This window comes from Ischnura elegans, chromosome X, assembly GCF_921293095.1.
Source record: "Ischnura elegans chromosome X, ioIscEleg1.1, whole genome shotgun sequence".
In the NCBI taxonomy this organism is placed as follows: Eukaryota; Metazoa; Arthropoda; class Insecta; order Odonata; family Coenagrionidae; genus Ischnura; species Ischnura elegans.
The window spans coordinates 106,404,824-106,549,002 of NC_060259.1; the positions used below are offsets into that span (position 1 = coordinate 106,404,824).

The 144,179-nt window shown below is 39.9% G+C and overlaps 4 protein-coding genes and 1 long non-coding RNA gene across 8 annotated transcripts; 4 read left to right on the forward strand and 1 right to left on the reverse strand.

Moving 5' to 3' along the window:
• Positions 1 to 22,268: 22,268 nt before the first annotated feature.
• LOC124171238 lies at positions 22,269 to 23,303 on the forward strand. Its single transcript, XM_046550380.1, has one exon. The coding sequence runs from the start codon at positions 22,269 to 22,271 to the stop codon at positions 23,301 to 23,303; it is 1,035 nt and encodes a 344-aa protein (XP_046406336.1).
• A 281-nt stretch (positions 23,304 to 23,584) lies between these two features.
• Positions 23,585 to 25,962, forward strand: LOC124171239 (piggyBac transposable element-derived protein 4-like). The gene is made up of 3 exons (XM_046550381.1): positions 23,585 to 25,496; positions 25,591 to 25,834; positions 25,955 to 25,962. Exons 1-3 carry the CDS (start codon positions 24,435 to 24,437, stop codon positions 25,960 to 25,962), a joined length of 1,314 nt encoding a protein of 437 aa, XP_046406337.1. The 5' UTR covers positions 23,585 to 24,434.
• Positions 25,963 to 27,916: 1,954 nt separating this feature from the next.
• LOC124171240 (mucin-2-like) lies at positions 27,917 to 28,795 on the forward strand. Its single transcript, XM_046550382.1, has one exon. It carries the CDS (start codon positions 27,917 to 27,919, stop codon positions 28,793 to 28,795), a length of 879 nt encoding a protein of 292 aa, XP_046406338.1.
• Positions 28,796 to 43,183: 14,388 nt separating this feature from the next.
• LOC124171889 (raf homolog serine/threonine-protein kinase Raf) lies at positions 43,184 to 113,813 on the forward strand. 3 transcript variants are annotated; one of them, XM_046551275.1, is made up of 17 exons: positions 43,184 to 43,367; positions 43,793 to 43,894; positions 45,561 to 45,693; positions 45,800 to 45,993; positions 65,040 to 65,144; positions 65,314 to 65,477; positions 70,515 to 70,625; positions 71,392 to 71,684; positions 76,202 to 76,330; positions 79,678 to 79,853; positions 80,508 to 80,716; positions 81,229 to 81,396; positions 81,803 to 81,951; positions 101,624 to 101,772; positions 103,512 to 103,646; positions 103,756 to 103,992; positions 107,457 to 113,813. In XM_046551275.1, exons 1-16 carry the CDS (start codon positions 43,260 to 43,262, stop codon positions 103,939 to 103,941), a joined length of 2,511 nt encoding a protein of 836 aa, XP_046407231.1. In that variant the 5' UTR covers positions 43,184 to 43,259; the 3' UTR covers positions 103,942 to 103,992; positions 107,457 to 113,813. The 3 variants fall into 3 exon arrangements, with proteins under 3 accessions (XP_046407231.1, XP_046407233.1, XP_046407232.1); XM_046551277.1 differs by lacking the exon at positions 76,202 to 76,330; XM_046551276.1 differs by lacking the exon at positions 70,515 to 70,625 and having other exon boundaries at positions 43,185 to 43,367.
• A 6,887-nt stretch (positions 113,814 to 120,700) lies between these two features.
• On the reverse strand, positions 120,701 to 121,618 carry LOC124171479. Of its 2 annotated transcripts, none has more exons than XR_006867739.1 (2): positions 121,400 to 121,618; positions 120,701 to 121,265 (listed from the first exon to the last, which is right to left on the reverse strand). It is a non-coding gene; the product is annotated as an uncharacterized LOC124171479 (long non-coding RNA). The 2 variants fall into 2 exon arrangements; XR_006867738.1 differs by having other exon boundaries at positions 121,376 to 121,618.
• Between the last annotated feature and the right edge of the window lie 22,561 nt (positions 121,619 to 144,179).

The window sequence follows — 144,179 nt, forward strand, 5'->3', positions numbered from 1 at the left end:
GCCGCCACTCGTCGTCTCCCTGAACTACAATCAGCGGTCACCAAGGAATCGCTTTTATGCGAGTAATCATTGACGAGGGAGGCTGGATTCATTTTTACAGCACTCTCGCCGTCGAGGCATCTCGTGGAGCAGATAAGAAAGTCCAAACCGCCAACCCAATCCATCGCTGTGCTTGGCGATGCATTCATCGAGCATGAGTCACGATCCGCACACTTCAGCATATTACGTGAGTCCCGAATGGCGTTATTTATGTTTCCAGAAGACTTTGCTGAAAGCAAGGAGCCATCCTGGTCAACGTCACTCATCTTCACACTACCCTGTTGCTCACACACGAGGTTGTTCTCCAATTATCAGGTTTACCCAATTATCATCTATAGAGATATGTGTAAATGCCATTTTACTTTTATAGCACTTACAATTACAGTTTATAGCATTTCGTAGTATCTTTTTTTCTTTATTTTCATAATGTATCATTATTTGATGACGACAGAATGTGGTTAAGCACAGTCATTTGAAAAAAAATACAGAATAGTTTACATAATTATGGGGTAGAATAATAATGAATTTAGGATCAAGATATATGGTAAATAATTAAATATGAGCTTGGTAACTTGAATATCACTTACACTAGTTGAAAATCAACATAGAAAAAGTTTCAATACTTTTTTTCTTCAACCGATTGCGTCTGTCAGTCACAGCTAGATTTAGCTGGCTGTAAAACCTCGCTGCATCCTCGATGATAACTGGTGTTCAGATTGCGTGGAGTTTTTCCAAACTCAGTTTCTTCTTGGGAGATGGTAGGAACTATTTGCTTAACATAGCAGAAGTTACCAGGATTGTCTATCAACCTCTCTAGTAGCTGCCGATGAAAGTAGATACAGGTAAACATTTATGAAGCAGTAAGGCCCAACCTCCAGTGGCATAACGAGGGGGGTCTGGACCCCCTCCTCCCTCCGAAATATAAAAACACAATTACCTTGCTTCATCATGAAAGAAAACAAAATATTGGAAAACCACGAATTTACAAAAGATTTCTTTGTGAAATGACGAATTCGACAATGAAAAGTGTTAAAATTAGTTGAACACCCTCTGCGTAGTGTCCTGTTTTTCAAAAATTTTCCCCCACACCCCTCTGGGTTTTTTTTATGACGACGCAAAATCTGCAAAACGACGCCATGAAGGAACCCAATTCAATGTCAAAATCAGATGGCAGAAAGGCAAAACACAAAATGCCATTATCGTTATGTATATAAGGTTAACGATCTTTGGAAGCATGTTAATATCCGCAGTCTGGGTCATAGTTAAACAAAACACCATTCCCAGGAAGCATGGAGGGGGGGGGGGGAGAAATCGGGTTGGTGTGGTGGCTAGAGTGTTGGCTTCCCACACCGTGGGCTCGGGTTTAAATCCCAGCAGCGGCAGAGAATTTTCAGAGACTGCCCGATCCCTGCTTGAATTTTGTGTGGAGGACATTTCAAGCGCAACACTCCGTCCGTCGGATGGGACGTCAATCCGTTGTCCCTTTGGCGCCTTTCGTTGAGAGCAGGCTAATGCCGACGCCGGGTTTCTCTCCGCCCTTCCTTACCTACCCCTTCCCTCGTGGCGCAAATGACCTCAGCTGTCGGTCGCCTCCCCCAAATACCACACCAAGAATTGGGAAGAGATGACAGCGTTTCTGTCTCCCGGCAAGTGTCGCATAGGTTGCTGATCTCGTTTGCCTGTTTCGCGCCTTTTAAGAGTTCGCGGCTGAAGCGTGTGAAATTGGGCTGGTGGCCGCGGTGTTGCTTGCCCGAGGCTACATCTAGTTTCAGTCCCAGACAATAAGCTTAAGTGTCGATTTATCATAAAAGTCCAGTCATCGCGCCTATGTCGCATTAATTCACGCACATCACATTTATTGCGTGCACGATTTTCACATATAACTAATCATCTAATCTCTTTTAGTAATGATGGAAGGTACCGAATTTTTGCGACAGACGATTACGCTCGATTTAATGAAACGAATTTTTGTACAGTTTTTTGTATATTTTCCTTAACATTAGAAGGTGCTCATCACAATGTCTCCAAGTCAGATGTACCATTATCCTTCGTGGATAAAAATTAAATTAAACTTGAAAATGCAATTACTCCTAATTTTCTCGTGCACTCAGGGAGGAATGAAAAATCACAGCTTCAAACAAATGGCAAAGTCATTGATAGTGAAATTTTTATTAAGTTGCATCCATAAAAAAGTTATTATAGGAGATTGAAAATGAATACGGCAGAATCAAATTTTTCGTAAGGAACGGACAATGAGGCGAAAGAAAAAGGATAAAACGATTTTAACCTCTGCCTACCCTCATTTGAAACTTAAACTTCGGAGATATATACATGAATTGCCATGAGAAGAAACTCCCCTCGACTGGGAATTGAAACCACAGACATTTAGCTTCTTGAAAGGTATTTCTCCCTCTCGTTGCCATCCTTGATGAACCACGATGTCCCAACATCTAGTACCATGAGCCTCCGTAAAATTGCCATGGGAATAAAAAAACCTGGATAGCGTAATGTTATAAGCAGTGTCCCGGAAAGCTAAAGATCCGTGGTTCGCTTCCCGGTCCAGGGGAATTTTTTCCCATGGCAATTCATGCAGGGTTATAACTTAAGAGGGATAGGTGCCGCACATTTGGTAAAATAACCATATTGTGTCCTATTTTGATTTTTCGATTAAACTAAGAAGTAAATATAGTGAAAAGTTTTGTTTCTGACGTACTCGCAAAAATGTATATCCATATCATTCTTCTCTTCGCTCTAATAATATTTTTGTAAAACATTACCTCGCGGCGTCTATCCCGTATGTTTCGGGTGACACGCCGCACCCATGACGGTGATACGCCGAATGCTATTAAAACTGATTTCTGTATTCTGAAGCTCTATTAAAAAAGAAAAATTGTCTCATTGTTGAAGTTTTGAGGAAAATAAAATAACTTTTTATGCATTTGTACTATTTTTCTTATTAATAGTGCATGTTTACGATTTTAATGCAACTGAATGACAGGTTGTAAAATTAGAGATATGTTTATGTCATTATATTATAAACATACACATATAACGGATGAGACGCTGAGCCTCGTGGCTCCAAGGCCTTTAAGGAAAATATGGCGTAGCTAGACTGAAAAAATTCATAAGAGAACATACTGTTGCTAAAAACGTCAAAAATCGTATTATAGCAGTATTTCTACGTCCGATACGAATTTAGTTTAAGGCGAAAAAATTGAAATTAAAATATCAAACTTATTTCAGCATTTTCACCTTAAAGTCTAAAAAAAAACAAAGAAAAGCAAACGGGACATCCTCACTTATTCTCTGGCATGTACTCCGTTTCTGAATTTGGCATCTGCCCGTAATCTGTGAGGAAACGCCGAAAATAAGGGATTGCGCAGACTATCCCGTATGCGGCGTCTCTCCCCAATGAACCCTATATTTCACTCCCGTTCACGCGGCAAGATTTGAAGTATTACACTTAAACTTCCGAGACTCCTTATGTAATAGAGGGCTGTATATCGTAATCCATTCGCCTTAAAGAAGATGAGCCGTTACTCCGTGGTCACCTGGTTTTTTTCTGCGAGGAGCTGGCCCTTGACCCAGGAATGGATTCAAGTTCAACACTTTCTGCGGCGCCTTGGTGGTATGCAAAACCTCTCATAGTTAGCGTCTGAAATAATTATGCTAAATATTAACTAGTGGGTTTAAAATTCATCGATTATTTGAAACTTAGTTTCTTTAGCTTGTGAACCTACTTTGGATACCCATCATACAGATTACCATCTTTTCAAATTTAAATACCACCTCTCAATCCGCCTCTGCCAATGATGTTAATTACCTTAGCTTTTGGCCCCCTCATCGATATGCTAATTCCATACCAGAAGAGCTCCATTACTTGTTCTAATACCTTTAATGACTTGTTTTTTGAAACAGCCCTCCTGGTCTAGACGAAAAAAATAGTCAATGTTGAATAAAGTTGAACAATTCCATAATTTCTATTTACTTTAGGTAGTTTTATGCCTAAAACATGTTAAGTGCTGATAAAAGAACCATAGTAAACCTAGTAATTGCTGCGGTATAAAGGGATTTTAGAATCTAACATGATATGTCCAAGAAGGAAAAAAGTGATACGAGGTAATGGATCAAATCGTGACCCTATCCTTTGTTGACATTGCTCTTTTGGTTTGCCTCAAGTTTAAAATAGGAACGAATTGGAACATTTTTCCCAATTTCAATGCTCTTTAACAATCACTTGGTTCCAGAAACATTAAAAATTAATAGAGAAATTCAATTTATTTTATACATACTCATGTGAAATATTTCTTTGAGTATCTATTTCGTTATAAACCGGCTCTGCTGGATGCAATGGTATTTTTCCTCGTTTTCTGCTAGTATTTTGTTTTGCCTGGCGTCAAAACTTTTTCCGTTTAGTAATAGCTTAAGGATATCTTTTAGTTAAAAATCTGTGAGCGTAGATAGAAATAGCCATCTAAAATAAAGGAGTCGATCACACGTACACTCCAGTCCTCGATGACCATCATCATACTTCAGATGCTGATAATTCTGTCTCAGATATATTGATCGCAAAATTTCCGTTTGTATGTCATATTTCCCTGAATACAGTACCGTACCACATACATACCGTTCTATAATCATGTAAAAATGATATACGGCGATTAGCGATCGTATATATCAGGTAGGTAACTGGAATACTGGTAAGCCATCCCGTAAGTTCACGATATAGTCAACACTTTTTATTGTATTTCGTGAACAATTTTTAAAAAATCAGTGCACAGAGCCATTGATAGAAATTTATTTTCAATCTTCTATATTATTTCTACTGTATAGATACCTTTTTCTCTACTTATACCGCAACCAAACTCTACAAATGAGGTACCAAAATGCACAGAATTCATCGGAGAACATGCGACGGCATACCTTACTCCCTAAATATAGCTATTGTTTCCTAAAATTGGTTTTTTAATAATAAAAAAAAAACAAAAAAAAACAAAAACCGGTAAATATTCCTGGCGTTAACGCCGCACAAACTGATACATTTGTTCATTTGCAACAATATCTCGCATTCTTTAAATAACTTTTATCAAAATGCGGCTGATTCCACAATCAAGTCTCCTGTTGATACGTAAGTATGAGTCATCATGTGCGTTTAACAGAGGATAGTGAAATTACTTCCAATGTTGTGTTTAAAGAGGTCCTCTGACCTCAATTTATACATGAACATTCCAATTAAATTTGTACATAAGACCCTGCCTTATTTTCTACATTTTAAAATTAGAAACGCGCCTATCCCTCTGTGGACCTGCATTGAAAAGAGCGGGGGAAGCCCGCTGGGAGCGGGCGCAGCACGCTCGTAAGGGCTAAAATACATGTAAGTGTCAGCATCTAATTACTATTTTTGCACTATGATAAGCAGCTAGACTCAAATCTTGAGCTATCAATAACTTGTTTTTATTTTAGAGAGGGTTCTGCATGAAATAGAGGAGAAATTAAGACTATTCCATGTACAATTAAAATGATTTGTGAAATTCGAATGAGATAACTTCTGGTATTTTTTATTTCTGGTCAGGATTGCCCTGATTGTGCTTCCGCTAAAAGCGCAGGTGAGAATCATCGGTTGCATCCGCGGTAAGTCGACTTCACAATCACGCCGAGCGCGAGGAAGTGATCGCAGAAACGGCTTTTCTCAATGACTGGGAAGAACTCCCCTGGTTGTTTTCATGGCTATTCTCGCGAAGGGAATTATTCCATTTCTGTCGTTTAAATGCCGTAGGTCTGACAACAAATGATTTTTACGAGAAAAAGTTCAAAGGAAAAGCCTGCGCAATTTTCCTCGGTAAATATTTCAATTCGCTGAGCTCCTCCCCACCCCACCCCACCCCTCCACATGCACGATAATCCGCTCGCCTCCCGCGCTTCCCCTTCCCAGCGCCCGCTCCAACCAATCAGCCCCTCACTCGCATCGCGGCTCATTTCGCACGTGTTGACTGGTAAACTTAATGCCCACTTGCTGAGGAAATGTATATGCACGAATGAAGCTACGCGTAACGATAAGTAATTTTAGGGGACTCTGTACTCCCAATCGACTTATCTGTTTCTGTGACTCGTAACCCATTTTAAACTAATGTTACCACGTTTCTTCAACAGTTCGGAAATTTTCCACCAAAAATGGTTTAATTATACGACCGGTTTCGATATAGAACGTATTATGGACGAGTAAATTCATCTGGAAGCACCCCGTTTAAGTTCCCAATAGCAACTTGGGGAAGTGGTGTTTTTAGCGGTTTACGAGAGACCTTTTTTGTAATTTATTGCTAAATTATTATTATTAGTTTATCGATATGTTAGATACCGGATTCAGCCTGAAAAAAAATATTCTTTATTAAGTTATCACCTTTAAAATCTGCAAGGACTGAAGAGAGGAGTTAACATATGCTTAAGTTTTAATGGAGTTATGAATCACGAAAAAATACTGGTGACACGAAAGTGATGCGTCTCCTTAAGCCAGCTCTCGAAATCCCTCATGCACTTGTGTAAATATGGCCGAGGTCAGTGGCGGATTAGGCAGGGTCCGCCTTCCTCGTAATTTCCGGAAATTTTGAAAAGATTGTTACGTCTAAGATGGCTCTCCAATATAAGTTTTTATTTCACCAGCTGAACGACCAATGTTAAAAAAATCGACGAATATCTAAAAGCCACTCGTCTACGCGTATCAGACCTGAGATGCATTTTCGCTACGAGGGGTTGCATGCCACGGAGGCGCCACGAAAAGCAATGATCCGCCCTTCAAAAGCACCACTTTGATCCGCCCCTTGCCGCAATGCCACTAAAGTACGCTAATTAAAGTCTTGACTAAACGTCACACCAAATTTGTTGATTTTCCGCAACTCAGCTACCCACGTCATACACGGGTACTCATATGCTACATGCAGGGCCGGGCAATTGTTTGGGCTCGAGGGCCACTTTGTATGGGCTGAGGTGTTGGGAGGGCCGCACCGTTTACAATGATTGTATTCATCAGTTAACCTTATATTTAATTTCAGAAAAAAATATAAATTGTGTGATAAAACATAAATAGTGGTAGTTCTGTTCTACTTATTTATTTGGGTATTTTTATATTAGCTAGATTTCTAGCTGCTTGCAAGTACATTATCAAGTTAATGAGACAAGTGTACCCTATCACTCTTTTTAATTTCTGTGTCGGGCCATCACAGACTCTGTGGCGGACTGCATTTGGCCCGTGGGCCACAATTTGCCCACCTCTGGCTGCATGGGTTAACGGTAGTTTCGTGGGACCAAGTGCAGCGAGGTATACCGGACCCAGCCACCTCTCGCGACCCTTTTCCTTCCTCGCGCTTCCAAAATGAATCCGGGTCGTCGGGAGATGGCCGTCAAAGCATGAGGTTACCCCTGCCGATATGATCTGTCGCAGTTCATTTTTTACTTTACTAATTCCAATACTCAGAGGCAGTGGCGTAACTAGGAATATGCTTTGGGGGGTACCCTTACCCCCACCCCCGGACGGAAAATTTGACATCCCTGGAAACACATTTCACACCATTTAGACACTTTATATTTGAATGCCATTCGTAATTCTGCGGGAAATCATCACAGCAGGGGAAACAATAAATAGTATACTATAAAACTTTCTGTGGCCTTGAGGGGGGATCTATCCCCTCACCCCCCCCCCTAAAATTACGCCACTGCTCAGAGTAAGTAAATGCACTAGTCATACTCCTACCATTATAAGGATCAAATACGTCTTTTGATCGAGGTTCTACGATGAGAAATAAGGATTTTACGAAAAGCGATCAAATATGCCGATGCCTTACTGGTGTTGTAGGTAAAATTGGACCAGAGCTTGGCATTGAGTTAAGCGAGAGTAATATTGACTATTGCTATCGCTTGAAGCCCAAGGAAAATGGCGAGCCTGGAAGCATATATGTGATGCTCAACAGTCAGCACGTCAAGGAGGCTTTATTGGCAAAACGCCGGCTTAAGAGAAACTTCTCCACGCGTCATTTAACCCTGGACAACATTCCACCATCAGACGTGCCTATTTACAGTAACGAATCCCTGTGTCCTGGCCGCCGTAGAGTCCTCAGTGCTGCAAGAGAAGCTAAGAAAACTAAAAGATGGATTTTTGAAAACTTGAGAGATGGATAAGGTTTTCCCACCGCGAATCCACCCCTGGATTCGCGGTGGGAAAATATTTATGAGGAAGCCGGAAGGGGAACGAGCCATTGTATTGACTGCCATGGAGGACTGTGTGTGTAAAAGAGAACATAAAATGCTTTCCTAAACCTTTATTTTTAAATTTTGCCGATTGTATTTTGCTTCCCTTAGAATTGAGTTTTTGTTATATTGAGCTTTTGAGTGTTTATAGGAATCTAACTATTCATACGGTACCTTTTTTATGATATAGAAAGTATTTGAGAAATTGCTCAGGTAATATTGTTTTTATTGGTGACGTGAATATAAACACCCTGGTCACAAATAATGATACTGATAATTATTTGAACTTGTTAAGCTCATTTGGTCTAATTAGTCTTATTACTCAGCCAGCTAGGATAACGAATATTTCCGCCACATGTGTAGATCATGTATTTGTTATATTTTTTAATTCTTATAAGTATACGCTTTTGCCAGATGTATTAAATTTAGAAATAACTGATCATTCATTGTTATCGCCTACCATATCTGCTAATGAATACAAAGACACTTGTGTAAACAATCGTACGAACTTAGCCTGTACCATGAGAGTAAATTAAGACACATATAAAAATGCCGTAGAAAATATTAATTGGAATATTGTTTTTAGTGAAAACGATGCATCTAATGCATTTTCGCTCATCCTGTTATCTCTCCAAACTAGTCTTCAACTGCAAAGTATTCAGTAATTCACACGAAAAAAGATGTTCAATGAACACCGTGGATTATTGGAAATCTTCTAAGACATATTGAGAGAAAAAATTACCTCTTCAAAAACACAAAAAATATCCAAGCAATGTTAGCCTAAAAAAACGAATATCAAAAGTGTAGAAACAAATTGCGCGAAAATCTGCGGAACGCCGTCATTAATTACTTACTACATGTCAAATTTTCAAAAGGCAAACAGGAACACTAAATTACAATGGAATTTGCTTAAAGAATTAATTGGTGAAAAACAGAGAGATTGTTCTATGATGCAGTTAGAACCATATGGAATTGTTATTAATGATTTTAAAAATTTAGCCTCTGAATTTAATAAATACTTCAACAAAATTTTTAAATGTGCAAAAGTAAAATAAAATGATGAGAAAAGGGCATGTACTCAAAACCCCTATGCTAATTAAAGTGACTTAAATTCCTTTTTCATAGAACCACTGGTGCAAATTGAAATAGTAAAATTAGTAAAAAAAATTATTCGTGAAATAAGTCCCCTGGACATGATGCTATGGATGTTAGAATGTTGAAATTAATTATTGATGATGTTGCTCCTGTGTTTGCTCACGTTTGTAACTTAAGTTTTATCAGTGGCGTATTTCCGAGCCCTTTTAAGAAAGCTGTTGTTATAACAGTGCATAAAAAAGGGGACAGACAAAAAATCACGAATTACCGACCGATATCTCTTTTGTCAGTATTTGCAAACATTCTAGAGAAACTTGTTAAAAGCCGCCTTCTGAAATTCCTAGACAAGACCAAATTTTTTTAGCGAAAACCAGTTTGAATTCAGACATGGATTGGGAACTGGCATATGACCGAAGTATACAATTCAGTCAATTCAAGCTCGCGAACTATTGGGTTACATCTGGACATAATTAAGGCATTTGATACACTCTCGCACAAAGTACTACTAATGAAACTTGAGCAAGCTGGCCACACAGTGGTCCCAAATCGAAAAAAAAACTGGCCAAAATTAATAACGTCGTGCTTTTACCTAAGTTAGCAACAAAATGGTGGTTTTGTACTGATTTTAATTTCCTGAATCTGATTCTGGAATTTCTTTTACGCTATCTCTTCATTTTAGCATTTTTGATCTGTTATTATTTAATCAATTCACAGAGAATCTCGATATAAATGTGATTGCGATTGGCGATAACCTTTTGTTAATGGAGAACATTAAATAGTATACTATATACTAAGGTAAAAGATTTATAAATTGCGTTTAAAAGCCATAGTAGAACTTACTAAATGAAATTGACGAGATACGAACTCGCGACCAACAGCGTAGTCGGCAAGAACAGATATCGGAAAAACTACTCACACTTATTCATTTTTGGCTCCATGTATTTGATAAGTTACATTAGATCACATAAATTGAGTGATATTAAGGACGTTAAGGAGATCGATATTTAAATTTCGATAAAATGTCGATCACTTTTATGTGTCACAAAAAAAGAATTTTAGCACAATCGTCGTCCGTCGTCCCATCTGAATCATTGCCGCTCTGCGAATCTCTTAAAATTATCGCATTTTCACCTCACCTAATAGGCTGGCCTCGTTTTTTGAAACTTCTGATGTAATTAAAATGTAAGGTGCAGATATTAATAGAAGTCTTCGAAAGATATCTTCATTATTTAACACTCGCTTTAACGATTTTCTTGCACCGTGCTCTCGGAATTTCCTCATGTTTATGATCCTGGCCTTCAATGCTTCCTCTGTTAAAACTCCAATTGCAAGAAAGTATTCTTTGGCAATTGCTGTTTCATGTATCAGTACTTTATATACCATGGGCGGCATGTAATACCAACCATAAAGCTCGATGTACAGCTCAGCTATTTCCACGCAATATTGGCTGAAGGCTTCATTATTTATCTCATAGCCGCAGGATAGGGATTTTAATATCACTGATAGTCGATGGATAAGTCTTTCATCTATACCTGTCGTTAAAATTGCCAATCACATTAATAATTATATTTCATGCATATAAATAATCTGTTCGTAGACTTTTCATAATTATGGGAACAGGTCCAAAATGTCTTACTTATTTGTTATAATTTTTGTAATTACACGCAATTTAATCTTGTCTGAAATGAAATCCTGAATTAAAACTTTACCTTTATAAGTGTGATGATTGATATTACTTAATGCTTATTTTTACACATTGCATATTTTCGCCAACTATGCATGCATGGTAATCGTTTGCACTCACTAGATATGAGAGGGAGATATTGATATACTTCTGGAGGGAATTTCAATTCCTTCTGCAAGCAGCTTTTGAACGTCTCTTTGAAATGCTCATCTTTCCTCGAGCTTGGTTCCACTTTATCAGGCATTTCGGAAAAAAAATTCCTCGCATAGAGCACGTCAGAATATTTTTGGCATGCTTTATTTCATTCAGTCGGAATCTTGTTACCAAATATTCCACGACATATTCCTTCTTATTCGCTAATGAATATTCTTTTCTTTATGTATTTTTATTGTACCCCGCAAGGTACGTAACATTTGTGGCACCCATGATTCAAATTCAACCGGTGTAGGCATTTACGGTTGAAACGATGACTACGATTTCAGAAATTAGTCCATTTTTAGCCAATAAAAAATCGGAAATTATGAGTTGAAATTGAATAAAAGATGGACAAGCTTATAAAGTCTTATCTCTGAATTTCCGGCGTATCCTGCAATTTGAATACCAAGGAAAACCAAGTGCTTCAATTATCTGGACAGGAGAAGCTTCTCGTGTTAGCAAAGTTAACATAGCTTGGAGCACAGCACCTATTCACTAAGCAAATCATTAAATAAAACTGAGCGGGAAATATTCACCACATCCTTCAGTGGTCATGCTGTGGGACGCCGTATCCTCATGCCGTTATGTTATAAGAAAAATAATGCACATGCAAGATGCACGCACCCTTGGTGGTTTTAGACGATTTTTTTCCTCTCAATCCCATCCTACTTATCTACATCGACGTGCTGACAATGCCTTCCAGCATGTAAGGGATCTACTCTCAGTACAAATATGAGGAAAGTTTTGCAGAGGAAATCATCTAGCGGCTACCGTGAGTTTCTCGCATAGTGACTCATGTAGTCGCTCTTGATCACGCATAATTTGTCTCATTAAGAGCATGAAAACCGGCCCTCATTGGTTTCATGAATATTTGAAGGTGAGTGTACATACGGTAAGTGTTCATACGATAGGCGTGAAACACTTGCTGTACGAAACCTCACAGGATTTAGAATTATGCTAATTATACAACATGCGAGTTCGACCACCTTTACAGGAATATTTTAGCGATAATGTCATTCGGTCCTCCGCCGGCCTCCGCTCCCTCAGTGGAGCGGAGCACCGGTCAACTTAAAACCCTCTAGATTTTGGATAGGCAAGTATAGGCAAGATTTTTTCCCCAACTTGTTGTATGTACTCTTCCCAAGGATTCTGCATAGGAATTTTCGAGGAGCACCGAGGAGCACAAAACTATATCGAAACATTTTACTAAAAATAGACCTAAAACATTATAAATAATTTATTAACTAACATTATAAATAATTAAATATTGTTATAAAAATACTGCAACCTACAAAACTTGCCATAAAATTGTGCAGAAATACGCAAACTTACCGCATAAAAATTGACAGATAAATCCAATGAAATTGAAATAGTCGTTTATTAAGCTGAATTTCCCTCAAATCGACTATTTCTACGCGTCGGGCGTTTTAGGCTGAACATGCCCATGTTGGACGGGTTACACAGGTCAACATAATAATCACACAGGCCTATCAGGTACGAAATATTGTAGGCCATATCCTGTAGAATCCGAATATATAATTCAAAACTTTCTTGTAAAAAGTCGAAAAAATGACTTTTGGCCAACTTTTTTCGATTTGGGGCCGTTGTGCGCCGTTGCCATCTGTACTAGTGCAAGGAGAGAGTAACATTTAAAAATTATCTGTTCTGCAGTCTATTTCCTATATTTTCTTTTCATGATCAGGTCGACAATATTACGGCGGCGATAAGTTCAATTTACGAGATTTAATGCCCACTACCAAGTAAGTACAGTACCATTCTTTTATGGCAGCGAGGTCCTTTTTCAATGCCAATCCATCTCAATGATCATAAAATTCTCTGAACACTCTCTGAAATTTCTCTCATCATCTGCGAAGAGGCGGATTCCGCTCGTGACCGCGGTGGTAATGCCATTGATGCAATGAAGTAGCAAAAGAGAATTACTTTCGTTGGGAACAGCTGAGGTAACTTCAATAGAATCCGACTATTTCTGTCCTTGACAACCCTTTGTTCGCGGTAGTAAGAAAAATCCTTGATCTAATCTATTACGTTCTTATACATAGGTACCTCCTTCTTCCAACTTAAGAACCAGTTTGAATGTGGAACTTTATCAAGTACCTTATTGGAGTCTAAAAATATGACGTCAGATTGAATATGTCTCTCACCCAAGGCTAAGATATCTACATCTACGAGGCACGGTGCAAACAACCACCAGGGTGTGTGGCACGGGGTGATTCCACGCCAGGCATGCCTAGCCATTAATCGGAAAAGCGCTCGCTTGTCGGACACAGTCCAAGCACACAGGATAACGACACGCGGTCAGACCAGAAACTAGGAGAGGGCTAAGGACACGAACATGCTACCAAGCACAGTGGCGTAGCGAGGGGGGATTTGGGGGAATAAACCCCCCCAGAGCTCAGAGACATTTTTCAGTTTAATTCATTTTACTTAATTGGATTGATATTACTAATAGAATAGTGTAAGGATTAATAAAAAAAATCCCTCAGAAAGCCGTAAAAATCACCATTTTGAACCATTTATCTTAAAATTTCGCAATTTATTTTCTCCCACCTGCCGCTTATCCTGGTGGGTATTCCATACCCCCACACACCCCGGTATCAGCTGCACCTAAACCCCTCCCCCCCAGCCTCCTAACTTCGCCCCCGACCATGCACGTAAAACTACTAGTTGATGATAGAAAAACGAAAAGTTAGCCTACTAAGTGATTCATGTATGAGTTATAGCCTGCCAAGAAATAAATAGATACCATGAACAAATAAGCATACATCATAAATAAACAGATATCATGAACAAGGAGAGTGTGCTGTGGTTCACTTGTCCTCCCTTTTCTGTATCCGTGTTGTTCTTTTGCTAACAGATTTAGGCTCTCTGGACATCCCATTATCGAACTGAAAATAATGTTCCAAGATTTAGAAAGAATTGGAAACAAGTGAGATGGGCCTGTAATTATAATGCTTTTTCTTTTACCCAACCTTAAATAGAGCGATACCTCCACTTTACAAATGCTCAACAATCGCCCACCGAATCCAATACGCTCATCGAGTAGCCCGAGTGGCACTAGATGAGCGGATTTGATTCGGTGGGCGATTGTTGAGCGTTTTTGCAGCGGAGGTATCGAGAGGTGTGAAGTTTGCGGTTTTCCAATCTTGAAGCACGATGTGCTCTGTTGGGGATTTTCAAACACTAACTTCAAGTCTCCTTTCCCTTGGGCTACAACCTTGTCGCGGTGGAAAGGCTTGCGCGCTCCTATGACCCCTAGAGCTGCACTGGCGGGATTAATTCTAAATTATTCCCGGTAGGGCCACCCATGCCAGATAGGTCGAAGGGTAGGAGCCAGACGAAAGGTAGTCCGCGTGATGGTGTCACGTAAAAAACACTGTTGGAATGGAAGTGGGAAACCCTACCAACTATCTCTTCCCTGAACACATGGAGTACAACCAAATGAGCCTCGGAATCTCATCGCCCGGGACCCGTCCGCAAAGGGCGGGTGTCGGGCACGGCAACGAGGTCGGCAAGGTCCTCGGGGTCGCCAACATGCGAAATCCTTGCAGAGACTTATCATCATCAACATCAGTGGCAGCAGCAATGAAGAAAGAAGAAAAGAAGACCAAGAAGATGGAGAAGAAGAAGTCTGCTATAAATGTGGGGACGTGGAATGTGAGGACTATGATGAGGGCGGGAAAGTTAGAAAATATCAAAAGGGAAATGGATAAAGGGAGGATAGATATCTTAGGATTATGCGAGGTGAGGTGGAGGGATGGGGGGGATTATTGGAGTGATGGGTATAGGGTTATATATAGTGGAGGGGAAGAAAGCCAGCGAGGGGTAGCTTTAGTATTAAACGGGAAGATGGGTAAGCGTGTGGTAGGTATAGACCAGGTAAGCGATAGGATTCTGGTGGTAGAAATTGAGGCGCGGCCCACCAACCTTGTGGTGGTCCAGGTTTACATGCCCACTAGCAATCATAGGGAGGAAGAAGTAGACGAGGTTTATGAACAGCTCGAGGAAATAATTAGAGACACACCGGGTAAGAAAAATCTGGTAGTGATGGGGGACTGGAACGCCTCAGTCGGGGAAGGGAGGAATGGAAACGAAATAGGAGATTTTGGTCTAGGAATACGGAACGACAGGGGAGAGAAAGCAGCAGAATTTTGTAGGAGAAACAAATTATTCATCACAAACACGTGGTTCAATCATCATAAAGGGCGAAGGTACACGTGGAAAAGTCCAGGGGATGCGGGGAGATATCAAATAGACTACATTATGGTAAGACAGAGGTTTAGGAACAGTGTGAAAAACTCGCGCAGCTTCCCTGCAGCGGATGCGGATTCGGACCACAATCTAGTGCTCATGAAATGCAACGTAAGATTCAAAAGACTTATGAAAGTTAGGAAGGCGAAGAAATGGAACGTAGAAGCCCTGAAGGGGAGTATGAGGAGAGAATATCAGGAGCTAGTGGACATTAGTATACGGGAGATTGAAAGTACCAAGACGGTAGAGGAAAGATGGGATAACATAAAAACGGGAATAGTCAAAGCGGCGGAGAAGTCAATTGGTTACGTTGACAGTAGAAGGATAAAGAAGCCGTGGATAACGGAGGCAATGGTTAATGAAATGGAGGAGAGGAGGAAGTGGAAGAACGTGGACACAGAACAGGGCAAAAGAATGTATAGGGAATTGAATAATCGATTACGACGTGAAACTAAGAGGGCAAGGGAGGCTTGGTGGAAAAGACAGTGCGAGGAAATGGAAAAGTTCCAGAAGGATGGAGAAGTAGGCGCGTTGTACGCCAAAGTTAAGTCGCTATCGGGCGGCAAAAGAGGACAAGCCATGTCTAAAATTAAGGCTAAAGATGGGAGGATTCTAACCGAGCGGGAAGAGGTACAGGGTAGGTGGAAGGAATACGTGGAGGACCTGTATGACGGAACGAACAGACCAGAGAGATTGACTCTAGAGGAGGAAAGTGAAGTGGAGGAGGATAATCTTGGGCCGGAGATATTAGATTCAGAAATAGAGAGAGCACTCCGTGATATGAAGGCTAGGAAAGCAGTGGGCGTGGACAACATCCCGTGTGAGCTTCTGAAGAATCTAGGGAAGGAAGGTAAGAAAAGGTTTTTCGAACTAGTGCGCAAGATCTATGAGGAGGGATGTTGGCCGGAGGATTTCGTGAAGACGGTTTTAATTCCGCTTCCGAAAAAGAAGAAAGCTGTGGAATGCGGAGATTATAGGACTATCAGCCTAATATCCCATGCGGCTAAAGTAGTGCTGAGGATATTGAACAGACGAATGGAGGCGAGGGCAAACGAGTATTTGGGCGAAGATCAGTTTGGTTTCAGAAAAGGGAAGTCAACTCGTGATGCAATAGCAATAATGAGGTCCCTCGTGGAGAGGAACCTAGAATATGAGCAGGACGTATATGTGTGTTTCGTGGATTTTGAAAAAGCGTTTGATAGGGTGAACTGGGTAAAGTTAATGGATATTCTCAAGAGAATAGGTGTTGACTGGAGGGATAGACGACTGATTTGTAATCTGTATATGGCCCAGACTGCGCAAGTGAGGATAGCGGACGGAGAATCTGGGTGGGCAAGCATTGGCCGAGGTGTGAGGCAAGGCTGTCCTCTATCGCCACTGCTCTTTAACGTGTATGCTGAAGAGATGGTAAGGGAAGCGTGGGATGAGTTAGAAGCTGGGATAAAAGTGGGAGGAATGATGTTCAAATCAGTGAGATTCGCGGATGACCAGGCGTTGATCAGTCAGTCAGCAAGGGGGCTTCAGGCCCTAGTGGATGCGTTATACGAACGTTGCGAGGAGTTTGGGATGAGGATTAATCACAAGAAAACTAAGGTAATGCGGTTTTGTAAAGCATCACGAGCGAGGAATGTGAGACTCAAGATAAAGGTGGGTGGTGAAAAACTTGAGCAGGTTGAGCAATTCAACTATTTAGGCAGTACGTTAGAGGAAAATGGATACAGTAGTAAGGACATAAGGAAGAGAATCGCATTAGCGAAGGAGGCATTCATGAACAGGAAGGAGCTTCTTAGAGGATCGTTGTGTAAGAGTTTAAAGAAAAGGTTAGTGAAGAGTTTGATCTGGAGTGTAGCTCTCTACGGTGCGGAAACGTGGACTCTGAGGAAAGAAGACGAGAGAAGATTGGAGGCGTTCGAGATGTGGATATGGAGAAGAATGGAGAGGGTGAAATGGACGGAGAGGAAAAGGAACGACGAAGTGCTGGATATGGTTGGCGAGGAGAGGAAGCTTTTAGATGAGATACGCAGGAGACAGAAGGTTTGGATGGAGTTAGTGCTTAGCGGTGAGGGGATGTTGAAAATGGTGTTGGAGGGTAGAATGCTGGGGAAACGAGGGAGGGGAAGGAAAAGAATAGGATTTTTGGATGGATTGAAAGAGAGTGGGCCTTACAGTGAATTAAAGAAGGCAGTGCTGGAAGGAAAGGGAGGCTCCCAGATCACCTCTTTAGTACTCCATGGAAACCTACCTTAATCGGTAGAATACTATAATAATAATAACTTCAAGTCTAACACTAACACAAGCTATCTCTGATATTGATTCATTAAATGGCAGCTGAAATGAGATCCGTACCTGTGGATGCCTTTGTATTATTTGGGTCTCAGTTCTTTCTCTAAATCACTGCTTGAAATACAGATAGACAGTATTTACGTCGAACGACTGAGAACAGTTTGCTAATACAATCAACCGGGAAGAGTATATTCTGATGTATATTTTTTTTAATGTAGGATTTTACGTATTAAATTTATCATTTCTATCTCACCAGGTCCCACGATAAGTGTACAAAATCTGTACGCAAAACAGAGCATAAAACTATGTCAAATAAATCATATCTACCGAGTTTTAGAAGCTCTACCGTCAAAATGAAGCGACGAACTGCAATGCAAAAAGAGCGCAAGAGAAACCACTTATTTCAACGTTGGATCATATAATTTAAAATATAGTGAACAATTCGAAAATAGTGGAGAAATTTTTAATTCATCGTTACGAAAGAAAGAGCTCCAGGAATGGCCGCGCGCAAGCCGCGAAGCTTTAGCTGTACCGGTGAGTCAAACCATAGAGTAAGTATATACTTACTCTATGGTCAAACTCATCCCAACCAAACAGTTGACAAAAGCATTTTTTTATGGTGCATGTGTATTGTTGACAGTGTAATGTGATGTTCGTGTGAAAAAGGAAACTTAAAAACTAAGACATTTTGCACAAATTAGAAGCAGTATAACAATTCAATGAATAATGTATAAAAATTTTATTTGGCATGACACATATTTTATTTATGTAACAATTGAATTTCGCGACGCAACGTGAAAAACTGCTCGCTGAGACCTAGCCACAGAAATAGCTTTCTGCAGTAGACATAACCGTCAATTAATGGCGACTCCATTCATTTGTTTCATTGTCTCAGTACAGCGCTCAATGCCAATAAAATGTTGTAACTTGAGTAATGATGAAAGGATGTTTCAGCTGAGACTATAGCGCAGTTCCCCTTCTCGCAATCAAAGAAACCGCATGAAATATAATAATGATATCATAATAGAGACTTCAATAAGTCATTAAAAATCTGAATTCATCAGTAAAAGTAAGTTTCTATCATTAACGCTATTATCAAGGCTCTTCTATGGCTTAGAGAGAAATAAGAATTAAATCAATATCTAAAAGTACATTTTACTTTGCAAGCCACCTACAAAGATTTTTGGCAGGGCATGATCAATCACCAACATTTTCTTTTCCTTCTGTCTTTTTTAGGCTATTGGACGTTATTATCTTGCTAGCACTCTAAGTTTTGTGAAGAAATTATTGATTATTTCTAAGTACAACTGAAACATTGATGGAAAATGCTGATTACTACTTGCTGCCTCTGAGCATTATAAACTTACTTCGGCGGTTGTATTACTGACGATATGTTTTCGAAATAAGTGCTTCCTATGTTCCTTTTTTTCTAATATTGAAGTTGATGACAATTTATAAATTACAAATATGAATATAAATCTTTTTGGAAATGGAAGTTATGACTCATTAAACCGGGAAAATAAGTCGCGCGCGAAATAAATCTTCCTCAATTTGCGCCAAAAAAGTTATAACTTCCATCGGTGTTTTCCATATATTTTGTTTTGTAGCTAGCAGTATCGATAGGATTAGATACTTATCTGTGAATCATAGATTTAAACGCAGCCATTTATAAGAAATGCGGTTTTGAGTATGCGCGGGAATAATTACGTCTGAAAAGTGTATTTCCTAATAATCGGGAGGATGTGCTTACTTTTCAGAAGGGAGATTGTTAAGTCAAGAAAATAAATGCAGCTCCTGCCGAATTCCTTGGTGAATTTGAGGGAGGAATGAATTGAGTTTAAAATACCTGAGAAAGAGTCTAGCTATGTTTTGCTTTTAGTCAACAGTCTTAGAGTGTCAATAGTGTAACTGAAATAATAAAATATGTTATTTAATAACGAGTGTTCTGAGTGTAAATTGTTTGATATCATTCAGTTTATAACGTGCACCGCCTATATAGGTGAGAGGGGCAATCCATTCAAAGGTCATTGCTCTATATACACACATTTCCGTTAACTAGTAAGTACTATTCTACAAACACTTATCAATTTTACCAAGTCGCTTATTATGCTGGATTGGACCCATGAATGTCCAAGTAATTTTTAAGGCTATGGCCTTATTGGATGGGACAGAGGTGAGGAGGTTGAATATGTCAAATACACCAATTTCCTGTTGACTGCTGGCGATGTATTGCTTATATGGTTGGCTAATTCAATAGATTTCTTTGATATGTGGGAAGGTTTAAAGCCTATGAAGGTCCTGATGTGGTGAGCATTTAGTTTAGAAGAAAAGGGTGTGAGAGGGTAGTACGGCGAGACAAGAATCACAACTAAAGGGGGGCAATCCGTGGTCGTTCAAGTTGCAACACACAAAAGGTTATGAAAACCAAAATTTCAAGGAAATTTTACCAGCGCTTTATTAGTTTTTAAAATTATTTGCTTGGAGAAAATATTTATATTTTAATTACAAGCTTTGTACTAATATCGCTTTTCTTGGATGTTAAGACAATATGTTCAAAACTTTCGTTTTGAATTAAATTTACTTTCGCTTTCAGGGGGGGAGCTGCCCCCTCGTGCTGGATACGCCCATTGGCGAGATCGCACTGCACGTGCTGAGGAGTAGGGTAATGGGTCCTCAGGGGTCCGTGCATCTGAGATGGTGAGGAGTCCCTTCTCATCAAGATCCCTACTAGAACGTCCCAGATTATTTGAAATCAAAGTTAAATAGCTGCGTCTCATTTCGCTCATGCAGTGCCAAACGACCCATCGAAACGACAAGCAGCACCTCCGCCGAGCCCATAGAGTAGACAATAGGGCGGATCGGTTAAAATCGATTTTTTCAAATTCATTTTGCCTAATGAAAAATAGTTGTAGGACTGATCAAAAATTAGGTCTGAAAATGTTGAGACGTCTAGGTGAACCCCTGACCTTCGCTCAAATGCTATTAATAGGGAGGGTCAAAAATCGAAAAAATTATTACTTTATGATCATTTCCTGCAGATTTTGACCAACTTACTGGTTATCGGGGCAAAAATGTCGTGCATTTTGACGCATCTGCCACCGTTTAGCCACAAAATGCCAAATTTGAGTGCGCGTCCGCGAAGAAAACATTCCAACGTCCACGCAGCGCGTTGGATTGTAGAGAGGCAGGCCGCTCGCGTCCCCTCCTCGTAACGTAAGGGAATTAAAGGGAACAAATCCCTCACAAGAGGTTGGACCTTCACCGTTTATCGGAGGAACTTTACCATATTCACCTCGAACTAGCAGCAACACTCACGGCCACCGACTGGGACACCATAGACAAGTTATCATTTGAATCATCACGGGCCGTGGAAACGACACGCCGGGAAAACCAGATCAAGAAGCACGAGAAACTTCAGTCCCGGCAATACCCGGTACCTGACAACGGCCCTAATAAGGACCGCGCTATTGTCAACCTAACGGACATGACACTCGACGAGTCCACCACGGAAGTGCTTGTCAAGGGGCTAAACTTCGCCATAACGCCACGGGACATACCGAGGGAGACAACCATCACTGAGGTGGAGTCTGGCATCCGGAAACTTACAAAAACTGTGGCGGACGAAGTTAGGGAGAAATGCGATGGTGGTTGGCGTAACATGGTGAAACTCCTTCATGATGCACAAAGGTTAAGAAAACACTTAGCTGTTTCACAAAATAAAATATATTGCGACCGGTTTCGATACAGAGTATCATCATCGTTTTACGCAGGGCTCGCGTTTTACGCAGTGCTAAGCCACCAAAGTCGAACATCACACCCAAGGAAAGAGCTGCTCTCAAAGCCCTCCGAGAGGATGGAAGCATAGTGGTATTACCTGCGGATATGGGGAACGCGACTGTATTGATGAAGAAGGAGGACTACAACAAGAAGATGGAAGAACTTCTGTCAGACAATGTCTACCACAAATTGGAAAAGAACCCCATGGCGAAAGCGGACCGGGAGACGAGAGCCATCACCAAAAGGTCCTATATACCGGTTGAAGAACAGAGACGGCTAATAGTGTCGGCGCCTAAACCACCTAGGCTATGTGGCTTACCGAAGATACACAAGGAGGGTGTACCTTTGAGACCTATTGTAAGCCAAATCGACGCTCCAACCTATCGCCCCGCCCAATGCGTTGCTAATACTCTACAAGAATACGTGGGCAACACCTCTTCCTACGTAAGAACTCAGCACACTTCGTGAAAATCATAAGAGACCTCACTATCGAAAAAGAAGACATCATCGTCAGCTTCGATTTGGTATCGTCTTCACCAACATGCCCATTGCAGATTCCCTGGACATAGTGAAGAAGTAGACCAGCTCTGGCATCCCGAAGGACTTCCCCAAGCTTGTGGAGCATTGCCTGAAAAACAACTTCTTTCTGTGGAATGGCAGTTTCTATGAGCAAACAGACGGAGCAGCGATGGGATCGCCCCTGTCCCCTGTGATGGCCAATCTCTTCATGGAGGACTTTGAGGCGAAAGCTATCGAGACATATCAGAAGAAACCCAAGTTGTGGCTGCGGTATGTAGATGATACCTTCGTCGTATGGCCACATGGCGCGGAAGAACTTGACAAATCCCTTTGTCATCTCAATCAGCAACACCCAAGAATCCAGTTTACCACGGAGAAGGAAGAAGATGGCAAGCTGGCCTTCCTGGATGTTTTGGTCAAGAGGAAAGGCGATGGCAGGCTTGGGCACGCAGTGTACAGGAAACCTACGCACACTGACAGATACCTCATGGCGACATCACACCACCATCCGGCGCAAAAAGCCTCCGTGGTTTCTTCTCTATTCCACCGAGCCTTCACCATCGCGGACGCTGAATCATTAAATGCAGAGAAGAAACAACTGGCCTCTGTTCTACAAAAGAATGGCTTCAACATGAGAATGGTCCTTAAAAGGGCCGATAAGGTGACAAGGGCGCACTCACGACCATCCGAGCAACGCCAGGAGGAGGAATTGACCAAGTTCAACGCACGACTGACTATCCCTTACACTGCGGGAGTATCGGAATCAAGGATCCTGAGAAAACACGACGTGGTCACAAGGTACAATTGCGTGACCAAGATCCACAACCTAATACCTGGACCGAAAGATAACATTCCACAAGACTTATGTGAAGGCGTCTACAAAGTGCCGTGTTCGTGCGGGAAAGCTTACATAGGAGAGACATGCAGAGGAATGGCGACCAGGATAAAAGAACATGCAAGAGCCACAAAACAGAAGCAGCTCCACCTGTCGGCCATTGCAGAACACGCGTGGAGTGGGGCAGGTCACAGTATAGACTTCGAAGGAACAAAGATGGTGGCCAAGGACAATCGCTACTATCCAAGGCTGATCAGGGAAGCCTTGGAAATACACAAAAACAATAAGGACAGACGGATGAGCTTAAAAACTTTATTTTCTAATTCCTTCGAAATAACTCTCTCTTTCAATTGGCCCCTCAGGCAATGACAAGATAACTGCATTTAAAGTTAAATTTCCTAATTCCATGCAAGTAAATTCTCAATCCTTAGCAAAGTCAATCTTAACTGATTTCAACCTAAAAACGATATTTCACTCTAAATTAAATTTAAAAATTAAATTAATACCAGTGCAACTTTAGCAGCTAATCTCAACTTAGATTCACTAAATTAAACCATTTCTAATTGAAGAATGAAGATTCACACCAATATCAAACTTGAACATTAAATTAATAATAATATCAGTTACTTAAGATTTGGACATTTAATTTAACCCTTTCGCGGCCGCAGGCAACATATGTTGCCATGCGCGCCTTCCGCTTATAGACCGCAGGCGATCTGTGTTGCCCAGCGACAAGCGTCTTTTTGATTGTTAGTTACTCGGTCATCCGTGGAGCTAGTAACCTGCGGCAAACACTACTTTGTTGAGAAAAATATGATCTACATGTTAGTGGCTTAACACGTGGCTGTCGCGACTTTCCCGGGCACTGGGAGAGGTGGGGAAAGAGTGAGGAGCATACTTAGAAGTCAGTTGCCCACCGAGCTTTTTGGAAGGAGGAACGTACGCGCTTGCCTATACTGTGCCTCTTTGTGCTTCTAGTGACTTTATTACCTAAGTGTGTTGATTTGCGTGGTTATTCTTGTTATTTTTGACGATGGCGCTCTCTCCGAGGGAGATTGAAAGACTTGTAAACGACGGTAGTTTCGTTCTGGAAGGGGATTCCGAAAGTGAATTGGAATTAGATGATGACGAATCGTAGGATAGGGATTCTGAACAGATCGAAGATGATGAAGTGGATGAAAGTGATCAAGAGGATGAAGACAACCCACAACCAATTGCGGCCGGTACGTGGAGGGGCATCCTCAATACAAATGAGGAACCGGGCAAAATTCCCTTTCAACCTCAACGTGTTGGGTTTACTGCGCGTGTTGGAGCATGTAAAGAGGCGAAGGACTTTTTTGACCTTTTTTTTATAACAGTTTATTAGTTACAATAGTGGAAGACACAAATCGCTATGCCAACGAAATAATTCAAAAGGCAGCTCCAATCGGTAGACATTCGCAGTGGTGCGGGTGGATTGACGTAACAATCCAAGAGCTGAAAGTATTTTTTGCGGTCATTATGAACATGTCCCTAAACGAAAAACCTACCATCGATCACTACTTCAACCAGGAGGGTCTGTACAAACAGGACTTTTTCACGGCCATGTTTACCCGACGCAGGTTTTATCAGATTTATCGCTCTTTTCACTTGGCACCACCCCTTCCTCCCCGTGACCGTTCTTTGAAAACGAGAGGACATAAGGTCCAGAATATAGTGGATCATGTTGCCCGGAAATTTCGGGAAATGTTCTCACCCAAAGAGGACATTTCCATAGACGAATCTACTATCGGCTTCAAGGGAAGGATTATATTCAAGATGTATAACCCTCAGAAGCCAACAAAGTGGGGGATCCGCGTCTATACTGTCGCAGATTCTGCAACGGGATACATCGTGGGGTTCGTGCCGTACTTTGGCAAACCGACAACTGATAGCCTGGTTCGACCAGAATTGCCTTTCACCTCCCGGATTATTCTACATTTGATGCAAAAACTTCAGTCTGATTGCGGGGCGAAGGGGCGCCACGTCTTCACTGATCGCTTTTACACAAGTCCGAACCTCGCTAGCGAATTGCTGCTAATATCAACGCACACTACGGGAACTGTGATGGCTAACCGACAGAATCTTCCTCCTGAGGTAAGCTTACTTTTGCAAATTATTGTCAATTTTTATTGGACATATATAATGAAAAGAATCCTATTCTATCAGGTGAAAGGAAAGCAAACCAAGAAACTCAAGAAGGGTGAAATCCTGGCTTTCAAGAAAAAAAACACCATTGTCATTGCCTGGAAAGACAAACGGGTGGTTCTACTTCTCAGCACGTATCACGGCGCCGCTACAGCGCAATCGATGCGCTATAAAGCAGATGGCACGACCGAAGAAGTCACTAAGCCGGTTGCTGTGCTAAACTACACGGCAAAAATGGGGGGAGTCGATCGCGCTGATCATTACTGCGCTTCGTATAATTTTTCGCGCAAGTCAAAGAAATGGTGGCATAAGGTATTCTTCTGGATCCTGGAAGTCAGTATTTTAAATGCATACCTACTCTTCAATCTCGTCCAGGAGAAAAAAATGGCGACCCCGGTAAAAGATATTTTTTCAAATTATTGAAATAGTTATTTCATGTGTAAGCTATAAAGCAAATTTTACTAATAAATAAATATTTATTTCTGTGCAGATATCGCACCTCAAATTTCGAGAACAGCTGATGAAGCAGCTGATCGGTGATTGGCGGACTCCGGTCACTAAGAAACGCCCCAGGTCCTCAGAAGGGGACATTAACAGAATGGATGGGCTTTTCCATAAGCTAGGAAAAGGAAAACGCGCTGTTTGCAGCGATAGAAATAAGCCAGGAGGCAGGAAGCAGTCGGGCATCTTCTGCGCGACGTGCACGTCAAATCCAGCGCTCTGTCCTGGAGATTGTTATAATGTATATCACACACTATCAAAATACCGTAAAAATATATAAAACCAAGGTTTCAAAAAAAATATGTTCCGTGTAGTCTTTTATTTAATATAAAAGGCCATTTGTACGTTTTTAGTCCCTTAGATCAATGGACACACATGCAAAAGTAGGTGTGCCAAATTGTTTCCAAATGTGCCATTGTCATTAAAAGTCTCATTATGCATTGTTTTGGTTTTATTGCTCTAAAATCTAAACCCCTCGCTACAGAACAAAATCGAGCATACCATTTGAAAGGTAATACATAGCCCAATAAAACTGTAGATACGATATTTATTTCCGTAAACTTTGTATAGACAAAAATGCGCATGAATCACAAAAAAACAAACAAAAAAACTAAAAAGCTAAAAAATATTTTTCTTTGACCCGAAAAAAAGTATTTTTTTACTAATAACATACAACGATTATTATATCAGTGCAAAAGCCCTGAGTCAAAGGATTATTGTGATACATAAATCATTATTCTAAGTTTTAATTTAGCCGAGCTAGCTACGAAAAAGTGAGCGCAAGTACCTCACCACTGAGCTAACCCACATCAGCTATGCGCCACTACTGCAGAGAAAAGCGCGTCAGGCGCGGACGCGAAATGTTTAATTGCATGTTACGATTTTTCAAGAATCTCCCTACTATTGCCTTTCACATGCTGAAATTTGTCACTCAGGCTTTTCCGACTGCTACATTGCATGCTTTTACCTTCATCTGCATTAATAATTAATTAACTTCATCAATATCTATAATTAAACTCTGACTGTATCCTTCCTTTCTGCCCGTAGGGCATACTGAAGCTTGTCTCTCTTCAATGTCTTCTTCTAGAAACACAAGTCCATCCGTCAAATGTAATTATCTCGCCGAAATTTTTTCGTATCTTGACGATAGGCGAATGTATATATCAAATGTAAATACTAAATAAAATGACGAGGACAATCTCATATGACTTAATGCAACTTCTGCTCTGTAAAATAAATTATTATGTATATAAATATGTAAATAAATATTTAATATCCTAGTGACAATATTGTTGGTTGTAAATAGTATAAAACTTGTGCTAATATTAAGGATGTAATATATTGTATATTAATTCACACTCTAACATTGCAGCACTACAGCCATCACTACAGCCTTTACTCCAATACCGGACGCACCAGCAAACCAAGGATACCAGGATAACGACGACCAACATCACCGCGAGAACATCAACATCACCAGCAACAACACCAATATTACACGGCGGTCTACGTGGGGTTTTGCCGGTTTCCCTCACGTCTCGGACAAATGTCGGACCAATAGCCATCCCGGAAGAAAAGAGTTCCAGATTTTCTGATTTTTTGCCATATCTGCTACATGCTCACAAACAATGTATAAATAATAACAATTGTGACATGCCCTGAAGAGGAAATTTTCCTATAACGGGGACCTACTGTATATATTATAATACTCTACCTCACTATGTAAATATCCATGTAAAACTTGCAGTATGGAAATAAACCTTTTTTGAAATTGAAATTGAAATTGAGAACTTCTCACCAACGAACAGCTCAACCCACGTGGTCTACAACGGTCAGCCCAAAAATCTTCTGGAAGTCATCTGGACAGCTTCCGGAGGACCAGAGAAGCCGAGCGCCCTCAAGGGTTCAGCCAGCTGAGGACTTGGTCCAGCGCAGCAGCCGAATCTCTCGCCACATTGGCCCTCTTAAGGGCCTTTTCTACCGTAAAGTCCATATTAAACCGCTTCCACTGCATCACCATTGGCCGCCTTCAAGCACTGCTTCGGCAGCGCATTCTTCGCCACTCCCGTCGCTAAAAGGGCACCCGGGGGGCCGCGGCTGACTGGGCTCGTACCTACCCATCGAACCCGGTCACCGTGGTTATCACCTCCGGGTGGTGCCTTTTCACAATATCGACTCCCCAGGTTGTCCCGGCCGCTACCCCAGGCACTAGAGTCTAAATCATTGCACGCCTGGGGGACCCGGCCGGGTCCCCTCGCTAGGGAGTTAGGCCCCTACAGCCCCCCCTGTCCTCCCCAACGAGACAACAGGCCGCCATGGAGTCCATGGCGGCCCAACCGAGCACCGAGACAACGGCCGGTGATGACCCCGCGGCACTGCTGCGGGCGATCACTGACCTGATTGCCAGGCTACCACCGGACGCCCTCGAGGTCCTTGCAGGGACCTTAAATGTCACCGTGACAACAGCAAAGCTGAATCCCGTCGCAACAACCAACCCCGTTCCAGCTGCTCCACCACCGCCAACCACCTTAACTCCTCCTGCCAACCCTGCCAGCCAGAGGCAAAAGTCGCAAACCCCCCCATGTAAAAGTCTGGACAACAAATCCCAAAACCCCACCTCGCGTAGCAGAGGAAAAAATGTCATAGTCACCCCAATTTTTTCTCAACAAAGTAAATACGCCCTTCTAGCTCCTGACAACGACAATAACGCCAAAAACAAAGGTGCCATCAGTAAGGCATCTCAGAAAAAGTCTAAGGTTAATGAAAATCCATTAAACACCCCTGAACCCAAACCTCAAAGATTAACAAACCCCTCCAAGGCGCCTCCTCAAGGCAACCTAGCCCCGGCCCTTAAGAGGACCAATTCTGAGATTATTACAGAAATGAAATCTCCACTCACCCACAATAACGAAAACCTGACTCCCGCTGTCCTAAGTCAAGCGGAAACCGAAGTGGCCCTTAAGAAGGCCAAAATCTCGCAATCTCAAAAACCCGTTCCCAAAGCACTGGTAACTTCTGACAACCCTACTCCCGCCTCCCTAGGCCAACCTCATCCCCCTATAGCCCTAACAAGTACCATTCCCATCCCTCATAGCAGCAATATCACTGAAACGCACGCAATTATCGCACAAGCCGATCTCCTCTCAACCAGCCCTTCACTAACCATTACTAATAACAATGCTGAAGCTAGCTAGCTGAACACACGACACTTCCAAAAAACGATCCAACATCCCTCCAATTCACTTGGCCGACACCTCCAAATGGCCAACTCTACACTCCCAACTAATAAAAAACTGCGAATTCCTACCAGTTTCCCACGCAACATCCAAAAACACAGCAATAATCAAATGTTCAACAACCGCAGACTTTCTTGCCACACAAAACACACTCAAACATCTCAACATACCCTACAATACATACTGCCTCCCTGAAAATAGGAGAAGAGAATTCGCACTACGCGGAATCTTTGTCTCGGTTCCAGAGGAACAAATCCTTGCTAACCTACAGCAACTAGGATTCCCCGTTCTCTCTTGCCATCGTATCCACTCAACCAGACCATCTCAAAGACAACGTGATCAAGGAACGCTCTCAGTTCCTAAATACCCTACTCAAACCATACATGTTATCACAGAAAACACCATTGATGCCGCCAAATTCATGGCAACAAAGCACATTGCCGGAGTAGGAATTAAATTAGACATATTTAAGAAACCTGCCATACCAGTACAATGCCACCGGTGCCAAGCCATAGGGCACACCAAAAACCACTGCAGTCTCCCCCCTAAGTGTGTCAAATGTGCTGGTGACCACGCATCAACAGATTGTGAGAAAGACCCAGAACTTCCAGCCAAATGCGCGCTATGCGCAGAGGAACACACGGCCAGCTACCGCGGGTGCGAGAAACATAAAGCGGCGAAAGCCGCCATGGCAGCCCGCCGCCTAGCAAGCACCAACCAGCAATCTGCTCCCCAGCCTCCCCCGCTTACCCGCTCTTTCGCCTCTGTCACGAACCCTGGATTCCCTTCATTATACCCTTCAGCTGCTCCCCAAAACGAAGTCAGTGAACTACTCACCTGGTTCAAGGACATAAGCTCCCACCTTTTCTCTTTCCACTCAACAGTGGAAAGAAAAATATTCCTACTAAATCAAATGCTACTCCTCTAAGCCCAACAATGAACACACACCCCAACAACAATAACTCACTAAACGTCATATCTTGGAACTGCAACGGCATACTGGCTAAAAAACACGAACTCCTCCAGTATGCCCTCGATAACAACATCGACATTATACTATTACAAGAAACACATCTTACACCAGACAAAACTCTGTACTCTCCACATTACAATACTTACGGACTGGACCGCCTAACACGTGGCGGAGGAGTAGCAATCCTTATCCGGAAATCCCTCCCTCACTCCCTCTTAAACTCCCCAGACCCCACCAAATTTGAAGCTCTGGGTATCTCGTTAAACACCAAAGCCGGTCCACTCAACCTTTTTACAGTCTACCGTAAACCCAACCAAAAATTCACAGCGGACGATCTGGAACGCCTCTTCTACACTCCAAGCGGCGTTTACTTCGGCGATTGGAACTGTAAACACCCAATATGGAATAGCAATAGGACAAACAAACATGGAAACACCCTACATTCCTATATCAAAAATAAAGACTTCCAAGTCCTGGCTCCACTCTCACCTACTCACTATTCCCCTAAATCCTGTGACGTCATCGATTTCGGCCTTGCCCATAACCTACCAATTTCCTTCACTCCATCAGTAATCTATTCCTTCACTTCAGATCACCTCCCTTTAAAATTTTCCCTTCCCCTACACAACCAGCCACCTTCCCCCTCAATCATGAACGTCACAGACTGGGATAAATTCACTGTTCACCTTAACGAGTCCCTCTCCAAAATCGATCCCATCACAGACTCTACTCCCGAAACAATAGAAAACCAGGTGGATAAACTCACCTCCGCCTTAGCCTCTGCCAAAGAATTGGCCTCCCGTTCCTTCACTGCCCGAAATAAGGACCACACCAAATTCCCCCAATTCCTTGTCGATATGATAAAGCGCCGCAACATTGCCCGAAGGCTATGGCAAAGACAACGAGCACCCCAATATAAAACCACTTACAACCGCCTCTCAAATGAAATCAAAAAGGAAATCACCAATATCAACCACCGAAACTGGGAAAACCATATAAAAAAATTAACCTTTGACAACCCAGCACCCTTTGACGCAAAATCCATATAGAAGACAGTAAGATCTCTTAAAAAGACTGATAAAAATTTCTTTCACCCTATCTCTCTAAATTCAACCCTAATCTTCGATCCTCTAAAAAAGTAGAAATTCAGGCTGACCATCTTCAAAAAACAATGTCCCTTGATAAATCCCTCTCTCCAGTTGAAGAGGCGGTCAACAAATATGTAGACAACCTCCCCTCCCACTCCATTGCCAACGTCACTCTTTCCACTCCTTCCGCAGTCCTTGCCATACTAAACTCTCTTTCTGTTAAAAAAGCTCCTGGCCTTGATAACATCAGCAATACTCAACTCCGATATGCCGGCCGATGCCCAAAGTTTCCTATTCTTCTATCCAATCTATTCAATCTTTGCTTCACACTCCCATACTTCCCATCTCCCTGGAAAAAAGCCAAAGTTATCCTTCTTCCCAAACCCGGAAAAGACCCCAAAGTCCCAGGTAACTCCCGACCAATCTCCCTCCTCTCTAATCTGTCCAAAATATTCGAAATCCTTGTCCTTCACCGCCTAGAATCCTTCTGCACAAAAAACAAAATTATTAGGCCTGAACAACATTGCTTTCGCAGAAGAACCTCCGCCATACACCAAATCCTTCGGCTCGTTGAAAAGATCAGCCATAGCTTCAACCGCCGCCTTTCAACAGACGCGGTATTCTTAGACGTTGCGCGCGCCTTTGACAAGGTCTGGCACAGAGGCCTTTTATTCAAACTTCATCAACTCAACTTTCCACTCCCCGACATATTATTCTTAAAAGAATATCTATTACAAATACAGTTCCTAGTCGCCGAAGCTAAGACCCATTCCTCTCTACGCCCTATGGAAGCTGGCGTTCCCCAAGGATCCATTCTCAGTCAACTTTTATTCACACTCTTCGTTAACGACATGCCACACACACCAAACACATCACTACACATGTACGCCGATGACACCGCTATAGCAGCGACGTCTCGGCGCGGAGACACAAACATAAATAAACTTAGCACCCACCTGAAACTCATAAATAAATGGACACACACTTGGAAAATACAAATAAACGCTGCTAAAAGCACACATATACACTTCTCACAAAGACGCAAATTCGCACCACAGACATCGCCATTCATAAACAAGAACCGAATACCAAGAGCCCCCACCCACAAATTCCTAGATGTCTTGCCAGACGGAAAACTCTCCTACAACGCCCATTTAAAATACTATACTGGAAAGGCATTAACTGCTCGGCAGGCAGTTGCCTCACTATGCTCAAAATCCTCACCTCTCACCCACAATCACAGAGTACGACTATACACCTCAATCATCCGACCCGTCCTCCTGTACGGCTGTGAGATATTTGCACTATCAAAAAGCATTCGAAAAAAGCTGGAAATCTTCCAGAACAAAACCCTCCGCCTTCTCCTTCACCAATCCCGCCTAGTCAGAACATCAGAAATCCGATCCAGACACAAACTTCCCACAATCAACACGTACGTCCTTAAACTAGCCAATAACTTTAAGTCCAGACTCGGGGCAACCCAAAATACACTACTCACAAACATCTGGGATTATGACCCAACAATCCCTACTACATACAAACTGCCTCAATTAATTACTCGTCTATGAGTCTTTCCTATGTCTTTCTTTCTTGTAGAATAGTCATTCAATGCAATGCATAATAAAAAAAGGTATTTATAATGTTATGCGTATAAAAAAAAGACGATGATGAAATTGAGAAGAAAAGAATGCAAAAAAATAAAAAAAATCATAAAAGAAAACAAAAATATACAGTTAATTCAAAGAAATGAATAACCAATAAAAAAAAGAGAAAATAAAAGCAAAAAAAAATAAACCAAAAGAAAAAGAACTAAAAAAAATATATATAAAAAATAAAAATATAAAAAAAATAACAAACCCATTATAAAAAGAGAGTAAAGTAACTCCACACTCATCATCCAAATTTAAAGGTAAATACCCCCAATTACCAAGGTAAAGAAAACCTGTTAATTAAAAGTTTAATTATGTATCAATGTATTCATTTAATTTCAATATGTAAATGTCAAATTCCATATTAGTCATAAGCTTCTTTTCACACAAACAAAACACTACCCCCACAACATAGACAATTGGGCAAAAAAAATTGAAATCTCCTGTAATCTGGCTGGTTAGGGTGAAGGAATTCACCGGGACAGCGAGACAGCGCCTTCGGCGCGTTATTTAATGAATGAGAGAACTTCTCACCTTCGACCTGAAGACGGGAGCAGGATGGCTCCCGAAACTGTTGTCATCCAAAAACAACCAACGCGCCTGAGGAACCCGAAAATCAGCACTGACCATGAGCAACGCCGCGGAAACCTACGCCAGAATTTAACATCAATTTTTTTTCAAATCAATCTGGCCCAATGAAAAAGTTGTGGGACCGATCAAAAATAAGGCCTGAATAATTTGAGACCTCTAGGTGAACCCCTGACCCTCGCTCAAATGAAAATTAGGGGGGGAAAGTCACATTTCTAAAAATGTAATATTTTATGGCCATTCCCTACAGATTTTGCCGAGTTACTGCTCTATCAGGACAAAAATTTCGTGCATTTTGACGTATATGCCACCGCTTAGCCACAAAATGTCTAATTTGAGTCCGTGTCCGCGAAGAAAATATTCCAACGCCCACGCAGCGTCGCGGATACAGGAACGGCAGGCCGATCCCGTCCCCTCCCCGCTCGCTTCTCCCCCTCCAACGCCTCGAATACAGCAAAATTCATCCCGCTTGTGCTGCTAGGAGGGCGTTCATCTTTGTCAATATAAATCGGAAGATTGTAGAAGGTAATAAAGGATGCATAATTAGACGACTTGTCTCTTATTTGGCGCCTCGTCGGCGTTAAACGAATCGATGTTGCTAACTTTTAGAGAAGTCATGAAGTATTTTTAGATCCGAAACCGCAGAAAAGGAGACTACGGTCTATGAAAAGGCCTCTCGAGTGGCTATAAAGGCGTGCGAACTATGGTGACGCGCTTCTCTTCCATTATGTGTGTGACTAAATGGATTTAGCGGTACTATAGGAAGTACTAAAACTTAAGGAAAATGTGAATAGGCCGAAAGTAGGGTGTTATTGAAGTACAAAACTCTAACACTTTTCAAGGAACATTTGAAATTATGCGATGTTTTTGCGTGTGTGTGTGCAAGAAGGAGCATAAGGTTCCCCCTAATGAAGAAGTATTTTAGAAATAAGCGGACGAAACGAAAGATGATGGCTGCTGAATTTGAATCCTAAAGAAACTCGACAACTGAGGAAAAAAAGGGAATCGTAGGAGAGCGTTGAGTCAATATCGTCAATTCTTGTATGGGGAAATAGTATCAAAAATTTTCTTCATCAATTCGTAGTGTACCAGAATAACTTACGTCGACAGAAAAATATGCTAATTACTGTTAATACGAAAAGAGATGTATCAAAGAGCTCCATTTGATGGAATGAAACACTATACTTTTGTCTGATGAAAAAATGCAAGAGAACTTATCAATCCAAGTTAATAGGGGAATGTGTGGTGTTAGTTGAGGACACAGGGTACCACTTTTGGGGGTTTGCCTCCCCCGTCGGAGGATTAGCAAAAGTTATAAAATCTGCGATTTTCGATTCCTTTCCGAGTGAAAATAGATACACAAAATTAAAAAGGATTTGAATGCGATGGTACCAAGTGAATGCCGCCCAAAAAGAGGCATCATCCCCTGCTAAAAGCATAATTCCAACATCCCTTGCTGTGTGGGTAAACCCTTCTCGGGATTTCCACCGTGTTAATTTTTCCATAATGACCAAAGTTTCAAGATCCGAATCGGGGATCATCCTCAGGGATAAATTTTGTTGGACCCCGAAAAGAGTTTACCCACATCACTCATCGGGAAAGCATCAAATAATATTTCATACCTTGCAGTGGTCTATTTTCTGATTGCACTAAGTTGACTTAAATATGCGACATAAACATTGGGAGGGCAATCTATGGACCCAATTTGCGTTGCTGCAGGGATGCGTTTGGCGAACAATCTGAGATTTTTTAATTGCTGGATTTGAATATCGACGTAAAGGACTACCCGCTGATGATATTGGAGAGAGACCACGGTACCTCCGGTTATATCTGACCTTAACGCTGTGGAAACTCGCAACTCTATTAATGAACGTTCAAATTTGAATTTAAATATTCCTTTTATTATTCATGCGGACGAGAGATTCGAGCAAGAATTCACCAAAACTTTGTTGATAGCAGCGAAAGACGAGGAATGACAATGACATAAGAAATACAGACTGGAAAGCAGATAATTGAGTAATTCTTTCGTGATTGTTCCTCCACAGACGATGCTGAATCATCACATATCAGTTAGACTTACGAAGAAAGGCGCACTGGGTGTGAATTTTGGTGAATTTGGGGCGTGGGAGAGGCGAGCGGGGAGGGGACGCGAGCGGCCTTCGCCCAAAATCCATTTAGTCATAGATGTCGGACAATACCGGAATAGAAGCGTATATCCTAAGTTCGAATCCCGGAGCATCCGAAGGACGCCAACCCCAAGAATCCCATCCCCAGGACCATAAAATTTTCTCACGATAAAAATGATAACACTGAAAATAACGTCGTTAAATTAACAAATGTCTTGACTGAAGCCGCGTATTGTAGAGTACCTCGCTCCAAAGGTGCCGTCCTGGACAGAAAAATATTTTCACCCAGAAGCCGAAAATTTTGAGCCAAATTGACGCCGCGTTGGCAACACCACGCCTCCACTGTAAAGCACGACAAGCACTCGTAACTTGGAGCGAGGACCTTCTTCCCTACCGATCGAAAAGAGTTTTGATACCCTCGGCGGATGACGTTCTGACGCGCGATTGCTATGGACTGAATCACTCGGGCCCCGCACGAGTCGGAATTCTGTGCGCAGTTGAGTACCTGCGTCAAGTGTTCTGAAGCCGCGGTAAAAAGCCATTAATGTAATTTATGTATCAGTCGACTTAAAAATTTACTCATCTGTCATCGATCTTGGATGGCTGGGATGCCTGATAAATATATTTCTTCTCCCGCAGAAGAAACTGGGAAGTGGGCCAATTACTTTATTTCTAGACCTTTTTGTAGGCAGTGGCTTGTTTGTATGCGATTTGTTCGCTGATTATATTTGTTCCCCGACAAGCATTATGAAATAAAATGAATGAACTGCTTCGGTTTCATGTCGTGGAAAAATAATTAATATGCATCGATATATCGTAATGTCCGAATCCATCCTTCACCAAACGTTTTCGCCGCTAGCTTTTGATTGTTTATGAGTCACTTTTGATTGGGGAGCTTGGTGTCGGTGGGATAGAGCGTTTGACTAATGATGGAAGAGTCCCAGGTTCAACTCCAGGATAAAACCTTCGGACACCAGGAAACATAAAAATCATCGAAGTAGAAGGTGAACATGGGAAAGGCATATCTCCAATACACGGAATATGTGAAATTTATTCACTGTGGCTTGATCTATGGAGCTCTACCCTCAATTATCCTAACTAGCCTTATGCTTGAAACACTGAATGATTGAATCTCTTACGATATTCATGGAAGCCAAGGGTGTTTTTTTAAGTTCCCGTAAAAACAAGCTCCATATTCTGATATGTTTTCATTTCCGAAGTCCTTTTTAGATCGATCTCTTTATACTCAAATATCACTCAACCTTGACTGTCGAAAAGTCGACGGGGTTTGTAAATATGGTGGCGGCAAATAGATGAATGCGCAGTAGGGTGGGCCGAGAAATGACTTTTTCCAGGATAAAATTGGTCCTATGTGGGAAAGTTGGGACCCTATATCAGAATCTGAGGTAAGATTTTTTTTCAAAATCGTATAATATGCATCACTGCCGCCCGAGTCCTAAAGTTAACCATTTTACGAAAATTCAGGCTAATTTTGGAGACAAACACGTATGGAAAAGGAATCACTGCAAGTGAGCCCATTTTTGTAAAAAAATGATCAATGTAGTATTCAAAATTATATTGACACAGTTTAAAGTTTATCTAAAGAATTTTATGGCTTTAAGATGGGTGTGAATGATCAACAAATTTCGAGTGTATACAACCCACGTACCACCATAAATGTCTCGCTGCGTATGGAATAACTTCACAGTTAGACTCTTGGAAGCCGAATTTGCAATAAATTAACTACTTTTTGTGAAAATTTCCCTTTCGAAATGTATCGATGAATTTATAAGAAAATAATTCCCGGAATGATTTCTAAAAATTTTTGAATTTATTTGATACGGAAATGAGTCCAAAATACCACGCTCCGATTTCTTGGATTGAAATTCATATCACGGCATGACCATTACGCATTATTAAGATAGCTAGGATCGGACAAGGATAGACTACTGCATTCTAACTCACTCATATCTCTTCCCAGAGGATATTATCCCTCCTCGCTGAGAGGAATGCGATAAATCCCTCAGTGTATCGCACATCTTGACGGGATGTGATAAATACATACCAGGAGATATCAAACAGGTCTATCGATATCTAGACGACAACCCTAAGATCATAGACACTGTCATAAGTTTCCTGCGCATCTTCAAGTTTTTAAATAAATAATGACGTTTCATTCCAATATGCGTTGACATCGTTTATAAATGGCTAAATTCTATTCTTTTCAAAAATACTATATTTTATAAAAATCTAAAATTGGGAAAATTGCGATTTACCGTTGCCTTCGAAGCACCTCATAAAACAAATCCAATCTATCCGTACCGATATCTTTTCATGAAGTACGATTTCTGGTCTCGTTGATAATCGAACCCATGTTCCCATGGCCTTAGCCTCTCAACTAGATGCAAGGCTCCACGCTGGTGACACTGTTGTCAGCTTAACCTAAGCGTTTAACGGATGCTCATGAATGCATGTTGAGCGAGCACAATTGAAGCAGCCGTGGAAATCATTGTCGCCGGCGCTCACACCTTGGCCAAAAGTTGATGATTTCATAATAGATTTGGTTGTTGGCCGAGGTTTTTGGGCGAATATGAAGAGGAATCGTTGTCATACGAAATGCTAAGGGAGATCAACCTCCAGGTAAGTACTTATATGACAAATTACTGCGACGAATAAATATTTAAGAACTCCACTTTTAATTGTGAAATAACATAAATAAATCTGCCAAGATTGATGTTACCGTGAAAACTACATAAAATAATTTTTTCCGTTGATGAGTACGTCCTATAGCAGCTGTGGCGAACTTACAAATAATTCTCATCGCAGCGATAAAAGGAGTCCGTTTGCATACATTTGAGCATCACTCCGTCTTCACCGGCCGTTTTTCGTCCATTTTCGTAACGTATTCCTTTTTTTAAACTAAGCCTATCATATTTTGAAAATCGCCAGGGTACATGGAGCAGACCCTTGTTAGCATTTGTCTGCATTTCTTGTTAAAAAAATTACAAATGAGGAGATATCGCAGTGAAATTTTCAGGATAATGCCGAAAAGGGTCTTCTTCATATTCCCTGAAAATTCAAGATTATTATATGTTTCGAACTGTAACTACGTAATAAAAAATGGTCCGGCGTGGCGGGAGCGACGCGTCCATCAAAGCCTTCAGTTGTATTCTTCAGCTACTAAGTTATTGCTTCGTGTGGTCCTTATTCCAAATATGTGCACATTTGTGTCACGGGATAGGGAAATATAAAGTTTTCCTGTCGATGAGCATCGATTAGCCTTGGCGGTCTTCTGTGATTACTGCTCCACTGGTGAGCTGATGCATTGGCATTCGTCGCTGCAAGGAGATTTCTCCTCCAACCCGCTTCCCTCTGTCCCTCGGCCCCATCACTCGCCCATCACTCTTTCATTGAAACACTTTCAAAGACCACACCCCCCGAGTCGCAACGTCAACTCGCCGTACTGCCAAGCCAATTTCAAGTAATATCAATAACGATAGGTAACGCGCCAATGAGCCATGAAAGTTGCTCTCGGTGGAGCATTTGACGGAAAACAAATCTTTTCTGAGTCTCGGGCTGTTTTATGCGGAAATAGATGGTGGAGGCTATATTTGAAAAAGTTATTGCGGAACGTTTGCATGACTTTCCTGAGCTGATGAGCGGTCTAATGGTCCAGATATTCCAGGATTTAGTGACTTAAAGTTTTCATGCTCACCGTTCTTGGACTAGGTCTTAGCAAGAAATAGCCCGGGGGTATGGGTTTACTGAGAGGCGGATTATTTCCCAATATTTTGGAGGGGGAGGGGTCCCTCGCCACCTACGTTACGACCTTGTTGTTGGGCTTTTTTTGCTCATGGATAGCTATTAATTTGTGTTGAAAGAGAAGCATGTCGGGAGCTCTTGAAAGACTCTTCCCCATCTCGGAGCCGATTCAAAACCGTAGCAGCAAAGCTTTCCTGTAACTGCCGGACTGCCATGCTGCCAAGTGGTTCGCAGTGGCACAGGTGAAGTTACGTTTAGGTCTTGATGTTTGACTGGCACTTTTTCTTTAAAATGTTTATTTTTATTTATTTTCAGCTCTGTGATATGCCAGCTGTGTAAGTTGGGAAATAATGAAGCCTCGTCGCCGCGCTACCGTTGATTGGCCAGCTTCCCGTCTCCCTCCAAGGAAGTTTGACTCTCTCAATATTTGAGCAGGTAGTTACCTGCTCAAATAATGAACTCAGGACCTAGTAAAAGTGTTTGAAATTGCAAAGGATTTATTGCACTTATTCGTGATCCACTGAGTTTACCAATATCTTTAAGATGAGCTCTATTTGTTGGTTTTATTTCATCTCCGCGGCGTTACCGTTATGCTTGCGCCAATAAATACTAATACAAGGTGGTGGTGGTTTTCCGCTCAAACCGATTTTTTTTATGATTTCACTTTGGCTCGTAGTCCTTGATCATATTTTTCTGTTGAAATCTTACTTTCGCGAGTAATTTAATCATTAGATCGCTGGAAACTTAACCATACGCATTGAGTGGCGTGGGGAATCCATACGTTGATCACATATTTGCCCAAAAAATACAATGCATACTCCGTTAAGAATGTGGATAGCCAAGGCCGCGGCGGGCGAGGAGTTATCAAGGGATTCAACCCCCCTCCAAAATGTTTCGATGTGCGAAATAAGGCCTCAAGAGTATCCCCTCTAAATTCAGCCCACCGAGTTTTTTCTGGCTGTGGCCTTGCGAGTCGATTTGTCATTATTCTAGGCGGCTCACAGCGCTGGATCCAGAAAAGGTACAAGGGGGGTAGGTGGAGTTAACCTCTCAGCAGGGGTGGGGGTCCGAACAAAATTACCATTTTCTTCAATGTAAATTGGAAACCCGAGGGAGGGGGCTTTAGCCCCCTGTAGTCCCTCTCTGGATCCGCCACTGGCCATCTGTTCCATTGTCACCATTATTGAATGTAATATCCATTTATGTGTTACATCTAAACAAGCGTGGTTTCCCTGTGTCACATTCCAAATATGCATATGAAGCGGCACATAAAATAATTATGTGAACAAAAATACTTCAAAAAGTCGGAACAATTTATATTATTAAAAATTGAGAACATTAAATATAGCTAATGCATTTATATTCCACATTTTTTTAATCACTCATTCATGGCAAATATATAGAATATATCCCGTTAAAATTTTTTGATATCCTCAGTATCCATGAATGTCCCGCTATCTTTACTTCAGCTATTATTTTCAGATCACCAAGATGTTTAGGCTTGTAATTAAAAGTGTGCGATACTAGTGATAGTATTTAGCTAATCTTTTGCCATATTAATTGCAATATCTCTATATTACCAATAAAATAGAATTTCTTTTTGAAACAAAGTGTATTTTTTACCAATAATTTTATGCGTTATTCTTTTTTACAGTAATTTTCTGTTAAGGTTACCCATTTAATTAATAATAAAGATGAGATTTACTCGTAACTGTGGGCAATGGATACTTTTAAGCATTGGGGTAGAGATAGAAAGGCTTATCTTTGGTCCAAAGATTTTGTACGTCCACAATGATAGGAAATCGCACACCCGTCCGAAGACCATCTCTACCAAATGCCATGCTCCTCTCATCAAACGCAACGCAGTGCCGCTAAGAACATTAGAAGGGTGAGGGATTGACCTGAAAAGAGCCCGCATTATTTTGCGGATTAGAGCAGGCAGAAACTAAAACCTCACGACAAGTTTTAATGGAGGGGTGGGAATGTGTGGCGGAGGAGAAAAGACGAGTTGGAAACAAGTAGAATTTAAATTTCTAATGTATTTAATTGAATATTACTAATATCTCACGAGTTACCATAGGAAGTGAAAAGTGCTTGAAGATAATTCTAGCGGAGCCTTCGAACTTTCCTACCCCCTAGCCCGACACCACTGCTACTAGCAGTGCGTAGGTATCGATGCCATATGCTTGCTGGATAATTCAATTAAAGAACCACTGTGGCTCTTTAACCATAGGAGTTTCCATCCTCTTGATTTGCTATGAAGAAAAATCCTACCTCACCCAGTTCACCCCTAGTACTCTATGGCATCAATGAAGTCAGCTGTCGGTTCTCTCTCAACCACCATTTTTGAAGCATGTGCAAACATATGTACGCTAACAACCATTGCGTCCGAAAAGTGCTGATTTGACGGCAAGCACGTAGCCAGAGAGGCTTTACACCAACCCCCTCCCCCCCCCCCTGATTTTTTCCCTTACGGCGGCTGCCCGCGATATATTCTCTCAGGAGACGATTAGCCCATGGGCAACCATCCTGTGACCAAGAACACTATAACCTTGTTTTAGCCACAATGCAGTAAAGTATGCATTTTGAATGAAAATTCGTTTGAATTTGAATCTCTTCCAGAATTTTCTGGCTCGAGATGCATTAAGAATATATATTTTATCTCGAGTACCAAGGTATTCATTGATCACAAAATAAATAAGATTTTATTCGGAAGCGGATAATATCATTGATGGTAAAAGTAATCAGTAAAAGTAACTGGGCTCAATTACAGTTACTTCTTACAAAGAGTAATCAATTTAGAGTACAAATTACTGATTTTAAAAATTAATCAGTAAAATTACAGTTACAACCACAATTACTTCTTGTTAGATTGTCCACTATAGAGACCACCTCGCTACTGTTGAATATTGCAATAAAAATGTGTAATAATTGAGTGGAAATTGCTAAATGCGATATCATTTGCGATACATTCAATTGCAACAATTGTTGTGTTAACACAAGTGATGTCTTATTTTCTACCCATCATTAGTAAGCTACAATATAAGAGTGGCTGAGCTTAGGTACTTACTGATGAAGGTAATGTTTCCTCTTTCTCTGTAAGGAGTAATTACCAAAAAGTTACATTTCGTAAAAATTAATCGTTATTAGTAGAAATTACTGCAAAATTAATCCTACTACTTTTACTCGATTGCTTATCGAAACTGGACTGGTCAGCAGGATTTCAGGATGAAATGCCCATGGTGACCAATCCATAATATCCACGTCTCCACATCAGTAGTATAAAACGATGAATCTCACTTTCAGAATCATATATATGAAATCAATAGCTTATTTAACGAAATAAATGGATACGAGGCGCAAATACAATGCGTGCGATTTGACAGCAAATTTCCAGTAAAGGCCATCCGCATATCACCCAACCCTTACCCTAAGCAATGTTTCGTGCCTGCTTGATGCTAGAATTCGTCAGCGTAAAACATTTATGCGCTATCAGTTCACTTTATTATTTTTATCGAACGATCGCGTTGGTTGATATGCACTGACATCTTTCTAAGGGTATTGGATTCCTCTCCGTGTTTCATGAGAAGGAAAAATGTGTATTTTATATTATACATGCCTTGATCTGAGACTCGAGCTAGGCAAGACTCGAGCGAGAGACCCTGTCGATGGAATGCGACGTCTGAATTCCTTCGCCAACGAAATCGGCTTGCGAGTTTAAATCGCGAATAAGTCCAAAAATTTTCCCAAAAATAATATTTATTTCACTAAAATAATATTGTAAAAGTACACAGAACCGAAGGTTTTAACACGTGACAGATGGCGCCGTAAAAGACTGCTCACCAAATTCACTTTCACGAAAAGTCCAGCACAATCGCATCTTAATATCTTCAGAAATAGCTGCAGGCATGTGCAGACATTTGTCTCCAACCACACCAGAAAGATAATTGGAGATGAAAATGTTCATGTCATAGATTTATGACTAACTATATCAAGTTATATAATAAAATTACCTTTTTCCTCAGTGGTGGTAACCGAAATAATTTGAATTAAGCGCACAAAATCCGTTCCTCCGGAGACCCCCTGAGACGCAGAAGCAGATGCGCATCAGTGCTGCTACCTTGCGGCAATTAAGAGTTTCTCACGCGTATCAATGGATTCACGGCCGAGGTTGACGCCAGTTGCGATCGGGAACGACCTGGGTAATACATAACGTGACTCCTGAAGAGAAAGAAGATGGCGGTCGTTAGGGAGTCAAGATACAACGGTACTGTTCCTACACTTTCTTTAAATAGCCCTACGAGGACAATTGAAACGGAAGTTACCGAAGCATTGCATTACGAAGTAAGTTGATAAATATTTTTACATCAATACTGGTTCCCATAGTATTTTCCGTTTTGTAGGTGACCAGAATTTTGTGTTGCAGTTTATTTTGTTTCCTCTATTTATTTTGTCGTTTCCTCGTTGCCCTAGATAACCAAAGTATTTAATTGTCTCTTTGCTGATTATAGTACGTTCTTGCTTCATGGGGAATCGCACTGTTAGTAGACTTAAGTTCGATGCTCTTTGATATGGGTCGTAGTTTTTCCAGCAGCTGTTGTTCGCTTTCACTTATTATGTTGTTGTTTGGTATGCGAAGGTTTTTTTCGATAATGGAAAGTTGATAAATTAGTGTATTGTGTAGTATATCCGGCATTACGTATTGGTTTGTGCTCACTGAGGTGTGTTACAGTTTTTCATAGGGGCATTACAACATGTTTATTTTGCAGTTACGGAATATCCAAAGTGTAATAAGGCTAACAAGAGAGAACATAGATGCACTCAATGCAAAGTTTGCTGGTTTTCAACATCCGCCATCCATGTATTTAACGGTAAGTTCTATATTTTTTAAATATGAGTTTCTTTGAGGTGAAACGATTTCATGTCTGGCATAATTGCTTGGATTTTCGAGCCACTGCAGAGGATTGTGGATATGATAAGTTGTTATTAGGGAAATTAAAATCTTTGAAATGATAATGAATATATCGTAAGAATCCTTATATTGGCAATACTTAGTTTCATCATCAGAAACAGAATATGCATGGGTGTTTACATGGTCCTCCAACCCTTAAGATGGGCTGTTTTGGTTGAATGGTTATATATATATATAAAGGAAATAAGTCCATGAGAGTTATAATTTGTTAAGAATACTGTTTTCAGACGCAAAATAATCATGTTTCAGTTGACTTTAATTGTAATTCGGGGTAGTAACACCTTCATCCAAATGATTTTAGATTACTATGTATAAGTTTCAGGTGTACTACCACCTATTCCTAATGCGTGATAAAGGTGTCGCAGGAAGACATCCGACTTTGTCTCAGCTATTGTTGGATGGTGATCTTGGACCGATGGGACGATTCATGGATGAAATTTGATGTCAGTTTGTGATAGATATTGGGCATAAATGCTTAGCCATGCAGACACTATGCCGCTTGTTTTTTTTCTCAATGTTCTTCGTCTAGATCGTTCGTAATTGGAATACAAATTCGTAAATCCGGTATCACAGCAACAATCTTAATTATGTTGGTATTTTTGGGGATATATGTCTGCAATCTAAATTGCTATTGCTGAGAATAAATCTCACCGTTATTGATGTATATTTTTCTCTGAAGTGATCATGTATGGGTAGAATTTACTGAAGTACCATTAAACTGCTAGACATTTTTGTTAATATTACATCATAACTGGTCTGTGTTATTGAATTCTGGGAAATCCTGGCGTTTGGTAGGTACAATTAGTCGGATGTTTTATTTAAGTTCCGATTGTTGTTAAATGGAGAGCGATGATGTCATATTCAAATTTTGGATTTTAAAATTATACTTCAGTGTTAACCACATTTAAGGGCAATATGTGAGTGATAGTCAAGAAGTTGTCAATTTTAATGCTCTGTGACTTGGTTGGAAAACGAATTCTGAAAGTTTTTTATGGTCCGGATAAAATATGGTTCCTCCATTGTGCATTGTATCTGTGGTAATGCTGTGACAGCTGTCTTCCTAATTCATATGCTATGGTGAGGTCAAACTGTGTGTGTTCATTGAGGAGAAAATAGTGTTTTAAATTGAATATGAGTGGGCTGTGTTACAATTTTCAGTTGCTAGCCATTTTCTCACTGTCCGTTTTCACATTAACTGACTTGAGCCCATTTTGTAGAGTTCTTATTAACAGGTTTTGATGGAATGATATTGAAAACTAGGTAAAGATGCCAAACAGGCAGTTATATCTGACATTTCAGTTTGTCTATTTATTGTCAGGATATGTGGTTATAGCTGCCATAGACAGTATGCAGGAATTGTCATTTTCATGGCTGGGCAAAGCTAAAAGCATTAACTATGATAAATTCCAATGAATATTTATATATATGAATTGCAGTAAAATGTTTTTCTTATGTTATTGATATCAGTTATGCTTGTGTGTTATAATTTTCTTGAATCTTGTGAAGGGAAATGATTGAAATTGTTTTTGCATTTAAAAGAAAGTATTTATTCTGTTCTCTCTCAGGAGTATCAAGAATTGACAAGTAAATTGCATTCCTTTGAAATTAAAGAGCAGGAGTTAATAGAACAGATAAGTAATGGTCGCGAGAGCCCTCAAGAATTCAGTGAAGAAATTCCAATACTGGTATTGGGCCAAGGTGAGGAATATTTAATTTTAAACTTTAATTATGTGCTAGGTGTAATCCAATTCATCAATAGTGGTTTTCTGAAAATCTTATGATTTCTAATTTTCCTGTTATTTAGGCGGGAGTGATGGCTCACCTAGTTTATTACCGCGGTCCCCACTGAAGTCAGTGGTACGTGCTCATTTACCAAACCAGCAACGAACAAGTGTTCAGGTTCGTCATGGCCAATCAGTACGTGATGCTCTCTCAAAGGCTATGAAGCTTCGGAAACTGACGCCAGAAATGTGTGTTGTGTACAGAGGAGAGAGTAAGGTAAGATCAGGATTTGATTGATTGATATTTCAATTGTCACTGAGCTTCCACAGTTCAAAATTAATGCTTGAAATGAAGCTTTTGCTGCATCTATCTTGCTGTCTATGTGAGTGGGTGTATCTTTCATTTTATTTTCTCTTCTGTGTAATTTTTCCGTGGTGGCGGGAACTATACCTAGAGCCATCTCTTGACCAACAGATCGGGCTTTATCTGGGGGAATAAGTTTTATAAACTCCCCACCAAAAACACTGGTAATTGGAGTAATGTTGGTGGCTTGGTAGCTAATCATGCGCCGGAAAAGCAGAAGGTCTGTGTTTTGATTCTTGGTCGAGGTGAATTTTTTCTGTGTTTTCGGCCATCATTACATCTTGATGCTACCATTGTGTCATTGTCCGGCAAATTTTCTACCAGTTGCACGAGCAGGATGCGTATGTATTCCATGATTTTGGCGGGCGTTCATAAGCCAAATTCCAATCCATGTATACCGCATTAGTATGTACCCCATACTTCCTCAAGTCTTTGGGGCATACTAGCGAACAAGAATGCACTTACATATACAGTTGAGGACCTCAAATCTTGAATCCAGAAATCTGGAACGCTTGAAAATTCCTCTGCGAAGTGTTTCAACTTGCCGCCTCGTGGCACCTCTCTCCAAGCCTTGTTCAGGGATTAGTAGGAAGTTAGCACACCCTTTGAACATATGCTAACAACCCAGACAGGGACACCTGGGGATCTCAAATAGGCACACGAGCCTTAACGCATTCATAAATTAATTAATTAAGAAAATATGGAAGTGCCTGAACATATTTACTCTCCGACTAAGGAAGGTATTGACAGATATCACAATGTCTGCTAGCGAATGCTATCTAGGAAAGCTATTGAGTATGAAGAAATAGATGTATTTATTGCTTGTTCTCATCCAGTATTAAGCATGTATTCGAGGCTCAAATGACCGATGTCTGCTGTCAGTGACATCAATTTCCAAGATAGCCGCCAGAGTCATGGTAAAATCAAAACAATCATAAAACATTTGCTTATGGAGAGAACTTAAACCATGATATCAAGAGCTAATAAGATGGAAATATTCTTTTAAAACCTCCGTGCAGTGTATATCTCGGCTCCCTTTGTCCGTAAGAAGATCTAGAACTGAAGAAAACTGCTTGACGACGTAACTAAAGGTGTTTATAATGTACCTAAGCATTACGGGTCAGGTTTGATTCTCGACTTAAATTCATCCAACTCGTGTGCCACGGCCGTCTGCTTCACTGATGTGGATTGCTGTGTTCACCTATATTATTATCATATTTCCAAATTAGAAATGAACTAAATAGTTATGTGATGTGATTTACCATTGGGAAATGAAATTGGTTGGTATGATTTAGAAATTTAAAGATGACTTAAGGATCTTTACTGTTGATTCACTTCTTCGCTGATTTGCTGTTCTTGGTAAATCATGGAGACGATAGTTCTTCATTCTTTATCCCCATTTTGAAGTACATACTAGTTACTGAACACCAAGGTTTCAGATAAAAATGTCTACTACTACTAATTTAGCTATATTTAATAATTTTATAAATAATTCCTCAGATGGAGACGTACAAGTTGGTATAATTAATAGGGACTTTGCAAAAGCCTCTGATATGGTAAATTTTGATTTGCTGCTTCTTAAGCTGCACCTCATGGGCATATGGTCCAACATTACATTAGATTTACTTGTTGTTTCTTTTAATAGAACATGGATCTATCACACCATCTGTAACAATGAGGACTGTCTCATATTGAGCATTTGTGTCTCCAGGATTGGTGAGTGGTGCAGATCTAATCTCACGACTCTAAATATTAACTGGTGTCGTGTTATTTCCTTAACTTGGAGGAAACTGCCGTCATTAAGATATGTAATAAGTAATGCAATAATTCCAAGAGTTTCGACATTAAAAGACCTGGTTGTTTATATTGACCAAGCTCTGTCATTAAATGTTCACATTGATAATATCGTTTCAAAGTCAATACAAATGTTAAGTTTTATAAATGGTGTGCTTTGAGTTAAAAAAAAACACATTCATGTGCTCAAAGTATTGCACTCAGAAGTGGTCACTCACCCTATTCTTGAATTTAACAGAGTTATATGGCATCCTTATTAGGAAGTGTAAATGATTAAAACTGAAAGGGTACAAAGAAAATTTTTAGAACAGTAAACTACTATGGTGGATTCAATGCTAAACATACCCCATACAGAGAAACAATGCATATTTTTGGTATTTACAGTAAACTCTCGATCATACAAAGTCAGTGGGACCGAAAAATTGGCACTTCGTAAAATCGAGTTTCGTAATTTCAAACCTTTTTCATAAGTCACGAAAAAATGTTCGCTTTTGTTTCTTCCGCCCTTTTTTGTCTTTAGTGGCCTTATTTAAATGTTTTAGGTGGTTATTCACGGTAGAATTCTTAGAAAAGGCTTTTTGTTATCGATTTATGCTGTGAAAGATCGTTAAATAACTATACCACCATAAAATTCCCATTTCTTGTACATACTTCAATATCAACGATCGCTTAAGAAATTCCCGACCAGTTGAGAAAATGTAATCAAATAATGAATTGCAAAGTTTATTATAAGAATTTAATGTTATAAATTTGTGGTTAGGAGCAAATAGCAACTATTAAGTATGCGTAAGATAGATATTTGTTTCCAACACCCACGGAATTTTAGCGCCAGCTGGCCTAACCATACTCAAAGGGCATAACCGCCATTTATGTCGCCCTCTATCGCTCAGTAACGAGAAAAAAAAGACAAACGAGGGCCTTAACCCGTTTCCAAAATAACCTTCGTAAGTTAATATTTTGAGTTACTCCGTATTTTCAGCTGAATGTGCTATCTTCTTCTAAATGAATTTGCTAACTTCTGTATTCTTCATCACGACTATATTCTACATACCGGGTGTGAGGTGTTAAATATGTTCATATAGTATGTCTCTCTTCTTTTATGCCGACAGGAGCAAGGTTCTAACGGGAAAACGACAGGGTAAAAATCTTCCATTATCGGAGAAATAAAGAGAGAAACGTTATTATTCACATTGATTGTTTTCCTACGAGAGACGTTTCATCATTTCTCAACGTTGTGTGAAGTATTGGTTCACTTGCGTGAATTCCCAAAAATGACACACAAAAACCTGTACCTTCACCTCATTTAGTTTTTATGTTCCTTTCTCCGCCGTATTGAAAGTTATGCAACAGATCATTGACACAGAGAAAAGATTTTCTTAGCTTTTGCAGTAAAAAATAGTCGCACCATAATCGTAAATAAGTAGTGTGGAAAGAGCAAAGAAAATAATTTCTATTGAAAAGTCAGCAGAGAAGAAGAGAGACAATTATAAGCACGCCACCATTTCCCCGATAGTGGAAGATACTTCTTCAACCTCTCTCCAGTTAAAAACTTACCACCGTTGCCGGTAAAGATGAACCATGCCATTCCCCACAGTTTGGAGAACTTACCCAGTGGGTGGGGTGAATAAGAGTGGGATGGGGATTGCCGGAAGAAAGAAGTGTGGTCAGCATAATGTTTGGTGAAGGGGGCAGGAGAAAGAAGGGTGGGGAAAGGGCTTTCTGCTCTGTCCCAGTCTACTTTAGGGGCCGTATTTTTTTGCGATGCACTCAAGCTCCGTCACCTTAAGGAGGGAATGAATGGGAAATGCTGGGGAAGGAGGGGTTTGGGATGCGTAAGGTGGGTATCAGGAAGATCAGCAGAAGGCCGCAGGAAGGAGTAAACAAAGACTTAGGATAGAAAGATCTCTCGGCATGGGCATGGCATGGGGGAACGGGGAGGCGCACGAGAAGAAAGTTCATGGTTAGAGTTAGAAGTGAGTCTTCATTACGAGTAGCCTGAAAAATAAGTCGGTGGTAAATAGAGCCCAATACTTAAGATATTTAAGTTGTTTATTCAGGAAGGCTAATGTATACAGGAAAAGATATTACCCAAAAAAATATTTTTTTTTTTTGCTTTTTGCCCTTCTCCATCGCCGTTTCCACCATGGTTTCTCACTTGCATAAATGGGAAGTAAATTGAGGATCTAAATCGTTAGCCAGATCAAAATATCTTAATGTTTGGAGGGCAGTGTATACTTCTTTTTTATTAGGTGAAATTACTTCCTCACTTTCATCTTCGTCGTCATCTGCTATTATGACTACTCCCGGCCACTGCTTTTACTGACGTAGGTACCGGCGTCGCATTGTCGCAAGCCTGGAGGTCATCGTCTAGGGCAATATAATCGTTTGATGTTGCGCGCTGTGCTCCTGCTTTTTCCAAGTATTTTTCAAAATCATCTTTTTAGCCTCTAAACTCCTCCGCGATTTCATCCGCTGCAGCTTCCTGAAGGTATAACGTAACGAAACAACCATAGCCGTGATATTGTAGCAGTAGAATTTCGAGTAGGCTAGTTGTATCAATTACCAAACTTGAGAACATCGTCATGATGCGCTATCAAAGGGAATCCGGCCAATTTCCACCAATTTGCGATTGTAGTGGAGGAAATCAAGTACGCCATTGAACCGTATTTCTGCGATGAAAAATAACAATCTTATTACCTTGGCCATTTTAACAAAGTTAACAAAATCGTTATTTCTCACTCCAGAAACACGGTCCAGAGACATACTTGAATGCCCTACTGGCAGGAGTGCAATGCAAACAATCATTTTTTGATGATGGCATTGATTGATAGATTTTCAAAATGCAGTCAGAGCGGTCACTTTTGGGAGGCCCCTCGCTCGGAGGGTCGAAGAGAGGGGCCAGCGAGGGTGAGCTGGTCGAGGAAAGGGTCCCGGATTAGGGACCCTTCGAAGTGCTTTGGTGAAAAGTAGTCAAGTAGTCTTCAAAGTACGTTCACAGCAGCCTGCCTTGCGAACGTACCAGATACGTTCACAGCAGTGCAAAGGGTTAAGTAGGAGTGTACGAAATACCCCGCGCAACCTTCCTGACATGTTAAACTACGAAATATAGTCGATGCGATGTTTACGAATAGGCACGTAAATAGGGGCATTATGTCAGTCGCGATATTTTTACTGAACTCCTACTTCCCTTGAATTCCCTCCGTGAGGTTTTAGGCGAACCCTTTCTCTCAAAAGTTGCACTATCATTTACGATTTCATACTTTTGATGGACCACAGTCGGAAGCGCTGATTTTTTTAGCTACTTACGCTGGCGTAACTAGTTTTATTGACAAATATTTCGCCATAGTTCGTATAAATGAATGCCATTTGCTCCTGGGGACCGAGCCGATGTTCGTAATTTCAAAACATTTTGTGTAATCGAAACTTCGTATAATCGAATAGTGCCATGTATTTAGCATAGGCTTTTCGCCGGGACCGCAATATCACTTCGAATAATCGAAAACTTCGTAAAATCCTGCTTCGTATAATCGAGAGTTTACTGTAACCGCTGATGGTCAGAAGGAAACTGAATGACCTGATATTTTTACATGAATTATGTCATAATATGATATGTTGCACTTGTCTTAATGATATTAGTTTTAATCGTTCGGTTACCTCAGAAAGAATTCGCAGTGTTATGTATCTTTGTAATATTCTGTAGAAACTGATATAATTTACAGCAATCTTAACATCAGGTTATGGTTATTCGATAGAGCATCACATGAAATTGGCAGGGTTTTAAATTTAAACTGGGTCACACTGTTAAATAATAATCAGGTGAATGAGTTATTGTAACTTTCTACAGGGAAAGGAATTTGGGGACTAAGTTTCTTTGCCCACTATTACATTTCAAAGTTGAAATGAAACTTGGCATTGCCTTGAATAGGTGAAAGTCGTCCATTTCTTGCCTGAAAGCAGTATGTTCTGTGACTCTGTATGACTTCGAATTGACTACTGAATTGACACCTGTAATCCATCAAATAAAGCAAATAATGTTTACCTTAATGCATTTATCACTAATTTACATAGTGATGCGCTGTTAAAAATTGTTCTTTCAATGGTACAGTAGAAAATGCTACCGATCAGTGTGCATTCATCATGAAGGTAGAAAATATTCAGGTTAGTTCATACTTGGTGCGGTATACCATTGAAAATGAGATGTATGTGGAACGCATGTCATGGACAATTCTTTATCATGAAGGTGACAATATGGAAACGAACGAACGAGTCCATTCGTCCTCCTTGCTATTGATACTTAATGTCAATCTTGAGTTACTATATTCAGCAAATTTAGATAAATTGTTCAATAGCACATCATTTATATAAAAAATATATTTATCAGAATTACACGTGCAAATAACATCCCATTCATAATAATGGCAATGTAAATATCGAGTATGTTATATTGAAAATCTCGAAAACTGCAAACACGGATATCAGATACTTTGATGCATTGGATATCAGCTATTTTTCTACTTTTGTTCTGCGTAACCTGGCACATGAACAATTTTCAATTAACACTATATTAATTGCTATAACATACAAAACGTATCTCCATTTAAATCGTCCAAAACAAGAGCTTTCTGCTCCTACGTACGTGCAGGAACAACAACCGTCGCCTCGCTTTGAAACAATTCCACTTGTGCTGAAGTTATTACCATAGGGTCGTAGAATTAAAGAATATTTAACCTCAAGTAATGTTAACAATTTCTTTGAAACCAAAAAGTAGGAATCACCCCGTAACTAGTCAATAAAACAGTGTAAAGGTCTCATATACACTATTCCTCATTGCATTGCCGTGTCATGACCATCGTTCCTCCGTTTCGAGCGTTCTCTGCCAGGTGGTGTCTCCCTTGGCTGGAATCACGAATAGTTTATGCTGTAGATGCTACAGTCGTGATTTGACATATATTGCATTAAAATTCTCAAAAAAAAGGTGTCCCACTTTTTCTGCATGCTGAAGGCCAGAAATCCAGAAAGCCTTTGGTCCCAAGCTTTCTGGATTTGAGGTCCTCAACTGTGTGGCCAAAGCCATGGCCAACTTTAATACAGGCCGGAACATGCAATTTGGCGACAGCGCTTTACGTGACGTCAGGGGTCCTACTGCCTGGGGTCCGGTGGATCGGCCTCTCAGCTGTTGACGTTGTGTGATGTTAACACGGATGGACCTCCGTTCACCCTCCTTAAAGTTAAGATAAAAACTACGGTAGGGTTGAGTTATTCGAGTGGTTGTATGTCGTATTATAGCAGCTATTTATTAAAAGTAATCGTGAGAACTAATAACAAGGCAAGGGATACGAGAGATTATGCACGGAAATATATTTAAGTACTGCGATCGACGACCCAGAAATTCAGACCAAGAAGGAAATACCGTTTAGTTTACCGCTTAACCCATTGGTTGTTTATATAGAAGGGCACCCTATAAAATTTATTGACTTAGAAATAAAGAGCGGCTTTAAAATAAACATCATTTCACCTCCCTGAATAACCTAAAAAATTAACATGTTAAAAAGTAATGCGTTATTTTCTAGCACCTTTCGCCGCGGTATTTCAGGAGAGAAAAAAATGTATGACGTTTAACAACATTTATTTAAAATAAAAATCAGATATATACATTTTCCGGTAAACATTTCATATTGAAGAGGTCAAACAACCTCACAATGTCACAAGACATGGCCATCAAAGCATAAATATTACTACAGAAAGTGGAATAAATAAAAGCTGCCACAGGTTATTAATTTCAATTTCAGCCGGAAACAACCTCCATAGATCGTGCCATTTGAAGTTCACCGATGAACCGTCACCAGCAACAGCTATCAGTTTCACACCACATTATCTGATGGAAAAATTTGATGAAAAAAACATGATCAGTACAAATGTAAGGGCTAATTAGAAAACTTTATGTGATATTACAAAAAAACTAGTCTTAACATTCTATATATTAGACAACAATGTTTAAAAAATATGAAGCCATAGGGAAGATAAATATATTGTCAATCTAATATTTCTAAACACCAAGACCAGTATAATGAAATAATAATGACTTCCGAATTGGAGAAATGTCTCAACAAATAACATTATACTACCGAATAAGTCAATACTGATTAAAATCAAATCAAATTTTACAAACGAGAGGAAATTATTGAATTAATCTCGATAAAGGTAGGCACACCAGGTTCTTCATAATTGATTATATGACCAAATTTCCAAAGTTCACTCTAAAGGAAGTTTTAGCTGCAGAGAAAATTATTATGTTGTTCTAAATACCACATATATACATAATTTCACTCAGCACTCATGGATTTTCCAATATACCTACTGTATTGGAAGGCGGCTAGACGTCAATTTACTAAGTCTTTTCAATATGAGAACTTATATAGTCATTTCCTCAGTAGTTGGTAAAGAGTTCTCGGGATCGCCACCGGGTCAGGAACTCCATATCTGCCAACGTTTCGATGTCCGACTCGGTCATCGTCCTCAGGGCTGTGAATGTCGAGTGAGAATTTGACTTGCTTATATACAGTCACTCTGGTGGTCAGGTGACTTCTGATTGGCTGTCGTCAGCGGCATGCTCTGATTGGTGGTTTTGCCTAGCCTTGAGCACAGGTTTCCAGGTGCTGCTTAGAGCATATCCGGAGTCTCTATTGATGGTGTTCTTAGACAGTCTAATTTCAATAGACTCTTTAATGAGTCGATCCCAAAAGCCATTGGATCGGCAGAGCATCTTGGTGTCGTCAAACTCAACAGTATTTTTGCATTCCATCCAATGCTCTGCGATGGCTGACTTTTCGGGCTGTCCTAGACGGAGGTGGCGCTTATGTTCTTTGAGCCGCGTGTCTATAGTGCGGCCCGTCTCACCGATGTATATTTTCCCGCACCCACATGGCACTTGGTAAACGCCAGGTGTCTTCAATCCTACCGGATCTTTTGCTTTGACGAGCATGTCCCGGATCTTTTTTGGTGGTTTGTGGATGGCCTGGATGTTGAATCTCTTCAGAATTCTCGCTAATTTCCCCGACACTGAAGAGATGTATGGTAAACACGCCTTTGCAGTTCGATCGTCTCTTTCTTCATCTTCTCTCCTTGAGTTGGTCTTGGATATGAACCTTTTTAGGGCCTTGGAAATTTGTCTCTCATCATATCCATTCTGCTGGAAGGTTTTCCGAAGGCGCTTTAGTTCAGGTGCCAGGCTATCTTTGTCCGAGATAGATACGGCTCGATGAATCAGGCTTTTCATTACTGCCATTCTCTGCGAAGGATGGTGGTGACTACGTCCATGTAAGTAAAGGTCCGTGTGGGTGGGTTCTCGGTAAACGCTGTGACCGAGAGTTCCGTCCGTTCTTCTGGAAACCAAAACGCCGAGAAACGGAAGTCTATTATTTTCTTCTATTTCCATGGTGAACTTGATGCTGCTTTTTTTTTTTAAGGATGTGTGCTGGCCAGGCAGTCCTCATTGCCTGGTCCTACTGGGCTGTCCAACGTTATAGTTTCTCAGCCGATGTGTTTTCGGAGAGTTTCTCCCGTCGATGAAATTAGTGAGGGTCCTTCACCTCTGTCTCTTCTTCTGCGGTAGGTCTTCCTCCTCTCCAGTAGAAGAGCACGGTCTCTTGTGCCGATCGTATGTGGTTGGTTTGGTGTCCGCTATCGTCTTGATGGCTTCAATGCTGGAGCTCTTCGCCTTCTGGAAGAAGGTCTTGGAAGTCTGCTTGAGGTAGTCTTCAATCGGCTCCATGTCCGTCAGGGTGTAGAGCAGTACTCGGTGGTAATTCCATCCAAGAGCGAGGATGGTCCTGAGCGTGGTGTTCTCTGCCACTCTGATGGGTTGGCTCCATGTTGTGGGTATGCGGCCGCTCCACGCAGGGGCAGCATACGACAGTATTGGCCGGATGGCCATTTTGTAAATCCTCAACTTCTGCTCCAAGGAGAGGAATCTCGACCGCAGCAACAGCGAAAGCAGGAATCTCCGCGTTCGTGCTCTTCGCGAGATGTTCAGGGCGTGTTGGCGGAAGGAGAGGCCTCGGTCCAGCGTCACTCCAAGATACAGCGCCTCCGTCTTCCAAGGTGCTTCCTCCGTGTCGACTAGAATCTCCCCCGGAATCGGCCTCTTAGGCGTGGCGGAGAAGAAGACGGCGTTTGTCTTCTTGGCGTTGATGGTTATACGCCATGTTGCATACCACGGTAGGAGTTGGTCCACAGTCCGTTGGAGATAGGAGGCCGCCATATGGGATTTCCAGGAACGCGCCACCACTGCTGCGTCATCTGCGAACAGTGTCACGATCACGTTCCATCCGAAGTCCCGCGGAATATCTGCCGTAAAGATGTTGAACAGCAATGGTCCGAGTACCGATCCTTGGGGGACCCCGGCTCGGATGGTCTTCTTCATGGAGGTGGCTCTACCCCAGATGACGGAGAACGTCCGCTTCCTCAGGTACGCAGCGATCAGTCTCCGCTGCCAGAAGGGAAATCCAAAGCGCTTCAGCTTCAATAGGAGGCCGTCGTGCCAAACTCGGTCAAATGCTTTCTGTACGTCGAAAAAGGCAGCCGCCGCGCAGCATCTCCTATTGAAGCCTGAAGTTATGAAGTCCACCATCCGTACCAGCTGGTGAGTGGTGGAGTGGTGATCCCGGAATCCGTACTGCTCCAGTGGAAGGATGTCACGGCTCTCTGTATGCTTGAGGATGAAGGGCAGCAGCGTCCTCTCCATGAGTTTCCCCAGGGTCGTAAGCAGGGAGATCGGCCTGTAGTTAGTTATGTCCAGTCGTTTCTTCCCCGGCTTCGGGATGAGGAGTACTTTGGCTGACTTCCATCTCTCCGGAAAATATCCCATTCCGAAGCAGGCCGTGAAGAGCAGAAGCAGGATGGAGGCTAGCGATGATGGCATCTGGAGAAGTGCTTCGTTCGGGATGCCGTCGTCTCCCGGGGGCCTTCCTCTTCTTCAGCTTCGCCAGTGCTGCCCGTAGGTCTTCAGGGCGGAGCGTTGGTGGTTCATCGTCCGGGAACTCCACATCAGTATCCCCCAGTTGGGGTTCTGGACCATCCGGCGCCAAGGGGTGGATCTCGGAGGAGAAGGACTGCTCTAAGTACTCCGCCGCAAAGGTCGCTTTCTCATCCTCCGTAGTTAGGAGGCCTCCAGGGGATGAAATGGGAGAGTCTTCCACCGCTCCTCGCGACTTCAGAGAGGCAGCCATTCTCCAGAGGGAGCCATCATCCGCATCAAGCTGGGACACCTTCCGGTCCCACTCCTTCTGCCTGTGGTCCTCGATGAGAAGCCGGAGTTCAGCGCGTGCCTGCCGGAATCTCTGTCCGTCTAAAGGGGTCTTCGTCTTCTGGAATTTCCGGCGTAGGCGGTTACGCCTCTTAATTCTCCGTAAGATGAAGTCCGGAAGTGCCAGGTGATTGAAAGGGCGCCATTGGACCGTCGGTACAGCAACTTGGATCGCCTTGTTGATGGCTGCTGTAACTGAGTCGGCGACCGCATCAATTTCCTCTTCGGTGTTGAGTGCCGGTTCTTCCGTAGGGAGAAGATCGGTCAGCTCCTGGCGGTAGAGAGTCCAATCAGCCTTCCCCCAGTTGCGGACTTCTCTAGGTGGCACGAGGACGGGTTGGCAGCCTAGATAGGCGAGCACCGGATAGTGGTCGCTATCCAGGGACGCCGTAGAGGTTAGTGCCAGGGAGCATTGCAAGTTTTTATGTAGGGCAATGTCGAGCACATCCTCGGCTCCGTTCCAGTTCATCCTGGTGGCTCCGTGCGGTCCTGCAGTTTTCACCGCCGTTCCTGAGGTCCAGGAGTAGAGCTGCTCTCCCTTCTGGTTCCGAACCCGAGAATGCCATTCCTCGTGTTTGGCGTTCAGGTCTCCCAGCAAGATGACTGGATGCGTTGAGTCGAAGATGTTCTCGAAGTCCTCAGCGATGAAGCGTCGTCTCGGTGCCAGGTATGCTGAGACTATTCTGACGGTGCCTAGGCTGGTCTCGACGTCCACTGCAGTGGCTTCCAGTGTCTGCAATGCGGGGAGTAACCATCGTTTGGAGACGGTATCGGATGATACGGCAACGGCTGTTCCTCCTCCTGGGCTGTCCCGGTCGTCCCTGTAGAGAGTCCAGCCTGGTACAGTGATGGTTGAGGTTGTATTCAAGTGCGTCTCCTGTAGGCAGAGGACCGTTGCCCTCGACGTCTTGGAGAAGTTGAGGAGTTCCGGCAGCTTCTTTCGAGGGCCACCACCCACGTTCCAGGTGGCGATGACGACAGATCTGCGGCTTCCTGGTCTACTCGCCATTGCTGGTTAGGAAGCGGCTCATGGCAGCAGTGAAGGCCTGCAGTTGGGTTTGAAGCAAGGCGGCTGTGGCGGTAAGGGCCTGCAGGATTGCAGGCAAGGATGATAGGTCGTCGGCGATCTGCTCCTGCCGATGCGTGGCGGCGGCATTCCTCTGCCGCAGTGGTTGACGGATTTCTTCCGCCGTCTCCTGGTGAACGGGCCTGCTCGGCGGCAAGCCAGGAAAGCCCAGTGCTGGGCGCATGGTGGGACGTTGTTCGGCGAATGGTCCTGCAGGGCAGCCCACTCCCCAGGCGTTCTGGCGTCCAAGTGTAGGTATCGCTTCCGGCGTAGGCTTCGGAGCAGGTTTCTTCTGGACCGGCTTCCGCTTCTCCTTCAGTTCCTTTGCCCGTTGGTATTCTGGGCATGTTCGGAAGAACGCCGGGTGATTGCCGCCACAGTTATAGCACTTGGTATTCTTCCTCTCAGCGTCAGGGCAGTTTTTGCCCTCGTGGTCCCCAGAGCATTTGTAGCATCTCGGAGCCGCCGTGCAGTGCACCGATGAATGGCCGAAGCGATTGCATCGGTAGCACATTTGTGGATCCCGGTGGGTGAACTTGTCCACGCGAACTCCGTTATTGCCGAGCCAGCGGAGCTTCTTCATCTCCTTCATGGTCCATTCCGGCGTCTCCTTGATGACCGCCATGAAGAAGGCCCCTCGCCGCGCCGGGTGGACCCGTACCATGTCGATTCCCAGGGCCTCGAGATCCTCCCTGAGTTGGGTTACATCGTAGTCAATGGGCAGCTTCCTGATCGCATAGAAGCGCAGCTTGTCCCCAGTGGCGCCCCAGGTTGACATCTGTGCCTGCTGTTCCTCCAACTTTGTTTTAAGCGCCAGGTAATCGTCTGCGTTGCGTAGTTGCACGCGGCTGCTATCGGTGTTATGAACAACGGTAAATTTTTGGTCTTTTACCGTCGTTCTAATGAGGCGTACTAGGGCAGCATGGTCCGTTACTGCGTAGATGATCAGCGACGGTGGTCGCTTGGTGGCCCGCTGTGCACTCTGCGTGGGTGCTGCCGCTGGAGTCTCCTCCAAGTCCATGGCATCGTCTGGGATGGCAGATGCCAGAGGAGTGAATGAGTTCCTGGTCTCAACGGGTGCTGGGTTTCTCTTCTTCGCCATGTCCTGGATGGACAGGAATGGCGCAGACCGTTTTCTTGGTTCCCTGTCGGATACTTGCGTCCACCCTGAGGAGTTTTGCTGTTGACGGCCCTTAAGAGGGCCACTTTGACCTTCGGTCGTCGCAGCGGATTGCGGTGCTTGGTGACCGGTGCCCTGGGATACGGAGGTCCATCTGGGTGTTGAAGGGCCTTCTCCTGCCCAATCCTGAGTCTGACGGCCCTGAAGAGGACTGTTATGGCTCTCGGCGGCTGTAGCGGCCGCAGCTGCCTGTCCGCTGCCGGATGGCATGGCGCCTTCTCCTCCAAAGAGGATGGAGGTGATCTTCGGCGGGAGTAATCCCACGGGGCGTCCCGTTGATGTCGCCAATGCTGGCGTTGGTGGTAGTCCGTTATCCGTAATCCGTAGTCCTAGAGGCGCAGGGGTCGTAGTCCGGGAGGATGATCCAAAGAGGTGCCAGAGTCGAAAACGTTGCCGATGTAAGGTAGCCCAAGTGATAAAGCTGTGGTTTCCAAACCCGACAAGAGATGTCATGTTGATGCTGCTGTGTTGACAGTTCATGTGATCGAAGAATTCATCCAGGCTGCGTCTCCCGTGGGGCCATACCACAAAAGTATCGGCATTGGTTCGTGAACGGATCCACCAAAAACGGAGATCTTTAGATACAATTGGCAAGAAACTTCTGGACCTACACCTACTTCTCGCGGCTACACTTTCGCCGCTTGATTGGGAATATATTGACCGTGCCACTGCAGCTTCGGGGGATCTGCTTCTGAAGAAGAATACAGAGAGGCAAAAGAAGAAGTTCTCTCGTCTACCTTCATCCAAGAAGACGATCCGCGCCAATGACGACAGGCGACTGGTCATCAACATGACTGACCTCACACTTGACGAGCCGACCATATCGGTATTAAGCAAAGGACTCAATTTTGCTCCTGCACCCAGGTTCATTCCTTACTCAGACTTCGTGGGGAGTATTGAACAGGCAATATGGAAACTTCCTGAAGAGGCAGCAGAGGAGGCCAGAACTGAAATTTCTGTGGTCCTGAAGAGGGCCTTACCTCCCAAATCCAACATCAGCAAGGAAGAACGTGACGCCATCCGAGCCCTACGTGCAAACAGAAGTATCACCATTTTGCCTGCTGATAAGGGGAATTCCACTGTCCTCTTACGAACCGAGGATTACAACACTAAAATACAGGACATTCTACATGACCAGGCCTACGTCAAGCTGAAACGAGATCCCACAGATGCCGTGACAAGGAAGACCAACGCCATCATCAGAAAGATGGGCTTACCGGAGGAGACGATCAGGAATCTTCGACAACCAGCGCCAGCTCCACCAAGACTCTATGGCCTACCAAAAATTCACAAGGACGGAATTCCTCTACGACCAATCGTGAGCGCCATCGGCTCACCAACTTACAACCTGGCAAAATACCTCACCGGAGTTCTATCACCATACGTTGGCCACTGTGAGCACCACATCAAAAACTCGACTGAGTTTGTGAAAATACTCGCTGGCATCCGTCTTAAAGAGACGGATTTGCTGGTGAGCCTAGACGTGGTGTCTCTTTTTACACGCGTACCTCTAGACGATACCCTGCGACTTCTAGCTGAGAAGTTTGATGGAGATACGGTGCAGCTGTTCCGCCATGTGCTCACTTCCACTTACTTCCAATACCATGGAGAGTTCTACGAGCAATCTGATGGGGTGGCCATGGGCTCCCCCCTTTCCCCTACCATTGCTAACTTTTTTATGGAGGACTTCGAGGAAAAGGCTCTCAGTTCGGCTCCTTTGAAACCTTTGCTCTTTCTTCGGTACGTGGACGATACTTTTGTGGTATGGCCCCACGGGAGACGCAGCCTGGATTAATTCTTCGATCACATGAACTGTCAACACAGCAGCATCAAGTTCACCATGGAAATAGAAGAAAATAATAGACTTCCATTTCTCGACGTTTTGGTTTCCAGAAGAACGGACGGAACTCTCGGTCACAGCGTTTACCGAAAACCCACCCACACGGACCTTTACTTACATGGACGTAGTCACCACCATCCTTCGCAGAGAATGGCAGTAATGATAAGCCTGATTCATCGAGCCGTATCTATCTCGGACAAAGATAGCCTGGCACCTGAACTAAAGCGCCTTCGGAAAACCTTCCAGCAGAATGGATATGATGAGAGACAAATTTCCAAGGCCCTAAAAAGGTCCATATCCAAGACCAACTCAAGGAGAGAAGATGAAGAAAGAGACGATCGAACTGCAAAGGCGTGTTTACCATACATCTCTTCAGTGTCGGGGAAATTAGCGAGAATTCTGAAGAGATTCAACATCCAGGCCATCCACAAACCACCAAAAAAGATCCGGGACATGCTCGTCAAAGCAAAAGATCCGGTAGGATTGAAGACACCTGGCGTTTACCAAGTGCCATGTGGGTGCGGGAAAATATACATCGGTGAGACGGGCCGCACTATAGACACGCGGCTCAAAGAACATAAGCGCCACCTCCGTCTAGGACAGCCCGAAAAGTCAGCCATCGCAGAGCATTGGATGGAATGCAAAAATACTGTTGAGTTTGACGACACCAAGATACTCTGCCGATCCAATGGCTTTTGGGATCGACTCATTAAAGAGTCTATTGAAATTAGACTGTCTAAGAACACCATCAATAGAGACTCCGGATATGCTCTAAGCAGCACCTGGAAACCTGTGCTCAAGGCTAGGCAAAACCACCAATCAGAGCATGCCGCTGACGACAGCCAATCAGAAGTCACCTGACCACCAGAGTGACTGTATATAAGCAAGTCAAATTCTCACTCGACATTCACAGCCCTGAGGACGATGACCGAGTCGGACATCGAAACGTTGGCAGATATGGAGTTCCTGACCCGGTGGCGATCCCGAGAACTCTTTACCAAGTCCATTCGCCGGGAAAGTACGAAATCTTTCTTCATTTCCTCAGTAGTTCTTTCATGTTCTCACTAATTCATACAATATTCGTTCATTTCATCTCCAAGAAATTCTACATCTTTAATTATTTCCACAGATTTTCATGCTTCACTGATCACAATAAGGAGTTTTACCTGCAAGAGAAAGATGGATTAGTTCAAAAATACCACGCATAGATATGATATCACTCAGTACCCTTAGATTTTCAACATACCTAGAGTATAGTAAGGCAGATAAATATCAATTAAGGTACCCTTATCGATACGAGAACAAATATTGACATTTCATCAATGTTCTTTCATGTTCCACTGATTCATAAAATATTTGTTGATCTCATTTCCAAGATCTTATCTACGTATGTTCACAGGTTTTCATAGTTCACTGATCACAACAAGAAGTTTTACCTGGAAGGGAAAGATGAATTAGTTCAAAATACCACTTATATATTCCATATCACTTAGTAGCAATTGATTTTCCAATGTACCTTCAGTATTAGAAGGCGGCCAGATGTCAAATTAGCATGTCTTTCGGAAATAAAGATATATATTGTCATTTTATCAGCAGTCTTTTCATGTTCGACTGATTCATACAATACTTCCTGATTTCATTTCTTAGAAGTACAACTCATCTACTATGTTCACAGATTTTCATGGTTCACTGATCACAATAAGAAGTTTTAAGAAGAGGAGAGGGCCTGAAACACTGTGGGAGTAACACCAGGGGACAACTTTAGGCGATCTAACTCGTAACTTTTCACTTCACCGTTCTTATTCATGTAAGTTACTCGGTGTAGGATATCCCGCTCAGCAAAATGCTTGACGCAAACTATTGCGCTTGAAGAAAGATTCCAATCCTTCCGAGGGATATTCTTCAGCCACTTCTGTCTTCTGCGTTCATCTTTGGTGAACTGGAACACAGTCACATACCCCTTGTTTTTGGTGGATAGGTAGTTGCTTCTGCAATATGCACACAACAACGCTTGGGCCCCTTCAATGGAAACAATGGAAAGTTGCATTAATAAAGATAGTTTCGCTGATCACAGAAAAAAAGCAGTGCATTCATGATAAGTTTGGAAAATATGAATAACATCAGTACCTGGAGACATATTAACAGAGTTAACGAGTAGCCATTCGTCGTTCAATAATATACGACGTTATTATAAACACAACTACACATAGTTATTCATAAGGCACACCAAATATAGCAATCACTGTTAACTCGAGAATAATAATATTGTAAAAACAACGCAGCATTTATATACCCGACAAATACTCCTCGTTTCATTTGTGTACTCCCAAGGTTACTTCGTTGCCGGCCGCCAAGAGACGCTATGCTTTGGATGAAATACCGCTGAATATCCACTCACAATTCACTGAGAATATCTTTAAACTATTTTACTTACCGTAAGGCAAAACAAAGTACAGAAAAATAATTCTTGTTCCCCCTTCTAAACCAGTATTGTTGCACTCTCAATTCCCCACCATTAATGGCCGGCCGGCATGTGACCGCAACACTTTTGAAGTAATAAACGTGATTTTCCTCCTTCAGCTCCCAAAAATTATATTAAAACTATTGTACGTACCTTTAGCCAATATGATATCCACAAAAGAAGTCCAGTTCTGCCTTTTTAACAAGAGATTTAATGCTTCTTTGGTTACACGGATATTCTTCACGCATAAGTCGCCATGCTCTCAAACCAACACGATAGGACCCCGGCACAGCGTTGCCAAAATTCCATGTTCCGGCCTGTACTAAAGTTGGCCATGCCAAAGCCCATGCAAACTGATGCAGCCATCTATGAACTATAAGCCAAAACAAATTGCTTTGCCTTGTGTTTTGCCAAAGGCGATGCTTAAAATAATTTATAAAACTGATTATTTGTATATAACGGACGATACTAGTATTAGCATTCGTTTGAGAACCATTGCGTTGATATGTTGGGTGGAGAAATTGGGAGATGCGGCAGCGGGATGGAGGATGAAATGTGTAGGTGAAGAGATTCAAAATATAGAAAAACTAAAAGAGGCTACATGCCCTTAAATTTTGAACAGCTATTTAAAATTATCAGCTGGGGTGAAGGTAAGCAAATTCATGGAATTCAACCAAAACCAAAAATGTGTCTCTAGTCAATTACATCTTGATTTGGTCTTGATGTCTGCTGACAGTTGAAAAACGTGATGTTACTTCTGGAATCTAGGGAAATTTGAGTAGGTATAGTATACTCCAAAGCGGATTGAATTTTAGCCATTGAACAGAAAACCTCATTATGTGGGCTCTCTAGGGGGACCATTAAATGGCATTGGTTGCCAATAGGAGAAGAACAAGATGGGGACACAAGAAGGAAAGCAAAGGATTACATACTCCCATGATAGTCGGAAAGAGACGGGAACATGTGCTTTGTGGAATGCTGAGCCCAAATAAAAGGAGCCTATACGGTTCACACACTACTTTACCCATTCACTCACCGCCATTAGCATAAAAATTAATTTGTGCATCAACATTGTAATTATAAATATAATTTTTTAAATTGAAATTTCACAAAATACGAATTGCCTCTGTTGTTAGTGGATAGTTAGCATGTTTTATGTTGCTCAATGTTAAAGCTTCTCTCTAGCTCAAAGAGTATTTTTCAAAAAGTAATTTAAGGTACATCCATGGACATGTTTTGGCAAAGTTCTTTAGCTATTTTTTCAATGCTGTTGAATCAGATCCTATTCCTAAATGTTGTTTTTATTATTTCCAGGTTGTAATTCCATGGGATGCAGATATATCTACTCTTGAAGGAGAGGAAATCAGTGTAGAAATAATGGATAAATTCCCAATTACAACAAGCATATCCCATAATTTTGTAAGTTACTAATCATGAAAGCGTTGAAACCTCTGTCAAAAGATGTTTTGATTAGGTTTTTGCATTTTACACATGTTTCATACATAACCCTTATTTTAAGCTATGAGTCCTCTTGTATGTTAGTGATGTTGTTTACTTAAGTGTTTGCTAATATGATTTTTTTTTCCAGGTTCGTAAAACATTTTTTTCATTAGCCTTCTGTGAATGCTGCCGTAGGTTATTGTTTCAAGGATTTTACTGCAGGACGTGTGGGTATCGCTTCCACCAGCGTTGTGCTGCCGGGGTACCAGCCCTATGCCAGCAAGTCAGAATGCAGAACACTTATTACCAAGTGTATGTTATTTACTTTATTTACATTGAAACACTAATATAACTTCTTTGTCTGAAAAAGTTTGCAACCCTTGTAGAAATGGTTGATGGATTGCAATTTCATGAAAGTTTGTGGAAACGTTGTGTTCGATAGAAAACATTGGGGAAAACCAACATTTTTATTGTATTTTAGTGACTTGATTTATTTTTGTTTAAAATTATTTTAGTTCCTTTGGTAAGTGTAGAGTGTGGTACATATTTAGTATGCAATGGGGTTGTGAACTAAAATTTATATCGTAAAATAATTGCATTTTTGTGTTAGCTTATGGTCAGGGGAGTGTGAAAAACTTAAAATGTAGTGTATAATATAATGCATTTAGTCGCTGCATTACATTAAAAATATGAAAATCTGTGGAAAATCTTCAGCACCTTTCTACCTTTCTGGCATTTCTTCCCAGACACACTGATGGAGATAGTAGTTGAGGAATCTATTAGGTACAGTGTGGAAATAAATCATTCCAAGCCTTTTGAATTCTCAATTCATGAGTTGAAGAAGTACTTAGGAATGGGGTTGTGAATTAAAATTTATATTGTAAAATAATTGCATTTTTGTGTTAGCTTGTGGTAAGGGGAGTGTAAAAAACTTAAAATATAGCGTGCAAAATAACGCATCTAATTGCCATATTGCATTAAAAATATGAGAATCTGTGGAAAATCTGCAGTGCCGCCAAACGGTTTTAAATTGGGCAGAAGAGGGATGACGTCACAAGTCATATCTTGGGAGCCTTGCTGCAAGAGCCACTGCGCACGACCCATGTATTGTTGATAAACGCTGTAACACACTGGATTTTTACTGAGTTCACGCAAGATAGTATCACGAAGATTGTTATATGTTAAAGCTGATTCCGAAAATCTACCTGCATTGGGCATTTTTACCCTTCACGATTTTTTTAAGAAGCGATAGATTCAACATCAACGAGGTTAGAGGGGCGATAATGAAGAGTTAAGTTCCTTCATCATCGATGAATATGTTAATGTTTTGTGCCTTACATGTGCTGCAAAAATGATTAGTTTTATGCAAAGAGAAGTAATAAAGGTTAATATTTCAACGTAGTCTTAATATGCTATAGTAATTTCCAATTCCAAAATCACCTACTTACAGAACAGCTCGAGAGAGCTGTAGCGATTCAGCCATAGGGCGTATGAAAGTGAAGCGGGAGGGAATTAACTGCATAGTTAATGCACGAGTTTGTCCCAAGCACAACATTTGGAGCAAGTTCTACACAGTAATGCTGAAAATATACAAATACAGTGGAACTTGGTTAGTACGTTCCTCCTTAGTACGTTTTCCTCTTTAGTACGGCGATTTCCCTCGGTCCCGGTACCATCCGAACAAAATACAGGTAAAAGAATTTGGTTAGTACGTTTGAAAAAATTGCGCTTTCCTGGTTAGTACGCTCAATTGCTTGCCGTGACGCAACCCGCAATTCGTTCTTAAGTGTCTTCTTAAGGGTCGCAAACGTCTGAATTCATGATTTCATTTATTATTATTAGCCATTAACATTCTTCCATTCATTCCACCTCTCTTTCTTCTACCGTAATTTATCCAAATGCATTTCTGAATTCTTGTGACGTGCTGAATAATAAAATGCGGCCATTTTTCGGGAATGTCTGACTATGAAAAACTACAGCCAATAAGAAGCCCCAATTTTCCCCACCCCGAGCTCCTCACCTTCTGTTGCCTTTGAGCGCTTGGGAGTGCCCACTGCTGCGCACAAAGTTCGTGAGTGGGCAATTGTTGCTATTGCACGAGTTATCATGATGAAGAAATGAGTCTTAACGGTATTAGACAATTCCCTCATTATCTAAAGCAGTACTGCTGCATAAACTCGACGTCGTGCGTATTTACTTGACTACTGTTGCGGGAGCAGACGATCCTCTGGATCTCCACGCGAAGCTTAGCTTAAAAATACTTGATCTCGGAACGAAAGCAGACGACATTAGACAAATTTTGAAAGTAAATTTCAACTGCTTAATATAAATTTTTCTTGTAATTACGTCGTAATCTAATAATCTTGCGAGTCATCAGTCGATATATCGATCGATTTTACAATCGAAATGGTATCATTCCAGAAGCGAATGTCTACGGCTGTTGCCGTAAATTGAAAGTCAATATAATTTTGCCCAATTTTTATGATGTTTAAAAAACCAGTTGACTTACTCCGGGTTGTTGTTATATTCTCCGAGTACGCTGTGAGAAAGAAAAATGACTTGTTTTCGCTTGTCTGAGCTTCACTCGTCCTCGTTCTGTAAATATATACAGGAGATAGACGCCGTAATCATGAAATCGTCTCCGGGATGTCCATGAAAAATTGCGATTTTTATTCACATGGTATTGTTTTTCATGGTAGCGCTCATTTTCTTGATTTTAAATGTGAAAAGAGTTCAGGAAGGCGATCCTATGAGAACTACCGATAGTAATTGTAATTATGACGACTTTTTCACTGATTGCAATAACCCCAACTGCTATTATTTACTTTCCTCGTTAGTACGTTTTCCTGGTTAGTACGTTCATTTTTCGTGGTCCCTTCAGAAACGTACTAACCAAGTTCCACTGTAGGAGGAAAAATTTCAGCAGCTGAGCGCATTCAATTGCTTAGCGTCATCTTGTAAGTGGTGAATTTATAAATAGCTAATTTATGTTAGATTCTTTATGAGATTGTTTATTTCGATTGTTTGTTATACCGTGTGAAGTTAATACTTATATGAAGCAACAAGGCAAATATTTGGGCAATTAAGAAGCACGAGTCATTATGATAAATTGAAACCATAATTTTTTTTACTTTAGTGAAAATTTAATAAAGCCGACGTTGTATACCTGCATAAGTGCTACCTTATATAACCTGGTCTAGGTATAAGTCTACATGTAGTCACATACCAGCCTACATAGAGTTGTGTATACAGTCTGATCCGGATTTAACGTCTTCGCATTTAACGTTTTTCCGCATTTAGCGTTTATTTTTTTGGGTCCCGATTCATTCCCTATTAGGACAATGTAAAAATTATCCGTATTAAGTGTTTCCGCATTTTGCGTTTTTCCGCATTTATGGTCGTAAAAATTTGTCCCGCTCAAGATTTTTTTGCCCAATTTAACGTTTTTTCATGACGGTTCGTCCAAATCTTCGAATTTATGCTCATCAACAAGAACAGTCTCATGAAAGTTTACCAAGAGTCGATAGAATCTACCGGGGAACGCTTCTTCAACTGCTTTCTTCCGCGAGCGCAGCACTGCGACCTTCAACTTGCAAGCTGGGTGATTTGTCTTCTCGTAACGTTTCGCTCCCCTTCTGATCCAAACACCAGGCACTTTTTGTATCAGATCCGATCTATTGGAGCAAAGTCATCCCTTAATAACCTCGAACTACCTTATCCTTCACTTCTTGAACTTGACTTCGATGATACGTGACGACTGATGACACGAGTTATCCTCTGAGGGCCGCTACAATAATGGTTTTCTCGTAATGTTTTCAATTGATGGCTTATGCCCCTTTCATCTCTACTACCTACGGGCAGTCGATTATTAGCCCAATATTTTTTCAGTCGGCTACTTTCTCGTTTCAAAAGAGGAGGCCCAATATCAATTGCGCAGTTTACTAGAAGATTCTTTCTATAATCCATTCCAAGGTCAGTTTCCACGGAGGAACAGCGAAAGAACATAGGAAGTGTTTCCTTTGTCATGACCGTGAGTGAGAGCATTCTTTCCCTACGGAACAACATTATTTTACATCGTAATTTAGATATCCCGGAGCCAATTTAATGACATGCGGCTGGTTGATATCGCTGTCGATTCAAAAATATTTATCTGGTGCTAATTAATGTCAAAAGAGGATGACAATCGGAGTTTTGACGAACTATCACGGTCCATGACTCTAAATAAATCACTCATGCTGGAAAAAAATTACCGCATACTCACGGTAGAATAGATGAGCCCGGAAAAATACGAAAATCCGGCAGGTATCCCTTGGTGGTTGACTTCGACATCATAACCCTGACGAAATTGCCAAACTCCTGAGGCACTGACAATTTTTCGGATGAAATCCAGTTCTATTGAAGATTAAACCTTTTCACTTAACAGAGTTTAGCTAATCGTTACTCAAGGTCCAACCAAATTTTATTAAAAGCTGCCGAGAAACATCTCCGCGAGTCGGAGTCGAGGTGATCAGCGCGCCGCGTAAGCAACTTCTCCCGGCTCCATTCGACCTGCATGAGGCCGCGGATATATGACAACGAATCTGGTGTTATCATCGAGTTGAATCACCATCGACTTGTACGCATACTAGAAATAAGATTCTACTTATTTGGATGACCTCAAAATCCAAAATGTGCGCATAGGAGGCTTTTTAAAGGGTCGTAAATCCCTTGTTTCGCCGAGGCAACAGAAAACGTTAAGTTGGCAAAATTCCAGAAAACCTCCCTTTTACTAGATATTCGGTCGTTGAGAATTCGGGATTAGCGATCTTCTGCTGTCCCTTTATTTCACTCATTCCTCATGATTTTTCGAGTACCCACTTACATCTTTTCTTATTATATTAGAAATGCTATAGTCACCTACATGTCACTTTTACAGAAAAAATTCTAAATTTCATCGAGACCACTGAAATATGAATTAAAATGGAATCACTAATGTCCATAATATTAATAATCCGTGTGGGAATGCTTTTAAGTTGATTTTTATTAGAATTTTCTTAAAATATTTCATTAAAACAATTGTCATCCTCTCATTACTTATTTTTACGACCCATTTTTTTAGCTGATTCCTGAAAAGTATTATCCAACCTTCATAGGGCAGAGAACATTTCATTAAAATTTTTTTTGCTGCATTCAGCAGCTTTTAGTTAATTAAAATAATTTCTTTTATTCATAAAAAGCCATTCCAATCATTACATACCCTAAAACCTGAAAAAATGGCAGGTCCTCATTTAGTGTTTTAAATTTTGTCCCCCCTGAAAAACCTTAAATCAGGATTCTACTGTATATATATTGACGGAAAGAATTTTTCAGTGCATTTTCAGAAAATCGGTTCAGAAGCCCATTATTGAAGATAGTGAATGGAAAAGTATTGCCCAATGCCAGATTGCATGTGAACATTCACCGTGAGGCCATTAATCGAAGGTATTCTTGGAAATACTGGGAGGAAAGCATTTTTAATACTTCCGAGGGAAATTAGGGTGAATATTGGGGTACTCAATGTTTTCAGTCGGTAAGTACACAAAATTCCATATCTGCGGCGGAATTGGGAGTTATCATAAAAAATTTCCATGATTTTGTCACTTGAATACATCCACAGGATTTGTGAGTGGCCTGTCAAAGGTCAGCTTCGAAGACTTGTGGTCGGGAAGAATTCGTGTCCTCCAGTGAGTGAGTTGGTCTGTCACATATCCACATTTAAGAATCCAATGGTTGATGTACAAGTATCTAAATGGGACATGATATTTTTTCTTAGCCTAGAAGAAACTGTCAGGGTTTCTACTACCACTTTGAATGTATATTGAACATGTTTCATGAATAGCATATATGTAGTTTTAATGTTTTTTTATTATTATTGACCATTTAATGAGAAGAATTTTCCATGATTATATGGATGCCGTTAGAGTTATTGCAATATATTTTACAAGCTGCAGCATCAGGAAACATGGGAATTTTTTAAACTAAACAATTAGGAATTATCTATCATTTGGACCCCTTGAATTTGATTGTGCTGTGGTTTTTCTGTTCAGCCTTAATCTGGGACACTTTTTGACCACTCGGAGTTTGGCTGCTCCCTTGGTAATGTTGAACCCCCATGAGTTGGGAAATAGAGGCGTTACATTGTGCTTGATGAAGTGTAGTGGATGCATGGTGTCCGTGTGTGGAGTTGAAGTAACTCTTTTCAATGCAGTCTACTGGCACACAACCCTGAGCAAGGGATACCGGTTGCTCCCTCTCCACCTCCCCTTGGGCCAGGAGCTCCGGTTGGTGGCTCTCCTTCTGCTCCCAGAGCTGTGCCCCCTGGTGGCCGGGGCCATACACCGACGAACTTGGGGCAGCGTGAGCGCTCTACCTCGGCCCCAAATGTCTGTTATAATTTGGTGAGCAGCAGTGGACCCGGAGTGAATCCATCTGCAGATCCAGTTGCTTCTTTGGAGGACTTTGCAGGTCGAGTTACGCGGTCCCACAACTTCTCTGGCCCTGGTATGCACATGGTATTGATTCATTTAAAATGCTGTGCACTTCTATGTGAGTTGTCTTTTCAGATGATGGGGTTGGATCCAATATCTTCAAGAAATCTCATTGAAAATACATTGTAAAATTGTTTCGACTTGTCCCTTGTGTATGAAATGTCCGAGCAGTATCCGTGGGTGGTGGTAGGGTATTTGAATTTCTTTGTGTAAGTGTGTAGCGTTGTATTCATTCATAATTTAGTATATGTGGTTCTGGATGATTGTGGCATGGATATTTTTATATATTGTTGCTTGATTCAAGGTGATAAAAATTTCTTGTACTGTGGCAATTGCCATTTATTGAATGCTCCTTAATCCCTGAAATTTCTCATGTGGAAAGGATTTATACCACATTAGGCCTACGTAATTGTTACATTTGTGGAAACTTAATGTCCTGTTGTATTAATCTACATGGAGCGGGTGCTCTTTTTGGAGTAACTCAGCTAGTAAGTTATCTAGGAACATTAACAATGTGTCCCCTTGCGATAGCATTGAAATGTAGTTAGGCATGGCATTGACCTTCACTAGATTCAGTGGTTTTCCTCCCAGGGCTTGATAGAAGGGAAGCCTCACCACAAGCCCATTTACAAGGGGACTCTCACTGAATAATCGATTATGGGCGCAGAAATAAGGAACCTCTAATTACTCAGCTCCTTGGCAATGAGGGCAAGGGAAATTTTGTTTGTACTTTTGTCTTAGTTCAATACTATCCTAGTGATTTGAGGTAAATTGGAGGGGGGCACTTAGTGAATGTTCCCTGTGAGAAAATGGTGGGAATTGCATGGGAGTGTGCACACGAAACTAGTGTGAAGTACTCCTGAAAGTAAGGCTAAAACTTTCTGTTGTGAAGTATCGGCCATGTATTGGGTTGTGTATTTGGGTGCCTCCTGTCGTTGCAAAGGGACATCTCGAAATAGGGAAAATCATTTTTCTAAGTGTGTAAGTACAGTGGAACCTCGGTCTGTCGTTTCTCAGGGGGATGGATGAAAAAAACGATGAATGCGGGAAAACGATCAATGCGGGAAAGTTTGTCCGGGTTGCCTATGTCCCAGGATCCGCTGGATTTTTGCGAATTATGACATTCATTAATGGATTCAAACGAGATTTCAGCTGATTACAGGAATATTATTACTTTATCGATACACTTAGGTCATATTGTTTATTCGACTTATCTCTCTTTCTAATATCCTAAAGGAACAAGCCGCCTTGCTAAAAAATGTTTGCACTCCACTCGGAATTTTCACTGCTATTATGCATTTCTGTCTGATGTAAAAATTCTTATCCATCAAATGCCATTTCAAGTACACGTATTTACGAGAGAAATGTGCGTGTTGTGCCTCAAACAACTGATTTCGCCGTCGCAGTGATTGGTTATGAGATGGATCAAGAAGGCCAAAAATAGTTAATTATTTGAAATGTTCCTTTCTAGCAATTAAATTTTTGATATGATTGAGGCAATGTGGCGTTAATCGTCAGCGGCACGCCCACCTGATCCTCGGCTTCATCCCACTTCTTGTTTTCACCAGGGATCTCGCTCTACCCCCACCCCTGCCGTCATGTGCTACCGGACATATCGAGGCGTTCTGCAATATTCACGTATTTCTAGCCCGGATTCTTTTCTTCATCATCAATTATTTTCAGTCCATCTTTTGAAGTTCTCACTTGTGTCTTCGGAAGGGCCATGGTCCGAAGACGAATAAGAATAAAACTAATGAAAATGAAACCGGACTCCATTGAACCCACACGGAAAACACTCGCTAGTTTTCAGTCAATCCACCCCGGAAAGTACGGAAACACTCGTACGAGGTAAAGTTCGGCACTAATGCTATCGCGTACGGCGTAGGCAGAGCTTACTGCAGAGGGTGAAGCATGACCATATGACTGCGCAATGAATTTTTTTATCCTATAGAGAAGGCAACTTACTCACTCATTTCTAACAATAAGTGGCGTAGCTCTAGATGAGCAGATGAATTCAGATCGCTAGTAGGGAGAAACAAAATATCCTGAGAAGATATCGCTTCGTTAGCACCTCAGACAAGTGAGACTTGTAGCATAACTCGTAAATTGTAACCTCCGCATCAACTGCCGTGAAGCTCACTATCAGCTTCGAGGATATCGATATTCGCCAGAAATCACCATCGTATTATTCCAACTATTTCCTTGCTTAAAATGGTTAAATAACGTTAGAAATACGTCGTGTTTGGTATCATTCTTTTTTGACTTACGTGCACATCACTAATATCTCAATCTAATAAAAGTATAATACCAATTGCCGAAATTCATTTTTACACACCTTTTGGGCTAATCGGTGATTCATGCAGCAGTTGACCTCCAGAGGTGGGGATCTTTGAAGCGAGTCATCTAAAAAAAAGTCAGCGGTCGAGAAAGGGGGAGGCGTGAAAAAGGGTTCTTTTGTTCTCGAGTAACTTGATATTTTCTTTCGAAGCTAAGGTCGTCGTAATACGATCCCTGCTCGAGCTGGGACCTTTTTTTTTATTTCGGAGAAGAAGAAAGCTTCAACCGGGGGGAGGCGAGTGCTGAATGGAGGGGGATACCGGATCTTGGGAAATGCGCTAATGTAACTATCCCACGGCACTCTGCTTCTCCCTATCGCATTTCAATCTCCTGGGGAAGATTCAAACTATGTGTCTGTTCTTATTAGCCATAAATAACACGTTGTAAACACTTCGTCTCATTTTTATCAAACGATGAATGCGGGAAAATTATTCGACGGGACCGCGATCTTCAAACGATCAATGCGGGAAAACGATACTTCGGGGAACGATAGATGCGGGAAAAAATTACATTGTCTTTATGGAACTTAATTTGGGACCAGGAGCGGCGAACGATGAATGCGGGAAAACGATGAATGCGGGAACGATAAATCGGGGTTCCACTGTAATTGAGAATTTTTAAATTTTGATAAGACCGGAGTTATTGTTATTTAGGGTGGGAACCCAAAATCTTTTTACTGCTTGATTTTGGGTGGGGTGAAGCACCTTCAGTTAAGAGGGTTTCCTTCTTTGGATGAAAGTGTACTTCCTTCTTTTTCATTGTACAATGGAGTGGTATCCTGCATTGCTGAGGTCAGTGGGAAAGCTTCTTGACCTTCATCTTCATGTAAAACGTCAGTGTTTTATGTTCCTAGGGACTAGCTAAGCACTTTTTAAATAAGCAAATTGGAGATTTTGCTAATTGGAAGTTTTTTGTGTGGTTTTTCTGAACGTACAAAGCTCAATTCCCTCCTAGTAGTTGATAAATTGATGTTGTTTTGTGAAGTAGGGGTGTATGTATATGTTGGATTTTCACTGCAAAATTTTATTGTCTCCTAATTAGAAGTTGGAACTTGATTGTTCTTGCATCTTTGGTGTATTGTCCTGCACAAATATTTTTGGGCAACCCGTTGCCAAATGTGTCAAGGCTCTCCTTTGGCTGGATTATCTCCCTAATAAATGTTAGTGAAGCATTGAAATGCGTGCCAGCATGAAAGTGGCCAGTGGGTCCTATGGAAGTGCCAAGGGAAGTGTGTGCAGTCATGATTTCTTTTTTTTGCCAGTTTTTATCTAATTGTTGGGTTAATATACAATATTATGGGAATATCTAGTTTTAGAAAAAGAATCATTTTATTAAATGTTTGTCACTCCAGCCAATTGATTTGAAATAAAAATTATCTTTCGACTTCACCTTTTCCTCTCAGGTTACTTACTAAATCACTTTTATTTGAGGGAAGAGGGATTTTTAAGTGTAAATAGCTGTAATAGTAATAATGAGTATTTATTGTTTCCATATGTGTCATTTCTGAGACTTATTTTCCATACAGATTATATTGTTCGTTTGCGTTTTCCTGGTGAGGTGATTGAATTTTCATGAACTTCACTCTGAAAATAATTAATGCCCAGCTATCATATTTTTGTGTCAGTGTAAGAGTAATCATTAAATTAGTTGTACAGTTTAATCTCATTATTGAAAGATGTTTTTCAGCTAGTGCTCCCATCAATTTATGTAGCTATCAAGATTCTGTCATAATATGGTATTTTCTGTGAATGAATGATAAAGGTACATGTTATGTTTGTTTTGGGGTTGATGCCATTCAAGGCAGATGTGTGTGGTCAATTTTTTCCTCGATGATTCTTAAATATTTGCTTTGATTGTTTGCTGGAAGATCCAGATTATTGTTCAATTTGATGGATTGAATTGGCATGTAGAATTTGCATTTGTTTGATAATGATGTGATAGAGTCCATACTTTGATGTTATTTTTTTTAATCTCCATAATCAACTCATATGAATGCATGTTTTTTTTTACAATTATTGACGTAATTATTTTAAAATAGAGTTATATGATTATCACGTGTAAGTTTCAATGTACTTGTTCTGTATTTATCAAGTTTACATATTTAAGTAGTTTTATGGAAGCTCTGATGTTGCTTAAAATATTGTCGTTTCCTCGCATGTTGCTTGTTTGCAAAATTGTTGTTTTTCATTGCAGAGAACACTTTGCATGGTTTTTGGTATAGTCTGAGTGGGAAGGTTGTAAATCCTGCGAGTGCTGTGAATCCTTTTCACTCCTCCTTCAATGGCCAGAACTTCCCACCAGCCCCCTATTCTACTTTTCAAGGTCTGTTTGTGTGCCCCTTGTCATGTATGTGCTTGCATGATGACCAGGACTGCCTTCCTTTTGTGGATGAACCTTAGTTAGCCTTGCTATGGTCACCCTCAGAATTTATTATTATTTTAGGTAAAAGGCATTTATTTATTGATATATTTTTACAGGCCTTAAATCAGTATTGAGCTACAATTTAAGAGTGGGGACTAGTTTTTACCCATTTGAAAAGATTTTCTTTTACATCACCTATAATTTAAAAAATCTAAGGTGTCCTGGTCTATGTTATTATTAAAAATTTGAGTGGTGAGGTAAATCATTATATTCATATATTGTTCATTGACTTGAGTGTTGGTGTTAGAATTTTTGTGACTAGCATTGTGTATTATGATCTTAGAGCTATTTGATCCAGGTAAGTTTATTTATGATAAGATGGACCATTTGTGTTTATTGAATTATGTTATGTTGTAGGTTAACCTCTACATTCACCCATTCATTAAAATTGTTAAACATTTTGGAAAATGACTTTGGATAACCATTGGTATGAGGTGTTCTAAAGCAATAAATTTCTCAAGTACACAACTAATGTATTGGGTTCAGATTTACTGTAGTAGCAACTGTATGAAGTGCATTTTTTTATTGTCCCTACGTATCCTCATTCAAACAGATGCAAGTTGCGTACTTAAATTCAATCAGTATTGGATAGCAAAGGGATAGAAAATAGGATTGTGTGAGTAGCCTTTTTGATCTTGAGTCGAGTTGAGAACTTCTTGTGAGTGTCGAGTCAAGTATGGTAATTTCTGGACCAGGCAATACTACTATGCGTGCTCCAACATACTCTCATATTTCCTATCCCCTTGTGATTTTTTGTTCAAAATCCTTAGCCTGATGCAAAAAGGAAATTTTTATGAGGAATGTTCATGGTAATTTTGTAGAAATCTGAAAAAACATATTTTTCTTTCTTTCGGAGAGCTTAACAATTTTTACCTATTCCGTCGGTGTTGGAATAAAGAAAGTAGGGTAGGGTACGAAAGTATCGCATAACAGTATGAGCAATGCAGTGGTCATCTCTGATTACTCTGAATACACCTCCGGGTCAGAAGGCAGCAGATGAAAGGGTATCCAGCACCCACGTTGATGACTCTAATGGTTGACTGCTATGTGTACAGCATGCTGAAATTCCCAGGGATTGGAATGATGCATCGACTTTAAAAACGATATCATTCCATGAATTTCACTTCAAGCACTTCCTGTTGGCAAATTTGGGAACTTACTTGCCTTGACAGCTCTGTAACCAAAACTATTTGCCTCGGCTCAAATTTCGTAATGCAACTTCAAACATTCGAGTTGACTACCAACTACTTGACTCAAATTTTTGAGTACTCGCACATCCCTAAGAAAAACTAACTAAACTGTGGAGGTGAAGTGGTGGCGAAAAACTCTTTGAAAAATTTCTGCTTGACTGCGTAATGAACCTTGAGCCTTTAGCTTTCATGGCAGAGGGTGTGATCAGTAGGCCACCAACTTAACTTTGTTATCATTTAATTCAGTTGAGGTGTTATATGCACAAATATCTGCTGGATGTATCCCATGCAATCACCATATCACTGTTGTTTTTTATGTTGTTAAAATTTTGTGCTGTTTGCAAGCTTAAACTATTACACTGGAGTAATTAGTGACTGAAGTACAATCACTAGAGTGAAAAATACTGAATATAGTCAATTAAGAGAATAGAAAAAAGTGCAAGAACCTGATCCCTCTCATATTCATGTCGCACATAGCACTAGTAAGGGAGTTGTTGATTTGAAGGAAGATGCAGTGAACTCTCAATCGTATAATGCAGAATAATAGGAGGTTGTAATAATATGAAGTGAAACTGTCAGTCCGTACAAAAAGCCTGCGCTTAATCCAAGGCATGCTTGAAATACTGTCTTAAAAACATGAAAATTATTGAAATATCGAATCTCGACCTGGGTTGCCAGGAAGAAGTGAAGCTGAAACGTCTCTGTACTTCTCCCAGCAGGGATTTGAATGATTCTCTCTTTAAGTTCTCGCATAAACATTGCTCATGTTATCCAAGGGTATTAGGCGGCTGCTGGCTGTTTTTTGCTTTGCATATGCAGAATCGTGCGGAGTTGGACCATAATAATTTAAGAGACTGCACGCTTTTGGCTTCAGTTCCTTCAGTTAGTACCTAGCGAGTGTCAAAGGAATGTGTCAGTGTGGTATATATGCTCATCACCATTTTCATGGTGAATTGAAACTTTGGGATATGGAGCTCTCACGTCATTAAGTGAATATAAAATCAATATCTCTGAACAAGAAAATAAAAATTGTTTATTTTATTGAGAAAATAATGAAAAACTTTTCTTGGTATAAAAATGATGATAATCCTTATATTACCTTGAAAGGGAAAATTGGGTGGAACCATGGTATCATTTATATTTTGAAATTTCATGGAAATTTTGATGATGCTAAGCTGGTAGATGTTAAACTGCGTGTTAAAATACAAGATGAAATATATATTTTGCAATTTATATGCTTGAAATCTACTGAAAGCAAACACTCATTGAAGAATGTTTTCACAGATTACATCCAGAAATGTTTAAAACGATTCCCTAGAGACAAAAAAATTGGTTAAAAAATTAATCATTTTGTATATTAATAAAAATTCTCGAAAGGACAAAATTCAATGCTTCGAAGTGCTGATTTTTTGGTCTTGATTACTTTGTATCATCAAGAGTCAACTGTTTACCATTATCTGCCATTTACATTTTGGATAACTAGAAGGTAGAACCAGGGCCAAGAATCTCAGGTCTTGAGATCCCTGGCTAGTTTAGACCAGAAAACATTAATTTAATTTTTTTCCTTGTGATGTTATCAGCCCATCAGTGGATTTGAAATTAATTGTAATTTTGCTCCAAAATGTTCCTCCTTAGTATGTGAAACAAACGGTTGCACTAAGGGAAAAAGGACACATTTGGTGTAATAAATTCAAATTCACCACTAAATGTTTCAAGAATTAAAGGGGTATATTCAAAGCACAGTGGAACCGTGTGTGACAATCGTCTCTTTGGCTGTAGGAGCACTCAAATTTCAGGCCTTGAAAGGCAGGCATGCCATCAATATACATGCTGTCCAGAGTCCACTGTGTAAGGAATCAGTATGACTATTGTTTTAACCAGTTTTCAATAAGATGTGACCAATTCTTAAATCCTATATATGTTTCTGTTTAAGATGCTTCTCTGAACACAAATCATAAATTGTATATTTATGTATACAAGTTTTATGCTTTGGGTTAGTGATATGGTGATGATTTATCTTTTGACAAATGTTACCTCACGTGGCCTCTTGGTTTACAGCTCCGTCCAGTGGGCCTGGTGGGTCAGTTGCTGCAGCCAGCAGCACGGCAACAAGTTGCAGTCCAGGGAGTAGTCCCACCAAGCCATCACACAGTCAAAGTGCCCAGGCCTCGCCCACCAACACGTTGCGACCTTGGAGACCACGAGCTAGGAGTGCAGACGAGAGTAGTAAGAAGGTAATGGCTATTGGCCTCTTCCTGTCCACTCAGTAGCATATCGATGATCTATATCTCCTCACTGATTTGGTTACAGTAACTCTTCATTTCATAGGAAAGAATTTGTGGAATATTTATAGATATGCTATCCCTCTATATTTCTGTCTGTAGAATTAAGTCCATTGTTTTTTGAAAAACTGTCGTTATGGGTTCAGAGGTAGTGTTTGGCAGTTGGTGGCAGAAATGATAAAATGTTAATGGAGGTTGAAGAATATTCATATATTGAACCTTACCTCCATCCACTGTCTTTTTTCATTTTTGAAAATTATAATGAACTTTGATTTACCTCATGGTGGTAATGCAAGCATTAGAATGTAGGTGGATATTAGATGTTAAGTGTGGTAATCTAACCACTGACAGACGATATTTCCCCTTAGTTTTGGAAATATGATATTATCTACTCATTGAAATTACACCTCTGATGGTGTTGCTTATCTTGAGTAACTGATCATAGCACTTCATTTCTTCATCTTACCCTTGTTGTTATTAAAGTTCTTTTGGGATTAGATATTTTTGGCTCTTTTGATGGATAGGTAGTATAATCTGTACTGCAATCAAATTTACTTTCCTTCGCACTGTGAAATTCATGCTGTTATGTATTTCCTAACTCTTCAGGTGCGTGCCCCGCGAGAGAGTATTGAAGATTGGGAAATTCCGGCAGATGAAATTCTCATTGGGAATCGAATAGGGTCAGGATCATTTGGAACTGTGTACAAAGGCCATTGGCATGGTCCAGTGGCAGTAAAAACATTGAATGTGAAGGATCCCACGCCAGCCCAGCTGCAAGCATTCAAAAATGAAGTTGCTGTTTTGCGAAAGACCAGGTAATCCATTTGCCATTAATCTTTTTTTCACGGTTAATTTCAATGAGTATTATAATAGGAATAATATTAGCATGCTCATATTTAAACTTATAGCTAATTTCACCTGGCATCATGAAGTCATTTTAACTTATTCTGTGCCAATACTGATATTGGTGATCATGGATCTATTTGTCTATTTTCATGTCTTCTAGTGCTATGCCATGTTCGGTCTTTGGTGACTCGGCTAGCATAATCTTTCAGTGGTGTAGCAGAGATTTTTGAGGCATTTTTATTGTATTCATGGCACATCTAATTTTGGTGGTTAACAAAATCTTTTATTGCATTGATTGGGTGAGAGAAGTGATGGAAGTTGTGTGCTGAATTTTCTGTGGTATCTACATTGTTCATGAACAATTGCCAGGTAGTTGGCTGGCAACTTCTGATTCTCTCTGTTTTATTGAATGGGGATAAAACTAATGGCTTTTAATAGGTATTTAAATTGTTGAACTGAATTCCTTTTCCCCATCTTTTAGGCATGTGAATATTCTGTTATTTATGGGCTGTGTCAGTAAGCCGCAGCTAGCAATCGTCACTCAGTGGTGTGAAGGTTCCAGTCTGTATAAACATCTTCATGTTATTGAGACCAAATTCGAGCTTTTAACACTCATAGAAATAGGGAGGCAAACTGCACAAGGCATGGAGTGAGTACCAGTAAAATTAACTCAGTTTTGAAATTTAAAAAATATCTTTTGGTGAATTGTGAAGTAGATTTTATAATTGTGTAATGGTTGGAAAGAAATTACTTTGCTTTTCTACAAAACACACACTTTATTGCCGACTAGTTTCGGTTACACTGTACCATTTTCAAGACTAGTCCTGAATTAGATAGTCAAAAAACTGCATTTTCAGACTAGTAGATCTAAAAAATGGTACAGTGTAACCGAAACTAGTCGGCAATAAAGTGTGTGTTTTGTAGAAAAGCAATGTAATTTCCTTCCAACCATATAATGGAATTCTACAAAGTAAAGGCCTCAACAATTCAGTGCATAATTGTGTAAAATTATTTAAAAAGATGTGACTAATTTTTCCTTTGATTTTTATTTTCAGTTATCTGCATGCTAAAAATATAATTCATAGGGATTTAAAAAGCAACAACATATTTCTTCATGATGACTTAACTGTTAAAATTGGTGATTTTGGTCTTGCAACAGTCAAGACAAGGTGGTCTGGGTCACAGCAGTTTCAGCAACCCACAGGTAAGGTTTAGCATTTTCTTTTCATTGAAAATTTTGTGTGCTGTGAAGAGAAATATTTTTTCTGATACAGTAGAACTTCTTTAGTAAGTTTCTGAAGGGGCCATAAAAAATTAACGTGTTATCCAGGAAAATGTGCTAACCAGGTAAGTCAATAATAGCAATTGGGGTATAGTGGAACCTCGATCTATCGTTTTTCAGGGGGATGGATGAAAAAAAACGATGAATGCGGGAAAACGATCAATGTGGGGATGTTTGGCTGGGTTGCCTATGTCCCAGGGAATGCTGGCTTTTTGCGAGTAGTTATGATATTCATTAAAGGATTCAAACAAGATCTTCGCTGATTACAGGAATATTAGTACTTCATCGAAACACTTAGGTCATATTGTTGATTCGACAAATATCTCTTTCAAATATCCTCAAGGAACACACCACCTTGTTAAAAAATGTTTGCACTCCACTCAGCATTTGCACTGCTATTATGGATTTCTGTCTGATGTAAAAACTCCTATCCATCAAATGCCATTTCAAGTACATGGATATACAAGGGCAATGTGCATGTTATGCCTAAAACAATAGCTTTTGCCGGCACAGTGATTGGTTGTGAGATGATCACAAAGGCCAAAAATAGTTTATTATTTGAAATGTTCCTTTCTAACAATTCAATTTTTAATATAATTGAGGCAATGTGTAAAGCATGAACAATGTTGCGTTAGTCATCATCGGCACACACACCTGTTCTTTGGCTTCATCCCACTTCTTGTTTTCACCAGGTATCTCGCTCTACCCCCACCCCTGCCATCATGTGATAGCAGACAACCCGAGGTATTGCAATACTCATGCGCTTCTAGCCTGGATTCTTTTCTTCATCTTCATTTATTTTCAGTCAATCTTTTAAAGTTCTCACTTGTTTCTTCGGAAGGGCCATGGTCTGAAGACAAATAAAAATAAAACTAATAAAAATGGAACCGGACTTTATTGAACCCACATGGAAAACACTTGCTGGTTTGAAGTCAACCCACCCTGGAAAGTATGGAACCAATCGTACGAGGTGAAGTTCGGCACTAATGTTATCGCATATGGCGTAAGCAGAGAATACTGCAGAGGGTGAAGCATGACCATTTTGACTGCATAATGGAATTTTTTGTCCTATAGAGAAGGCAACTTAACCACTCATTTCTAAATAGCGTAGCGCCAGATGAGCGCATGAATTTGGAGCTAGCAGGGAGAAACAAAATATCCTGAGAAGATATCGCTTCGTTAGCAACTATGACAAGTGAGACTTATAGCATAGCTCGTAAATTGTAACCTGATGTTCTGTTTTCGAAAAAAATGCTGCATCAACTGCCGAGAAGCAAAGCTGCGAGGATATCGAGATTCGATAGAAATCACCATCGTATTATTCCAACTATTTCCTTGCTTAAAATGCTTAAATAATGTTAGAAATACGACGTGTTTGGTCTCATTCTTTTTTGAATGATGTGCACATTAATAATAATTCAATCTAATAAAAGTATAATACCAATTACCGAAAGTTATAGTTAGACATCTTTTGGGCTAATAGGTGACTCATGCAGCAGTTGAACTCCAGAAATGGGGAACTTTGAAGCGGGTAGGCTGAAAAAGGTCAGTGGGCGAGAAAGGGGGAGGCGTGAAAAAGGTTTCTTTTGTTCTTGTATAACTTGTTGTAATGTTTTCTTTCGAAGCTAAGGTCTTCGTAATACAATCCTTGCACGTGCTGTGACCTTGTGTTTGATTTTGGAGAAGAGGAAAGTGTCAGAGGGGGGAGGTGAGTGCTGAATGGAGGGGATAGTGGATCATGGGAAATGTGCTATTGTTACTATCCCACAGCACTCAGCTTCTCCCTATGGTAGTTCAATCTCCTGGGGAAGATTCAACCTATATGTCTGTCGTTATTAGCCATAAATACGTAACGCATTGTAAACACTTCGTCTCATTGTCGTCACATGATTGACGTGGGAAAACGATACTTCGGGGAATGATGGATGCAGGAAAAAATTACATTGCCTTTATGGAACTTTATTTGGTATCAGGAACAGCGAATGATGAATGCGGGAAAATGATCAATGCGGGAATGATAGATCAGGGTTCCACTGTAATTGCATTCCGTGGAAAAGTTGTCATTATTACTATTACTGTCCAAACTTCTTGTAGGATCGCCTTCCCGGACTCTTTTCACTTTTAAAATCAAGAAAATTAGCACTGAACTGCAAAAAAACTACAGTGTAAATTAAAATCACAATGTTTTCATAGATTTTCCAGAGGATATTACATAAAAACATTGTCATTATCCTGTGATTTTTCATATATGTATTAAGAGGACAAGTTAAGCTAAGTTATTTCTTCTTTCTTACAGATTACTCATAGAAAATGGTGATAACCCTGACCTATATCAATTGGTTGTTTTAAAAAATCTTAAAAATTGGGCAACATTTTCTTCACCGTAAATCCTGGCAAAAGCCGTACACATTCTCAGAATGAACCCATGTCAATGAATATATCAATAAAATCAATAAAGCATATCCATATTAATATGATGATTAATAAAACATTCAAAGATTATTAGACGCAGATTTTTATATTCTTCAGTTTAAATTCTCTTAAAACATTTGTGCAATGTTGTCTGCTTCCTATTTCTTGTACCCGAGATCAAGTGTTTTTGGGTCAAGTTTCACGTGGAGATCTAAAGCATTGTCTGCTACCGTAACACTTATCGAGTAATGACGCGCGTACTCCTCGCATTGAGAAATGGTTTTGGATACATCATGGTCGTAGAATGAGAGATGTGGGATGAATGTAAGAAGGTCAATGGCTGATAATAATAAAATAAATGCTGAATTCCGAGGTTTACAGACTCAGAATATATGTACTAGGTTTACACACTTAGTCTACCTAGAACACTTAGTAATACACTTTTGTAAAGTCCTGATTTATGGTAATATGTAAAAAGAATTTCTTTTTATGAAACCACTCATTTTGGGTGAAAACATTTTTGATTTTACTTTTTTGCATACCCTTCTCAAATATTATATTCACAAATGCCTCTTTGTATTAATATTTTCAATATGACCTTCACTAATCTCTGGATGTGCATAACAAAAATTGTGCAAGTGCCTCGAGGCTTCTTTAACCCTCATATGGATTATCTGCGCCTGAGCGGCGCTTGTGGTTTTAAAAGTGGTGTAAAAATTTTCCATTCCAATGGATCATTTTGAAATTTTCAGTAGTCTATTTTTTCAGCTTTCTTCGTCTACCTATAAAATTTTGTTTGAATAGTTTCAATAGGTTACATTTTATTGGCCTCTAATGAAAAAAGTTACGTCGTTGGATTTACGGCGCCGCTGCGGCGCTCAGTATTTCCTCGTCGCTACGTCGGGGACTGCACTCTCAATGTTATTGTCAAAGCAAATATGTTTCGTATGAAATGCTATAATCTATTTCTAATATTATTTAATTTTCTAAACTTTATAAACAAAAAGAAATTGTTAAACAAAAGAAAAATATAACTATACCAATTTTGCTTTCTATTTTCCCTAGGAATCATAATGTTTGCCTCGATATAACGTTCATTGACAAAACTTCATCTTTTCACAAGAATGATTCATAGAATCTCATGGCTAGCCAAAGTTGTTTTTTCCTGGGCCTCCTACTTAGTGTTGCTTGGGCCGAGAATTTCTTCGTCGCTACGTCAGGGACTACACTCTGAACGCTAATGTCAAAGCAATTATGTTTCGTATGAAATGCTATAATCTATTTATAATCCTATTACAGTGGAACCTCGTTAAAGCGAGTACGGGCTATAGCGACACTCCCGCTATTACGAGAGATAGCCGATGCACCGTCAATTGACCCTATAATAAGCGTGTTAAAAATTCGTTTTAACGAGACTCTTTCAGCGTTGGCTCTCGCCATAGAGAGGGTTTCACCGCCGGAAGACTTTCATCAAGACTCCTTAACCTCTGTAACTGCTAGCGATCTGTTAGAAATGAAGTTAATGGAGTGCTCAGTCTCAAATTTATGTGGTAAACTGTCGTTCGATAAATATAATGATTGACGAAACAATGCTTTGTATGATTTTTATTCAGTGCGGCGCTTATAAATTTTTTGAATAGTTAGTCGTTATTTGAGTAAGGAAATTTAGTGATGCAAAAAAACATCGGCTTTCGTCTGGATTTATGCTTACGTTTATCGGATAGATGTTTATCTGTCGCCGCACCACTTCTGTTCCTGTTTATCTGTTCGCAACAGGTATATTGGCTATTATTTGCTCCACCTCCGGTAGAGCGACAATTCGCTATAGCGAGTGTTTATTAGTGCACCGTGGGGTGTCGTTATATCGAGGTTGCACTGTATTTAATTTTTTTAAACTTATAAACCAAGTGAAATTGTTTAACAAAAGGAAAATGTTACAATATCAGTTGTGCTTTCTCTTTTAGGTAAGAATCATTATGTTTGCCTCGTTATAATGTTCATTGACAAAACTTCATCTTTTCGCAAGAATTATTCATAGAAACTCATGGCTAAGCTAGGTTGTTTTTTCCATGGCTTCCGTCTTAGTTTTGCTTGGGCACCTTCTCCGCTCCGCGTCCACGTACCTGCCGTGGTCATAGTCACCTTTGAGTAAATCCCAGTTTTACTCCGCTTAGAATTACACCAAGCAGCAATTCTAAGAAAATTTTAACACAATGCATTATCCGAATTCGTTGAATAATGCTTCCTCACCGTCGTGTGAATATTTCTCGTTGAATGAGCAACTGTAACTTGCCAGGAGATTCAAAGGTTTCACCGACTACCGTGAAGAACACATTGCACGGTCACTGTTATATGTCTTGTACCTCTAATTCGAAAATATTCCTTTGCGGCTACGATAGTCAATGCAAAATTTCTGAGGTTTATATAATTACCGATGATGCGACAGTTTACAATTGGGATGAAATCAAGATTACTACCCAACTAATTGTGTGATAGAAAATAATTTCTTTTTCCTGACCATTAGTTCAGTATTTACATGGTGAAAATCGTTTCATGATGAATAGGGGAATAGACAATTTACCGTGACGTGAAAATTTGTAAATATATTTCTCGTTTCTTTGTGTACTCAAATGCACAGATATTTTATTCATTGGGGGTTTTACTAACGTGAAGGGTGAGTGAGGAGGAGAAAGGAAAAGGAATGCCAGGTAGGTTGTTTTGAGGTGAAGGGGTGGTAGTGTGTCGACTGCCAAGGATCAGGGAATACCCAGATCGTTAGGCCAGGTAAGAGTAGAAAACCCTTATCGCGAAAAAGGTTGGGAGTGCAAGGAGACAATTAGATTAAATAGCCTGCTTTTTCTTTATCTTTCCATCGCTGCATGAGGGACAGGGAACAAAAGCCTTCTCAAAACGCCTCGCGGTGGCCCCCCTTCATTCCAAGAAGGTCCAGCTCGGGTGGGTCATTAGGGTGGAGAGAAGTTCAATCAACTACTTTGTGGGCGGGGGGAAGAAGGCGGCGAATGACGAATAAGGAAGCTTAGTGGGAAGGTATGGATAGTCTCAATGGTCTCAATGTTTGGGTCAGTGAAATGCTACGGAAAGAAAAGGTGAGGGAAGTCCTCCCAGCTTGAAGGTATATTTGTCACCCCAGAACATTCTTCCTTCAGTCCCTCACGTAGAGCTGGACGAAAGAAAATAGGCGCCTGTTCCTTCTTCCCTACCACCTATAACCCATACTTCTAAGAAGTTATTTTCTTGGATTTCCCACCAATCCAGGAGTAAAACCTCATCTGGTACACTCCCATACATCACATTTACTCGTCCATCTCTAAGGAAATGTCCTCAGTGAGGGAATGGGGCTCCGCGGTCGGAAAAAAATACCGGCTCTTCTAGCTCCACTTTCGAAGCGGCGTTGGGTTGTGGGACAGGTCGCTAATTATCCCGTATTCGTTATATTTCAAAACCTATAGGAATTTATTTTTTTTATTGCAAGCGGAGTTAGTCCAGCACTGCATATCAGAAAAAATATTTTAAACAACCATTACACGCGAAATTAGAACTTTCATTCGAAAATAACAGACAAAGGGATCAGAAATAGAAAGCATTACGGCAAAAAATGGAAAAGAATGCAGCGTTCAAGATTTTTTGTTATAACTTCCACAGGAATGGGTTAAATCTAGCAAAACACGGTGAGAAATAAAGATAATAGACGTATTTACCATTATCAATCAGAAATCTTGTAAATTCAGACTAACTTTGAAAGATAATAGCAAAATATGACGCGGCGCCGAAAATCCAAGGACGTAACTAAATTTGTAAATCCATATGAGGGTTAATATCAATATGTGAAGGATTAACACTTTCAGCCCAAAGGTAAACATTTTAACTTTGCCCATATGCGAAGACATTTTTTTCTTCATTTAGACTTTAGTGTTACATTTTATCAAAAATGATCGAAGTAAGTTGTTACGCACAAAAAATTTTATGTTATTTAAGATTTTTTTTATGTTATGTAATGTTATATGTTATGATGGAGGACTAGATATATGGTCTCCACAGCCATATTGTCTTCTGCCTCCTCGTAACCTGCTGATAGCCAGCAGTTTTTAATATTTTCTTTTAGACAATTGCTCCATGCTCAAGCTGTACTTCTGACAGCTGGATGGAGGAGGAGCTGCCTCTGAGATGCTTATGCCATTATCTTAATAAAATGAAATAATATTTTAACATTCTTCAGTGCATGACCATCCACTTAATGAACAGGAGCATTGTCAAAAATTAGCACATTTCTGCTCAACGTGTAGAACTTGTTGCCTAAAAGGTTCCACAGAAATCCATGCATGCTTATTTGCATTATACTCTACTGGCAGTGATATAATTTTCTGTTATTTTTAAAGCATCTTGGCTTAAGAGCTTTGCCAATGACAACAGGTTTCAATTTGTCCCTACATCTTGGTTTGTGGTGAGAAGCATTGTCTGGCGTACCTTGCTTCTTTGAGCTCCATGACATTCCTTTGTGATGTGTAGTTCTGTCAGGAAGAGCTTCCAGAAGAGACCTGTTTCATCCATATTATTTTGACCTTGTGGTGCTGATGATTCAATGATCGATTCATTAATTTGATGCCAATTGCTAACCAAGTTATCATATACTTTCCCTTCTTTTCCACAATCACGCAGGTAGCTAACGTTTTACCTATTTTTGAAATTGCCCAACCATTCCGTACAGCTCTTGTGTGAGGGACAAATTTCTTGCCTTCTCTTGCAAAATTGGATCATCAATATGGCTTATCTATATCATCAATATGGCAGCAATCAGTAAAAAAGGCAAATAAAGGTCTCTTCAAGTTCTGCATTCATTCCTAAGGACACATATGATGACTTCGTATGACAGGTTGAGGAAAATATGTTCTCTCCTTTGATGCCAAGACTGTTTTTAACGTTTAAAACAAAATCCCATTCAACTTGGCAATTTCTGTTTTGGAAAGGGACAGATTGCACTCCATGTCATTAATTATTTTAATTTTCTTGTCAATGGAAAGAGTTCTCCACGTTCTTTTAATCTAGAAGGTTTCATATTTCTGTCTTAGCTTTACCAACAGTTAATATTGTCCTTAACCAAATCTATGTTCTCCTTTTGCTTATCAATCAAGAAAGTGCGCCGGCTTCACAATGTACGAATCTGAGGACTACCAGCTACTTCAATTATAATTGATTATATGGGTTTTCATGCAATTAACTCGAAGCATAAATAAAAGTTATGCAAAACAATTAAAATACCAAACTTTTCAGGCACAAAACTAAAGTTTTCTCCTCTCCATGCTTTCAATTTGCGGCAATAATCAGTGATTGATAGTCGCATCGCGGTTGCGTCTTTTGATCTAGAATAGTTGCCTATCGGTAGGTCTCTACTCTAAGGGGAGTAAAACAAAGAAAGAGCAACAAGTGCTATCACTGATTATATCTACGTTTCGTAATTATGTTCACATCTAAGGTGATTGTCTGTCTTAATCAAAAGTAGTTATGCTTAGACGACGATTGCTGTATATTTGTCGTTTCGATATCCTTCAATGGCATATTTAAACCAAGAGCGATATTCGCATATGTAAAGGAGGCTGAAAAATTATGGAGAGGCCGCAGGGAGGAAGCAATAATTAGATTTGAGATTTTTTCAGTTTCACGCTCAACAGCACGACGTTGTGTCAACTGTTCATGTAGTCATTTTTTCAATTCATTGAGATGATTAAAGAACATAACTTCTTATTACTCCAGTATACAGTCGGATCCGGAGTTAAGATTTTCGCACTTCATGTTTTTTTCCCATTAAGAGATTATTTTTTGGGGTCCTGTTTCATTCCCTATGCGAGCAATGTAAAAATTATCCTCATTTGGTGTTTCCTCATTCTGCGTTTTTCGCACTTAAGGGCGTAAAAAATTGTCCCGCACAAGATATTTTTGCCGAATTTAATGTTTTTTCATTATGGTTGATTCAAATGATTATCAGAATCTTTGAATTTCTGTTCAACCACAAGAAAATTCTCATGAAATTTTAGCAAGAGTCTATTGAATCTACCCGGGAATGCTTCTTCATCAGCATTCTCTCACAAATGTGGTGCTGGGACCTTCAACTTGCTAGCCAGGTTATTTGTCTTCACATGATGTTTCACTCCCCATCTTATCCAAACACTTTTTGTTTGAAATTCGATCTAATGGAGTTAAGTCATCCCTTAATAACCTGTGACAACATTATCTCTCACTTCTTGAACTTGACTTCGACAGAAGTCTTGTTCTATCTTGACTTCTATAACTACAGATTAAGGATCTATTCATATAATTTTAGACTTGCTATAGTCAGCAACATGTCACTCTTATGCATGGAATAAGTTTTTTGTAATTCATCAAGACCACTGAAAAATGAGTAAAAATGGAATCAAATTTTTAGTAATATTTTGGGTGGGAATGCTTTTAAATTAATGAATATTATAATTTTCTTAAAATATGACCCACCCATTGCTTTATTATACTTGCCAATTTTTTTTAGCTCTTTCCTGAAAATTGTTATGAAAATGTCTTAGTGGGATAAGAACATTTAATCAATGAATATTTTGCCGCTTATGGCACTAGTGGCGTAGCGAGGGGGTGGTGTTTGTCCCTCCCACCCAAATATGAAAACTCAATTACTTTGCTTCTTTATTAAAGAAAACAAAATGTTGAAAGTTCATATGCAGTGGAACTTGGTTAGTACGTTCCTCCTTAGTACGTTTTCCTCCTTAGTACGGCAATTTCTCTCAGTCCCGTTACCATCTGAACAAAATACAGGTGAAAGTATTTGGTTAGTACGTTTGAAAAAGTTGTGCTTTCCTGGTTAGTACGCTCAATTGCTTGCCATGATGCAACCCGCAGTTTGTTCTCTACTATCGTTTTAAGGGTTGTAAAACTCCAAATTCATGATTTAATTTATTATTATCAGCCATTGACATTCTTACCTTCATTCCACATCTCTCTTTCTACGACCGTGATTTATCCAAATGCATTTCTCAATTCTTGTGACGCTATGAAAAATAAATTGCAGCCATTTTTCGGGAATGTCTTGACTATGCAAAACTGCAGCCAATGAGAAGCTCAAATTTTCCCCACCCCGAGCTCCTCTCCTTCTGTTGCCTTTGGAGTGCCACTCTCTGCACCAATTTCGGGAGTGAGCAGTTGTTGCTATTGCACGAGTTATCATAGCGGGGGCAGTTAAATTACAATTGAAATGGAGAGAAAACTTATAGTGAAGCAGATTACATTTTTAGAAAAGACTGAAATTCTCAAGGAAGTGGACCGAAATCCACTAGTAAAGCGAGTGGAATTAGTGCGAAGAAAAAACATTCCTGCATCCGTAATTTTCCCCACCGATGCTCCTCACCTTCTGTTCCTAGATTAGTTTACAGAGAGGTGAATTTCAACGAGTATTGTGAGTGTGATGATCTCACTGTTTGCCAAACCATGTCAATCGATGGAATTCACAAACAGAAGTTGAAAGAAAACGAAGATGGAAGTGATGAAGATGATGATGCAGATGGAAATGAGTCTTATCCGATTCCCACTTTATCTAAAGCAGTCGAGGTTATGTAGTACGTGCATCATTACTTGACTACTGTTGTGGTAGCAGACGATGCTATGGATCTCCACCAGAGGCTTAGCATAAAAGTACTTGATCTCGGCACGAGAAATAGAAAGCAGATGACATTAGATAAATTTTTAAGTAAATTTCAACTGTATAATATAAAAATCTTTGTGTAATGATGTTGTAATCTAATAGTCTTGTGTGTTATTGATCGATATATCGATCGATATAAAAATTGATATGGTTTCATTCCAGAAGTGAATGTGTACGGGTGTTGCCGTTATTTAAGGTCAATGAAATTTTGCCCAATTTTTATGATGTTTAAAAACAACCAATTGACATACTCAGGGTTGTTGTTAAATGCTCCAAGTACGCTGTGAGAAAGAAGAAATGACTTAACTTCACTTGCCATCTATAAATATATGTATGTATAGGATATACCATGGGAGATTATTGCCATTTTCATGTAAATGTCTTAGGGAAATCTATGAAACATTGTGATTTTTATTCACATGGTATTGCTTTTCAACATAGAGCTCATTTTCTTCATTTTAAATGTGAAAAGAGTTCAGGAAGGCGATCCTCCAAGAACTACCGCAGGGTTCCCACTCAACCGTGAAAACCTTAAAACCGTGAATTAGCCGTGAATTTCGTCTACCGTGAAAAAACCTGGAAAAAGCCGTGAATTTCGTCCTAAAACCTTAAAAATCTCTCAATCTTGATAATAATACGTTCCCAGAAATTTTCAACTTCGTTCGTTGTGGGCGCACCTCTATTCATTGTGGCGAGCATCGTCGCATGTGTCAGAAAAGCGTGGGAACGAATGTTGCCTGAAGAAAAAAAAACATCTTTTCCCAGCGCAGGCCTTTTCTCTCCCCCCTCCTGAAATATGACACCACTTCTCATCAGCTTGTTTACTCTCCTCGACTGGCTTGGTTTCCCCTCCCTCGGTCACTGCTTAGTCCCCCTTCCACCCAGTTAGCCTTCCCACTGGCTGCAGCGACCACTTTCGAAACTAAATCTAGATGGCCTTTGTGTCGAAAAATTTGAACGTTTATTCAACACCCTCAATCCTGTGATTGGAAGACAGCTAACCGCTAACCTTGACAACCTGCTATGCGCTGTGGACACTTCGCTCCCTGCGTTTGAACCGGGCGACAGCGAGCTTTCGGCGCGACGTTACTAATTCTCGCGTGTTGCGGCCTGAAAACGAGAGAAGATTTCCGCTTATGGCAACACAGCATTGCACGATTTTCGCATGCGTCGACCTGGAACTTGCCAGTTTTATGTCGCAACCTTAAAGTTTGTGTGGAAATATTTGACGAGTGATAAAGTAAAGTGAAAGTGAAAATAACATGTTTCAGCAGGTATTTATTATGTCTTTATATATTTCAAACCAGGTGAATTATAATTTACCTATTTGCACCTATCTAAGGCAAGGTTTTTTTTCCTCCTAACTCCTGCAGAAAAGAGGGTTCGTCTTACAATCGAATGCAAAATTCTCGACGTCAATCGGGTTGCATAATTTTCGTCGGAAAAAATTATGGATACCTGAGTGTGCCACCTAATATATATAGCTATACAACGAAAAATCAACGTCAATAATACCTGAACAGTAATTTAGCTTATTTAATTTTGTGTTTAAGTGAAAAACTATTGCCATTTTAGGCAGTAGGTAAAGCGTGCGTGCCAATCAATCGCCGGGTGCACTTCTGCCGTGTCCGCGAGATCGCCTGCTTTACCCTGGGTTCGGCTCCATTTAAGTTAGAGCTTGATCAACTTACAACATTTTTGTGTGATTGATTACAATTTACCTAAATTTTAACCAGAGGCTGATCCTGGATTTCTTACTAGGGAGTGGGGGAGCACAAGCAAAGCCGTATCCAGGATTTTGTTCTGGGGGGGGGGCAGTGGGATACCTCATGATACAAAACGAGCGCAACGATAATGTGACGGTATTCAAAATCTTGCATATTTTTTAAGTGTCTTGGGGGTATCTGCCTCCGTGCCCCTCCCTAGATCCGCCTAGGATTGTAACGTTAAAGCCTCAATACCGTTGCAATATAAACTGCTACAAAGTCCTTCCATTTTTCCCAGAGCAACGGTATGAAGGGAACATGATTTGCCTCTGATTAGAGAGATCGATACAGTTTTGGTTTCAGAGTATGTATTACGATAGCAGAGAAAAGAAGTCATTACACTGCCGCTTTCAAAAGAAAAGTTATATGGTGGAACCTCGATCTATCGTTCCCGCATTGATCGTTCGCCGTTTCTGGTCCCAAACAAAATTCCTTATAGACAATGCATTTTTTTCTCGCATCTATCGTTCCCCGAAGTATCGTTTCTCGCATTGATCGTTTGAAGATCGTGGTTCCGACTCATAATTTTCCCGCATCCATCGATTGACGAAAATGAGACGAAATAAATACAATGTGTCATTTATGGCTAATAACGACAAGCACATAGTTGGAATGTTCCCCAAGAGATGGAATTATCATTGGGAGAAGCTCATTGCCGTGGGAAAGTAACATTAGCGCATTTCCCAAGATCCGTTATCCCCTACCATTCAGCATTCGCCTCCCCCCTTCTGACGCTTTCCTCTTCTTCAAAATAAAAAAAAGGTCCCAGCTTGCGCAGGGATGGTATTACGAAGACCTTAGCATCGAAAAAAATATCGATTTACACGAGAACAAGTCACCTATTAGCCCAAAAGGTATTTAAAAATGATATTCAGCAATTGCTATTATGCTTTTATTAGATTGAAATGTTAGTAACTTGCACGTAATTAAAAAAAACGAGACCAAACTCAGAAGCCGAGAAGCTCAGCTACGAGATATCCTCGTAGCTGAGCTTCTCGTCAGTTAATTCGGCATTTTGTTCCGAAAACATGATATCAGGTTGTTATCAGTTATCAATTTACGAGTTATGATATAAGTCTCACTTGTCAGAGTTACTGACGAAGGGTGACGAAAAGAATGGTGTCTTTAGGGTAAAAAATTTGATGGCGCAGTCATATGGTCACGCTTCGCCCTCTGCAGTATGCTCTGCGTACCCCCGTACGCGATAGCATCAGTTCGGAACTTCACCTCGTACGAGTGGTTCCCTACTTTCCAGGGTGGCTGGACTTCGAACCACCGATTGTTTTCCATGTGGGTTTAATAAAGTCAGGTTTCATTTTCACTAGTTTAATTTTAATCCATGGCCCCTCCGAAGAAACTATTGAGAACTTTAAGAGATGGACTGAAAATAATTGAACACGAAGAAAGGAATCCGGGCTAGATGCGCGTGAATATTGCAGAGCGCCTTGGGTTGTCCGCTAGCACATGACGGTAGGGGGGTGGGGGAGTAGAGTGAGCTACCTGGAGAAAACAAGTAGAGATATGAAGGCGAAGATCCAGGTGGGCGTGCCACTGACGATTAACGCAACATTGTTCACGCTTTACACACTACCTCATTTATATTAAAAATATATTCATTAGACAGGAACAATTCAAGTATGTAATAGACTATTTTTGGTCTTCGTCATCCATCTCACAACCAGTCACTGCGCCGGCGAATGCGGTTGTTTTAGGCACAACATGCACATTGCTCTCGTGAATACGTGTACTGGAAATGGTGTTTGATGGATAAGAATTTTTACATGAGACTGAAATTCATAATAGCAGTGTAAATGCCGAGTGGAGAGCAAACATTTTTTTAGTGAGGTGGCGTTTTTCTTCAGAATTTTGAAAGAGATATGGGTCGAATCAACAATATGACCTATGTGTCTTGATAAAGTACTACTATTCCTGTTATTATCTAAAATATTGTTTGAAACCTTTAATGAATATCTTAATTACTCGCCAAAATCCTGCGTTTCCTGGGACACAGGCAACCTACCAAAAAAATAAAGCATTGATCGTTTTTCCGCATTCATTTTATAATCGTATCGTTATTAGGAAAAATATTTTTCCCCTAGTGGAGTTCCAAAAAAGGAGGGTGGTCTTAGAATTGTGTTCGTCTTAGATTTGTGCTAATACGGTGTATGAAATTGTTTTTCGATTTATTATGATCTATAAACATTTTTCATAAAATATTTTTCGTTAAATAAGAAAGAATCAATTTATTATATTCTATAAACAATTTAAATAAAATATTTTCCATTAAATAAGAAAGATTGGGGTGGGGGAAATTCGGTTACTGTGCAGTAATAACAACGTGCGCAAAAAACAATCTCTCGGCGAGGAATTAAAAAAGGACCTCGGGTGTCCGGACAGAAGAAGGTCCGAAGGGTATTCGGCGTCCGGGCAAGAGGGCGGTTGGGCTGGTCCTTTAGTCGGCCCTGAATTTTGCAAACGATAGATGACGTCATAACAGATATCACTTTTCATTGCGGCGTTAACATTCACGGCGTTTGTCGCGTACGTTAATTTTCTGTTGATATACGGCCAGTGATTTTCTTATTGTTGGCTTATTAAAAGACCGTGAATTTAGCGAAATTGAGACCAGGAATACGTCTGCGTGCTATTAATATTTGACTCAACGTTTCGATCCACTTACTGGGAACGTCGTCAGGAGAATGAAAATATAAACACCTATCATACCGTTGGAAAAACTGGTCCATTGTTGTTAAGGTATTTAAAAAAGTAAATAAAAATAAAATAAAAGCCAACTTCTTTAAAACATCTAATATAAAAAAAAAAAGGAAGATGAAAGGTGGAATATTGTAATTAAATTTTCGAAATGTATCTCTTCCACACATGGCTTAAATTATATCCATCATCCCTGTTAAAATTCATTGGTCTTTTAGAAATTTCTATCGCCTCTCTAATAAGCCGTGGATAATATGCAGATTTTCTTGCAATGGCTTTGGCCTCATCCAGGAGGATCTTGTGTCCTGGCCCCGACATAAAATGATCGGCGACAGCTGAAGTTTCCCATTGCCTTGCCTTCAGCGCCCTTTCATGCTCTTTCAGCCTTGTCACTATCTTCCGTTTGGTCTGTCCGATGTAACTAGACCCGCATGAACACGGAATCTCATATATGCCTTCCATTTGTAATGGGGGAACAGCATCAATGACGGATGGAAGTAGGTCTCTGATCTTCCTCAACGTGCCAAACCTGGTTTCAACGTTGGCTTTTCCAAGGATGCGAGCAATCCGGTCCGTTGTTCCTGATACGTAAGGCAGAACTGCAAAAGCACTTGGTTTTGTTTTCTCCATCGGGGCCTTGACTTCCCTTAAAGCTCTCCTAATGAATGAATTAGCATATCCGTTTCCTTTTAAAAATAGAAATAAGATGTTCCATTTCACTTTCTACGCTATCTTCATCAGAAACGGCAAGGGCTCTATGTAAAAATAGAAATTAGAGGCGATAGAAATTTCTAAAAGACCAATGAATTTTAACAGGGAAGATGGATATAATTTAAGCCATGTGTGGAAGAGATACATTTCGAAAATTTAATTACAATATTCCACCTTTCATCTTCCTTTTTTTTTTTATATTAGATGTTTTAAAGAAGTTGGCTTTTATTTTATTTTTATTTACTTTTTTAAATACCTTAACAACAATGGACCAGTTTTTCCAACGGTATGATAGGTGTTTATATTTTCATTCTCCTGACGACGTTCCCAGTAAGTGGATCGAAACGTTGAGTCAAATATTAATAGCACGCAGACGTATTCCCGAAAATGAATTATAATAGTGCATCTAATCGCTGCGAAAACCTTAAAACTGAAATTGAGACCGTGAAAACCTGAAAAAACCCGTGAAAACCTGAAAAATAACCGTGAAAACCTGGAAAAAGCCGTGAATTTCATTATTCGGGTAGAGTGGGAACCCTGCTACCGATAGTAATTGTAATTATGATGGCTTTTCCATGGATTGCAATTACCCCGACTGCTAATATACCCATGTCTCGTATAGCGCAATTTCGATTAGTGCAATTTCGATATAGCGCAAATTCGTTCCTCGGGGAAACATTGCAACGCAGTGTAGCCTAATCAAAAATCTTAAACGCTCTCGTGATAAAACGTGAACTTGCGCTAAGTACACACGAAATTTCTATCATTTTACGCATATTAATATTATTGCTTGCCTCAAATCTTCTTTTTTGTTTACATATTGGGTCCAGATAGCTGGCCTACCGAAGTAATTTATCTCGTCTCCTTAACAGAATGATAATAAATAATTTAGATCGTTAATTAAGCATGGGGCTGGTGGAAATGATTTTTTTTCAGCAATAAGGTTTGAGACGTATTTTTGCCGTCATAGGTTATCGGGCGATTAACTTCCAGGTAGAGGGTCTAAGCTAAAGCCTTCAAGGTCATCGGTATTCACGGGGGAGAAATGGAGCGGTGGCCGAGTTGCGCATGAATAGCATCAACACATAAAAGGGTCCGCTATAGAGTCTCAAACACAATGGCTTCGTTCCCTCCCCGCAGTCGTAGGCCTTCTGCTTCTCAGGAATACAGTTCAGCAGTGGAAGGTGATTTAGATAGAGCCATACAGAGTAAAAACTAAGAGAATATGCCAAAAAATAGGAATGCGTATAGAAAAATCAAGAATTTATCAAGAAAAACTATAAACCTAGAAGAGGAATTGAAAGAGGTCAATTGCTTTGAAAATGGAGAACGTCAAAGCGATATTGCGCGGAAGTTTAAATGCACGTTGCCTTATTCTGACTAAAGACGAAGTTAAGACATCAGTGACCTCAGCCGCACCAACTTCAACCAAGCGGTCTACACATACGGAAAGTTCATAGTGAATCAATACAAAAAGACGAGAGTGGTAATCGCTCCGAGACATTTAGTGAAAGCTCCGGTTGGTTCAAGAATTTAAACGGCAAGCAGGTATTTTCAGTGCGGCGATATCAGGTGAATCTGCAAGTGTTGATAGCGCAGTCACCACAACATTTTCTGATGAACTCCAAGCTGTGATTGAAAGTGGCTCCTTTCCCCCTCAACCAGTTTTTAGTGTTGACGAGACGATATTGTTTTGGAAAAGAATACAATCTCGTTCATTCATTTTCAGGGAAGGAAAACCTGGGTCAGGTTTCAAGGCATTTAAAGGCTGTTTCACGTAGCTGCTAATGACTCGGAGGACTTCAAATTAAAATGATTTATCATTCATAAACTCCGCTAGCTATGAAATGACATTCAAAGTAGCATTTTCCTGTCATTTTGATGAGCGACAAAAGGGCCTGAGTGACATAATAGTTGTTTTTAGACTAGTTTGAAAAATCGTCAACTGCCGGCAACGCATTACGATCCCCTGAGATAGCAGATGTTAGCCTACCCGCACGACAGGAGGAAATTTCAAAAGCACGTAAGAATTTTTTTTTAACGTGAATAAAAGTCTTTGAATGCGTGCATACTATCTTTAAAGATGTTTTAAACTATAAACATTTATATAAATAATGTTTTCTAAGGCTTTTTATGGGAATATAGATGTTTTAGAGGAAATTCTATACCCAAGACCTATGCTACCAGGAACGCATCCCTATCTTCCCAATGTTAAAACGCTCTCGTATAACGCAAATTCGTATAGCGCAAAGACCCCAAGGAACGCATCCCTTGCGCTATACGAGACATGGGTGTATTTACTTTCCTCGTTAGCATGTTTTCCTGGTTAGCACATTCATTTTTTGTGGTCCCTTCAGAAACGTACTAAACAAGTTCTGCTGTATTTACAAAAGATTTCTTTGAAAAATGAAGTTGTTTCCATTATTAAAAGTGTTGGACTTAGTTTTAAACCCTCCATTTTCTAACCTTTTATTTAATTTTCCTGACACCCCCCTGGTTTTGGACCCCCCCAACGACATTCCTGGCTACTCCACTGTTTGGCACCTTTTAGTGACTTAAAAATATACTATTTATTAATAGAAAGCCATTCCAATCATTACAGACCCTAAAACCTGAAAAAAATGGCAGGTCCTCATTTTGTGTTTCTCCACATTTTGTATTTTAAATTTTGTCCCCCCTGAAAAACGTTAAATCAGGATTCTACTGTATTTTCCAACCCTGAAGATAAAGACTACACATAGCCGCATCATTCCCAAAGGCGAAAGTCGACCTTCGATTGCCTCAAAAGCTTCTTACGTCATTACCATGTAGCGGAGACAATATGAGTTGTTTAGGGGCTCCGAGGTTTTGATTACCTTTGAGCCCCGACTACACAGTCATATGCGATTACTCTAGGGAACATACGAAGTTGTCACGTGGGAACATGATTTGGAGGAACAAGGTTTGTAAATGAAAAGCAGTGTCGCTGTTATTAGTCTCGCTTTGTTTGATGCGCATTCTAATGTGATGCCTATATTTGGTTCAGTCTAGTAAACCCTACTGTAGGCATGCGTAATTCTTTAAAAAACTTGACGATACATTGGTGAAATTGAGATCAGAATTATTTTCAATATTGAGGTTGTTCAGCGTGATAACTGTAAAATCAAGATTAGCGGCCTCTTTGGGGCTGGGGTTAGCTGCGCAAAATCAAAAAAACTGCATAAAATCAAGAAAATATGTAATAAGTAAAATCGAAGTTTCATCATTGCAAATCTCTGTGCCCTCCGGCCGTACTTGAGTGGCGCTGCATAAAAACGAGACTTGAACTTGATCTTGAATCAAAGTTTGTTAAATAAAAGTTTTTCTGTATTTAAAAAGAGCGACGAGTTAGTAATGCAACAGTGCCCCAAGTTCTCCAGCGGTAGAGATGAAACAGTCTGTTATCGCAGGTACACCCAAAAAGGAATACAGCTGGACATTATGGACTGCAAAAGTTTTAACCTTTGGCAATCATTTCAATTTTTCTGTGCATATCTCAGGTCTATGACTTCTGACCCCTAAAGGACAAATGTAATAGTGATATTTGTTGATGATTATGACCATGTGTCCTATTACCCTACCTGGTAAGGTCATACAGGCCGAATGACACTGCCATCAGAAGGGAGCACTTAAATGTCTCTGTTGCCAAATTTCTGCCATTGAAACATTTCTGACCCTGTACAAAAATTTCAGAGCCTTGTTGACACTGAAATTCAACTTATTTCTTGTTGGGTGAAAGAATCGTTGTTTGTCATTGGTGTAATTGGGAGTGTAGGTTATGTTTAGCCTTTAGATTAGACTGGGCAGGAGTGATTTTGATCCAATTATGAAAACTATGGAGATTTAATCAAATCCAAAGATTACATCTGTGACTGTCACCATTTATTGTGTGTAGTCAGCCCTCTGATGGTGCAGTATCACTAGATGCAAATCTTCTAGCATGCTATTGTTCATACCTATCTATCTATTTTCAATCCATGTGCTTGGTCACTTCAGCTTTACATGGTGTGAGTGGTTCCTGAGCTAAAGAAAATTATGTTGGAAGTAAAAGCATTCTTTCATTTTACATCCAATCATTTCATTATTTCTTGAATATAAATTTATTGTACACTCCTTGCATTGTGAAAATACAAGTTTTGGTTATCATGCCACTGTTATACGTGTTGTTTTAAAAAGTTAATCTAGTTAAGTTAGTCCAGCTTGTGTTATCTGATGCCTTTTTAGCATAATATACTGCTTGCTTGATAGTGATGCAAATGAAATTATTATTTTACAGGTTCAATCTTATGGATGGCTCCTGAAGTTATTCGAATGCAAGAAGAAAGCCCCTATAGTTTTCAGTCAGATGTGTATGCCTTTGGAATTGTCTTGTATGAGTTGCTTACTGGACAGTTGCCATACTCCAACATTAACAACAAAGATCAGGTGTGTGGGGATAGTCATGAAATGTTTCCAGCTGTGAACGATAGTTTAACTCACTAAAAGTAAATACTTGTAGTCCCCGTATTGACAATGTGTTTATTGGGTTTTTACCCCTTAAGTTGGGATTAGCTGATACACCCATGTCTCAATTAGTGCAGTTTCGATATAGCACAAATTAATTCCTTGGCGAAACCTCCCAATGCTGCTTTGCCTAATCAAATAACCTTAACATCCGTTTTACGTGTACTAATAGTATTTCTTGCCTCAAATCTTATTCTTCGTTTATATATTTGTAAAAATCCATTTCCGAGCAATGGCCAAAAACATTACTCGTCATGTGGTCCGAGTAGCTGACCTACGGAAGTAATTTATCTCGTCTCCTTTACTGAAAGATATTATTGTTACTGTTAATATAGATCATTAGTTAAGTTTGGAGCTGGTGGAAATGAGTTCAATAATATGGTTTGAGATGTTTTTTTTGCCTTTATACCGTTACTGTTTGCCGTTGCTAGGTTACCGGGCGAATTGACTTCCATGTTAAGGGTTCAGCTTCAAGGCCATAGGTATTCAGGGGGAGAAATGGAGCAGGGGCAGAGTTGCATATGAATAGCATCAACACGTAAAAGGGTCCGAGAGAGATTCTCAAACACATTGGCTTCTTTCCCTTCCAGCAGCTGTAAGCCCTCTGCATCTCAGAAATTCAGTGCGGCAGTTGTTCAACGGTAAAAGGTGATTTTGATACAGCAATATAGAGTAAAAACCAAGTGAACAATGGCAAAAAATAGGAATGTGGATAGAAAAATAAAGAAGTTATCAAGGAAAAGCATAAACCTTGAAGATAAATTGAAAGTGATCTGTTGCTTTGAAAATGGAGTGTGTCAAAGCGATATTTCGTGTAAGTTTAAGCCTACAATGTCGGCAGTCCACCCTATTTTTCTGAATAGAGACGAAGTTAAAACTTCAGTGACATCAACCGCACCAACTGCAGCCAAGCGTCAACATGTACACAAAGTTCATTGCTGGATAAAAAATGGAATGACATCTAACTACCTGGATTTATCATAAACAGTCAAATGATGTTCCTCTATCACAGGCAGTTATTTGTGCAAAGTCTGTGGCTTTATTTGGATCTATAAAAGAAGATGAGGGTGGTGATTGCTCCAAGACATCAAGTGGAAGCTTCAAGACAAAAGGGCCTGGGTGACACAAGCATTGTTTTCAGACTGGTTTGAAAATTCCTCACCTGCTGGCAATGCATTGCGAAGCCCCGATCTAGCATGTTTTTTCCTAGATGTTAGCCCACCCGCACATAAGGAGGGAATTCCAAAAGCACGTATAAATGTTTTTTAACGGTAAAAAAAAAAGTCTTTGAATGAGTGCCTACAATCTTTAAAGATATTCTTAATTATAAATGTTAATATCAATGAGGTTTTGTGAGGCTAATGTTAGGAATATATATGGTTTATAGGAAATTTGATTCCCAACAACTATGCTACCGGCAACGAATCCCTATCTTTCCCATGTTAAAATGGTCTTGAATAACACGAATTCGATTAGAGCAAAGACCCCATGGAACACATCCCATGCGCTAAGCGAGACATGAGTGTATAGTGTATGTTGTTTTAAGCTCTGGTTGATGCTCTGCTCAATGTTTGGTAGAAAGCAAGTGAAATAGTAGAAACATCATCTGATAATATTAATTTTCAATAGTGTGGATATTTCATTGTATTTCTCCTTTACAGATTTTATTCATGGTTGGAAGGGGTCATTTAAGACCTGATCTGAATAAATTACGTTCTGAAACTCCCAAAGCTTTAAGGAGGCTGTCGGAAGATTGCATCAAGTTAAAACGAGAGGAGAGACCACTTTTCCGCCAGGTTGGTGACTAATTATTGTAATATGGTTGGCATTAATGAATCAGTTTTATAAAATGGATTGCTTGGGCTTATCGATTGTGTTTGTAATGAGTTTTTCTTTTTTTGGCAGATTTTGGCTTCATTGGAAGGCTTGCTTCGCTCATTACCAAAGATACATCGCTCTGCCTCAGAGCCAACATTAAATAGAACTCAGTTGCAGTCAGATGATTTCCTGTATATGTGTGCCTCACCCAAGACACCAATCAACTCTCAATTTGGGGCCTTCCCATTTTACTACGTGGGTGGTAAAATTTAAGGAAGTAATAAAGTCACAAGATGACATAAAGTTTAATGAGCTGCTCAATAGGTAAGATGAAGTGTTGGAGGCAAATGGGCTTAGTCTCCATTGCATTTATTTTTTGTAGTGTCGTTAGTTGTGTCCTAATAGGGTAGTTTCCTTCATCAAAGAAAACGAAAGGCATTGATTGCGATTCATTACCCACCATTAGTGTATTCATTATACACAAATTATTTGGTTTTTGAAATACCGGTTTAGACGAATGGCAAGGGTCAAATTTTATCCTCATTTGAAAAAGGCCAGATTGGCGCCCATGCGATTCCACTCCGCATGACGTCACAGGGACCTAGTTTCTACACGAGAGGATAGGAGTTATACATCGTCTGAGGTTACCAATGCATGCATGAGGCACAGAGCTCAGGGAAACATGTCTTAATAATCACCTATTAAAACTGGCTAAGTTCGGAAAGTTTTCTTCGTTTGATAAGGTATTAATAAACCTTTTTTAAGCCAAGCGCTACCATCCAGCAAGGTACTCAGCTATCCGCTAGCATCCTGCGACGTATCAGCGCTAAGCCTCGCCTCGAGGTCACCTCACCGGGCGGGAGGGGGAACCAGAAATACGACGTACGGAGATATTTCCCGGCATTCATACTTAAGCGTCGCGTTTTTGCGCGCTTGAAAATTTTCACTTTTCATTTAATCGCGAAAAATAGATATTGTCATTTAAAAATCTAAAAGCGTGAAATACGTACTCCAGGAGTAATAATCTTTCGATTAAAGCAATAAAAAAATAATAGGAAACCACCCTATTAGTTCTAGTTATAATTTTGATTGAATGGTTTGGCTATCAACCTCGGGATGATACTTCTTTGCACACCAAATATATTTAAAACAAATAGGTGCAAATATTTCAGTAATGTTCAAGTAGCATACCACCAGTAAATGAGAGGAAAGAGTGGGCCTCTTAACTTCATGAGATTTTTATCTGTAAATAGTTATGGCATTTATGCTCAAAATTGCCCACAACTCTGCTGCTTTGCTGTTGCCATTTTCCTGGAAGTTGATTGCCAGATTTTTAGCCTTGCCCAGAAATTAGTTAAGTTTTATTGTAGAACAACATTGAAAGGCATACCGTATAAACTCGTGTAAGAGACGCACCCCTATTTTGAGCATGGTAGCTTAAGTAAAAAAATTGTGGTACATATTTTTAGTTCTTCTATTGCAAAGTGTTACAGACATATGCCTGGGCAGTGGACAATTATCAAATTTTCCACTTTTAATACTAAAATTTGACATATTTTTCAGATGAATTTACACAGCATATATGGTGCTCAGAGATGAGTAGGTATTCACTTAGTTTTAACCTTATGATGCTTACTAGGGATGGGATCGGATACCTCAGATCAAAATATCTATGGGTAATGCCCTTAATCGGATACTTTTGATCCAAATTTGCTGAAGAAATCAAATCTGGATCTGAAATTTAAATTAATGCTTTCAGGAATGCAGGGTAACATTGAGGGAGTGGAAAGAGTTCTGATCCTCTGTTCAAATGCGCTGTTGCACTGGGATGCTTGTCCTACTCCTGAACCATTTTGTTTAGCTCTTGTAGGAGTTATGCTACAGAAATCAGGAGTGGAAAAAATTAAGGCAAAATACAGCAGGCCCATAGTGTGAATCTTCCGAAGAGATGTAACAACAATTTGGGTAATCTTGGGTCCGTAGGATAATAACCACATCAAAAGTAACCATGTCGTTGATTTCACAAAACCACCCTTTGCCTTCCATCAGCACATGAATCTGACATCTTTTTCCTTTCTGAGACTATACAGACCATAAATCATTAGCTTCAAAGGTAAATATCAAGTTACTCAGGAACAATAGAAACGTGTTTCATCTTGACACCATCTCACCAACTGACCCTTTTTGGTCTATCAGCTTCAATTATCCCAGATTTTGGAAGCCAATTGTTAGGTAAGCCACTTACTGAGCCTGAAGATATCTCAATAGCTTTCAGCAATTGCATGACACGCACGAGGTTTAAAAAAGAATGAGACCTAACGCGAAGCATTTCTGACAGCATTTGAGTTTTTTAAGCTCTAATTGATTGATGCAAAGCTTTCTAGTTACAACAAGGCTACTAATATACAACATCACAAACAACACAATTTACAAAGATACATTTATAGCATGAGTGCATTCAAACAAGACGAGACGGACTGGAAACTTTAGGTAATGCAAACATCACATAGCTCGCCCACCTTTGCTTTGAAGATAACAACGTCACATGCAAGATCGGGTGTGTTCGTCCCTTGCTCCCTTGCTTGTAGCCTCGTTGCTTGAAGGATGGAGGGAGTGAGCTCCTTCCCTTCTACCTCTACTCCAGCGCTTTTCTGATTTCTTCTATCCACCATTACAATGTAGTGACTCTTTTAAATTTTTTAGAATGTGGGTTTTAACGCCAATATAATTTTCAAATGCAATAATCCTTATAATGGCGTCTAAAGATGATTTTTGAAAAATTAGGCCCTTAGCGTAATAGAAATAATTTGTGAAGATAGATGTTGACTATTCTCCAAGTATTCTCCTTCAAAACTACGCATCTTTCTAAGCTTGATATGAGATTAATATTTGTTGTACAAATGCCCTGGGATGCCCACCAGTGGCAGTAAATTTAGCGTGCCCTTCAGAGTGATACACCTTGCTCGAACAGGAGCATTGTAAAAATGTCACTAAGGGAGGAACTCTCTTGCCTGCTGCTTGTTTTTGACGGAGGGTTTGAAGTGACTGACTCACCTCAGAAATCAAGGCCACTCAGTTCCCCTTTGGGCTTGCGAGCGGGGGATAAGAAATTTGTCAGAGATGTCCCCATTGTTACAATTTCTGGGTAAAAAGGTGTGTCTCTTACACGAGTTTATACGGTATGTACATATAATATTTGCATAATAGGTGTAATGAGTGTCATTCTGAACTTTTTCAAGTGAGGTTAAATTTAACCTTCACTTTACTAGTAAACAAGGATTTTTAAAATTTTAGTAACTTTTGGGTAATTATATCATTAATGATGGGGCTCAGGCATTATGAAATGAAGTTATAAAAGTGAAAATAAATGAAGTTTTGAAAATGAATAGGAATCTTCTCATTATGTAACGGAAGTGTCGCAGCTTTCTTACAGCCATTCAAGAAACCAAAAAAGCTTGCTTTTTTCCTTGGTTTCTTGATTGGCTGTTAGGATGCAGTTACACTTCCTTATTTTCCTTGATCAAAGTACTTGAATTTTTCTCTTGTGTATCTCTTTAAAGTGACTTTTTGGGGTATAAGATTGATATTTGATGTTACAACATCCAAAATTACTCCTAGTAGCTTTATGTGAATGGTTAATGACTCTTCATTGATATGTCAGCTGCTTTTTTATACAAGAAGCCCTCTTTCCTTTAGTTCGTTTAGTTTTTAATCAGGATGTGCCAGAAAGCAAAAGATTTTCCTTTGCGCGTATTGCCAATTTGCTGCCAACTTTTCTTCTACTTCAGAGCCCTGCCTCTACCCATAACTGGTGGATTTTGGAAGTCAAGAGAAGATGGGGTTGGTTCCCTAAAATCAGGGCTACCCAACATTGCTGCCATCTCCTGTCTTCAACCTTGTCTCCTGTTTATCCTCCTCTGCAGCAGTCGCCCTCAGGTTGCATTGTTTAGTTTGCAGTGCTCAACTGCTACTTTGCTTGGGGTAAATGACCATGTTTTTAGGGTTAACTGGGATGGATTTGAGCAGAAGTGGATGGAACAGTTTAATGTTCCATGGTAGCCCTTTGCTCATTTCATTCCTTAATTGAATTGAATTGCTGCATTCCTTTGTGGCATAACCTGGTCAGTTTCCTTGGGGATTCTATCTTCATTTGGATGATAGTATTCTGTAAGTTAGTGGCTTTGCTGCAGTCTTGGCGATTCTGTTCCTTGAAGCTGAATACTCAGAGTGGGTCCTTAGGTTGATGAAGTCTACTCTGTTGTTTGCCTTAGAAACCAGTGTGGAACTAACTCAAAAGGTGTTAACCTTGTCAAATAAGTGAACTAATCAGTTCTCTACAAAAACCTTGGGTCTGGTGCTTAGAGCTGCATTGTCTTCAAGCCAACGAAAGGAGGATGCATGCATGAAGATTTTTAACGGCCTAAAGTCTCTATGGTTATAGGGAGCATTCACCCTATACCTTTTTAATACACTTAATCCATATTAACTATTTAAAGTTTTGGTATTAACATAAGATGGGTGTTTTTTGGTCCCCGGGAAAAATTAAGTGACGCTTTTAATTTTGTATTCATAATACTAGGGCACTGGCATGGGGCATACAATCGACATGATAATAGATGTTAAAGGTCAATACTTAGCTTTAATCTTCGTTTGTGAAAGATGTCAATAATATAAATGTTAATATATATAAATATATATTATGGCAACTTTTGCAAACATAACTGAATATAAATATGGATAACATTTGCCATTTTTATCAATATTGCAAACTTCTTACTCTCCAATTCCATTCTCACTTCTTATGAATAAGAATGAGTGTCAGAAAAGGAGCAGATTTTTTTTTCATTTTGTATTTGCTTTAGAGGTATTTGATTAGTAAACTGAAAAGTTTAATACCATTCCACTTAAAGGCCTTAACAAAAAATTTAGCATCCTGTTAATTGTTGGGAAGCTAAGTTTTGTGCTGGGGGGTCATTTGATTGTGTCGAAGTTGATTGTGCTTCATGAAAGTCAAAGCACAGCTTTCTATGATCGTGCATTTACTAGAGAGGCTTCTGTTGTAATTATAAGTAAATCGAAAGCAATAGTGCCATTTCATAGACATATTTTGCTTATAATAATAGATATTATAATGGTCAACATAATCCCTGTGGTGGGGATAAAAATCTCAAACGTGTGGTCTTGTTCTTAGGTCATATTGTTGTTGTCGTTTTATGTACTCCTCTTGAAAGTGTGAACATTTTGTTGAAAATCATTCCATGATCTCCCATTTATTTATGACTATATTTTGTCAGAGACTAACCATATCATGGGAAGGAGGGCTATGTATAATATTTTGGCGTGCGGTAAAAATTAGCTGGAATTTTAAAGAGGTAGTTGTGACAAAGACTTTTTCTTCATTTGCTTGTATTTTATTGCATTGCTGTTAGCTTCTTTACCTTGCGTGCTTGCACACCAAGTTAGTGTGTCATCAGATGTTAGATTTTTTCTCTTTCAGTGTATTTTTAGTCCTCTATTTCATTTTCACTAACTTTCTCATTTGCTAATTTGGAAATGTAAATCCCTTTACTTTTCCACCTATTACAAAATCTAGGCCCATTACAAGGATTATTTTATTATTATTTATTATATTATACATTGAAAGGATTATTTGCTGTTGGAAATGAAGCAAATGCAGTCATTTGGTACAGGCTTCCTTCAAATGCAGGCTTCCTTCTTTTAGGTTTTCTGTTTATGCATTGCTACAATATTTGACTGTGCAACTCCCTCCTACCCTCTCATTTCTTCATTGGTGATGAATTAATTTAGGATCAGACTGATTCATTTGGTTCTGGTGCTTAAGCAATGTGATAAAACTAGGGCCATGATAAAGCAATGAAAACAGCTTAAAATTTGTTTTACAAAATGTGATATTTATATTCTATTATGTCTGAATTTACTTGAAGTTTTCCAGTTGTTTGTAAGTGCATTGGCTGACCTGTCAGCCACTTGGCCCTCATTTAGTATAAATCTTGCCAAGTGCCATATAGCCTTAATAGCCACCATATATTCATTCTTAGGGTGAAAATTTTCACCTAGTTCTGGATGAAACGCGGTCATATTCATCCAGTGCCTTCAAAGCTACTTAATATTGAGATGTTGTTTGCATGTAATAAAATAATTGGATTATTATGGGTGCATGTACACAGTCATTGATTGATATGCACATTAGTCAAACTGTTCAAGTAGCTAACTACTGAACACCTGGTGTACGCATATAATTAAATCTTTATAGTGATCTTTAAATAATAATGTGGATAATTGCTGTTTATGTCATGAATTCGTAGGTGATAAAGAGAGTCTCAAATGTATATGAAGAACTTTTTCAAAACTCATTTAATTTCTCAATACAAATTTATTTTTTACCTTTCTCAGAAAAATATTCAAAGGATTTTTGGATACAACACATGAAAGTAATGTTAATATCTATTGTAGTTAAAATACTTGTCTTAAAATGTGGTGCACATAATTTTTTAAGTAAATGTATAAGTGAATGTATTGTCAGTAATATAATCAGATTTGATGTCTCCCTCTTTTGTATGATGTATCTTTTTGTCGGTGTGCTATTCCGATCATTTAGCTCTTGTTAATGTTGGTTTCACATATACATTTTAACGGAACAGGAGAAACTGCTCATAATTAGTATTTACCTTTCAAAAAAGTGAGAATTAAATGCATTTAATACTTATAAGTCTGAACTAATAATCCTTGAAGATAAATAATTCATTCCATTTCCATTATCATTTTTAGAATAGCAAATGAAAAAGTATGATTGTTATGGGTGCTCCATTACATGTGGTGCCACAACATAAATCTGCATAAGTTTTAGTAGGCAGTTTCTGAAATTTGTGCCTAGTTTGACTATTTTCATAGTTTTTAACTCTGATTTAATGAATATAAACTCATTTGTTTCCTAAATTATGTGAACAAAGGAAGTTACCATCGTGTTGAATATTAGGATTTAGAGCAGTAATTTTGCTTGTCCATACTATTGTAGTAATTATTGGTGGTATCACTTGTCTAATTATTTTAATCTTTCTAGAAGAGGAATTTTATTACACTGTGGGGTTTTAACTAAACTTAAAATTGGTGGTTGATATTAATTTTATAGTGAAAATCTGAAGCCAAGTAGGAATTTCAGTGTCTTGTACATTTATCAGTGGATTTTTATATTGTTTTGTGTAAATAATTGTATAAAAATGACCCTATGTTCCTCATTACTGGTCAAATTGACATTGAAGCATAATAATATCCTGTGTACACATTCAAATGCCAATTTGGAACGGGTTTTAAAGGCGATATTTGATTGTAGCAATACGATTTTGAAGTTATTAATGCTTTTTAACTTATTGCACATCTCTAAAATTAGGTATCATATTTTGAATAATTTGAAATATCTCTGAACTCGAAAAAAGTTAAAAGTTCAAAGGATATTTTGCTAGTCCTTATTTGTTATCAGTGTGTAGAATGCACATTTGCCTTGATTAATGGAGGGTTATTTATTATAACTCTTGGTACAAAGTTGCCAAGCTTTAATGATATGATGTTGTAAATATCTCTCAAACTCATGAATCAAAGTAATTTAATATTCATTGTATTGCCTGCACTTATAAGTTCATTTGTCCAACCCTAGCATGGATTTTGTCTGTTTTTAATTTTTATCTTTTTATCTGTTTTCATAATTTAATTTTTCTGTAAAAAGTTACCTCACTTGTGAATTATTTGTGTAATGATTATTTTATTTTTGTCTCCACTAGTTTAGAACAATCATTAAAATATTGTTTTAGGTAATTCAGACAGATCATGATTGCTGTACCATCAGTAAATTAGAACACTTGTGCTATCTCTTGTTTCTATTTTGTTTCTATGTGAAAAATGTTTTAATGCTGTGTGGGCCCATACTGTCATCATTCATTAATCCCTTGTTCCATAATGTCCTATAATTGCTTCTTGTTCAACTAACGATAGCTAGTGAATTGTTGGCCCTTTCATAGAAACAACGATTAATGAGAGTCGTTGATACATTGTTAAGACTGTCACTTATATCCTTTTTGTGAATTGCGTCAACTTAGTAGCTGAAAAGCTTTAACAGAGTTACATTTCCATAATATATACTCCAAAACCTATTGAGTGACTTAAACTTTGCCTCCAGGCAGAATAACATAACGGGTCTTTTCCCCCCCTCAATGGTTTGTGTTTCCTATTGCATAGGATCAAAGGTTGAGTGATGATGAGTGATTAATGTTTGTCTGCTTTGCATTTAAAACGTTTGGTTCTACACGTTGAATATTTTCTCAAGCACCAAATTCTGTATGCACGAGATCTGTGTGTGTATGATCAGACCAGTTGATCTCTTGGTGCTCTAAATAATTCCTATGGTTCTATCAAAAGTTATAATGGTGAGCATTATTAGAGTGAAAGATATGAATGTCCATCTGCCAGTCTTTTAATTTTTCTAGTCTTCCAAAACTATTTCTTGATTTTGAAAATGGTATTGCTAATTGGCTTTTCAAAATGCATATTTTTTTGATGTGGCCACAAAAGTTAACTTCCAATTAACCTGTGATGAACTAATAAAGACTGGATATTCTAGCCCTTGGATAGGCGATTGAAATATTAGGAAGTAGTGTTTGTATCAGAGTGGCTACATTGATTAAATAATATGAGGTGTTATTGATTCTGTAATAGTTAAAAATGAAATCATATCAGTAGGAGTAATGTCTTGCTTTTAACTGGCAGTATTACAAGTAATTCATCTTGAGAATAGTTTGGACATGCAAACATATCAAGGCTATCAAGTGAAGTGCTTTTGTGCACAAGCAAACAAATTCAAGATTGAATGGCTCTAGATGAATGTATCTAGAATGGCTAGAGTGAAATGCGCGTTGTTGTTGTTGTGAGTGCTTGCATGACAGGTTGGGTTATGTTTTGAGTGTTAGTCATGAGGATATTGTTCATAAAGCATTCCTTATAAAAGTTTCTTTATAATAAAGAAACTTGTATTTTGTTGGGTATAAACTGCAGGTAATTACTCATTAGCCAGTTGGTATCAGTAATTGTGGTTTAATTTACCACACTGTGAATTAATATGCAAGTGAAAAAATGTAAATATTTTCTCGTGTCATGTCACTGATGATGTAAGTGCATTAAATATATCTAAACATGTTATTTGAGGGCATTTTTTTCCTTTATTGCATTGACATTATTTTGCTGTTATTTAATTTTTTTAATTTTATTTATTTTGACAAGTATAAGCGATCCAACTCTATTTTGAAACTGGAGTTGACTCTTAGTACCTATCAAGTTGGAACTCCAATAATAAAAATGGAGCAACATGTAAATAAAAGCTGTTGAAAAAATTTTACTCCGGCAAACTTGGTGAGAAGGCATTCATAGCTGCATCTCAATGCAGTGTAGGTATTTGTTGCTTTCATTGTATGCAGAAGTTTCACTTATTTGTCGTTCATACTGGAATTAGTGAAAAATAAATTTCAAAATTGTGATGCATTGTTGGAACAGCTTAAGTCTTGAAAAAATAAATAGTTCGAAATTGGCACATTATTTAGTAATAAAACTGAATGAATGCCTTTTTATGTCATAATGTTGACTTGATTTTTAAGAAATTGTTTTATCTTTCTAAAATATCTACATTGTTGTAATGTTAGACAGATGTGCTAGAGTTGTATGCTTGTAATGGTAGATATGTTCATGATTTCGGTGTTGAAATGTTTGTGAATTTTGATGCCAAAGAAGTGTTTTTTTTCCAGAAGATAGACTGTAGCTCTGTATAGGACTCCTTATAGTTACTACTTAAGTGCAATTATTTTTTTCTAAAGCCTGTGCACTGAAGTAATGTGTAGCGGATTCATTTGAGTGCAAAATGAAAACATGATTAACTCATGTACCAGCAAGTTACAGTAATTCCTTGTGTTCTGGATTTCACACCACCAGGTATAAATGTTAATAACCAAAATATATTGTTGACAGATGTGGAAGAGTGAAGTGCAAATAGTAAAAAGCTTTAATTAGTTGTGCCACAAAGTCATTTGTAGCATGTTTTGCTCAAATTGATATTACAAAGTGAAATAAAAAATTAATTCAATGTATTAATTATAGTAATTTCTTTCATGGTGCCTTGAATTAATATTACCATGCTGATTTATCATATTAGGGATCTTGTTGAGCATGTGTGTTGTTGCTGAGAGCATCAGTACTTTTATCGTTATGAGAAACCTAGCAGTGTTAACAATAATAGATGTAGGGAATTTTTCCTGTGGTACATAATCCTCTCACTCATTGTGCACAGTGAAACCTCTTTAAAACGGCCACTGTTGATTCTGGGAAAATATGCCTATTTGGAGGGTTGGCCACTTGGATTCCAGGGTTAATTAAAAAATATTAACGAGCATTTATAAAATATAAAAATTTGATTACTTATTCAGTTTGCAATTATATTTACTTTCTAAAAATATGGGCTAAATTACTTCATTTTAATTGATTACATTTCCTTGTAATTGAAATATCCTCCATACAAACCTTTAAGCTTTTCATTAGATGCTATTGTATTTTCATTGTGGTCCTCATTGAAATTTTGGAAGAAGGATTTAAATTTCAGAAGTCGGTGAAGTTCCACCACTACGCACAACTTGGTAGTTTTAATTTCAGGTTCATATTTCTCTCGCACGTGTAGTAAAGATTGACACAACTTGCTATGAATGATGAATTGAAGAAAAGGGTGGTTTGGTCCATATCAAAAATTACTCTTGCCTCACAGCCCTGAACAATGGATGACACACTCAGTTTCTACTCTTCCACTATCTCTTTTGAATTACCTCCCATCACCCATTATTGATCTGAAAACAATATTTTTCCTTGCCCAGATCTAATTAATCATTGCTATCTGCAAGTGCCTCAATCCTAAGTTCTTTAACTATTTCCAAAGATTTTTGTTGCAGCGTCTTGTCTGGAATATATTTTGTTCAAGCTGCTGATGTATAAACAATTCAAATAACCTAAAGTTAATTGCACCAAACTTTTTAGTCCTCTTTAAGCACAAATGAATCTGTCGAACACCCACCTCTTCTCTTGGCTGTAAAGTTACTGCATACTTCATTCACCCTTGCATTTCATGTTGTTAGTCAAAAAATACCTTAGTGCCTTTGATTCATATTTATTACTCATGTGTCATAATTGTGTTTCTTCAGGTTTCAGTGTCAAATTAATGGAATAAGCTACTAATTTTGGCAAACGTGATAACATCCTGCATGGTTTCCCATTCATGTTTGAAGGCCTGGCTACACGGTGCATTGCACACATAAGTTATTGTCTTAATGTATGAACACGTGAATGAACAGGGAAATGCACTGAGCAACTACCCCACTCGTGTGATTGCATGTGCAGAAAATAGAACCGGTTTTAATTTGGTTCATGTCATCATACATATTCCATTTCGGTCCACCAAAATCGTTAGTGCATTTATGCATTAACTCGTAATTGTTGTACCTTGTAAACAGGTCTTGTAGTAGGTAGTCCATGTAGTTTAGACTCCCATTAGGGTAGAATGAAAGCCATACCATGAATGAAAGGAGAAAGTCCAATGTAGGAAAGGGAACAGGCCAGGGCGATTCTTAAAAAATCTCATTTAACGTACCATGCAAAGTTTACATGGAGCATAAGCACACCACTTCATGGGACAAAATGCGAATGTTGAGGTGAGAGGATGAGAGGTGTATGAGATGTTGGTGGTGAGATGGAGCGAGATGACATTTCTCGATGAGCTAGGGAGGTCTGCATGGAGCAGTTAGGTACAGGATGCCAATGGAGGGAAGTCTGTCTTAGTTATGTTCTCTCTGGAATGTTGGTCAGTTAAAATAATAATTCTTTACTTCAGCTTGACACTAAGGTTTCAGTGAATTAATTCACCTTTATCAGGAATTAACTGCTTGAGTTCTTTTGCACCTGTAAATAATCTGTTGTTTGAAATTGAACATGACGATACAACTTAGTGGAAGTGTGTCTAATAGTATCTATGATAGGAAAAGGTCACACACTGAATTGGAGAGGGAAGTTCAATTTGGGGAGGGAGACGATTAGGGTGATTTGTAAAATGTTTCAGGTAAACCTTCCTTTACTGGTTGGATAACGTAAATTATGATGAAAGCTCTGAATTTCTTGATGAGTAGCAGCATGGTGATTTTTCCAGCTTGACTTGCTCTTTTGAGCGTATTCTCCCAGCATTTTTAGCCTGTGTGAATGTCTTCATTTGTGTGTGTGTGAGAGAGTTAGTGTCAAGGCTTACCATTTGAGAGGCTGTTTACTCCCTGGAGCCACCAATCAGTAAAACTGGGGAAGGTGCAAAACGGACCAGGGGAACACATTACAAACTTTTGGAGCATTTCATTATACAATTTGTTTTCAAGGCCGTGGAGCTCGATACTCATATTCAGGCACTTAGATGGAAGATTTTCTACCTATTTAAAATACCACTTCCTTGTTGAAAAAGACTGAATGTCAGATATGCTTGAACTACTTGCTATTTTTTTCATACTGTGCATCCACCTCCTCCTCCTGTATGTGTGGATTTGGTCACCACCTTTCTCTGGAATCAAGTGTGCTAGACTCTTGTCACATTTTGATACAACACATGACTGTTAATAATATGAACCTTAATGGATACAGCGTGTAACATTTCTGAGTCCTCATAGGCCATAAAATTCTTAATTCTTGTTTTATATTCATCTCGGAGAAACCTAGGGCCTGAAATTGCTCCGGTTGCATCTTTCTTGCAACTAAATTTACTATAGTTAAAAAGTTTTCTTAATGAAGAACAATTTTTACTGAAGACAATGTCAATACTCTTCATGGGTATGCTAGAGAAAAATTATTGGAGCATTTTGTCAATTTTTTTTTCAATGCTTTCCTTATCTCCCCATTAGGTATAGACAAGCATTTCTTAGTTCTGGGAGTCGAAAATAATTATTTTTACTCGTGTATCTGTGGCTAATGAAAAATGAGGAAGACCATTCATGTAACAAAAACCTTAAATTAATATCAACTTTTTTTAGAATAGTGGCTGGTGTCTCTTGCAAAGGCTTGTGGGTAGTCAGTTGGACATCATTAGAAAGGGAAGCAATAGGGTTGTAGAATGAGTCAGACTACTAAGTCTTGAACATTAGAAATGCTTGTCCAGTAACTTGTTTGAAGTAGGTAGTTGAAAAAGCAACAGAAGAAAAGTTGTGCAGAGACTGATGTTTTTCTTAGTTGAGTAAAAGCTAACTTTATTGGGGTAGAATTAAGATGAACCTGAAAATAGCTTAATGCTAAAATTCTGTCTTATTACTCCTCAGCATCATATGTACTCAGGATATATTCTGAAAATAACATGTCTATGACGGCTGTGGTTTGCTATTTTATGTGATCAACTGTGAAATATGAAAAACTGTTTCTTGTCGACATTAATTGACAGTGTACATTTATGTAGCAAAAAGATTTCATGAGTGTATAAATTGGGTACTTTTGGCCTCAACTTTGTGGAAATTCATGGTTTATTTGAGAATTCAACTTTGTACCTGATTTCACTTAAAATGTTTCTTTGATATGTGATTGGCTTCATTCCACGGTAGACATCATCATGCCACTGGAATGAAGTAAATCAGTGCTATGTACCGTAAACTGGGACAACTTTGCCAGGTTTTCAAAAATATTATCTTTTGTGCCCTACTAAGTTCCCTAATTATCCTAGAAAGGGCCTTTGTTTTCATCACACTAAAAAGATATTGCATGATAGCCTTTCCACACACTTGTAGTCTTACAAGTTTTTTGCAGGTCTTTATTAGTGTTTTGTTTTCGTCGTGCCAGGCTGAATGTTTTAGTAGGCTATTTAAGTGTCTCGCCCTGCCCATTTTCTCAAATGTAAGTAAAAACTTCTGGTATCATTCAATAGAGTATATAGTTTAATTTCAGAATCGCCTAAAATGGTAAAATGTACGTTGTACTTAGATTTAATAATGTAACTTGGCAATGTTGCACCAGGAACCTTGGTGGAAATGGGACAACTTTGCCTACTGACAATATTGTTATTTCTCAAATTCTAGTTCACTTTTTCCGAAGGGTGCGTTTTTCATGTACGTTTTATAGACAGTTCAGATGCCAAGACACTTTAATACCAAATTGGGAGGCCGCAGGTATCAAAATTATGATGACACTACGCTGCAACTTGCTGTCACTGCAGTGATTAATAATGAAATGAGCAGTGGAAAAGCAGCCCTGAAATATCATATTCCGCATAGGACAATTGATAGTACGGTGAAGTGTTGCCATTCAAAGAATCCAGGGCACCACACGGCATTGAGCAAGGCTAAGGAAAAGATATCCTTGAACATGTGCTTGTTTATGCAGACCAGGGAATGCCTTTTAATGCCATTGATTGATGATTGATTCGTTTTGTATTCTTACACCATCGTCCAATCATTTATGACAACCTTTTGGTTTTTCAGTTTTCACTCCTTGTAAAAAATAAATGGAGAGCCATACTGACAGACTATAAATTGAGGAACTTTACTAATTATAAAACTCTCGAAAATAGAGCATTTCCAATACTTTTGGCAAAAATTCTCAGTGCTTTGGATGAAGGAGGTAAAATGAACTCGGACATCATATCATGGTTCGAGAAATGTGGCATCGTGCCACTCAATCCCAAAGCAGTTTAGTCTTGAATTCCGGATGCATAGAAAACTGATCGTAATGGCACTCCTACTAGAGTATGTGCTTCATTTTTTAATTCTCTTCAAACCTGTCGTCGTAATCCAAACAAAAGTTTGCCATAGAGAAGAAGATGGAAAATTAATGTAGCCCCAGGAGAAACCATGGAAAAATCACACTTGATCACTCCCAAGCACCTCCACACAGAATCATATTGGAGGAACTTGTAAATGGAAGAAAAATTAGGGGAATGGCCATAGTATATTACGTTCCGTGTCTTGAGTATCAGTGTGTACCATTCTATATTTAGGAGTTTTTTAAGTTAAAATTAATTATTCCATTGTTTTATTGAGGTTTCCGCTTGATAAAACTCCATTGGCAAAGTTGCCCCAGTTCCAGAGAATCTTTGCCAACTAGGTTTTCAATTTTTTTAATGCATAAACTTTTATTTAGGTCGTAATTTTTTCACACATTTTGAAAGTAGAGACCAAGAGTAACGGCTGATAATGGTTTTAAATAATTGTCGTACATGAACTTACGAGAATGCAGTTGAAAAAGAAAAAAAGTGGCTAAGTGTCTCTGTTTACGGTACCATTAGTCTTGAAGCTACAGAGATCATTAGCCTGATGATCCCTGCTGTTGAAACTGTTAGCATAGTAAAGGGACATTCCAAGTGAAGATCTGGTACAAAGTTTAATTATCAATTAAATCATTTTTCTATATTACACCATTACAGCACTGCATTGGGCAGGTAATAAGTTGGAAGGGGAGGGGGTTATTGTGAAATGAGGCCTTTATATCAGAGCATCCTTTTATGGTAAAATGGAAAAGTTAAACTTAAACTGATAAAATTCAACGCAAGAACTCTGTTATAATAGGTGACTGATACTGTATTGATGGAGGTGAAGTATTCAACATAGCTAGGAATTAAAGCTAGGGGGGGGGGGGGGTTTAGGAGCAACTAATACTGGGGTGTATGGCATATGGGAGGTGCGGGTTCTTTCCCCCTGAAAACTTTAAAGATAAATGGTTCAAAATGGTGAGTTTTACGGCTTTCTGAGGGATATTTTTATTAATCCTTACACTGTTCTATAAGTAATATTTATACATTAAGTGAAATCGATTAAATTTTAAAATTCATCTGAATTCTGGGGGGGTTTATCCACTAAAGCACCCCCTCACTGTGCCAATGGCACGAACAGTAGGGGGTATAGTCTATGTACAGAGTGGAAGTGAGGTAAATTTAGCTGACAATGACTTCCCAAGAGGTAAGTAGTAAAGAGATTCTGAAGAAATGCAGTGGCGCCAACAGACTTTTGGGTATCTAATGATGAGTTTCAATCTCAATACCCCAAATTTTATGGTAATTAAATTGACTCAAATGAAGAATTAGATAAAAAAAGAAAAATTATTTAAGCTGAAATTGCAATGAGGTGCCACCCATGCACATGTAAAACAATAGACTCACAAATATCCTTTTTTTTATTCCAAAGACTTAGTGGGCCACATTGATGACCTTCTAGGCTTCCTAACAATCAAGGGGGAAAATCAATAGATTAGAGCAGTGGTTCCTGACCAAAGGCCTGCAGACACCACGTAGACCTTGCTAGCTTCAGCAATAATACTCTGCAGGGCAAATGAAGGGTCAATCAAAGAGTCTATAAAAAGCAATGAAATTTTTACAAGATCAGGCATATTTGAATCTTGATCAATCCCGGATATGTTAAAAAATTAACTGAGTCACCATTAGTTTTACAAGTGGGCTAAAAACTGAAGAAGGATTACAACAGAAATGGTATACTGGGGTTGGGGAGGTCAACACATATTCGATTTCAAACCGGGAGTACTCCATATGCTTTCATGAGATGTAAACCACTGGTATGGAGGCTTTACAAATGCGAAATTTCGAAGCATACAGATGGCAGATAAAGTAATAATGCATAAATGATGGTGATTATCCAATCACTTGTCTTGCCACTGCAGTTTTCAGATGACAGGTATTACAGAATACCTCTATGGATATAAAACAATTGCTTCACAGAAAACCATAAATGCAACGACACAATATCTAAATAGGAACGCTTAAGTTAGGGATTGAAGTTTAGCTGAGATAGGCCTTTCACCATAAGATATGGGATCGAGGTAAACTAATATCTCACACCAGCACACTCTCGACCACTGATAACTAAGGCAAACATTGTGAGACCGCAAAAATCATGCCAACGCGTGAAATGACGAGTAATAAAGCATCGATAAAAATTTACTTAAAATATCTAAGAAACCATGCGCTATACATGTTTAATTGTGAAATATATTTTTCATGGATATATAACTTACATTAAATCACAGTTTTCACCACTAAATTCATGTAAATGCATCAATGGAATACGAAATAAAATAATAGGTACATCATCACCCATCCATGGAATTTTCTCTCTTATGCTCACTTAAAACTGGGCAAACGCTTCACTTTTAGCAATGAAAATAACTTTTCAACCAGTTGCATCATAAAAAAAAGTTTGCATGCTTATGCTACGTTGTACACAGGAAAAATATACTCGGGGGAATGTCATTAAAATCAATTGTTCTTGGTGTTCTTTAGCTTCCTTAACTTGGTAATGTAGTTCTCGCGCTTGTGTTTCTTTTTCTTCTCTTGATTTTCGATGGATTTCGCTAGTTGCCACGACAACAGCATTGAAATGAAGAAGAATGGTAAAAGGAACATCGACATATTAAATATGAATTCCCAAGGGTTCAGCGCAGCCCATAGCACAATCTGTCGAAACCATTCTTTCCATGCGCTAGAAATTGAAGAGTTATCCATAGGCTCCGACGGAGCGTCCTCACCCATTTTGGCACTGTGAATGGTAAAGTATACGGAATTACACGAAATACCCCAAATACATACACTGTTAAAGTAACATGACAATGCCTACACGCCTAACAGAACACAATAAAAGCACAGCACCGTTTATAAACCAGTTCGCATTACGTTTGAGTTTGGCACGGCTTCCGATACGACGTCTGACTGATCTAAATAACACTTATCACTCACAACATTGGATTTCACTCTGTTATGTTAGCGCTCGCTTTGTTTATGGGTAACTTGATAAGCCCTTCCCGTTTTCCATTGGAAACGGGTGTACCAACATTACGAATTAAGATCGAAGGAAAAGGCGAACGGGCACAGTACTACCAACAAGATGGACACTTCCGCTTTTTGGAATGGTTGGCGGTGTATTTAAAAAACGTCTAACGTGTGAGCCAAAGAATAACCGGGAGATAGAGAGGACAGTATGTTAGATAACATATGATTACGGATGCGGGTACACAGTATACTTCTAACGCAGTGAAGTATTTTCTTCCGAGAAAATAATCCCATGATGTAAGAGTCCAATGAAGGCACCATGGGGCCACGCTGTAAATGAAGATTCAGGCAGCTCTTGCAATAGAATCCCGAAAAGAATACAAACGGGAAAACGTGAAATCTTACTCCTAATCATTTTACTTCCGATGTATCCATAGCCTCATTTCCATTATTATATTGTCTAAAGCTAACTTTTGTCGGGTAAATTCATGAAACATGCCTTGTCAATTCGTGGAACATTCACATGTTGTTCCTGTTACTTCGATAATCAGAATGCGCATCTGGGAACTTAAATGCACGACCAATAATAAGCGGCTATGCTTCACCTTGCCGGGGAGGAATTATGGAACGTAGACACAGCATGCCACGTTGAAGCAGCGAACCCAGCGAACTTTCACGAACCGCGATGACGCGTCGAATACTAAATTTTTACATGGTTCGTCAGAAATGCGTTTTGGCTCTTTTACGCATGAAATTGTGGCCATACCCTAAGATAAACCCTATAAACTTGAAATTTGTTTAGGTGGTTACGTCAGAGAAGTAATAATTTATCACAAATAATTTAATGAAATTAAAAAACTAGCTTTTTTGCTCCCGCGATTGACGTTTTTCCACAACTTATGTCTTTTTCCATCAGTGGTTCCTCTTTCTGATGGGACATCCTATTCAAAAATAAGAACTTCATACCGATTTCTGTAACCCTTACGTATTTGTGCTAGCAATCGCAATGCTCGTGTTCCTTGAAGAAATGTGGTGACATATTCCTGCAAGAAAAGAAATTGACAGTAAATGCGCGAAATAATATGACATTCTGCTGCCAAAACAGTCATAATAGCTAATAATTTTTCGTTTCTGTTGCCGCCTGCAAAAAACCGACTTATGATCGCCAATTTCTCTGTTCCTAACGTTGGGGCGGCGAGGGTTCCGGCTCCGCTCCTCCCCGGTCATTGAAGGCCTGGGAGGAGCGGAGCCTCTCGCGGAGAAGTTCAACAAACTGCCTGCGGTATCGCCGGATGACGTGCGGATGAATGCGCTTCGACCCGGACGCACCTCATGTTTTTCAGAACGCCTCCTTCGCCTCCTCCTTGCTACGGCGGAGGCATTTATTTTTTTCAGCTGTATTTTTCTATTTTTGAATTACTAAATTGTCTCATATTTTCAGAAACAGTTCCCTAGGCTATTTTCGAGTTTAGATATTTAACGGCGCAAAAATATAAAAATAGCCTGCATGCGAGAATGAAAAATTATCATAAGAACCGAAGCATTTACAATAGTCACTCATGTTAAATGCTTCACTAGACTTGGACCGATTGTTTATTCTGCCTAAGGAAGACTTGTGATCGACTTATGATCGCCAATTTTCCGGCCAAAGTAAGTCTTAAGCATAATGCTGGTAGTAATTTTGTTTTAATAATTTCTAATGGCATTCTGCTTTTTTATGGTAATGCATGTAGTAATGTAATACCAATTAATACGAAGCTAAATGGAAGTTATAGCTTTATTTTTGGGATATTATAAGATTTTACCACCATCTTGAATTTTCTAGCAATGCAATCATTTTCTACTTAAGTGCTGAGAGCTGCATTTGTTGTATTATCTGTCCCTATATACAGTGTCAGATGAAAGCAAATGGTGAATTGCAGGCAATACGGGCAAAGAAAAGAGGGGAGACTTGGTGCTTAAGTATTTTGTCTAGATGATTAATTTTTAACGTTAAACTCAAATGAAAATGCTTACAACTTCATACTAATGAACAAATATAGAAGAGAAAAGGGGAAAAATCGATGGCGGGGGGGAGGGGGTTGGGGGGGGGGGGGTTGGTGGGAAGGTTGGATATTAAAGGGCGGGGCAGTGGTCCTTTGAGAATGAATTGTCTGGTGTTTATCTTCTATTTGTCGTTTCGGGTTTTTCCGCATTTGTGAGGAGTGTTAATTCGCAGGTACGTAAATATTGGAGAAGCCTTGCCATGTAAGATGCAGTGGCGGATCTATGAGGGGGGGCTAAAGGAGGTATAAGGGAGGTCGAAACACACACTCAAGGGGACTGTATAGAGGAGGCTCAATTCCATCCCATAAAAGGCTGATTGCAGTTGCCACTTCGGTCGCATTTTAATCGGTTTTCGAAAATGTCCGCGGCGCGGTGATGAGTGCAATGCGATCCAATTTTTTCCATTAATTTGACGTCTAATGCTTGCAACTTTGAGGAATAGCATTGAGCTTTAATATATTTCGTAGATCACATCATCATGTCTATAAATCTTGGTTAAAACAGCTAATTATACCTTATTTCCCCGTGTAACTCGGATCAATTTGTCCGCCAGCGACGCGAGTGGCGACTTTTGTAAACCCATTTAAATGCGCGGTGGTTGACAACGCTTTTGAAGCCGACTTGGGGATCCTCTTTTGAAATATTCCTGCACACACTAGATAATATCGAAATTTTTGGAGGTTGCCATTTTATTCAGTCACTTTCAAAAGTCGGTCCACATACACGGCCCAGCCGTCTCCGTTATTCTCCGAAGTCAACCTTCGCGTACTGCTTACGCGTTCCTTGTCCACTGGGGATCGACTTGACTTGAACGGGTTGTGCAAATAGTGCAACTTGACTACTCTAACCTTCGCTCAGAGCCCTAAGTACGATTTCAGAGGTAAGAAGGCCCCGTCAACCCTGCCCCCCCCCCCCAAAGCCAAACAATCCCACCATAGAAGAACGCGGAGAAGAATCCAAGGTTTTTCCGGCGAGTAGCCCATCGCGTTAGGAAGAGAGGGAAACATCAGAGTTGTTTGGTAGTCTTATGCAGCATGTATAGTACAAATAAAATTTTCGGAGCATTTCGGGCATAATACTTCAATATTTGTGAAAAATACATCGTCTTGTGAAAAATACATAAATAATACGCCAATGTTAATATTGTCGTTTGCGATACGGCTACCATCCGTGTTCACATTCACCCGTGTCGGCGGCAAAGGGTTTTCAGTCATTTTGTTTGTTTACAAATGAAATCACAGTTACTCCCCAAGTTTTAGTTTCTTCAGAATACAAGTAGTACCTACATTTTGAATACCGCAACTTATTCCCGCACTGTAAATAGAAAATGAGAAGTATTTTACCTGGCGAAAACTACCGGTAGGGCAATTATTTTATGAGAGAAGATAATTTTTGCAATATATATTCAAATGAGCAATCGGATTGCCTTGAATTGCTTTTCAGATATATATAATTTTTCACTGAATGAAGTTGCGAGATATTTATGAGCAGTGAGTAAAATAGCAAGCTTTTAGACGACAGTGCGTCGCAGGAAGTTTGTCCTCATCTTTATCGGGAATACTCTTATATTAATATTGTTCAGTGTTTTTTTAAGAAAAATAGTACGAGCAACATCAGCGTGGCATTAAGATTGTGAGTCAACCAGCTATGGTAGTCATGGACAAAACATGATTTACCTGCCCTTCAGCAATGAAAAAGGTAGCGTGTTTGATTATTAGTAAACGTATGCTGATAATGTTGGAAGATTTTAGGAATCACCCTGCATGCGCCCCTCCAAACTTGAACTCACCACTTTAATTAACAGTTACGCCCATTCGCATTACGCCCTTCCCATCCATATCCTTACTTTCATCCTTCTCCTCCCCCCTTACCTCAAATCTCTCCTCCATGGATAGCACTTATTAATTTCTTTTCCTCTCCGTTCACAATCTCACTTTTTCCGTTCTTTTTTATACTCACATTTTGGATGTCTTCATTATTTTCTTGTTCCTCTCTCGTCATCGTATAAGTCTCCGCACCGTGAAACGCTACATCCCAAGCAGTATATTTGACAGCTAGTAAATATAGTTTGTATTAAATGTGCAGAAACAGTCATCAGGTACCCCGCACGGTGTATTTTTATCGGATGAAAATTATGCATGCGTAGTTTTGTGTTAGTAGGTATATAATCAATACCTACCCCAACAACACACATCTGGATATAAATATGTATTTATGTTGTATTTTCATGGGTCGCATACATATGTATTTTTGTTATTTATTACATCTGTAATACATTTGTATTATTGAATGTATTTCCTTTGTATTCATACATATGTAAAAGTGGTACGTCTTACACGAGAAATACATTTGTATTATTTGTGTATTCTTGAGATTTGAATACATTTGTAAATTTCGTACGTGTTACACGATAAATACATTTGTATTTTTTGTGTATTTTTGAAATTTGAATACTTATGTAAATGTGGTCAAAAATACACAAAAAATACATTATGTATATTTCCTGTAATTTTTAGGAGGTGGATTTTCGTGGCGACTTGTGAAATGTTCATAAACATGTTTTCCAGAAATCATTATGTTCACGGCAAACGCCAGATTTCCTTATTTTAATGATCATTCATCCATTCGAATTTATACCCAGAGAGCTTAAAAATAAATCATATACTGGTCGATGTGAGCAAGAGTAGTGAAGATGGCGACCATATTTATGTTAATTTGTAAATACACGCGAAATACAGACGTATTACATATGTAAATTTCAGTTTCCATCCGCGAAATATACACATGGAAAAATGGTTCACAATACATGAAAAATACAAAAAATAGTGCTTGCACAGAGAAAAAGTAAAAGCGAAGTTTGATTATTCAAACAATATTTTAATATACTTGTTAAAACAAGAAAATTAAATTCTCAATTCTACGGCTCCACTGTCGCGATTAGCAAGGGAAGTGAGCAGGAGTGATACAGTCGGATACAGTTATAATCTCGTTAAGCTCGGCATTTCGTTCGAGACTTCAAGGACGTGCTATTGAAGGAACTCCGGCATCTATTATAATAACCAAAAGAAAATCCGTACTTAACTAGCTACTGATGTATAGTTATTTTACGATGTCATATTTGTTTGTAGTATTAAACGAATTGGCAGAATTGACATAGTGTTTTAATCGTCGATAACCGGTGCGTGTGGATTGTGTGCTCAACCCGAAGCTATGTTTTGCTGGATATCTGCTTCCATCCCGCACGTTATTGCGATTCGTGCAAGCCAACTCCAACAGTTTCCTGTTACTGGATAATTAAGGTAAGGTATGATTTATCTTTTATTGTGGGTGAAACGAGTGATATATCACGGTAAACCATGCACGTAGTTCTCCATTGTGTTTCAAGCGAGTATTTTCGTTCGCGTATTCTTCAATATTTTGACGAAGGATGTGCTACTACGCTATTAAAATCTTCTATTTAAAAGTAATTTTGCAAAATTACGTCGCAATTAAATTGTATGCCTACATAGATTCCATATATTATGCTATTTGAGTATATTCATGTGTTGATCACATTGCGCTAATAGTTGTATCTAAGGTTTGGCTATTGTTTTCCGTTCTTGTTGAGTTATGTATCAAGAAGACTAGTCGCCGTTGAAGTTATATGGTAAAACATCGTAATATCAATCTTGAACGTATAAAATAATAGATTATGCACCGCATACTCACTCCATACTTCGCGGCTGAAGTTTCCTGCTTTCAAAAAGAATGTTTTCTTTCACGTGTTAGTTTTTTATCCCTGTTTATTACCAAAACCTACTTTATTTTGTAGTTCTTGCATTCCTAGGTATCATATGCTTTTGTCATTACCTCGTTGACCGTAGGCTTATCGGCGTAGCCTTTGTCGCTAATAGATTCCTCGAAGTTCCGAACCTTTTGCTGCCCACTGCTTCTAATTATTTAACGAAAAAGAAGTGTTGGTCGTGTAATATCGGTTCCCTGAAAGCAAAATATAATATTTCTTTCATCGTGAAATGCAGTAAATCACGGTGCATGTCGTCATTATTTTTAGCACACAAGATAAAAACTTAACTTTCATGTGAAAGTCTGCCATTATATGTAAGAAGAAGGTGCGTACGGGACAAATTAATTGATTATAATTTTCTTTTCATGCTCTTTCGCGCATACCCAGCGGGCCACGATGTAAATAGCTTGGCCAGGACAAGAGGAGAATGGATTACGGAAAAAAACGACGAAGCAAAGCCAGAAGACCAGGAGGAATTGTTAATTCTGAGGTAAGCATTTAGGGAACAATTCTTATCCATAATGGAGAGGTTTCTTAAAGTTAAGCCTGAAATTATCAGTTATATATGAAATTTATTGTTTGAAAATTTGATATCACAAGTTTGTTTATCTTTTTTGTGTGAATCATACACTACTAAATAAGCATACCAATGGATACACTTTTTCCTTGTTAATATAGTATATTTAAAAGTAGTCATGTGATCTTTTCTCATCTTAAGAGAAATGCTATTAATTTTGTATAATGAAAGCATATCCCCAAAATATCGGATTTATCGAAGGATAAGGTCAAATCTGTGCTAGCTGGGACCTTGACGTAATTGGTAAATGAAAAATTTAAAACTTATGTCTGGAATCTAGCAGAGAAGCCAAACTTTCATTTGCATTCAGAATACAGAATTAGTACTAAAATTACAGACTTCACAGAATACTGACTGCCTATATGAATCAAGGTCAAATTGAAAGGTTTGGAACTCCTATTCAGATCTTACAAAAGGATATTTTTTGCATGACTTTTAAACTTGAATTCTTCTTTTCTCCTTTCAGGAAGTGGCTGATGGTGCAGAGTTGGTTTCCTGAATTCAGGTTTCATCTTGTGCAATGGGTTACAACGCTTGTTCCGTGTTAACATTTTTTTCTATTTTCCAACTCAAACCATTGTTTGTACTTGATTTATCTTTGTGCCATTTTTTAATCTAAATTTCACCTCCTGTTTGCTGGCCCTTAATACTTGTTAGCAATTTTCATGGCCACACTTGTTCTTTGTGTGAATTATTTTACTTTTCTCTTTGAATAAATGTTTTATTATCTGTATGTTCTGGTTTCCTTATATTTATTCATCCATTTGATCCATATTAATATTCAGTGGATTTGGGTCAGAAAATCAATATGTATAATTCATGTACATACATATGCCTGCAGATACATATGTATATTTCATGTATGGGTATTCAGATTTCCAATTTGTAATACGCACGTATGCATACATCCATAGGGACTTTTGAGCCACTTTTACGTGAAATATACAGACGTAATACGATCGTATTCCATCTTATACATATGTATTTGGTCACGTATTTTTTGTGTATTATTGATATAATACAGATGTAATACAAATGTAATACAAATGCTGTGTTATCTGGGTACTTGTTCACCCGTAAGGCTAACTCAAGTGAGTGTGATTTCTATTATTGCTATAAAACCTCTTATATATCATAATGTGGAGTATTTGATATGTATGATATCACCAGGCGCCAATATCGACTGATTCGAGCAGAAAAAAGGAAACGAAAAAGAGAAAGACTTAATTTGACCTCTCAATGAAAGGGGCAAAGATAAATGATATAGTACTAAATTTGCCATAAAATGGTAAGAAATCGGCGAAAAAGTACTTCAATTTTGGACTTGACTCGCGCCTAATCATGTGAATGAATCAAAAAGTCAGTGGTCACAAACCAGGTTGAGAAAATGATGAAACTTTCATGATCGTCTATTTCATCGCCTGGTGTGGTCCTTAAAGTAAAAATGAGCAAAAATTGGTCTCGATAGGCGATGGAAACTCTCAACTAGGAAATCCGTGATAATGAGTTCACGTTTAATAAGAAGGAAGCGATCTATTAGAATCGCAGCACAAGGAGGGATGTTTGGGAAAGAATTAAAGGTTTACTTAAGGTATCGAGGCCGAATTCTACAGGCTAGCTTTGTGGAGGGCATGCGATTCCGAGCGAGCGAGCAGCTGGAAAAATGACTACCTGTGAAACACTACAGCTGCTCGTTTCGTGATCATAAGATAAGGACTTCATTTTAGCAACTGCTCGATTAAGAGAGAAAAATGTGATCTCATTGCACATTTACAGCTCTATTCATCGCATCATCTCGACTACAATGTCCATCATTTATTAATAACATTTTCCTTGCGGGAATAAACTGCCTCAAGTTTGTATCCCGGCGTTTTATTCTGCTCTTAGTCTTGCTAGTAAGGGACATGAAAATATCTTCACTCGTCGTCAATTAATGTCGATAATTTACGTGAAAATCGGCAACCAAATCCTTCTCCAACATTAATGTTATTGCTAGCTCGCCTATTTCAACGCTTTTATGTCCCCTTTCTGGCTAAGGCCTAGTCCAACGCTCCTTCCGTTTCCTTTTTTTCGCCTCTTTAATATTCAAGAGGCCTACTCAGACCAGTGGCGCGGTGACGGGGGTTTTGTGCGATAACCCCCCCAGAGCTGAGAGAAACTTTTAAATTTAATCCATTTTACTTAATTTGATTAATGTACTTATAGAAGACTGTAAGGATTAATAAAATTTCCCATAAAAAGCCATAAAACTCACCATTTTGAACCACTCATGTTAAAAGATTTCATGAGAAGGCGCCCGCACCTCCCGCTTATCCTAGCGGGTATACCACACACCCAAGGTCAAGCTATGCCTAAACCCCCCCTCTCTAGTTTTCATTCCTAGCTGCGCCCCTGGCTCAGGGAATTTCAACTACTGAAATGACAGAATTCTCCACTTCACAAGCTTACACATTTGTTTACATAAATATCGTCTTTCGTTTGTTTTCCATCTTTTGGTCCAAATGAGATGCATCGTGGGGGACCCCATCCCATTCCGTTTCATCAAAATTTCTGGTCCAAAAATTTTGATGTACATTTGACCGTGGGACGCCGGCTTTAGATTTTTGAACCAAGGTTTAGTTTGCACGTTTATCCGTTGCAACGTATGGAATGGGACTTTGTCACTTGGTTAATAGTGAAGTATTCCCCTATATGTTGTCATGGTTTGTATGCGATACTTTGGGGATCTTTTATTTTTGTATGTGCCTATTAATCCTACCTCTCCCCAGGTTCAAGACATCGGATTTGAAGAGCAGAAGACAACGGTCGATGAGAACAACGCAGAGAAGATAGCGAAGTGATCCCTGGATTTGAAGAAGAGAAGACATAAGACAACGATCGAAGAGGACATCAAATTGAAGGTCACGAAAGTGTTTGCTTTGATTTGGGCCCTCGGGGCCGATTAATTGTGTAGCGTAAGGCTAGGCGTTTTTACGCGTGCGTTAATGTTAGATTTTTGAACCAAGGTTTGGTATGTACCCTAATTCATCGCAGCATACAGAAATGATACTTTGTGACTATACGTACCTATATGTATATATTTTTTTGCCTAAACGGCCTGAAATAACTTTTAATTGTGTTGTGTTCGCCTCGCTGAACGGTCACTTGTTTATTTATTGTGATTTCCTGAACTGTGGTGGCTCACCTGTGGCGACCCACTTCAAATCCCGCGACTCCGGCTGATTGAAAGAGGTAGCGTAGGAAAGGCAGCTGGGAGAAGCGAGGGAGGATGAGCCGTGCCTCACTCAACGCTATCGGTGTAGCAGCTTGGCGGGTGGTGAAATCCTCCGCCGAAGGAAATGGCCTCCAGTCAGTAGGGGCCTAACATTGGTGGTGGAAAATGGGCCCAAGCATATACATATAATGTTTGTCCGCGAGCGGTGTGCATTGTTTTGCTAAAGCTCTTGCCGAGTGTTTGGGCGTGAGAAGAGCTGCTCCCGGGAGGCGACCAAAGGCACCTTTTTCGACCACCGATACCTCCTACAGTCAAGGTAAACATCTACCCCTGTTGCTAACCTCGCCTTTTCCCCGAGTTTTTTAGTTGGTTCCCTCGCTACCACATTTCAGAAAGGTGATTTTTGGTTAATCGACCATTTCTTTTGTTATTAAATTATTTGATACTCGTGTTTAACCGTGCCTTTTTTATTTTTTCGTGCTTTACACTCCTCCGCATACCCCCGGGCCTCAAAGTACATGCTACAGATTACAGATGTTCAATATGCCCTTCATCAGCGACACCAATAGCATCACATCAATACTCGAATTCCTCCCGTACTCGAGCAAGTATGTCCTTCGTCACTGATGTTATAGCAGTACGTATCCGGTTATTCACCTCTTCCAATTTCTGTGTAAGTGGTGGTGCTATCGTTTTCAAATGTATGTAGAGACACCCACGAGCCTCACTTAACTGATGTGGTAGGGTCGGTAAAAACTGGGAAGGTTGACACATGAGGTAGCCTGCATCTCTCACCAGTACGCCAGCAATAGCCGACGAGGACGGACGCGGGGGCGACCGGGCTAGCGAGACAGGAGTCAAAATACAGGCTCAAATGCCCTACCGGATAGAAAAGGGGTCTCCAAAATACGGCCCGCGGGCCGGATCTGGCCCGCGCATTCGTTTCAAGTAGCGCGCGATTCTCGCTCGTTTAACTCTGTGAGACGCCGCTAGGAGCATTGCAGCGCTGTACTGCACGTCAAAGTTGCCTTCAACTGTCCGTAAATAAGAAATACGCCACCGGATACTTCAGTAGACGTTGGTATCGAGTACTTCAGTCATCGGCAAATTTGCTATCCGGCCCGCGCGGCGTTTCGGAACTTGGAATGTGGCCCTCGTGGCCTAGTAAATTGGAGACCCCTGGGATAGAGCACTGAGGAAACTCACGTCCACGCACAGGTTGGGCCGTCGGAGTTTTCTTGCGAGCTCCGTGGCGAGGATTCCCTCTCTTCAGATTCATATTTGGACTCACCGTGAACACGGAATGTGTATGTGGCTCCGTAGCTGCGTAGGATTACTTCACGCGCATTGGATGCACTGAAGTTATGGGGGGGATTCGAATCTGAGCAAATTGTAATTTATTTTATTTTGTGAAAGGTCAATTGGTAACATCAACATAATAGATATAGTTGACTCAAGAAAAAAATTAACACCGAATTTTTTTAGCGACTAATTTAAAAAAATTAATGACTCAATCTGCGTTAACACATTTATTTCTAAGCAAGTTTAATCAAAGAGTGGAAATAAACAGGGGATGTGGCAGAGGTTGTATTTTATCCTTGCTACTGTCAAATTTCCGTTGGTAAAAATCTCTACTGATATAATGGACAATACTCAATAAATAGCCAGATACACTCGTTGTTGAAATCATAATGATAGCCCTAGATCGTGATGTTTGCAACTCAATCTATAAAACTGATCAACCAAAAAATAAATATTTCTGTTCTAGCCATGTTCTTGGGTGAGTCTCTGGTATTTTTCGGGCTGATTCCGAATCTGGGGCCGTATTCTGTATCTCCAAACCGATCGGTGCGGCACCGATTCGTCGGGTGCGACGTCACACCGACTACCGGCAAGCAGTGGTGCGATTCTGTACGAACCCGATCGGTGCGGCACCGACGTGAGGACGGGAGATCGTCGGTAGCCGTACCGACAGCAAAAAGGTGTCGGTACGGCCACCGACTAGTGGGTTTCATGAACTCCCCGGTGCGCATTGTACGTTTTATTTTGTTTTTACCTCATCACCGAGTAAATAATGAGGTTTTCTGCAATGTTATTTTTTCTGCCCCTTCGAATACGCCTCTATATAATTCACTGTGTCATCATCTATATTGATTACCTTGGCAGAAATATAAGATATTGGTTAATAAACATGAGGTTTGCCACCATATAATGATTTTGTCTCATTTATGTTACCACTTTCACTTGCTTGTGATAGGATTTATTTAACCCTATCATCATTTATTTGCTCCTTTGACATAAAAAATATGTTTTTGATTAAATATGAGTTTTGCCGCAATGGTATCACTTTATCTCACTCTGAATAGGCAACTATTATTTCACTCAATCATCATTTGGCGTTTCTCTCCTCATAGAAATAATATCTTTTTATTTAAATATGAAGTTTGCCGCAACGGTATCAGTTTCTTTCATTTGTAGTAGGCAACTATATTTCATCATATCGTCAGCCATTGATTCCTTTTACGATAAAAGAAGATATTTGTTAATATGTATGAGGTTTGCCGCTATATTATCATTTTCTCTCACTTGGAATGCGCAACTTATACATATATGTATTTCACCCAATCACAATTTCTTTACTTCCTCGTCATTACACTTCTTTTAATTACACCCAGCTCCAAATTTTTATAACAATTTCCTAACTTGTTCCTCTAATATGACATTTACATTTGAATCCTACGTTCACGTTCCATGGTAGGTTATTTTCGTCTGCTACGGTGCCAATGGCATAACCTTCCGTTGATAACATTTAAACGGAACTTACATAATGACAACTATATTACCAAATCATGAATAAATAGCATTATACGGAACCAATATTTAAAAAGAAACTACGATCTCAAGGATCGTTTCAATAATTCATTCCAGCAACAACAATCTCTATCACATACAAACTTTATTGTGATGTTGTAATATCGTTTCCTTCGATTCTGTAGGTACAGCATTACTACCACACATTATATAAGTATTGTTAACAACTTATCCAATATCGATTATCTTAATCTAACAGTAAGTCGTAATTTCCGCAAATAAAAAGGTTTAAAACGACGACAGCAAACTGTGCCAATGAGTCTTCACTTGTTTTTACCCTTCTTTCATTGGTGGAGATACGTTAGATGACTTCCAACTTCGGATGCATTCGGATTTTCCCTGATTGGGAAGGAGGGGGAACCGTACCGACTGGTTTGAAACCGACGACCTTACAGAATCGCTGACAGTGCCGTCGTCGGTACGGAAACCTTTGTCGGTACGGAATGATGTCCAGTCGGTGGGCTTGAAAGGGAAACCGATCGGTGCGGTACCGACGAAATACAGAATACGGCCCCTGGTCCCAGATGTTTTCTATCATGTTAAGTTTTTTTGGGACAATCGGATTCAACGGGAATTCAACGGAGTTTAAGTTAATAAATTGTGAATTAAAATAATGTGACAAATGGGTACTTACTCGGAATTTTCTCGCATATTAAGCTTCTGACGAATCCCTTTTCAGTGTCCACCACTAATCTGGTTACATGTTGCTGAACTTTTCTTGGTGCCGTTTGTGCATCAGTAAAATATTCTGGTGGAAACGGCGCCAAGGTTTGTAGGAAAAAAGTCCAGGTGTGAGCCGATGAAGTGAGTTGTTTTGAATACGTAGATCACCCCATTTTTTGTGCAATTTTACTACATTAACCACCAGATCGCGCTGATATTTAGCCATTCTCTTTCCTAGAAAACCTTCAACTGCATTTTGGAATGCCTTCCACGCGCTTTTTTTGTTGAACTCTTGCTGTCAAAATTCCGAATACTTCAGCGCTTCAGCGCAAAAAATCTGTGGCCCAATGAAAAATCCTTCCATTATCTGTTTTTCACTGATTTTAAGGATATTTGTTTCAAATATGTAAAACCTGCACCATTTTTGCATATATCTTTTACAAAATTTTTAAAAAGCCCTTATTTAATACTTAGAGGTGGCAAAATAATATTTTAGGATCGTAAAAAAGTTGAAAAGGACATTTTTGAATCCAGAAACGAGTGCTTACGTTATAGCCAATCTTTTTTCAACTAATGATTTTTTTCTGTCTCTGCTATCCCAAATGCATAAGAAGCAATAATTATTCGTGTAGTCAAACTGTATGCCTAGTAAAAATGCAGCTACTTTTAATTTTCCACAAATTTTGCGTAGTGAAAAATTTACTGCATATTCTGGTAAGATTCTTTCATGTCAGTTCCATGAGCTAATGCTTTCGAGGGGAGTTCAATTTCATCATGCTAGAAAACAAACTTTAAACTGACGTTAAAGGAATCAATGAATCTAATCATCTGTGTTGTATTTATAACTAAGAGTATCCATTACAGAGAGAATATCATTGCAAAAATTAAGATTGTTTTCATGAGAAAAAAACGATTTAAATTCGTCATTGAGAGGTCGATGCATAGAAATTTTTGTATTTGGATCCAGCAAGTTCCAACCCTTCAATTGTAACCTTAAGGTTTCACTCTGCTTTTTAGACAAATTTAAATTGCGCAATTGATCACTTAAATTCTATTGCGTCATAAAATGAGGTCTATCAGATATGTTTTGTCCGAAAATTGGGTCTTTCGAGTTTTCGAATCCGTCATTCTCACATACTTTCTGAATATTCGCTAATATTAACATTTTGTGTGGTTCCAGCACTGGTAAATTTTTCAAGTGTGGGGCTGATTCTAGGTTGTTTGGATCTTTTACTGTGTGTTTTAACTTCCGTGTTATTCCTTTAATTTCTGTTTCACAAAAATCGTAGTCAGAAATATGATCCTTTGCTTCCCGTCGAATCATTAGGACGGAAAAATTCATCTGACGTTTTCCATCAGCCTTTCACACCTGCTACAAATCACAGAAAGCTCCGATCCTGTATCCAGGTCACCCAACGGACAGTCAAAATAAAGTCTGAAACACTGTCTCAAAAAGGTAATATTCCTCCTTTTAGCCTTTAAAGTAATTTCACTGCACACGTAACAAAAGTCATCGTGGTTGTTCACGGACTGTTTAGGCCCATTCACGCTTTTAAAAATGTCTGCCAAAAAAAGTATGGCTTGTAATTTTTTTAAATGGTGTTTTGTGATTGTCTACTTGTTGGTAACCAATGATAAAAAATTCAGGATAATTAAAAATGCTGAGCAGCATTGCCTCGGTGATTTGAAATGGATTGCCCCACGATGAAAGCTAAGACACTTCACAACGATTACAATGTAATAAGTTGACATTTCCTGCGAGTAACAAAACTCTCAAACCGTCTGCAGATGAAAAACGCACGTGTTTACGTGGCGGCAGTCACGTTCTTATTTGGAGTGGAAGCTGATTATGCATTACATCGAAAAAACGATAGGTTACAGCAAGTTTAATTATATATTTTGTTGGGATAGGAAGGCATGCCATGCCATCGTAGGACAATATGTTATGACAGGAAATTATTATTTTTACCTATTCATGCTATTACGATACATAAATGAAATAAATTACTACTTTTGTAAAAGAAAAAACATACATTTAGCTGTCCTAATGAAACTAGACGTGATGGGAATAATCTTAGCCCAGATTCCGAATCAGCAAAAAATACGTCTAAGATCATCCAACGACGTCTCCAGGACAAAATCTTTGTTCACCAGTGTAGGAAGTTATGTAATTAAAAGCACCAACGCTTTGCTTCCAATAGAAGTGCGAACTACAAATATCTCCAAGGATTAAGTGGAAGTAAATTGGTACATGAAATCTTTCACCCTAAAAAACGGACGAAGGGGCGGCCTGGGGTGATTTTGTGACCTTAGCTGGGGCCCATGATAGGGGGTCCTCCACCGGAAGATTTTGGGAAATCGCATGCCCAGAAGTGGATTTTGACGCTATTCTGGCTCTTAAAATTTAGATTAAAGTTAATAAAAGGTAGCAATTTCGTAAAAAAATACTAAGAAAAATGAGAATTACATAGCTTAAAAATTTAGATAGGTATGATGGTTCTATTATCGATTTAGTATATTTGTACCTTAAAACCGCACTGAAATCTAAAAACCCTCCAAAATAACTTTCGAATAACCCTTTCAAAAAGCATAAGGTTCCTTATCCTTTTTCTTTATCTTTATCTTCTAAAACCTTTATTTAATTAATTTTTACAAAGTTTGTATGCTGTTTATGCTGTAAATAAGGCAAATAATCAGAGCTTAGGATTTATAATTCTAAAAAATAATTTGGTTCAAGTAATCTGAGTTTTTTTATTACACCTTTCATATACACTTCGAGATAGACGCGAGCGTTGTGGGGGCCCTATAACCTCGGGGGCCTCGGAGATAGCCGACCAACCAAGCTGGGGCCGTATTCTGTATCTCCAAACCGATCGGTGCGGCACCGATTCGTCGGCTGCGACGTCACACCGACTCGTCGTGCGATTCTGTATGCACCCCGGCAAGCAGTGGTGCGATTCTGTACGAACCCGATCGGTGCGGCACCGACGAGAGGACGGGAGATCGTCGGTAGCCGTACCGACAGCAAAGAGGTGTCGGGACGGCCGCCGACTAGTGGGTTTCAAGAATTCCCCGGTGCGCATTGCACGTTTTATTTTGTTTTCACCTCATCACCGAGTAAATGATGAGGTTTTCAGCAATTTTATCTCTTTCTCCCCCTTCGAATAGGCCACTATAATTCCGGTGCGCGCCTCCTGTGGTCATTTCAATCGTCAAGATGGAATGGATTGCCTTTTGGACGGGACAGAGGAGCAAGTGGACTCACCATGCACTCGATTCGTGAGCCCCGAACCCCTGGAATTGCATTACTCTCACAGCAAATTTTCGCGCATTGTAGCGTGACTTTCAGGGCGGTAAATCTGTATTTCCGAATATGAGCTCAAATACGGATGATCTCAAAGATTTAGCCATGGAGTTTATATTACTATGGGAGGCTCCACTAGGAAGCAGTTGCCGCGTTACTGTGAAACCGGTCTCCGCGCATTAATTCGCACTCCAACTTCGTTCACTAGTGGCGCAAAGATCGGGAGCTGTCGATGTAATTGGCTTTGAATTCCCTTCAGAACTCCGTCTGAAAAAAACATTTTCGTGCACCAGTGGCTATGGTGTTCGACACCTACGCTGACGTTCTAAGATCGAGTTACGTCTACGGTACTTCATTAAAATATTTTTCCTACTTTTTCTTTTACATAAGCCTGCTTTTCACAATTATTTTCATGATTTTCACTGAAATTTTCACTTTTTCTGTGCGAGGATTTTTTTCTACTCATGCAGCGTATGATTTTTTCTCTTTCAATTATTTTATTTCACTGTCGCAACACGACGCATTTTTATGATACACATGTACTTGGATTCTTTTTGTATTGCAATAGGGGCATGTGGACTCTTACAATCCAAGCCTAGTTTTCGAATTGTTGGCAAAGGACCGTCGAAATCCAGATAGAGCGAGCCTGGGAGGCAAAGGGTTCTTCCTGTGCAGTTGGGCTCGGTCAACCATATTTTCACTCGGCGAGCTGTCACTCATCTAGCAAGAGGCTACAAAGAAGCGTCTTGTTCGCAAATTTTGCTTTTTCCACCAAGAGAATTGTCAATTTAAATCGTAAAAGAATATAGCTTTTCCAGTTATGCTTTCTCCTACTCCGCAGGGTATTAAAAATTCGACTAATAATGGAATCCGATTAGAAAACTAGGCATGAATGGTTAGAATGAGTCCACAATATCATATTAAAATATAAAAGGAAACCAAACACATATGTTGTAACGCTTTTATATCTTCTCTTAAACATTAATTAGCATAATATGAAAAATGCTAGCAATGCCTGTCATAGGAATACTTGCCTCTCTCCCACCCTCCGCTTCACCGCTAGAATTGAAAACTCTCGAGCAGTCTTCCATTTGGCTATACCAAGCTTTCAACCCGCCTGGTCTTAACAGGGCCCACTGATCTCCATAGCCTTCTCCTCTTTCCCATCCCCCATTCCCCACCCTCTCCCTTCCCCTATCTTATTCTAATCCCCTCAGCCTTTGGGCATCCTCTGTCCTCCTCCTCAGTATCTTCTTGCCTCCTTCCCGACGAAGACCCTAAGGGGTCGAAAATTTGAAAGAAACTAACGTGTGAGTTCTCTTTTATTTGTGTGTAGGTTTTTGTGGCCTATCATGGCATTTATATATATATATATATATATATATTTCAAATTCACATTCACACAGGTCGCCACAGGCGAATATACAATCATAATAACACATAATAGAAATTGAAAGAAAGAGATAGAAACATAAAATATATATATATATACTCAACTCCACCTCATCCGTTTCTTTCACTTCATCAATTTCTGATTCCTCCCTCACCTTCCTTGACATAAACATCCGCCTTGAAAACAATACCTTCAGCACCTCCATCCACAAAAAACCCACCAACCATGAACAATACTTGCACTACACCAGTTGCCATCCACCTCACACCAAACACGCAATCCCCTACTCCCTATCAGTCCGTGCCCATCGCATCTGCAACAATTCACCATCTCTTCAAAGAGCCACACAGAACCTCCATCATGCTCTCCTCAAACGAAAGTATCCAGAACCCCTGCTTAAAAAGAAAATACTCTCTCCCTCCGAACAGTACACCCCACGCACCAAAAAAGAACAAAACCACAGGAAACTGAATCTCACCACCACATTCTTCCCGGGCTCTCAAAAAATTAAAAAAATATTAAAAGATCTGTACCCTATCATCAGCAAAAACAAAATCACGGCTGCTCTTCTTCCATCCTGCCCCTCCATTGCCTACAGAAGAGCATCCAACTTAGGTAATATTTTAAAATCCACCCGCCCCCTCCTACGGCACGCTCTGCCCCCACCTTCCTCCCTGACTCCATGCAACCGCCCCCGCTGCAAGTGCTGCCCCCTGCTACGCCCCACCACTTCACCTGTCATCAATAGATCCTCCTCCACACCATCTTGCACCTCCTTCAACGTTGTATACAGGCTATTTTGTAATTTTTGCCCCGCGTATTACATAGGAGAATGCACCACGCCCATATCCATCCGTATGAATAACCACAGGCACTCCTGCAAAACTCCCCCCTTTCATGAACCCATCCCCATTCACACTTCCTCACACAACAGTACCTTCGACCAATGTTTTTCCCTAACCTTCATTGAAGTTTTGCCAGAGAGGGCAACTATCATCGAGGTGAGGACGAGGGAGATGGCCCACATCTGGGTTGAAAAGGCGTTTGAAACGCCCGGGCTAAACATCGCCCATTAAAAGCCGAAACAAACCCTACCCTCCCTTTCCCCCCCTCTCCCCTTCCCCTTCTTCCACCCCCACTACCTCACCAAGGAGGGCGACTGGAGGAACTTACCCGGCCTGCAGCAGTTCACCTTCAGCACTGAGGATAGCGGATCAATCCGCTGAAACGTCTGAACGTTTATTTGTGAGTGTCCCTTTTTTACGTGTGTCTATGTTTTTAGTAGTACAATTTTTGTTCGTTCGCCTCGATCGGTCACATTTATATATATATATATATATATATATATATATATATATATACACAATGTATTGGAAAATCCGAAATGCACGTGGCACGTAATATAAATAGTTTAAGTTAATGTCGATACACACAGAGACACAAAAAAAAGAAACACTCACATTGAATAAATAAACTTGAAGCTATCGAAGCACTTCAGGCTTCTTCGTCAGCTGAAGAATGAATGGTGAGGAAAGGAGAGGGTTGGAAAAGGGAAAAGAGGGGTAAGGGGAGAGGTGTATGGGGAGGGGGAGTTAGGAATAGGGGTTAGGATGCAACGTTCAGACCCGGAGAGCTATTGGCTTGAAAGTGCCAAATGCACGCCAATTCGAGGGTGTGGAGGTTGAGGGCGGAGTCGGTGGGAGGGAGGGAGGCAATAATGGATACTTTGTAGCAATGATTGAAAATGGAATCATGTGAAAGACAATGTGTAGGAACTGGTAGAGAGGAGTGGGGTGAAGATGGACAACAGGAGGCGCGATGATTGTTAATTCTGAGATTGAGAGGGGTAGTGCATAGGCCAATATAGAAAGCAGGGCAGAAATTACAATGAAGAAGGTAGATGATGTTGGTGGAAGTACAAGTAGTGGAGGGGAAAATCGGTAGGCATTTAAGCTTGGGGAGAAAAGAGGCAGGGGGTGGAGAGAATATCTTGCAGGTTTTACACCTGGGACGATTGCAAGGTGAGGGTGTGGAGATAGTGACTGACTGCGACTTTTGGAGAGGGCGGGTGGCTTTAAATATGGTGTTTAAATTCGGTGGTCTCTTAAATGTTATCCGAGGAGTGGACGGGAAAATCTGAGAGGTGGACTTGTGTTTGGAAAGGATGGGGTACAGGTCCTTCAATAAGTTTTGTAGCAAATGAGCACCAGGGAAGTAGGTTGTGAGCAGAGAAGGAGAGCAATGTTTGTCTGCGCGGGGTTTATTGTGAATAGCCGGTTTTTTTCTTATTTTGTTCATCAAGAGTTTTTCGGGGTAGCCGCGGTGAAGAAGAGAGGTGTGGAGTTTGGAGAGGAATTTTTGAAGGTCTTCGGGGTTATTACAGATTCTGTGTCCCCGGACAGAGAGGGAATAAGGGATGGAACGTTTGGTGTGTGGTGGATGGCAACTGCTGTAGTGAAGGTATTGTTGTTTGTTAGTAGCTTTGATGTGAACCGATGTTTTGAATTTGTTATTATCTGAAAGGTGTATGTCCACATCTAAGAAGTTGATATTGGTTTTGGAGATGGAAGAGGTGAAAGAGACTGAGGCAGAAGCGTTAAGTGAAGAAACAAAGGTATTGAGAGAGTCGATGTCATGAGGCCAGAGAATGAAAATGTCATCAATGTATCTGAGCCAAAGAAGAGGTTTTAGGGGGTAATTAGTGAGGAAATTTTCTTCAAACAGGCCAAGGAAAAGATTTGCATAAGAAGGGCTAAACCTACTTCCCATGGCGCAGCCGGATATTTGCAGATAGTAATTATTGTTAAAAGAGAAGGCATTGTGGGTGAGAATGAAATGGGAAAGATCAAGAAGAAAATCAGTGCTAGGGTTTTGAGGAGTGGGTGGTAATGAAAGATAGTGGCGGAGAGCAGCGAGTCCATCAGAATGAGGGATTGAAGTGTAAAGTGAGGTTACATCAATAGTGGCCATGATAATGGGCTGATTGGGGGGGAGGGAAATGGAATTGAGTCTAGAAAGGAAGTCATGGGAATATTTGATGTATGATGGAAGGGACTGAACGAAGGGTTGGAGATAGAAATCAACAAAGGCCGAAATGCGCTCCGTAGGAGAGTTTTGAGAGGAAACTATGGGGCGGCCTGGGTTATTCGCTTTATGAATTTTTGGAAGGATGTAGAAAGATGGCGAAGTGGGGTGATCTGGTAAGAGAAGGGAAATGTCTGACTGGCTTAGGCCCTCGGAGGGAGCTTTTGTTTTTAGTAGGGCATTCAATTCTGTGTGAAAATCAGAGGTTGGATCTGATGAGAGAGGGGAGTGGGAGGAAGGGTCTCCTAGTAGTCGGTTGCACTCTGATATGTAGTCGCTGGTGTCAAGTACAACGACAGTGGAGCCTTTGTCGGCCGAGGTAATCACTATGTTGGGGTTTTTTTGGAGTTTTCTGATGGCGGCGGACTCCGAGGGGGAAAGGTTTGGCGGCGGGTGGAGGGAGCGTAGGAAAGATTCACTCGAAGCCCTAGAGAGGAGACAGTTGATAAAAATTTCAAGCGGGTGGTGGGGAGGAAGAGGTTTGGGCTGGTGAGAGGAAGGGGAGCGGAATTTGAGGAGGGCATTGTGAATACCCTCCGGCGCCTGTTGTCTTGTGTGAGAATTCCAGAAAACCTTCCACCGAAGGTTTCGGCAAAAATGCAAAATGTCCGTGAGAAGAGTGGTGGGGTTAATCCTAGGCGTTGGGGAGAAAGAGAGTCCGCGGTTGAGGACAGAAACCTCGGCGGGGCTGAGCTTAGCGGAAGAAAGGTTTACCACTTGCTGGTCGGTGGGTTCCACTGGGTCCTGGTCGTTAGGGTCAATTGGCATAGGATCGCGCCGAGGAGGCCGGGTTGAACGCTCCGGGGCTGCTATGGGTCGCGGCGGAGGTGGGGGTGGAGGGGGGAGTTTAAAAAGTGTGGCCAGGTCTGGTTTGACGCCTATGAGAGGAGGGGGGGCTTGTGCGGGGGGTGAGAGACGCAGTGGGAGGGAAAGGCCATCTCGGAAATGTGAAATGCATAGGGAAGAGAGTTTGTGCAGTGAATTCTCGCGTTTCTTCTCGAGTAAGAGGTGCGCCGAAACTAGAATCGTGTTAACTTCCTTAAGGCTGCCGGGTACATCAGGCACTTCTGAGATGTGGACTCTTCCCCCCACTCCTCAAAAACTCGGCCTCGTGGCTAACGAGCCTAGCCGACTAGCGAGCGGCCTTGGAGTAGAGGGAGGGTACATAGGGGGCAGTGTTTAGGGAAGGGAGGGGAGGCGGTGTGGAGGGGATGGGGTTTAGATGACTGAAATTTTGGGAACCCTCTCGCCAACTTGGGACTTGGGTTTGTGACTGTTGAACACCTAGGTAGCCGAGTGTCACCGCGCTTAGTCTCTCCGCCGCATGGAAGTAGATGTATCTCAAGGCATCACGGCGGTCTTCGAGATTGGGAAATGGATATTATTTACGGAAGTGTAGAGCACAGAGATTAGTGAGATTTCGTCTCCAAAAATCCGGAAGTATTCAAATATAAAAAAATTGATTTGGTTACTAATTAAAGCAATCTCCTGTAGTAGCGATATAATTCGGCAAGTAAGAATTGAAAGGTACAATTTTATTATTCCTTGACATTTTCAGAATATCGTTTGTTCTTCATGGTATTTCAACCCGTCAAAATATCTTAGAGATTTCGTTTTCAATGAAAAACTTAACTCCCGATACATAAAAAATTAATTTCCCACTTTTTCCAATTAAAACATTTATGGAAGAAGGTAAAATGTTTTTAACTTCTCCGCCATGAGGTTTTCCCATAAAACCTTGTCCCTCT

Coding starts and splice junctions, on each gene's coding strand:
- LOC124171238 (XM_046550380.1), top strand. CDS start 22,269: ATGGGATCGCCCCTGTCCCCTGTGATGGCCAATCTCTTCATGGAGGAC.
- LOC124171239 (XM_046550381.1), top strand. CDS start 24,435: ATGAACATGTCCCTAAACGAAAAACCTACCATCGATCACTACTTCAAC. Junction 25,497..25,590: donor AGAAAAAAATGGCGACCCCG/GTAAAAGATATT, acceptor ATTTCTGTGCAG/ATATCGCACCTCAAATTTCG.
- LOC124171240 (XM_046550382.1), top strand. CDS start 27,917: ATGGAGTCCATGGCGGCCCAACCGAGCACCGAGACAACGGCCGGTGAT.
- LOC124171889 (XM_046551275.1), top strand. CDS start 43,260: ATGGCGGTCGTTAGGGAGTCAAGATACAACGGTACTGTTCCTACACTT. Junction 43,895..45,560: donor CGCCATCCATGTATTTAACG/GTAAGTTCTATA, acceptor GTTCTCTCTCAG/GAGTATCAAGAATTGACAAG. Junction 81,952..101,623: donor GCAGTTTCAGCAACCCACAG/GTAAGGTTTAGC, acceptor ATTATTTTACAG/GTTCAATCTTATGGATGGCT.